Source organism: Fringilla coelebs (genome assembly GCF_963513975.1).
Source record: "Fringilla coelebs genome assembly, chromosome: Z".
Lineage (NCBI taxonomy): Eukaryota > Metazoa > Chordata > Aves > Passeriformes > Fringillidae > Fringilla > Fringilla coelebs.
This window is the reverse complement of record NC_140031.1, coordinates 64,138,215-64,282,393: the sequence shown is the minus strand read 5'-3', so window position 1 is coordinate 64,282,393 and position 144,179 is coordinate 64,138,215. Positions and strand designations below refer to the sequence as shown.

The 144,179-nt window shown below is 41.2% G+C and overlaps 1 protein-coding gene across 1 annotated transcript; it reads right to left on the bottom strand.

Moving 5' to 3' along the window:
- Nucleotides 1-39,452: 39,452 nt before the first annotated feature.
- On the bottom strand, nt 39,453-142,694 carry CPLX1 (complexin 1; the record flags this gene model as incomplete). The annotated part of the gene is made up of 3 exons (XM_084224783.1): nt 39,453-39,650; nt 76,949-77,124; nt 142,664-142,694. 3 exons carry the CDS (start codon nt 142,692-142,694, stop codon nt 39,453-39,455), a joined length of 405 nt encoding a protein of 134 aa, XP_084080909.1.
- Between the last annotated feature and the right edge of the window lie 1,485 nt (nt 142,695-144,179).

Below are 144,179 nucleotides of genomic sequence, written 5' to 3'. Positions count from 1 at the left end.
AAAACATCTTCAGAAGGATGGGGTGCTCCTCTCACGGCACAAAGCACTTACAGAGGGTAACTTACTCATGCACCACCTCCTGTTTTGCCAGGTTTTAAATGCATGCTGCAAAACTGGGCCTGCTCTAGTGTCTAGTTAAGATTCACGACTAAGCTAAAGGCATCACAGTAGTGATGAGTAATTGTGACATTAGGTGTCCACCTTATGCCCAGTAGAAATCTTACAGACTGTGTTAAAGGCAATGTTTTTATTCTTGGCACATAATCAGCATGGAAATAAGACATTGCTTGCTACAGAAGCTTGTGAGACAAGCAGAAGTTACAAAGCATAGGGTGGAAAATGTGGAAGAAGAGTATAGAGTACTTATCAGCATGATGGTAAGAAAATCTTCCGGAAGGGTCCTTCCGTGACTGTGTTTAGGTGACCATTGTGCCTCAAGGAGTTAGTGTTCCATGGTACAGCCAACCTGAGCATCCAATGCTGCACAGCCATGGGGTTCTCAGCATCTCAAGTGACATAAGGTTTACTTGCTATCTATATTTCTCCCTTGTTTCTCTCTTATTAAAACAGCTCTTTCATTAAGCCATTTTTTGTCAGGCCTTTCTTATTAAGACCAGAAAAAGACCTGCACCATCTCACTCTCTTTCACCTCACCTCTTTTTAGCTTATCTTCACACTCTCACTCATGCAGAATGGGCCAAAACCTAGGCTACAGCAGAGAAGGTTCCCTAGTTTTGACCCACTGTGCCTAAATAATTGGGTGGATTTGAAGGTGTAATAGAGATTTGTCTCTTGATAGGGGGGGTAGGAATGGAGAAAGGAGAACCTGTCAGGTGAGGGAGCTCTGAGAACATGGAGCAGGAGGCCATGCAAAGACAGATGGAAGAGCCATTGCAGAACAGCTCTCCAAAAGTTGTATTATGTAGGCTGGGGACGTGGGTGTTACTGAGACAATGTTAGATATGGAGCTCAGATGTCAGCCCAGTCTGTTCTGTACTATTCTTTTTGCTAGTCTTTGTCAGAGGGACTAGGGAGGACATCCTGGAAGTAAATCTTTTAACGTTTTTTCAAAGGCAGAAAAAGAAATAAAGCAAGATAAAGTGTTTGCAATGTGGCTTTCCTTCAGCATTATCCCTTGCTCAATTCTATTTATCTGCTGAAAGGCTTTGATTATGAAATGCCATTTCTGGCAATCCTATAAAGAGTATTAAAGAGAGAGGGAGGAAGGCAAGAAAGAGAGGATTGTTTAGTTTTCCGGAGGTGCTATTGTCAGTCATCTGTGATCTTTCAGACATACACACAAAATTGAAGAAAGACAGCAAAAAATCCTGGGGCTTTGCCTGTGGTCATGACTTTATTTTGCCACCTCACTGCTGTAAGTGCCTTGTGACCAGCCACTGTGCAAAGCAACACATCACACTGAATGGCTTTCTGCAACATTTCTCTTGACTTGCCTTCAGATCACATCCTTAAAGCAGGGATGGGAAAGGTAACACTACCATGGCTTAATGGTAATGAGGTTATGAATCAGAGACAAAAGGATGTGCCATAAGCAGTGTTACAGCAGTGGAAATCTAAGGACCCTTCACATTACCATAATGAGAAATGGGAAACATCTTCTTTCTTCTTGCTGATGGCCTTGAGGGTGATGAGAAGATCTGTGTGGGAAGGAAAGAATGGAAGCAGGGACAAGCTTCTTGCAGAACTGTTTCCTACTCATACACAGGCAGATTATGTTTTGTCAGCTGACTTTGAAAATATGTGTAAGACCACAGACTCAGCTCCTTCTCTCTGTCTGCAGAGCCCTCTGAGCATGGTTGAGATGGAGCTAGAGCTTGGAAATGTCTTACTAGATTCTGCACTCTCAAAGATCAGAGGGAAGCTCTTTCACATCCTCTTTTAGGCTGTGTACTTCCCTCACGGGGCAAAATGACCCCTGAATGAACAGTATTCAGGTGGCCTAGTGGCCTTTTCATGCATTTAGCAGCCCAAAATTCATTATGATTCTGCATTAGCTTCTCCTCTCTGCTGTTTTTCTCAGTTATCATTCCAATTCATGTCTTTACAGCAGCATGCATAAGAATGCTTTCAGTGCATTAAACCTAAGCAGCTCTAGCTTTGGCCCAGGCATCCTGCCTCTAGCTTTTGTTGATCCTCATAAAAAACTGTATAGAGCAGACTGTACAGAACTTCTGTTGCTATGGAAAATGTAAGAGGCATGTCTTTGCACAGTAGGGACCAAATAGAGCTTTTGAGAGCAAAGTAAATTTCTTTACCAATCCTCTTTGCAATCCTTAACATTATTTGCTTCATAAAAGAGGTAGGAGTGGGTTTTTTCCAATGAGTTAGGAAGGAAATTAAGTGTGCATATGAATATGCAGCAGCCTTTATAACAGTGGTCTATACAATAGGTCGTGGATGGAAAATGCTTGGTTGAAAAATAAGGTTAAAATAATGAAAAATATGGTTGCAATGTGCAATCTTATTGACTGCATTTGAATTCAAGACACATTCGTCTGGTTGCATATGAGAAACAAAAGCATCTCCCACTCTCTTAGAGCTTGCCAGCCTAGCACAGGGACATTATGGCAGAGGAAAGGAGCTGCTATATCTGGGGTTCTAGAAGTGACCACAGAGATGTTCGGTCCCTGGCGGTTCCAGGATTCTTCTGCAAGTGGGTATATCCATAAATAAGATTTCTCTGTGACTTTCCTAGGAGTCAAACAACTCAAAACTGCATGCAGAAAATGCTGGAAAAAATTATTCTTGTAGTTGGACAATAGTCTGACTACAGCAATAGTCACATAGAAGGTGTTTCTCAGCCTGAGACTCAGTTCAGTCAAGTCACTTCATGTCACAGGGCCCCAGTTTCTTTCTTGATAAACTGAATAAACATTCAGGTTCCTCTGAGAGGTACTTTCTGCTTTACCTGTATGTAGTTTATAAAATAGCTATCCCTAATTGTTCTTCCTTAAGGAATGGATTAGTAGGCTATTTCATTCATGTCAGTTTTGCTATTAAGGCAGAGGATTTATTTATTACAGGTAATCACAGGATGTCTGTTGAGAGGGAACCTCAGGAGAGCCAGGAAGAGCTCTGGGACCACTGATTTATTCTCAGAGAAGTTGCTTTTATTCTTCTCAGTCTATGAGAGGGGAGACTCTGGCTGTGTATCCATTCACCCTTTCCATTTTCAGTTTAGAAAGGGTTAGATTTCTGTCTAGATGCTGGATATGGCTTTCAAAACTTGTCAAATTAAAATTATTCTCAAATTGAAACAGGTTTTAAATGTGGTGGGATTTTTAACAGGACTTGCTTTTTTTTCCCCCCCTTAAGCATGCTGTTCTCTGTAACTACATTTTATTTTTATTATCAGCCTTGACTGTATTTTTAGCTGTCTATATATGCATGCAGGATCACGAATATCTTAAATGTCACATATAAATGGAGGAGTCATTTTCCCCATCATACTGATAGCACAGCTGGTGGCAATCATTCCAACTTTAAGCTAACTAAGGTCATCATATTTAAAATTCTACCAAGGCTGAGTTTAATAAAGAAAGACTCGTGACAACAGCCAAAGCTTTGCAGAGACTACAAATCATTGGACCTCCTGTGATTTATTTTTCTTTATTGGGATGGAGTCTTCCTGTCTATTAATTCTGATTTTTATACCAATTTCCTGTCTATGATATTTTCTCATAGCCTATCCCCAAATTTTTCAATAATCCTGATGATTCTTTGCAAAGATATCTTGCTAACCCCACTAAATTAAAGTCAAATAATCTGTGGCAGACAAGAGGAACATAGTTAGAAGTAGTTTAATAACAGTATTCAATATTCACATTCATGTGTGGTTTTTTTCCCGGTTTCATCTCTCCCGGTGAAATTCAATTTTTAATATCTCCTGAGGTGTTCTTCAGCATGATATGGCACAATATAATAGGACTTACTATATATAATTAAAATCTCACAATTCTGAACTCAAATGTCTTGCAGAAAGATTGCCCCCCATTTCTAGAGACTTATTAAATATCCCAAACAGCAAGCAGTCTGTTGGCTAGTACAAATTGTGGTGAGAGATCTATAATCCTAAGCCTGCTACTGCCTCAGACCAGTGCTCATTAGCCTGTCAGCGACTGAGCTGCCTTTGCTAGCACAAGACTCTCTCAGTTCACACGCACACACACATCTGCGGATATGACAAGTACCATCATGGTCCCTGCTCCTACCCACCATCCCTTCCCCATTCCTGCCCCTGGTTCCCTGACTCACTGCTGCTCCCGCTGCTCACTGCAGACACACAGCACTCACACACTCATCCCACAGGCACCCCACACTCACGGGTCCCCCAAATCCCAGCAGGGACTGTCCACTCACCCGACAGCCCAGCTCGGAGCTGAGTCTCCCCTGCTCATCAGCTGGTGTCAGCCTGAAGATTGCCCGTGAGCGCACACACACAGACACACCGACACACACAGACACACAGACACACAATATCTCTCTCTCTCTCTCTAGCTCTCTTTCTCTCTCCATGCACAGCAGGTTTTGGGGAAGGTACAAACACTCACCACCCCTTCCAGCAGCTGGCACCTGTGTGCGGCCTGTGCTCCAGCCCCCGCTGACAGCGCTGGGACCTGCCCTGGCACTGCTCACCCCACAAGTTTGTTTTCAGGGTACACACGGCTCCTGCCCCAGTGGCCGGGGCTTAAAGGCCCTCCTGGCTCCAGGGGCTGGCCCTGAGAGCCCGTCCCTCGCTCTGAGGCCGACAGCCCCGGGCAGAGGCCGCCCCGGCCCGGCCCGGCTCCCGCCGCCGCTCCCGCTCCTCACACGCCGCTCCCGGCACTGATCCCTGCAGCCTCGCCTGCCCGGGATGGGCCCTGAGGCGGCTGAGGGGAGGTGGTGAGAGCCGGCAGAGCGCTGGGGTGTCGGGGCAGGGCTCCCCAGACAGCCCCTGAGCGGCTGCAGCTCACAGGCAGCGGGACCCTTCGGTGCCCTTGTCTGCTCATCCCGGCTCTTCGCTGCTCCCTCTTCCCTGCACATCTCCTCCGTGGCTGGCACGGCCTCACTGACCCACTGCAACATCCTGGAGCCTCGCCTTTACATCCTTATCTGGGTTTCCCTGCAAATTCTTATAGGTCATTAGCTGGTGTCACTGACCAAGTTTGTTTCTGGTTATTGTTTTCAGCAGAGGTAATTGCCCAGATTTGAGTCTGAGTGTTTCTTTTCCTTTATTTATTGCCACAGCTGAGAAAATAAGGACTCTCACACTCTACATATCCATACAAAAGTATCTAATTTATAAGCTTTTCTATCCCTTTTCTATCCCTGTATTCTGCCCTTTTACATTCTATATGTCCCTTATATGTCTGTACAACTCTATTGATATCCTCACTTACTCCAGCTGCTTGTCTAAGAACAGCTTGGCCTGGAAGGGACTGTAAGGATTACTCAGGTCTTAGCACTTTGCTGTGACAAAGCAAGCTGCCCTAAATTCTATCCAACCTGGTTCTGGACAATTTCAGGAATGAGGCATTCTCTAGGCAACCTGTTTCAGTGCCTCATCACCCTTATGGTGCTTTGCTGGTATAAAATTCTCTGCTCCACTTCTTTCCTTTCCAGTTAGTGCAACTGAGTAGGCTTCTTTTGGGCCATTGTCTTTATTCACAGCAGTTAATCAGGACTTCTGTCCTGTGAGACAACCATTTGCTCCTTCCTATCATCCCAGTTTTGCAAAGAGCCTTGTTGGAAAATCTTCAAGGAATAAAGATTCTCACACTTCCTATATACTTTCAGTCTTGTGTAGCAGTTGTCTTCAACAGACTTGCCAAATAAATGGAAAAATTCAGGAGTAGGTATTCCAGTTTTTCATCTGGTCTGCCAGGTGTAGCCATCAGGTAGATTAGCTTGTTAATTAGTTTGCACTGCTCCCAGATTTCCGCTCTTCCCAATAATCTGGGTTTTTTTCCACAAATTAAATAATTAAACAAATCCAATCCTGTTGCAAATATTGCCTATCTGTGTTTTCATTCCAGTTCAGGATAGCATTAATTATATTTGAAAACTTGATGCTTTTTCTAGAGAATTGAAAAGTCCATTTTCTAGCCTACTCTTGTCTTGATCTCCTTTGTAGAAACTTGGTAAAGGGTTAACTGCAGTATACATAGTCACGTACTGAGGAATTAATCACATTTTATTGTATGCATTTTTATCACAGACAAAATGTCTCAGCCATCAGAAATCTCTAGAGTTTTCTGTGTAATCTCACTGAAAATATGCAACCGAAAAATATTCAGGAAAATATCAGTCAAGGAGAGGAAACGAGCTGTGTATTGTTACACCTGGCAGATTGATGGCTGAGCGAAGAATTAGGATTCTAGCTAAGCACCTTAATGAACTGAGCTGAATTAGATGAAAAATACTTAATTGTTAGGCATCATGACATTTCTAATGCAGTGAAATATTAAACACAGGAAAATAACTATCCATTCTGTATCTTTTAGTACCTGTCAGGGTAATGATCAGAAATTCATTGTAAGTAGTGGAAATGGTCTTTTCAGCAGAAGAAATTGCCAGAGGCCTTCTAGTATACATATCAATATTTCTCTTCACAAAAACCTCTGTATGAATTCAGCATACTAATAATAATACCGTAGTAGCTCTGGGGCAAAGATCACTTCTTTGTTGTGGGTGCCCCATAACTTGCATAGAATTTAGTTAATTAATGGCCACTCAATGCATAATTTTCCTTTCTGCAGCCTCAGCATCCTTCTCTTTATATGTAACTGCAATATTTATACAGTTTTTACTGGGGGACCCTCACTGGACAGTTCTGTCAGTAACAGCATTTCTAGTGTGTATGGTTGATCATTTCCAAAGGAACTCTGATGAGCTCAAAGGGCACCCCTTGCCTTTGACAACCAGATTCTCTGAAACTAGGCTGACAAGGATACCCAGATGAAATAACGAATTGACAATTACATCTGGCTCCCTACAAAGCATTTCTTTATGGTGTTTTGGGGCAATATTTGGAGGGCCTTGTGTTACCCCTCTGCCAATCCCATCTCTGCATACAGAGATGCAAGTGGAGGACCTGCCTTCTCCTGTGAGCAAAGGTAAAGACGCAGTCGTTCATTAAGCGCAGTGGCCCTGTTAACCCACAGCGTGTAATGTAGACTCAAATGGCAGGCTTTGGTTTGGGAAATTGCAAGAGCTCTGTATCCAAACACTTAGAACCAACCAAAGCCTTAGGGCAGAGCAGCTTCCAGACAATTGGGTACTAGTAGAGTCAAACTGCTTCTTTCTAACTCTTGAAGTTCGGTAAATCTTTTGTGGAAAATAGAAATTTTTGAAATTAATTTCAGCAGAGCCCTTTCTTCAGTACAAGACATCCATATTTTGAAAGACCCTTTTATCTTGTTTTGTCTTATTTAAGCATAACTACAATGTCCAGTGTAATAAAAATGTTGTCCCTTGATCTCTGCATTCTCATTTGTCTCTCTCTGTTAATCCCACTGCAGACCTTTGAGTGGATTTGGACAGCTTTTCACCAATCAAAAAATGGCTTATCCCTTTCCAAACTCTTTCTTTCTTTCTTTCTTTCTTTCTTTCTTTCTTTCTTTCTTTCTTTCTTTCTTTCTTTCTTTCTTTCTTTCTTTCTTTCTTTCTTTCTTTCTTTCTTTCTTTCTTCTTTCTTTCTTTCTTTCTTTCTTTCTTTCTTTCTTTCTTTCTTTCTTTCTTTCTTTCTTTCTTTCTTCTTTCTTTCTTTCTTCTTTCTTCTTCTTTCTCTCTTTCTTTCTCTCTTTCTTTCTCTCTCTTTCTTTCTCTCTTTCTTTCTCTCTTTCTTTCTCTCTTTCTTTCTCTCTTTCTTTCTCTCTTTCTTTCTCTCTTTCTTTCTCTCTTTCTTTCTCTCTTTCTTTCTCTCTCTTTCTTTCTCTCTCTTTCTTTCTCTCTTTCTTTCTTTTTCTTTCTTTTTCTTTTCTTTTCTTTCTTTTCTTTCTTTTCTTTCTTTTCTTTCTTTCTCTTCACAGTAGCAAGATGAAAACTGTAGAAAAAAGCAACAAAATTCCCAAAAAATGAAATGCCACTGCTTTTCAAAGTTCCAAATCAGAATCTTATTGAAATATCTGAAGGGTTTCACTGAAAAAAAACGGTTTAAATTTTTCATAGGGCTTTCAGTCCAGAAGGAGCACTGACAGATAGATGGGAATCTTTATATGGAACACCATGTGCCTGATGCTCTGCATGTCTGACATACTTCAGGTGATCGATCCCCTTTCTTGTTCTTTCTCTGTCCCTCCCATTTACATGAAGCACTGTCATTATTCCTGTGGGATTTTTTGTCCAAATCAAGTTTTGGACCTTCCAAATCCATCAGTTTTTTTGCCTCCAGTCACTGACCTGCAGAGTGCTATCACTGTGTATGTATCCTGGGACATCATTATGATTTCCAGCAGTTTGCAGGCACTAGGCCAATCCAGTCAGCTTTACAACTGATTTTATTAAAATGCATGGATACAGAGAAGTGTATTTAGATTCCCCAGGCATGCCTGCTTGAAGCCATTTGTGGTATCTCTCTGGTTTTGGTGTTTCCAGAACAGATTTTTTCTGTTTATCCAGAACATACTTTCATGTTATATTTCTGCCTTTTTAATAACACTGAGATTTCTTTTTACAGCTAATTCATTTCCTAGGCATTGCAGTTGCTCTGCCTTACATTTTAATGGATTAATGAAAACAACAGGACCTGGTATCATTGTGCCCTCTACTTGTGAGCATTTCAAGTGTCCTTAGGGGTTTCCTTTATGCAAATAACAATCTTTTTTCATTTGGCTTTTATTGCTCAATTTCTCCCTAATGAGATGAAACTTTTCTTATACAGCTTTTGGATACTTTTTAGCATTTTTGTCTCAAAGGTTATGATTCTGTGGCTGATTCAATTAAATGGAAGAAAAATCCAGAAAATCTAACAGAACAAGTGTTTTATCTCCTAAATGGGAGCACAGATCCTTGTGACTACAGCCTGTCTTGTACAGATTTCTAATGTTTCATAAGAGTTTAAATTATGTAAGCCTTTCTGTAAAGCATTATTTCTCCTATTGAAGATAGGTAAAAAGCGCCACATGTAAAAAAAAGGAATGTCTTTTACTTGCACAAAAAACACAAACAGTAAAACATTTTTATTGACTGAAAACAATAGTTAGCTTAGAAAACATAACGGTGATCCTGCCTTTATACTGAGCCTTAATGAGGCACATCTGGAGAGCTGTGTCCAGTTCTGGGCTCCTCAGTACAAGAGAGACATGGAGCCCCTCAAAGAGGGCTATGAAGATGTTTGAGGGATAGGAGCATCCCTCTGCAAAGAAAAGCTGAGGGAGCTGGGCCTGTTCAGCTGAAGATGCAACTTAGAGGGGACCCCATCAATGTCTATCAATATCCGAAGGGAGGGTGTCAGAGGAGGGAGCCAGAGGAGGGAGCCAGGCTCTTCTAAGGGATGAGCAAGAGCTGAACAAGAGGCCATAGACAGAAACTGATGCACAGAATGTTCCATTTGAACATGAAGAAAAATTTCTTTACTGTGCAGACGACCACGCACTGGCATAGGTTGCCCAGAGAGGTTCTGGAGTCTCCCTCACTAAAGATATTAAAGAAATACCTGGATGAAATCCTGTGTAATGTGCTCTAGGATGAACCTGTTTGAAACTTGAGCAGGAAGTTGGACCAAACATCCCACTGTCATCTTATCCAATCTTACCCATTCTGTGAGCCTGTGATACATTCATAAAAAATTGATTTTGACAAAAATATTTGTTGAAATTACTTGCTTTCTGTCCTTTAAATCTAAACACATTCTCTGTCCAGTCCTGATGCTTTGCCAAGTCCTAGTTACATTCTGTCTTCTATATACTGTGTTGTCTTTCTACTGACACATGCAGATTCCCAAAATATTCATTACTTATATGAAGGTGCATATCCAATGTCTACCCAATGCAGTATTCTTTTCCCCTCAGTTTTTCATATATTTGCAGTAGCCAGGAGTGAGAGAGCCATTCTTGGGCCACTGATGGAGAGCACCAAGTGTTTCCCTCTCTACATGTAGTAAAGTAGTTTTCCAGGCTGATCTGGAGTTCTCTATAGAGGGCAGAAAGTGTAGTCACATGAGATGGTGACTTCCAAGGTCTGAGAGAAGGAGCAGAGCTGCTGGGGAGACTACTGTCAGGGATTACTTCTCAAAGGAGAATACAAAACCACCAACATTGTAGCAGGCACAGGCCCTGCGGACCTGCCTTGGCGTTCAGAAACAGGATGCTGAGTCAGGATGACTGAACAAAAGGAGCCCCTCTCTCCCGCTCTCAGACCCTAGCTTATCTCTCTGTAAAGCTATAGGTCACTTTCCTTTAACCCTTACCATTGGACAATTCTCAATCCTCCCTAACCCTATATAAACCCCTGTTTCTGCCCGGCTCATCGGAGCCGCTGTCCCTGAGACCCTTCGAGACACTCCGTGGAAGAGCTACGAAGAAGACCAATAAAGACATCGTCCTGGAACCTCATACAGCGCTCTCCTCTCTTTCCCGGTCTTCCGAGTGCCTGCTGGGTGCTCCAGCCAAGCCTAGCTAGCCTAAAGAGCTGAAATCACTCATGAGCTGATAATCACTGAGCTGTATATCACTAAAGGCTAGCTAAGGCATAGGCTGGGTGCACTGCCAGATCTTGGGCTGATTAGCCCCCCTCAGAGCTGAGCTATCCGGCTTTGGTGCAGCTCCTGGGTACACCCCGTAGCCCAGTCAGCGGCATTAAAACATGATGACAACATCATGACACAGGATCTACAAATCCATCTCTGAGACGTATTTGATTTACTCCAGGCAAATGAGACAGGAATAACTTGTGGTCCCAAGCTGTTTGAAAGGTTTTCCCAAGCTGTTTTCTAATTATCTTCAGAAGGAGCTAATATTTTTTGAAGATCGTTCAGAGTTGTGAAAGATTATTAAGAAAGACATACTAGGATGTATCACAATTCCATGTCAGCTGGGAACAGAAATTAATTAGAAGAACTTGGTAGCATTATTCCAATACACATGTGTTTGAAATGGTGATTGTTGTGAATGAGACACTGAAGATCATTGACTGAAATAATTACCTCAGGTTGTGGACTTCACCTGTCCTGGGAGTTGAGCACTTTCATCTTTCATGTTGGAGGCATTTGTCACCCTCTTGTGGTGGCATTACTCCACTGTACAAAACTACCCCAAAGAAGTTGGAGCGGGAATCAACCAGTGCAATTTGCTCAGTGCAGCACCATGGACCAGGTTAAGTTTCATACTAAGTACTCATGTCAGTACCATTTTTCTCCAAGGATGGGTGAATGGTAAAGCTTCTTGCAGAAGAGGCGATATTATTGATGGCAAGTCCTAAAACTCTTTTGAAGTTCAGAGTAGGTAAAATTTGCAACTGTTTTTTTTTTCTTTCTGTGCAACAAAACATTCTATTTCAATAGCTTTATCCAAATCTATATTTCTGTTTGAGCTGTGTCTCTAAGGAAGATGCTACAATACCAATACCTACACTGTGACTTTGTGCAACATATGTCGCACAAGAACCAAACTAAGCCTAACATGCAACATGTTTTCTATAAGTCTTATGAAGACTTAGCTTGAAATCATGGAAGCAAGAAATTATGATGCTCATCATCTGAATTCCAGACATTCCTAGAGTTTTTGCCAAGTCATCAACACTCAAGTAGCATGCATAGTTATGAATAAATGGGACAAACTTTGTTTCAGACAGAAAAAAAGTTCTGCAGAACTGAGGTATTCTGTGTTAAATGAAGAGAAGGATGTAAGGGATGTGAAAATTTACAGGCTTACTCTAATAACTTCTGAGTGGGAAGGTGCCCCATTATCAGCAACTCCTACACTTTTGAAAAACTGCACTAAGATTCAGCTGCTGGGAAATTATTTGCTGCGAGCAAGTAATTTCCAATACTTGCTCACAGCATCAGAAAAGATTGGTTACATCTGGCACTTCAGTGTATCTCTAGCATTCACTGTAGCTGCATATATTCTGCATGATGTTGTTGATTAATTAGATTTCTGATAATAAAGGATAGCAGAGATGAACAAAAACTGGACTCCATATGAAGCGCAACTTGTCTTGGTACAAAAGTCCTCTTATTTGCTCTAGCAAAGCCTTCATAGTTGTTCAAAATTCTCACAGCTGGTGATGGAAATATAATATTTTTTGTTTTCCTGACTGGTGATAGGTTGGGGAAAGAATTTACAAAACAAACGATTTAAAAAAAAACACTCAAAACCCCAAACAAACAAAGACTTAACAGCCAAAAACCAGAGACTTTCTGAGTATCCAGCTATTCTTCCAGGGAAACTGTCTGTGATCATGCTCAGCTCCAGGAAAATAACAAAAAAACCAAAATTATGATGTGTTATTGAAAGGAAAACAAATCCCAGAAAGATTAATTGTCTAACAAGAATAAAAGAAGGCAATGTCCTCGACCAACAGGTTGAGTGGCTTTGAAGTGCCATTGATGTTCTTGCTTCTACAAAAACCACAATCCTCTATTGGAAGTGAAATGAAAGCAAAGCAGTAGAATTGTTTGCAAAAAAAAGAAGTCATGAAAAGCACATGTGGAAGGAAGAAGGGCTAAGCTGCTTGAACTTACTTGAAGTGTACTTGTCTTAGGCAGACACAAAATGCATATTGCTGAGCATGTGGCAAGGAAAGAGTAGTGTTTTGTAGACTTCTTTATAGTACAAGGCAAGACTTAGAGGAAGGGAGAGAAGGACGGGTGCAGAATGCAGAGGCCTTCCAAGTTTCAGAAACATATTGTGTTTATTGAAGCTTGGAAGGTAAAGACATCCTTATGCCGGCTTCAAGACTAAAATGATCAATTATATTAAAAATATGTCCAAAGAGGTAGAATCTAGAGAAGAAGAAATACTGCATTGTGCCAAGTCTGATACCTGTGGATTGCTATATGACTTCAGCTGGAGGCCAAGTGGGACTGCAATGTCTTCTAATAACTCTTAAAGTCACATTTACAGACAAGAACTAATCCGGACAATCATTCATTTTTCTCAAAATAAAGTGGTTCATTCTGGACACAGTACTGCAGATGAAATATTTTCCCCTCCCCTGGACTGTGGATTAAATATTCCTATTAATACATCCCAAAAGAGGTGCAGCAAAATCTTGCTGGTTTTTGTGAGTTAGTTTCACCTTCAAATCCCTAACATTATACTAGACACCTGGTTGCCTTTCTCATATGTGACATCTGATTTTTTTTCCCTCAAAATATATCACTTGTCTCTGTGGAATTTCATCTTGTTGACCCCAGGTCAACTGTCCGATTTGTAGAGATCATTTTGAATTCTGTTCCAGTCCTCCTGCATGCACCTTTCAGTTTGTATCATCTGCAAATACTGTAAATGCACTTACTCTTCATCTTCCTAGCGGCTCAGACCCCCATGGGACCCAAATTACAGTGAATCTTTTATTCAAATTACAGTGAATCTTCAATAATTATTCTGACAGTCTTCTAAGAGGCACAGACCATCACCCAGCCAGGTGTTGGTTCCCTAGATATCTCCCTAGAACCATAGGTTCATTCATAGGCATGCTAACAAGGAAGTAATGTGCAGGTTTACTGAAACTGTTGTGTATTACATCCACTGAGTGTACCCTTACAAGAGAGGCCAGCTGCTCCACCCTTGACAAATGCCTTCTTTCTGTCTTTGTCTTTTCCTCCATAGTGAGCTCTGTTTGGTTCCAAATTCTGTGGTTTCTGTGGCTGAAGTTAAAGTGATTACCCGAGAGCTCTCAAAGGATCAGATTTTCCTTTTACAAAAGTGGGTGTTTGTTTGCCCTGCACTTTCACAGGGCTTCACATTCCCTCCACTACTTCTCAACACCAGTAATCCTTATGATTACTTTGGCTATTTCCTTCACATTTCCCCAAACTTGGGCAGGTTTCACAGTATTTTTATGCTGTTCTTTTCCTTACTGTAGCCAGTGGGTTTTTTGGGCTATAATGTTGTCTGATGACAGTTTAGTGAAGATTAGTGAGAAAGAAAAAGTGCAATATTTGTTTGTATCACCCATTGTTTGATCTTTTCTCTCATGTAGCAACAGATCTATTCTTTGTCTTCAAATATTCTGTTGTTCTAAAGAAGAGTTTTTCATTGCTTTCTCATGTGTCTCATACATATTCCTCCCTGTTTATATCACGGTACTGTAGCTTTTGAGCCTCTAGGGTAGCATTTGTAGTAACAGCTGTGAAGACTTCCATCAGTGGAAAGGAAATTCTCCTGAAGATGAGATTACCAATAAAAATGCAGATATGATGCTATAAAAATGCAAAATGTGAGGAGCTGATGAGGCAAACATTAAGTGTGGTTGGTAAGGTCATAACAGAACTAGTAGAACAGATCTCTGAGACATAAGAACATAGCCTCACAATTTTGCATTCCCTTTGTGTTACTTTTTAACCTACTTTCCCCTTGGTAGGATGTGGGCTGATAAGATCAAGAAAGAACTGGGGAAATAAGAGAACCTAGAGAATTTGGACTGTACACTTATTTTTGCTCTTTTGGTATCATGTTTCCAGGCCATAGACTTAGCTCCAGTCAGTTCACTAGGAATAATCACATGTAGTTGCTCTCTAAAGTCAGCTGAATATCTTAAATGGCTTGGTGGCATAATCATTTTATATATCTCTCTCAATGTCATGTTTCAGGCTAATGCATATTGCAGCCTGGGGAACTTCAAGTATAAATTGTTAATCAGAGTAACTGGAAGCAGTTTAGGACTATGACATTGATGGAGAAGTAATATTTGCAGTTTTTCAGACTAAAGTAAGAAAATTAAAGACCAGTCTTGTTGTTGGCCCAATCTTAAAAAGTAAACGCCCTCAAAGTGACAGCACAGATGGCTTGCAAATCTTGTATGAGAGAATTGGCATTAATTGCAAGGCTGAGCTGGGGAACAGTTTCAGATTCCTACTGTTGATTAGGGGGTTTCTTATTGCAAGACTAGTCATTACATATCAAACTGGATATGAAATGAATTTCCACTGGCTTGGTACCTAATGGGTAGAGGTATGAGTGACAGTACCTGACCATTACAGCGCTCATTCCCTGGGTGCCATCATGTCTGCAGACACTACAGGTTGATGAAACACCAGAAGACTAATTTTTTCTTAGTGAAGGTGTCTGTCATAGCTTCTTGTGCCACGTGCTTCCCTATTTAGGAATTCTGACCTAATGGCTCCGATCAGCATATACCACAGAGATGATCAGGAATGACTGCATGTGAGAAGATTCCTTCTAGCAGGTTGGCTTCTGCTCATGTGAATGTAAATACAGAGACAATGGACTGACAGTCAGCAGGGTCACATCTGCTTGTCTAAAGAGCTGGCAAGCTGACCTTTTAATTTCTTGGGAATAAATACAGGGATTCATCCAGATGGCCTCCTTGATGATTTTCATTGCGTGGCCTATTTGGAGATATTACATGTTTTTACTTCTCTGTAGAGTTAATTATTTTTTTGTAGACAAGACAAGAGACGAGCCATAACTGACACTCAAGAAATGTCTACATGTAAGTGTAACTGGCCTACATTATGACAGAGATAATTCTCCTACAACACTACTTCAAGTGAAGCAGTATTATGTATAGGATGTCTTTTTATTGTTAATCATATACAGCATGCCTGCTTGGAAAAAATACTCTGAAGTCTGATTTAGAAGACCCTTGTCCCCATTTTCTAGCATTGTGTTGAATATGAAGCCAACTGGTACTTGTTTAATGGGATCTAGATAGTGCACACAGGAAGTTAGAGACAAGATGCAAAGCGTTTGATGCTGTCCTACACAACATCCTTGTCTCCAAAGAGAAGAGACATGGATTTGAAGGATGCAGCACTTGGTGGATAAAGAACTGGCTGGATAGCTGCACACAAAGGGTTGGGGTTAACAGCTCATTTTCTATGTGAATACCAGTGGTCAGTGGTCTTCCTCTGGGGTCAGTACTGGGGCTGACACTGTTCAGCTTCTTGCCAGTGACACGTACAGTGGGATCAAGGGTGCGCTCTGCAAGTCTGGCACCAACACCAAGCTCTGTCGAGCAGTCAGCACACTGGCAGGCAGAAATTCCATCCAGAGGGGCCTGGACAGGCTGGAGAGGTGGGGCTGTGCAAACCCCATGAAGGTCAACAAGGCAAAGTGCAAGGTCGTGTACCTGGATCAGAGCAACCTCAGACACAGCTGCAGGAGCGGGGGGATCCTGCCCCTCATCTTGGCTCTTGTGAGACCCCACCCTAAATACTGTAACCAGCTATGGTGCCCCCAGCATAAGAAGGACATGGAACTGCTGGAGCAAGTCCAGAGGAGGGCTGCAAATCTGCTAAGAGGGCTGGAGGACCTTGCCTATAAAGACAGACTGAGAAAGCTGGGTCTGTTTGTTCTGGAGAAGTCTGTGTGGAGACCTCCTGGCAACCTTGCAGTATCTGAAGGGTCCTACAGGAATGCCAGGGAGGGATTCTGCATCAGGAACTGTAGTGTAATGTCAAGGAGTAATGGGTACAAACTGCAAGAGGAGAAATTTAGGTTACATATTGAGAAGAAATTCTTTACTCTTAGAAAGGTGAGACACAGGTTGCCCAGGGAGGGTGTGGAGGTCTGTAGAACCCCATGAACTCTCTCCCTTTGGTCAGTCCCCAAGCCTCAGCCCTGGAAACATTAACTACTTACCACAGAGTTAGCCTTCCCAAAGGGAAAAAGAGTCTCCCCCACGGACTTGCTGTCGCAACTTCCTCGGGTTTCTCCCTCCCCTGTCCCTGGTTTGGTACCCCTGGTGTCCACCCCCCTTCCCTGGAGGCCACTGCCCTCTCCCCAGCCCTTGGCTCCTTCCCCTACCCCTTCCCCTTCATAAGCTGCCTGCTCCACGGGTTCCTTCTCTTTCCCTGGGTTTCCCCTCAGCTGCTGTGTTACTCTGCTGGAATAAAACCTTGCAAAAGAGCCTTTCTTGCCTCTGTCACAGAGCCAGGTGTGCTGAGTGTTGAGTGGGGGTTGGACTGCATTGCCTGAATGTTAACTCAGCCTGCCTTTCGACAGGAGAGGCTTGTTGGGGACAAGAGATAAGCAGCAACTCCCACCATTCCAACACCTGCGCTTTTAGAGGTCCCAACCCCCATCAGTGTTGAAGCCCAGGTTAGATAGGTTTGAGCAGCCTGATAGAGTGGGAGAAATCCCTGCACAAGGCAGCAGGGGTTGGGGACTGGATGATCATTAATGTCCCTTCCAACTCTTAATTTGTGAGTCTATGAATCTAACCTATTCAGCTTTGCCTCCGTTTTCTGTGCAAAGCTTCATGTCCCCTCTACTGGAATTTCTCGCCATTGGAGCAGGCAGTCTGCTCTCCTGGGGCTTCTCTTTATTTCCTTCAGCACGTCTCACTACTCATGGCTGTTGCTTCTGCTTTCACCAAGTTCCAGATTATTTGGTTTTAGTCTGGAGAGTACGATGAAAAGTTATAACCTGTAAATTCTGGCTCTTCCTGCTCAACCAGTGGGCACTTCCTTTCCTGTCTTCTGTCAGAAAAAAACCAAAAGAAACCTGAGTGTCTGGTCCTTACTTTGTATTTAGGAAGTCTTAATTTTTCTGCAGTTTTGCTGGGTGAGACTAAGGAGAGATGAAACAAGACTAAGGAAAACATTTTTTTTTTTTCATGCTTGCTGCATATAGGACTGTCCTCTTCCTCCAGCCTAGAGCCCTGAGGGCTTTGTGGTTTTCCCTTTCTTCTCCTTTCTTTTTATTCCAATTCTCCTCATTTTCTTCTTGGTCTTCTTCTCCTCTTCCATCTTCTTGGTTATTTTCAAGAATTTATGTATCCAGTCCCATTCACTCCAACTGGATGTGAATGTGTCAAGAAGGAAAAACAGTTCTTGATTACAATATCACAATAGAAGGAAAAGAGGTTATTCTGGAAATGTTCCCTTTTTTCATATTTCTTCATAACATCTGTGGAGACTAGTTTCATTCCAGGTTCCCTGAGGACAGATTTAACAAGTATACTTCAAAACAGGAAGGGAGGAAATTGAGAAGTAAATTTTGGAGTTATGGAGAATCCTGCCTCGCAGATTAGATCCACGTGGGATCTAATCTGGATCAGACTATCTTTAGCATAAAATTGGATGTGAGGTGTTCTGTTTGTTACTGTTGAACAAAAAGCCTTACTGTAAGAAAAGAATTTACAAAACAAATATTGTAAGAAAAGTGCAGTTTCCAAGGAATAAAAACCTCTTCATGCTTAATTGACGAATATCATTGTTTAGAAATGAAAAAAAAAGTCAAGGGAAAGGGTACATATAAGATTTGAAACATTATTTTTAAGCTATGAGGTTTCTTTGAAGTTTGACTTTAATATCAAAAGATTGCACAATCAAAGATAGTATTAAAGTAATTTATTTGTTTGTCCGACTCAACACATCAAAAACCCAGACACCTTTGGTCATAAAAGGTAGAAAAATTAAGGGGGAGGAAAGTAGTCCTGCAGCTCCACACTGTTTGCTTCTGCTACTGAACGTGGACCCAGTGCTCATGTATAAAGGGAGGTTTGCACTTCTCTGGCTGAGAGCATTTTACCAACACAGGCAGTCCAGCACTCCCTGGTTGGGTATGACCTTTCACAACAACCGGGTTCACACAGTTTGGGGCAGAGCACTGTGTATGATACTGGGCTGTTTATGATTAGCACATCTGGGAAGGCACATCAGAGCAACCGTGGGGTGAGCAGTGCTAGTAATGCACAGGAAGTAGAAAAGGCAGTGCTGCAGTTTCCTAAGAAAGAAGGCAAAGTGGCAGGACCCTAGGGACAGATTTGGACAGAGATGAAGGAATTCACAGGGTTAGAAAGCCGAGGAATATCTTGAAATACCAAGTTCTGAAGAGAGTAGGGTAGAGGAATCAGTATTTGCTACAGAATGTATTGACCTGTTCATGAAAACTTCATTAATTTTACAGAGGTCCATTTTTTAGCACTAATGGAATGCATTCATAAATATATAAAATTAAAATAAAGTTTCAGGATATGCTTAAGAAGATATGAAAAAGAAGGTAATTAAACTATCTCCTACTCAATGCTGTATTTTGACTAACATGTAGAAAAAAATGGCATCACAGCTTTGCAATGAAATGGGATGAAGCACAAACATTTTTGAGATGGAAGAATTTGAAAACTTTGAGGAATTCAGTTTTGCAGCAGCAGTGGTGATATTTCCGAGTGCAAATTGCTTTTGAATGAAAAACAAATTTCTATTTATGGAAAATATTTTCTGTTGATGACTTCAGAAAAATTTTTACGCCTTTGCTAGGGGAAGAAGCATGCAATCAAAAAATTCCTGACCAGGAGTGGCTAAAAACTAGTGAGATTGATTTCTTTTTCTCTTCCATATTATTAAAACAAAATGCTATCCATGTAACTGTGTCTTTTGAACACTGTGCTTCTGCTAACAGCATAAATCAGGATTTCCATGCATTTTGAAGCTACAGAACAGCGAAAATGAAGGTCAACCAGACATTGTGTTAAGTATAATGACATCAAGACTTAGAAAAGAAGACTGCTTTCCTGACTAAAAGAATTGGTTCAAGGCAGACGAGTTCACATGCCTTTTATCCAGGAACAATGCACAGTACAAGTTATATAAAGAGGTTTGGGTATATTGACTGTGTAGTTGCTATCTGATTGTGATAAAAATTGCGAACAATTGTGGCAATTAGGCCGCCATAAATCCCCCATTTGAGACTAGATGTTGGTGGAAACAGCAGGAAATAACTGATCGTGTCTGTGCAAGCAGTATCGTATTTCCTAGAAGAGGGTAAGTGAAAATGAGCGTGGAGCAGGCTAGTCAAGTGTGTCTGTCAGGTGTGCTGTGGAACACTGTACCAGATGCTGTATTGTGTACTGAAACAGATCTCTGGAAAAACTACATTTTATTTTCCTTTGTCTCATTTCTCTACTTCTCTCAAAGGGGGGAAAGCAGGTCCTGGCCTCTGTACAATTAGCAGATGTTCTGAGAGTAATTTCTATTTTGGTTTTGGTGTTAGTTCTTAGCTTTCCCTGTTAATGGAGCTGCCTAGAAGAAAAAAGACTATTTTCTTCTCAACAGTAAAGAATTAAGTATTAGTTTGTTTGGGCTTTTTTGTATAATGTCTTGATGAAATTAGCATTTTCTTTCAGTGTCAATTTCCAGAGGGGAATTTAATCTTGCTCAAATTTATGGGAAAAAGAAACTTTTGACTGACAAGTTTCCTCACTAAAGAGGACACAGCAAACCCTCAAATGGCATGAAATATTTACCAAAATAAAGCTGAAATATTTACCAAAAGAACAAGAACACTTTTGATGCTGCTACTGAAAAACTGCAACAAGCATATTCCCTTTTCATGTTCTTTCATCTTGTCCAAAAACTCAGAAAAAAATAAGAAGTATTGTGGAAGAATTCTCACTGCCTCTGATAAGATTCTTTCTACTTACTCTAAAATCCAGAAGATTCTTTCACTCTAAACTGAACATTTTTAATGACCTTAGACTATTCCAAAGACTGGGATAAATCTGCTGAAGTGAGAGGACCTTCCCTGGGGTTTACTTTATAGAACTAACCAAACTATCTATGGTGCTAAACAGTCTTTCACCTGGATTTTTGGAAGAGTATATGCCCTGGTTATTTCAGCAGAATGAATTCTGCTGAAAAAATGCCACAGGAGAGTTCAGAAAATAATCTCTGGGCACCTGCAGCTCCTCATGTTAGTTCTTTGACTTTCTCCATCTTCATATGCACCAGAAGACGTCTGAAAGGCGACCTGAAGGGGACCTGAAAGGTACTGAGATCAGTATGCCTTTGCTATAAGGTGACTTCTCTTTTCCTCATATTCAAGCTTCACTTAGGAAGGCATTCTACTGTGCTTCGTGTCTTGAGAAAAACCTCCAGCTCCTTCATTCTTGTGCTCAGAACTGCACACAGTACATGCCCTTTTACTGGAATCTGGGAGGTGGCCTGTCCAGATGCCTTGGATGTTTCAGGTTTGTAAGGTCCAATGCTATCCCATGCAGGAATCAGTGGATAATTGCCCACTGCTTCTTCTTGCATGAAAATGAGGGACAAGAATAATGTCACTCAACATGGGCTCACCAAGACCATCTTCTTCCACTATGGAACTGGAAAATGAAAACAATCTACCCAGGAATGAAGGATTTCTTTTTTTCCCCAAACCACCTCTCCTCGCCTGCAGATCTGCTTTAAGCACAATCTATGTTGGCGATAAGCATGAACTGAAGCAGTTGGAGATGTATCACAACCTTGAAGAGGGGAGCTGATGTCCCACTTGGGCTGCAGTGGCCCTGTTCAGCATAGCAGCATCCCTAAGATAGTTTATCATCCAGTGCAACCGGGATTTACAAGGATAAATATCTGACAGAGTCTTTTAGCGTGAGCTAATGTGATTAATTCATTTGGTTCCCTATACAGCTTGGCACAGGCGCTCTGAGACCAGCATCTTTGAGAACTCTTTCCTGTGAAATTCTGTGATTGTAAGTCATTAGGGAACCTAGCAGGAACAGGTGGCAGCAGCAGATTCTTCAGCTATGCTCCCAAAATGTTTGTTTGTGTTTAGTATTACTTTGATGTAGCAGGTTGGGGTTTTTTTGGTGTATTAATTTTAAGAAATTAATATACAAAGTAATCTTTAAAGTCTCCTACCTGAGCTGTTCCAGTTCAGGAGTTCAAACTAAAGAAGGTACTTGGATTTAAAGAACAAAAAACCCTTTAGATTATTGTCACAACCTTAGTGGGTGGCGAAAGACTGACGTGTACAAACCCATGGAAACAGCAGTATTGCAAACAGAAAAGGGTCAGATTTCCCCAACTGACATGAAAATGATTAAGGCCCTAAAGCCTGTAAAAGCTTAGCTTATCAGGGACTTCACTTAAGCTTTCCAGGGACCAAAGCAATTAGTATTTGCTCAAGGAAGGGATCAGCCTTCTGCTGCAGCTGTGCTTCCCTGTACTGAAAGATCAGAGCAAACCACAGTGATATTAATGTCAGCAAATGACCTCACTGCTTAGTATAGACTTAGACTTCACTGTCTCTCCTTGTAATGCTGTAAGGTTCAAAGAATTAGCTGTGTTCTGTACAAGATGAACTAAGCAATCAATTTTCCAGGAGTGCTTTTTAAGTACCAGTTTTTATGAAAGCTGGTATCTTAAAATAATTTTTTGCAATTTTATCTCCTCTGTAGGGATGAATCTGCCTGCTCTGTGCTGCTATTAAAACCGTGTACAAAACCTAAACTCTTGCATCAGGTTTTGGTTATGATGTTATTCATCCTTGTTAGTCAAAATGATACCAAATTAATGAATGTGAATAAAGAATGGCAACAGAAGGACCAGGAAGTAACTTCATCTGAAAGAAGAAGCAGGCCTAGTTAGTAGGCCTGTGCTAAACTAAGGCTAAGGAATTTTCCACAGCTGCCTGGCAGGAGGGTCCATGCTCTGTAATCCAGTTCACAGCATAATTCTGTGTGGCCTGAATACAAGATAATCTTTGGTTAGCAGCTGCGCTACAAGAACACGTACTTTGGAAATGTTGCCAGAAGGAACTGGGCAAAGCTCATCCAAATCACAAGAAATACGCTGATTTTCAGGACACATCACAAGACCCCTTCTCTTTGTCAAGATCTGCATCACATAACCACAAGTATTTTTATTTTACCATCCACATAGATAATATTCTTCCCAGAGTGCTGGCCTAGGGCTGAGTGTGTGTGTCTTTTTTTTCTCTGGTCTCTGGGGCTGCTATGAGAAGAAACCTAGGATGAGTTTACCTTCAGCTGCTGTGCAATTCAGCCAACTTTTGGTCACAACCTTCTTACAGCCTGCCTCTTTGTAGTTTTACTTCTCAAGATGCCCAGGGGTCAAAAATGTCTGTCTCTCCTGAGAAACTCCCAGTCTTACAGGAATTCAAGCCAGGAAAAGAAGCAATTCACAGACAACACAGAAATGCACTTGGTTATCATGATGGCTATCACAAAAGGAACTATTGAAAAGGACTCAAAAAGAGAAAGAATCAAGGAATTCTACAACTGAGGCTTTAATTCAGCAGAACAACAAAAGGTTCAAAGATGAATTTTCTTGTCTCCTCACTGGTCCTTTGAATACTTCCTGTCTTCAAGGAAAATGCATTCATTTTGATGGAAACTTATTATTCATTGTTTTATTTTACCTATAAAGGCCACAGACAAATGCAAATTATAAAGAAAGCACTAATGTGAAATGGCAACTTCATGTTACCATCTATAAAAAATACCTGGAGGCCGTGAAGCCCATTCTGAATAGCATTTCAAAGCTGTAATTTTCAAAGTTATCTAAGAAATTATGAATTTTTTTCTTGATTACCTAATCTGAAAAACCTGTTAAGCTTTCATTCCAAATCTCAGTGCTACCACTCATAGAAAAAGTGTTAAACAAGACAGAAATTAAGCTAAACATTACTGCAAAATGGTGAATTTTCACTCTTTCTCCACATCTGTAAGCAAAAAGTAAGGTGTCAGGGAAAGTGTGAGAGAACAAATAGTAATTTCATCTGGTCAAGGGAAGAAATCACAACAAGGAAATCCAAGGTAAAAAAGTCTTTTTCTCAAAGTGATAGCTAGACCAGTTTTTTAACATGAAGTTCATGGAAAACAAATTAACAGGAAAACAGTATACATTGGTCTCCAATTTCCACAAGAAAAGTGACTAATGACAGGGAACAGTTTTGCAGAGTTGTTGGACAATCCACTCAGTATTGACTACTGAGCTACTTAAAAAACCCATACATGATTATCTTTCACATTTTGGGTGAAAGACCTAGAAAGCAAAGAATTACGTAGGTTTTTTAAAAAAAACCATTTATCAGACAATGAAAATATCCTTCCCTTTGATGGTCTTAAGACGCTTTAAGTTACTTTTCAGCTTTAGCTTTTGCCTTACTATAGCTGAGTTGAGGGATTAACATATTTCATAAAACTATATATATTCTCTTCTGGGAGAACACTGTCCCTGCTGTGCCTTCCACAGCCTGCTTTCTCCTGGCAGGGCCGTTCAGAAGATCGATTGAAAATGAGTCATTCTAAAAATACATTGTTTTTTAAACCTTCTTGCAAATTCAAGAAGATTTAATAGTGCAAATATATCACTGTGACAAATTTAATTAAGAAAGAAAAAAAGGCAGATTAAACCAGTGTCTTTCCTAAATGATATGAAGTAACTTTCATCCAATTAAATGATGTCAGCTTCTGCTAACTATTTTCTTGAGAAGTACAATTAGAAAAAAGGCTCCTCCTAAGATAGCTGAGAACCTGTAAAAAAATGTTATCTGTGTTGAAACAATACCTTTTAAACTCCAATTTAAACTATTGTTCTTAGAGTACCTGCATCTTTGCAGGACTGCCACTGATGAAACCCATTCATTCTAGAAAATAAATGCTTAGCTGGAATTACTTTTCACATCTTAGCAGTGCAGTGATTCATTGTATCCTCAGAAAGTTGTCTCAGATAGGTGAGATTAGCTGGGGAATGATGCTGATCTGAATGACAGCCGGCCATCCTAGTTTGCTTTACAAGGACTTCCTCTTCTTCCTTCTGTTGTGGGGTGAGAGCCGAGCACAGGTCCCGTTTGAGACAGAATGAGCATTAGTCCCCACTGCTCAGCCTGGCATGAGCACAGGGCAGTGTTAAATCCCCTGCAAACCAGGACTGGAGGAGGGAGAGAACAGAAAATGAGAGGAACTGGATTCTTAGTAAGGCATCAGGCTTTATCCATGGAGAGAGAAGAAGAACCAGAAAGGGATTCAGAAAGAGCACATAGCAGACCTGAGGACAGCAGCTGTTGAAGCAGGAGTTCAGAGCCGTACAGACAAGGTAAGGGGTGTAAGACACTATCAATCCTCCACCAGTTTTGTTCTGCAGAGAGGCAGCTCTGAAAACCGATGAACAATTAATTGAATAGAAGATTAGAGCAAGCATTTAACAGCAACAGGGATTAATAGTATTCTTAAACCCTGTAAACTTGTTCACGTTTTAAATTCAGTTAATGCCCAAAAACATGGAAAACTGCTCTTCTACTAAACTCCTCCATGGAATCTGTCAACATCATAAGCCACAATTAGAAAAGCTGTAGAAGGAAATTTATCTGATTTACAGAGTTTGGATATGGTTTCAGTTTTATGTCATTTACATTACTACCATATGCATAAATTTATAAATTATATCACCCCCCACCCCAAAAATAATATTTGACACAAAAATTAAATACAAATTGATTAGTAAGAGGATAATTTCAGTAAGTACTATCTCTCTGCATCATTGCAAATGCAAGAGGTTTTCTATTTCCATTTTCTCATCCCATATTCTTTAGCTCATTAACTAAAGATTCTCTCATTGCTCTGCTGCAGTTAAGCTGCATGACTCTATTCTGGTCTTCTCATCAATTTGAAATGTCATTTCTTAACCTGCAGCACATTGAAATGCACAATAAGCATGTGGTTAAAATCCAAGTTGTGTCAGAAAAAGTTTTTACTGTCTGTAGATCTCTCTTTTTCTAAAAAGTCTTGATGGTTATTGACTATGGATCTAAATTTTATGCTTATTCTTTTGTAGAAGTCCCATATTCCAGCATGTAACATAAAGATGAGAGAACATTTTTCTATATGTGGAAGCATCCCCCTGAGCATTTTGATAGCTTTAAAAGTTTGATACCCTCATATATTTTGCATTTATAATTCATACAGATTTCAGCCTGAAACAGCCTCTTTCTGGAAGTTTCTGCAGAAGGAAAACCCCTTGGAGTCGCAGATGGTTTTTTTTCCCCTTGCAAGAGGAATCTAATAATTAATCCATGCCATAGGATATAAACACCCAGTTTCTATGGATTTCAGTTTTTCATATTTTGAAAGCAGGTTCAGCTCTGTTTTGGCAGTTTTCTTCTTCAATGTAAATAAATATCTATATCATGATTTATATTCTAGGAGTGTCTCATAGTCCCAGACACCTGAAGCCACAGTGGCACACAGCACCTGAAAAAAACATCAGTGCAAAATTTCTAGATTCGAGGTGAAAGTAAACAAAAAGAAGAGGCAGAGAAAAGCCACACAAGCCTGGCCTGGTGACCTAGCTCCCAGTCCACCTTTTTTACTCCACGCTCCAGCATTCTTCCTCTGGACCGCAATTCACCTTCACTGGAACAAGCCAGATTTTCCCCAGGGCTTGAAGTAGAGCACGGTTCATCTGTCACCCTGTACTCATTCAGTTTGGTTTTTTCTCAGCCACAGAGTATCCTAAAAGCAGGATGAGGCACCAAATACTGAATTTTTCTAGCTAGGTCTCAAAACTGAGAAAAAAGGTCAAGGGAAAATAAGCACTCGTCATGATTGTCAGTGAGAAAGGAGAATTTTGCTAGCAAGAGCTCAGTGTTTGTGACATAATTTTAGCAGGTTTTCTAGTGGGCTAGGATATTTTGTCTGGCATACGTGTGTCTGAGTGTGTTTGACTGATTGCATGTTCTATAGCAGCCTTTTCTCCCATGTGGACTTTCTGGGTAATTTGAATAGGTCAGACTCACTCATAGCCAGCTCTGACAAGTGCTTTCATCTGCAGCTTCCTATTAGCTCCACAGTGTTTATTCAGTTCTTGTCCTTAGTATGGGAGGGAGGTTTTCAAGGCTGTGTTTATTGCTGTGGGATTAGTTCCTCCACTTCTCCCATCAGTTGTAATTGTTATTTTGAAGCAATTCCTTGACAGTGACAAATCTACACTTACTTACAGGTTTTCATCCTCAAAACTGTGACTGCAATGAAATCCATACCTCACTTGTTGGTCTGTCTGCCTTTTTTTTCCCCCCCTTTGTCTTCAACAGTTCAACTTCTGTCCAACTCAAAAGTAACCAGGATTCTTTTAAAGTACTGGCAAGCTGTAATGCTAAAATTCAAAGTAATGCCTATCTTGAATGTTGGGGCCTCACTGGATTCTTTTCTGCAGTGGTTGCTACTAAAATACTAGTGCTTGGTAGTGACTACTGCATTTAGAAGATATTTTCATGTAGAGTGGACATGATTTGGTTATTGTGTTTTACCCAACAATCTCACTGTGAAAAAGCACTCCTTTTATGGCATATTTTGTATTTTGTATATGGAAGAGGTCTAAGGCAGAGTCTAAAAAAAAAATCTATTCATTTAATTTTGCCATTTTACATGCAATGTTATAAAAAAATCATCCTATGCTTTATATCCGATCTTGAATTATAGAGAAAATTGGTGAGTTGCCAAGTAAATTGATAGATGTGGTTTTGTGGAAATGGCAGAGGAAACATTGCTAACTGGGGCTTCAATTTGTCACTCTTAGCTTTAGAGCATGATTTCACAGAAGATGTGCAGGACTCCAAGGATGGTGTAAACCTTGTTATTATGAATTTCCTTGTCCTGTGTTCCATCCTATCTCATATTCTTTTGGAAGACATCTGCTACGTCACATAAGGACATTTGGTTGCTCCTTTTTCTCAATGTCTTCTTGCCAAAGAAGAGCCAAGCTGTATCTGGTGACTCACAGAGATATAATAGTGTATTATCTTCTCAAAAGCACATTTCCACAGCACACCTGACCACAAGGGGAGATTAGAAGGAGGGAGCTATGGAGGGAACCCCTACTCTGTGGAGCCAAGTCTCAGTAGTGTACCATAGCCATGCATCTTCTGCCTTAACTTTCCACAAGAGCTCATGACACAGTTGAAATATGTTCACTACCAACATGTCCCTGAAAAGCAATTTGTCTTTAGCAGTTAGACTGCAAAAGTTTGTAGTTTCCCAGTGCTGTCTGGTTCTCCCTTCCATTAATCTCAATGTTCTTTGTACCACATTCTGTCCACACCGCTGCCTTGCAGTAGTGGCCAAAACATTGCAGCTTCTATTTGGCACAAATAGGGTATGCTATGGTCACATGCACCCATGGTCCTGCAGGAATGTGTTTCTCTATAAAGTCTCATCACAGAGGGTGACAGAGTGACATAGTCATGTTGAGATGATGCCTGCTCATGTGACCTCAGTGCCACTCAGAATTGCTTTGAACCCAAACACTTGGCTTTGGATGCAGCGCATTTTTTGTTAAGACAATTCAAAGTTTTAGGTATTGGAGGGGTTTGTCAGATAAGTATCTCTGACCCCAGTGGGAAATGGCAGGAATGTGCATTGTTTGATGAATCAATTAAAATTAATTTCCCCACAGCCAAGCCATCTTTGGGCTTATTAGTATGGGTAAATTTCTTGTTAATCTGTCATTTTTCATCACATTAAAACTATCCCAAGAGCATGGGAAGCTTAGTATAGTTAATCTTCTTGAAGATGAGAGTTGTTGCTTTTTTTCCCTCCCTAGAACATGAAGGTCTTCCTTGGAGAAGCATAAATAGAGTTTCTTCACTGTCAACTGACAAAGTCTATTGGCAATAGCAAGGCAGTCTGTGAAAGATGTAAGCTTAAGTCTCCACCAATTAATGAACCAGAGCACTGTTAAATGCCAGCAGAGACCTAGGGTGGACCAGAGCCAGACATTCTCTGCCAAACAGCAACACAATGGGGAAAAGTGGATGTGCATTAGCTCCAAATACGAGCTTACAGATGTGGTTGTCGTTTTCTTATTTAAATATTCTGGGGTGATGCACTTAAAAATGTTGCAAAAACCTGTGTGAAGCTCTCACTCTCGGGAAAGAAATGGAGCAAGCCTGGCAGAAAAATATATTTCTTAAGCCTACCACTCACAATAAACAAATCCTAGGCTCCTAGGCAAAAGGAATGTCCTGGCATTTTTACCCCAAAAGCAAGGAAGATCAGTGAGAGCTCAGATGTCCTATTTTAGGGACAGGATCTGTTTCAAATTTCCCTCTTTGGCCCACTAATACCCAGAAGGTTGAGAAGGCCCCAGGTTCTCCATAAACATATTGATAACCAAATAATCAGGATGCCGTTAGGCAGAAGGAAAGAAGCATGGAAGCAGAAAGCAAAGTATGAAGATGCTGTGTGTTGTCACTGACCTTCTGTGTTCCAGCGACAGCTGGGCGACCTGCTGGCACAGTGTGCAGTTTCTGGGGTGGTCTCCCAGAACAAATGTGGACATCTTCTTGCCAAGCTGCCCTTGAAGGCCAGGCTGTACAGCCTGCTCCAATGCCAGAAACTTAATTCTCACCAGCTTCTTTTCTTCCTGGGAAAAGCTTCTAGCATGCCTGACATGGCTGGCATAGCTGACAAGGGAACAAAGAAGCTACTAATCTTGTAAGCTGGTGGTAGTGAGGGCAGAGGTCCCAGCTCCACGTCGACAGACACAGAAAGAATGAATCCTACAAACGTGGCAATGGAGATATAAATCATTTAATGCAAGGGTGGAGCTGGCCAAAAATGTTTTCACCTGGAAATGTCTCATCCTTTCTCTTTCCAGGTAAAAAGAGAGAGGTTTGGAAAGACAATTATGTGCTGTGTAGGTCTAGGATTTAGAGTAGGGCATGTGTTTCTCTGTAATCACGAGGCAGAGCAGGAAGCAGCTTTCTTTGCTAGGCAAGGAAGGCAAATGTGTTTTCTGGCAGAGATTAGTTGACATGAGAGATCAGCAGACAATGCAGCAGCTCTATGAAGCTCTTCCAATATTTCCATACCCAAGCCCTGAGCTTCTCAGGTCTATGAACCCTTTCCCCTAGCAAGTCCTTCACTGTCAGCAAGCAGGAGTACTGCCAAGAGTAAGTGCGCAGAGACTCACAAACTGCAGAAAGGAGAGGTATGTACCCTAGCCTTGTCTCTCCAGAACATTTCAAGGAGATGTTGAAATGTTCAACATTTCAGCCTTGCTCAGCAGCCTTTTCTTGTTCCATAACATGCCACATCACTATTCGTATGTGCTTGTGCCCATCCTCACACCTTTTGCTTTTATTTAGTCATAAAATCTGTGCACCCTGGAAAGAAGCAAGCCAGGAATTTACAAGCTAGGGCAGTCAGGGCTTAAGAGGTCTTTCATGGTCATCAGTGGAGAAACGAGATGTGTACTTAGCACAGTAAGCCCCTTTCTCAATGCAATGCTCTCTCTCTCTCTCACACATTTCTGCTCTCTTGACCAGACAATCATGCTCTGGCACAGGAGATCTGCTGGGCAGTTGGCTCCCGACAGGCCTGTGCCCTATCCCTAATACAGCTGGTCCCTGATATCTGAAACCTTGGATGCAGCCCAGCCTGCTTCCATGGGGAGCTGTTCTACACTGGAGACTTCCTGTCACTTGTCTGACAGTGACCACCACCAGTCACGGGACTGGGGAACATCACTCACAATGAACTTGGCTTTTGTTCTGTGCTAGGCACTCCTTTCCATCCTGACTACAGCCTCTCTTGGACCCTCACTCAGAGCTACTACTAGGAAAGAGGCAAGAAGGTGTCTTGCAAAAGTTTTGCTCTTGGTTATCTCTGATGTTATTTACTAATATGTAAAGCCTTTATTCTATGTAAAGTTTTATTCTTTATCTGCTTTGACCAAAAAAAAAAATTTAAAAAGCCAGGAATTTTGTCTTCTTGCTCTTCCTGAAGATCCTTGGCCCTGACTTGGAAGAAGAACTCATGTAGAGGTACTTGATATTCCGATTCTGCTGAGACTTACTTTGACAACCATTTAACAACCAACAATTTCTGCTGAATTCCTTAGGTGATGCAGAACTGTCTTTTCTCAGCGCTCAAAAAAGGAAATGAGAACTTAAAGAAATTTTTTGAGTGGAAAACACTTGTAATCCCTCAGATAAAAAAAAACTTCTAAGTGAAAGATGGTCATTCTCTAGTCACCTTTAAAGAGGCTTAGATCAGCTCCCCTCATGCAGAGGGGAAAAAAATCACCAACAGGTAAGATTTACCATCAATGAACATTTAATTGTAATGAACTGACTATGTCTCCCATTTGCTAAGTTTCTCTAAGGGAGCACTCCATGTGTTCTGCTGCTTAAGTATGGTGAAGAATTTAAAGCAGGTAAATACATTTCCATCTAAAAATAAATGTATTTAAATATCTGACTATCAGCTAGGTTGCTCTAAATTAATATTCTTGGTGTTATAACCTGCGGCAACGTTTAGTAAGTGATATAATTTTATTCTGTTTCATCTCTTTGTTCCCAGGAGTTTTTCTGACATGGATTCCTTCAGTGTTGTTGACATCTGTTTCAAGAGTCCTCAGAGAAGGCTGGTTATGTAAAGGACAATGTACCTTGCTGGAACAGCTCAAAGATGGTTCAGTATCATTACTCTCACTTCATCAATGGGTGAAAATTATCAGCTCTGTTACTCTAGCTTTCCCTACTCAGTCAAGTGAACTGACAATGGGCAGTTTTTTGCTTTGCATGAGGGTGGATCTCCATAACCTGCTCTTGTGCATGACTTCAGTGTTTCATGCTAAGCTATCTTTCAAAACCACAGTAAATAAGAGAACAAGTATAGTCTGCCTAGGAAATTTCCACTAAAATATTCCACTCTCATTTTTCTCCTCCAAATGTAGTGCAGAGTTCTGTTGAGTTAACAAAAAAAAAACCCCAAAAATAAAAAACAACCCCCAACTCATGAGCAATTACCATCTGCTTGCCCATTATTTTAAATGTGTTGTGGGCATTTTTTTCCCCTCTTGCTGTCAAAGCCTATTAAGCTAGTCTGGCTCATGTCCACACTAAAAAAAGCTGCAATACCACAAGGAAAGGAATGATTTTATTGTTTAGGTAAAAATATGAGATCATTAGGAGTTTCCTAACACTATACTATAACAAAATGTGAAAAATTTCCAAATGCCTTGCATCTCATTTCCATTTAGCATTAAGAAGGGCTTTCAGTCTGTACCTTGATTGTCAGTTGGTGATACATGTGTTGGAATTTCTTCAAATATTACTCTGAAAGAGATAATAATGGGTTTTGTCCCCAAGTGTTCCAGCTGAGTTTCAGTAGCAAGATATTTTTTTAAAGAATCAATCTCTATTAATCTATTTATTTCTAAGTGCATTCACCTTAAAATGTTCAGATTTAGTCCGAGATTCCCACAGCATTCTCCTGGTGAAATGGTGTTTCCATGGTGCACTGTTTACTTGGAATGCGGAAGTAGTGGGCAGAGTCACCGTTCCTGGAAGTATTCTAAAAACACCCGAATATGGCCCTCAAGGACATGGTTTAATGGTAAGCATCGTGGTGGAGCTACGTCGATGGCTGGGCTTGATGATCTTAAAAGTCTTTTCCTTCCATGATTCTATAATTTGCCACGCTCATTCTTTGCAAAAAAGAGGTTTCTTCGTGGCTGAGGGGTGAATGTCTGATGAGCGTCTGCTCAGGTCGTGATAAGATATGGAAACCTGAAAATGTGTCTCAATTTCAATAATTTAAAAGAAAGCTGCTAGATATTGGGTTTGTATATGCAGAAAATTCACAGCTTATCCAGCTATGAAACTGATAGTCCCATATCAGCCATACACCGGCTTCGGATGGATGACACGCATAAACAAATTAGAAATGATCGTACACATACTTTGGCTATTTTCAGCAAAAGTAAAGAGAAAATTGAAACAGAATATGAAGCAGGAATACCTTAATTACATTTCAGTACATGTTCTCCCATTTTGTGCAGACTGGCCTTTCTTCGGTTTGACTTTTTTGACCAGCAGCTGAAAAATTGGAAAGATATGTTCTAGTATCTGTTAGTTTAAAGATATTTTTTATTAAAAATTTAATAGAAATGAACTATACTTTCAGCCAGACAGTTGTTTGTGATGGTCTAAACCACTCATAGCCCAGCTGAAATATTCACCACGCAGGTTTTAAATAAGTCCTTTTCTAATTCAAAATATGCTCAGCTGCTGCAGCTCGAGGTTGCCAAATACAATGTTATATCTGACCCTCTCAGACAAAAATAGATTTTCTGAGAAAAGCAAATCTCAAATGAAAAAATTGTTTCCATCTCACAGCACTAGCAGAATTCAGCTTTTCAATACCAAGGGCTCAGGAAAGCATGGGTGTTTGACATCACCTGTTTCAGCCATTTGTCTTTTTCAGATATACTTTTACCACCTGCCTCAAACGGTTTGTAAAATCACAGGCGACAGGCTGTAGCAGAGTTATCTTCAACAGGGAATACCCCAGTGCAGTTACGTTCTCAATGTGAGGTTTTTGGTGGGGTTTGTGGTGGTGGTGGTAGGTTTTTTTGGTTTTTTTATTGGAAAGGGGGGGGTCAGTTGCAGAAGAAATAAAAATTTCAGTTGGGATTTTTTAACTGGGAATGTTTATGGTTGCCACAAACCACTGGGGATCCCAATATACAGAACAGCATCGTGCCAGCATTGTTCAGTAGCTTTCATTTAAATCACATTTTCAGAGAGAACTTTATGGACCCTAGATCATCCGTGGTACTTCAGGAAGAAACTGAAATTAACACATTAAAATGGACTTAATCAGGACCATGATGAGAATCTTTCCACCCAGACTTTCATTTGGGAGTTAACTATTTCCCCCAACTATGTAGTCCATGCCACCACTCCTGTCAGTGAAGAGAAGGAGCTTGCAGAAGGGCTAATCATTTTGTCCCAGGATAAATGTCTGTGAAATAAATCACTAATGCATCTTCATAACTGGAGTAATTTTTAACTCCAGAGTCCCCTCATGATGATTTCTTTTTTTGTTTTTACCCGGAGAGGATTTTACCTGATAAAATGTACTTTTTAAATGGGAAAAGGTAGATTGCACCACCCTAACCGCTGGAATTTATCTTTTTTTTTTTTTTTTTTTTTTTTAAACAAGAAAGCAGAAGCTGTTTAAAAAGAATCATTTACCTCCATTGCAAAATGAAGCCTTTCAAAATCACCTGCTTTCATTCTCCAGTATCTGGATCTTGTCCCCAACACTTGTCTGATTTGATAGCTCTGGTTCCCTTGAGCTGTCTGTTTCTTGGGGAAACCAGTGAATGGTACTTTCTTGCCCTGTTAACTTCATCAAACACAGACCTTGCCTGGAACCTGAAGTACATGGAGAGCCTGCCCCTGAACTCATAGCCTGCAGCAGCATTAGCACGTGTCAGTTTTAGCAGTGTTGGGCTCAAATTCTGAGTAGGTGTTCTGGCACATAAATAACATGGGCTGATTCTCCATGACAGTCCTATGGCTGCTTCTGTCAGTAAAACACCCCAAAAAACTGAAACATCAGACAATGGTCCTAAGGAAGGGCAGGTAAAAGGGTATTGGGTTTTCCTATGAGATATATGGTAATATCTTTTTATAATGTGGTGCAACACTCATGCTGACTACAACAGCTAATGATTTGTGTCTGAGCAAGTAAAACGAGTCTGTGTGGAACTTGCCATTCAAAGAGTTTTGTTGTATGTATCACAAATTCTGGATCCTGAGATACATTTCATGTCATTGCAAATCAGTGTTTTAGATTTTCTGTCTTAAGATCCAAACATATTCTCACTACACCATAGCTAAATGTCCGTGTTTCTTTCAAAGGAGTGTTGTTCTGCTCTTCTTAGGGAAAACTAATTCCTAGTAGCAAAACTTGTTTAAAAGTCGATAATCACCTCTACACATCAAACATCATCAGTGTTTCTGACAAATGAAACAATGAGCATATTTATTCAAATAACATCCAGTTTGCTCCTCAATTCTCTTACCATTCTATTTGTATATGAGCAACCATGCTTCGATTTCCAAATGTAGCCTGATAGGAATTTCACAGGAAAGCATTGCAAACAATTTATGAAATCACTGGGGTTTTTTATTGGCTGTGATTCCATTTTAAAAGAACATCATACCATTTACCCACATCATGCAGGAAAAAATACCAGTAAAATAACAAATTAAAATCACATTCACAATGTCTCTACTTTAAATCATCTTCAAGTACTGCATGCATCTGAAAGAAAGCTGGGGAGCATTTCTACTAGAAAATGCATGACTAAGTTAAATTTTGCTCTGTGTGTATGAAAGAGAGAAACAGGCAATTTTTTTAATGACAGTACTGAAACATTTTACTAACTCAGTGCATGAAGAAACAGTTATCTTGATAACATATATTCAGAACAAATACAGACAACTTTCAGATACAGAAGACGTTACATTTAGATCACAACAGCTAATTTCTAACAATGCTTTTTCTAGCATAAAAAGCTTGGCAAAAAGATGTATTCAGCAGCACTGGTATGGTCTTTCTTGATGAAGGAGAGAGGCTGGGAGGGTTCTAAGCCAATGTATGATACTAGAAACATAGACAGAGGAACTCCAAAGAGATTAAGCACATGATCTTATATTTTGTTTTATTCATTTTAAACACAAGAGTAGCATTGATAATTAATATTGCAGTCTGATTTCATATGGCTTTCTCTACATATAAATGTGAGTTCTCAAGGTCAATGGCAAACTAAATCATTTACCCTCCAAATGAGAAGGCCCTTTGACTTTTTTTTTTACTAACCTGTAAGGTCTTGGAGTTTTGAGGGAAAATGACTGCAGTGTCTAGCCAACAACCTTTCTGTGTAAATAAAAACTAGTTATAAAACGAAAATACCTCATTTACCTGAGATTGAACAGACCAGTGATGCAAATAAAACAATGTCATGAAAGACAAAAAGATATTCAGAATCCAAACAATGAACCATGCTTCTCTTTGGTCTCTTGTTTAAGTGCTTCATCACCTGCTTGAGTGCCAAGGGGAAAAGTGTGTGAGACAATGCTTCTGACTTCCACACATGAGTCAAAGGTGTCTGTGTCCCTTGTTACCAGTTCTGAGTGGGCAGGGAAATAGATGGGCAGAAGAGAAGGGAGAGTGCCTTGCTCTCGAGTCTGTTCAGCATGGCTTAGGCACTTCAGGACCATGGAATGACTTGAGGAGAGGTCCGCTCTCATGCAACGTGCCAAAGTTATGTGAGGCAAAACCAGGCAAAACCTATCCAAAACCTATCCAGTGGTAGATCTTCTGTCATGTTTCTTATGGCAAGAAAAGGGAAATGGGAACTAGCAGCTCACACCCAGATGAACTGTCTCCTGTCAATGGAGGAAGGGCTGGTGCAGGTGTGGCTAGTTGAGATACAGAAGTGATGAAATGGCTGAACTGGGAAGCTCCCACAATGAAAAAGACTCAGTAAACACTACTTAATGAACCACCTTCCCTTTCCATCCTGCTTTGTGAACCTGGAATGAGGCCTATATGACTCAGTATAGTGATTCTATGGCCCTCTTCAGGGGTTCAGTCCAGATGTTCAACAGCTCAGGAGCTCAGCTCACAAGGACAGTATTTTTAGTGTCCTGAGCCCAGGGATAGCACTACCTACTTTAGAAATTTTACTACAGTCTACACAAGATCCTGACAGACTGGTCATTCAATGCCACAGATGCTGAGGCACAATTATCTAAAATGGTACCAAACACCCTTCCTTTCTCTCTCTCTTCTCCCCGTCTTCTCTAATTTCCCCACCTTCCACAGATGTGTGCACAAACATGCACATCAAGCTGCCAGAGAGACTGAAAACAAACAGCACTAACATTCTGCAAGGAGAATGCTAGGCAGAAAATTCTGATCTTACATCAGGAACAGTATTTGGTTGGATGAGGAAGGGAATCAGTAATGGGGGCTAGGGAAAGGCCAGCAAGCAAGTGGTAGAGAAAAGCCAAAGTAAAGTGGAATAAGCTTATCCTCTCATTTGTTTGTTTGTTTGCAGAGTTCTCCAGCACTAGGCCAGGGAATATATGAATGAACATGTTCATTTTAGCACAGGCACAATTCTGCTGGTTTTACTTATGTATTAGAGGATGTGTGCCACAGAGATTAATCAAGGCATTTCAAAAGTATTGATGTCTGTATGTCAGTGATCTAGGTTAGGAGATCTAGTGACCAGTGAGTGGCTGAAATGAAGAGCCAGGCTCTGCCTTTTAGCTTTTGGGGATGTTGGACACTCTGTAGCAGAGCATCAAAATGAGCTGATGCCCAGTGACAGAGAGTTTCCAATTTTGTGAGAATTACTTAAACAACTTCAAATTACTAGTTGCAGAATTTGCATGGGGTGAGTAGGACACTCTTCCTAGAAAACGGTAAATTGTTCAACACTGCCATGCTGTACCCGAGCACAGATTCATAAAGCGTTCTGGGTTTACTGAAAGTCTCAGGAGGGAAGCAGTCATCTTGCTTTAAATGAAAGTTAGGCAGAAAAAAGTCCCACTGACATTATCCAAATGAGTAAAACTTGCCTTCTGGATAGCCCTTGGCAGCTTGTACTTGAACAAACAAGTCTTTTTCACAGACCCAGCCTGAAACAAGTTGCATCTTTATCTACTTGCTCTGATTTGTATAACGGTCAAAGCTCTTCAGCCTCTGCCTTGGATTCAATAGAAAGTTGTGTTTGAAATTATTTGAGAAGAAGCAAGGACTGTAACACCTGAATAAAAACTGTGTGAGGAGGGCATACTATATTTATAAAAATACTCTCTTCCTATTGCAACAGATGCTACTAGAAGGTACAGAGCTCTCATGCTCAATTCCTTAGCCATGGTAGAGATTTCTTCTGCTTACCTGGAAAGGTGATGTCTTCTAAAATATCTTATTCAGGATAATATTGAGATGTTTGCCTATACTCAGTTGCACTGAACGAGTGAAAAGAAAATCCATTGAAGTAAAATGCCTTATTTAGGTACATAATGAAGTGTCTGACATTATCCTTCTTTTTGTTGCCAGCAGAAAGAGTGTGTTTGCTTTCAAATCTCATCCACGTACTTAGGAAATTTTTGTTGCTCCCAGAGCCGGGACAAGCAATGCTAGTTCTGCCAGCCAAACCCTGATTCTCCTGACAAGATTGTGAGACTGAGATGGTAAGTCTACAGAATTGACTGGAGACCTAGCCAGATGCAAAATTTCAGGATTAGCTCTTCAGATGACAAGCCAGATACCTGATCATGAGGACCTGTGATCAAAATAGGTCTATCTTTGTATTGAATCTGTGTAGGTATTACCAAGTCAACATCTCCCACACAATTTGGATTTTCTTATGCAATTATGTGATATCTCAGTGTTTCACTGAGGAGACCTCTGTACCGGTGTCTGCAAAAGGCCACAAAGATAATGGTGAGAAAAAAACCTTCTCCCACCCTGCTAGCATCAAGGGATACCACACACTTCTGTAATATTAATTAGCTCCTGCATAGCACTAAGAAGCATCCACACTTTATGCTTTTACAGTAGGTAGAGACTGAAACCTACATTTTACAGGTGCGGAATCTCAGTGGGGCAGAAAATAAGTGACCTCCCCAAGGCAATGCAGTAATTTAGCACAATAAACATAATGGATATTCATGGATCTGCCATGACCAACATTCAGACCACCACACACTCCCACACACTGCAGGAAAGGGTGGGCAGGATACAGCCACGACAATGTGCTGGAACCCAAGTGTCTGACCTACAAGCACTGCTGGAAATGGGATGGTTGAGTATGGCAGAAAGAGGAGGACTGGTTAAACAGAGCAGCAAATACACTAGTCATTGGCTTCAGAGGGGTTGGGGAGGTCCTCTACCAGAGCACTGCACCCTCTTCTATGGTTTCAGCTCTCTGTATGGCAAGTGCCTGACCAATTTGCTCATTCAAGGTAAATGTATGGCTAATTCCCAAAGTAACATGACTCTTGCTTAGATTCTGAGGCATTTAACTTCTACAGCATCTGAGGGCAGATGACTCACTTCTTCCACAATTCTGAGTGATGTCAGCTGTGTAAATCATGCATGATTTACTTTCCAAAGGATCTTTTATTTATGTCACAGATGGAATTAAAACAGAAAAGCTCTGCTTCCATGGGAGAACTGAGATATCCCTTCCAAGAGCAGATGTGCTCAACAAAAAATGGCTAATGTGACCCAATCAACAGGAACATTATAATAATGACTAATTATTATCAATAATAAAAATAAGATAATTTTAAAAAATTAAAGAGGCCACTGTTCATACTTAGTGAACACTCCTTCTTGCATTGGATGGAAATGAGATTGTTCCTTTTCTATGCTTGATGTGCAGTGCCGTATTTAACATACATATTACTATGGCTTATAATAAAAGTTGTGTAGTCTGCAGCTTTTTAATCTTTACATCCATTCAGAGGCATCTACTGGATGTGACTATGTACAAAATTAAGGAATGGATGAGTCTTGGGGCAGAGGAAAGGGAAGGAGGCAGTTGGAAGGGAATGGGAAGCGAAGGGACTCCTAGTGAGCAGTAGAGGGCAGAGGTGGGGAGGACTGCGGGATGAATGGCAAGATTGTAAATCCCCATTGGGCAAAAGAGAAATCCTTTGCAGTACTGTTTATGCCCATCTAACAGTCTGCAGCTATTACTTCTTGAACATGTCCTGCAGGGGCCCTGGTAGGTATTTGATGACTGTGTCTAGGATGCTCTCTTCTTCTTCCTCCTCCTCATCCCCACAGCCAGGAGGGATCGCCTTCTTTGGGCGTGTCAGACTCCCTTCAGCATTAGCTTCCAGTGCAGCCTGGGCCTCTGCTTCCTTTTCTTCCTTCTTCTTTATCCCATACTGCAGGAGAGAGATAACACATTGTCTGAATCATAATATGAGAAATAACACGTCTGCTGAACAGGATGGCTGATGAAGCCAGCCATTGCATGCGGTGCCTCATATTCTGCAATAAGAACATCACATATTCTCATTTTACTCTTTTACACAGACACTAAAAACATCCATACTAACAACCCTCCACTAAGTATAGCCCAGGGGATGGATAGCCTTCACAAGACAAGAGGCTGAGATCCCTCAGAAGCAAGCACAGGGGAGAAAATGGGACTATGCAGCTACAAGTCACTAGTAAAGAGAATATAAGCTCTGGGTTAGTAAAGTGTTAGAGTGGCATTCTACAGATGTTGATCCTCCTCTTTTCTGATAACAAGTCTGATGCTTAGGTCCATCATCTACAACGATTTTGAAAGTCCATCTGCAGCATTTTATAGTTCATAGATGCGGCAAAACTTCAGGGAAAAATTAGTTACCAACAAAAGAAAGCAAACAGGTCAGGGCAGACAGGACGGCTGTGAAGACAACAGTTTTAGATATTCTCATGTGGGACATATCCTATAACATTAATTCATGTTCTCTTTTTATAAGTGGGACAGAAAGAGCTCTGTGAAAATAAATCATCATGAGAAAATCAACTGACATACTATTTGAAGAGAAACACTCTGAACTCTGTGAGTATAATGGGTACTTGAAATTTGCTACTTCCACTAAGAATTAGCAGCATGCCACTAAGACATTACATAAGTAACCAGAAGCTTATTTGATGATATTACATTCAAGAGGCTAGATTTAATACAGGACTAAGCATATACATATGCTGCTCTTTAAGTGTTTGACTGCTTCAGAGATTAAGGTGATACACAAGAAAAATAAAAACCAACTCAAACTGCCCCATGCAAATCCAGAGCAAAATGTCTACCTGCAAGCTATCCTCTGTATTATTGAATCATACAATGGGTTGGGCTGGGAGGTGAATTTCAAGGCCAACCAGTCCAAGCTGTGAGCAGGAGCATTTTCAGCTAGGTCAGGTTGTTCAGAGACCTACTCTCTTTATTCATATAATTTCAAATTTCCCAGACTGCTTCCACTTTTTCTGATGACAAATGCAGGTTAAACTTTCTTGGTACCGTGATCGTGATGCAAACGCAGGAAGTGTTCCATTTCCCAGTGCCCAGCTGTGCTCCAAAGAGGCCAGCTGTACATTTCAAGAATGCTTGCAGTCCCCAAGCTCACAGCTCCCTGTCTGGCAGCAGCATTCTTCTGCTTATCCATTTTACCTTCTGAAAAGCTAACTTAATGGCTGCTCAGCCACCAGTCACCTCACACACACCTGCTCAATTGCTTACAATCCACGTTGCATGAATACACTTGAAAAAAACATTGAAAAGAAAATTATATATGATTTCAAAAACATCAAAGAATTAAGTTGGTACCACGCACTCCGTATTTTCAAGTATCAATAAAACTTTACTGCTGAATAGACATGAGTTAGATGCTATTTTCATTATTTTTTCTTTTCATTTTTTCTACTTCTAAAATTGTAAAAATTGTTAACCAGTAAAACCAAAAGTGCACTGCTGCATTCATGACTTTCTGATTTCAGAGGGCTCCTAAATATTTCTGAGCAAAGGCATTATTTTTGATTCCTTTCTCCATTGTCATTTATATTTAAGATGACAGCTTGCAAAGTTGAAAGCAGTGGCTTCAAAACACTCTAGCTTGCTAAATCAATTCTCTCATGCCAAAATGTTCATTAAGGACATTTGTCTTATAATTTTTATACCTACTGGGTGCTGGTCACACCTGATTTCATGGGAAAGATGTTAAGACAAATGATATCTCCATTCTCATATGAAACAAATAATTTGACCAACTGGTAGTTTCAGGGCTGTACACCACAAAGGAGATTCAACACAGGACCAGCTACCACACAGATGGAATGACATGCAGTGCTAGACTGCAGTCACTGACCCATTCTCAGTCTCAGGCCACAGGTAGATGTTTCTAGGTGATTCCCAGTGTAATTTATATGCAGATTGTGCCTTACTTCACCAGCTAGAGGGGAACAGTAGTGGAGATACTGTGATAAATCATAGTAACACACAGGTACCCTGCATGCTTTCAAATCCTCCATCTCAAAACAAATACCAGCTCATGATGCATTGATGCTCTAGCTCAGGAACTTGCTGAACAAATATTCAGCTCACAGGAAGGAATGAGTGGAACAAACCCAACCAGTTATGAGGATCCAGTACTATTATCTGAATTTGGCAGTATTTTGTAATGCTTTGCATTAACAAAAATGTAAGCTGTGAAGATTCATAGGTGAATGGCATACTTTAGATTTGAAATTGTTTCAGAAGAAATAAAGTTACAGAAATTTAAGTTTAATACAAGAAAAATTTTAAAGAAGTGTCTTCACTTGGAAGAAAATTATTTCTTCCATGAAATCATTTGTGTGAAGTCAACAAATTATTTTTAAAAACAGGGCTAACAATAATCTTCCTGGTGCTCTGGTTTTCCTGAGGATTGGAAATATTTCGTAACTTCCAAAAAATTTAGGGGATGAGAATAGTTTCATTTTTATTCAGGGCTCAACCCCACAAAATTTGATATCAAATGTTGTATCATTACCTGCTTGGCCTTCAGTCACATATTCATGTCTTCTACTATGAGCAGAATGATGGACCTAACCCAGGAAGATACTGGAACATTTTTAGTAAGTGTACCCTCCTGCCACTCCTAAAGTTATTACTCTGTGGCCACATGGGGATTGTTGTCACTGGGTCATGTTAGAGAAACACTGTCAGCCTGGGGTCCTCAGTCATCAGCTGGGAAGAGTAGGGAAAAAATACCCAGGCCTTGGCTTAACCCACACTCACTGAGTGGATGTCAGGAGAAGACCAGACTAACATACAACATCAACCTCCTCCCCATCTCTTTTCTTTCTTATTCCTCCAGTTCTTCTGGAGGCAAAGTAGGTGCACGAACTGCAAACATTCTGGAAATTTGATCTAGTGACAGTAAGATTGTCAGGGAGTAGAGGGCTGTTGAGCCAACGGGATCTGCAGCCCAAAATGTGAACCTATCACAAATATGGTTACCATTTCTTAAGACAAACCAACAGTTTCTACTAAAGATGAAGGTGTTTATCTAGCAAATATCTAGGCCATGGAATGAATAAACAGTAATATCCCAGTTAAGAGACTTGCAGAAGTAATGGCACATTTTTGGGTCAGGAGTGGAACTGACTGCTGGAAGACAGTGGCAATAAACGTGCAAGGGAGTGGTTTTCTTCGGATGAGACTTGGAACTGCCTACTTAGAAACAAGTAATTTATCTGAAAAACCTAAAGAACTAAAAAAAGAAGGTTTGACTTGGAACTGCCTACTTAGAAACAAGTAATTTATCTGAAAAACCTAAAGAACTAAACAAAGAAGGTTTATGGGGGATACAAAGACTACTTGAAGATTATATGGTGGGAGAAGAGGTGTCAGGAAACAACTCTTCCCTCCAAGTGCTCTGAGAGCTTGAAACTGGGCCTCAGTCCAAATATTACTGCATGTGAAATAATGCTGTGTGAAACAATACTGTGTACCACATAACACTGAGCCATGTCTTCTGGGAAGAGGTTGGCATGTGAATTGTAGTGGTTTCATCTCTCTTCAGGGAATGGAACTTCATAGTGGTTTTGCACAGCTGCAGGTAGAGCACTGCTGAAACTATGTCTAAACAGCTGTGGCAGATACAGCCATCTTTGGAATGACTATTTTATTTACTAGCTAAGGTTTAAAAAGCTAATGAGAGATTTAAATGCTATTGTATTTACTAGCTAAGGTTTAAAAAGCTAATGAGAGATTTAAATGCTTATTCCTTATCTTGCTTCCTAAAAATGTTACAAGATATAAAAGTTAGTCTATACTAACAGCTCTACTAAGTTTCATTCGTATTCTGAACCTCAACACAAAAAAGAAAAAAAAAATAGCCAGACTTCAAAACATATGGTTAGAAAAGACACTGGAAGAGCAACATGCACGTCATTTTATCTCAAGAGTTAACTTGACCTGAACAAATGTTTTTTTTAGACTCCAACCACTGAAAACCTCTCACCTGTTCTGGAACTTAACTACCCTTTGCAATTAAAATATTTCTCCTCATGTCTAATGTGATTTGTCATGAAATGTCTTTAAAAAAATCTGGAAAATATGCAGCTACTGCAAAAAGATTTATCTTTCACTTTTCCTTTTGGACATTATTTATCACTTGTTCTTATTTTTCTCTTCTATTACCAAAGAAAACATCAGCCCAATTAATTTTTCCATCATTAATGCATGGAATTTTCTGCCAGGAATATATGATATATGTAGGACTGAAACAAATCGAGAGCAATAGGTGGAGTTCAGCACTGACCTTTAGTTCCACAACTGTGAGAGTCTAGGGTACAGAAAAAGACTCCCCTTTTATTTGATTTGTACAAACTTGGAAGTCTTTCTACGTGATTTCTTTGGTCTCTCTGTGAGTGAACAGGCTGTCAAATACAGGAGGTGAGGGTGCTGAAACCCAGAGCTCCAAGTACACTGTTCTCACCACTGTTTAAAGCACAGAGCCTACTTTGATGTAGAGCTGCCCAAAAATGTTGCCTGGCCTTTCTCTTACCTCAAATCTGCTGATTTCATTTTGAGCTAAATTTGGCTCATTTTGCTTGTTTGTTTTTGTTGGTGTACTTGTCTTCCTATCAGTTCGTTCATCCTGAGCTTGATAGTGAGGATTAGTCCCCAGAAAACTTGTGAGGGAGCCTTTTAACACATGTGAAAGGAGGACACTCTGTCTCTCAGGTAACCCATTTAAGTGCAAGGTCTGCCATGCAGTGTTAGAATTACACACACTGTTTCAGGCAACTGCTGACCCTAGATAATCTCTTTGCTTTCTGAGGAGTAATGAACAAAGAACCTCAACCTGCCACATGGGCAATCATGCCAAGGTCAAGCTGTGGCAAGGAATGAAAGGTATGAGAGAGAATGAGGGTGTCTCAGTCCCTGACATGCCAGCAAGGTGTGTGAGGGGTGTGTGTGGGGCTCTGTGTGGAATGAGGGTAGGTGTGGGCGTTTTCTTGTCCCTACATGCTGCTGCACAGCCCTGCTGACCCTGTCAGTGTGTTAGCAGAAGACAGCTGATTAATAATGGAAAAGAACAAGGCAAAGTCTGGCAACCACAGTCCTAAACTACATTGTTCAATTGTGTGTGAGCCAAACAGGAGCACAACTCAGGAGAGAGGTGGCAGAGAGAAAGAAAGGAGGACAATTAAACTTCAGGTAGGGGACACTTGGATGCAAAGCCAGAGCCTCCTCTCTCCTAGAAAAGATGTTCCAAAACCATCTCCTTGGGGGCTGTCAGAGTTTTCCAGGCAGTTTTCCAGCAGTGATTATTTGTAAACCTCACTCATGTACTTTGAATCCTTTACCTCATCCAAGGTTCCACGTCCCCTGTGGCTACACATGCCTTGCTACTCTGTGCTATCTCAGGCTTTCAGCCCTGTCAAAATCACAGCGATTTTTCTTGCATGACCTGTCTTGTTTCAGGTCTTCCAGTATGTTCCTCAGTCTTATCCCCCTGTTTCTCTCAGGGAGCTCTCACAGCAAACACAGAGGCCTGCAGGTTTTCTCTTGCAACACAAACACAAATCAGATGCAGATTTCAAAGGGATCATCTGATCTTCACTGGCTTCAGCATCTTCTTCTGGTGACAGTGGGTGAATCTAGCAGTCTTTCCTTCTTCCCCATGGCAATATTGCTGCCTGACAACCACACCCCTGGTTTCCATTCCAATTAGCTGTTGAACTGCAGAACAATCCTGTGGGAATACCCAGTGCCACAAGCATCCAAGAGTAGTGCTACCCTAAACAATAGATATGAAATTTGCTTTTCTGCTGCTCCACAACACATGGAGTGCAAGATAAAGCACTGCTCTCTGGAGGAGATCAGATCTGTACTCAACAAGCCTTTTTTGTTTACTTTGATTGAAAACAACATCATATCTGTCCTCAGTTGCTGTTTAAGTGAAAACCAGAACTGCATCAGGTTCCTGATTGCAGAAGCCATCTCTGAATTTCCTGCAAACTCAGATCAAGGAGAATTGCTTCATTGGCTTCCACAGAGACCAATCCAGACAAACCTAGTCCAAAGAAAGGATTATAGGATTACAGAATATATAATATAGAATATATAGAATATATTCTACAGGATTACAGAATAGCTTGGGCTGGAAGGGACCTTACAAATATCTGCATATCATCCCTCCTACAGGCAGAGACACTTTCCACTAGACTAGTTTACTTAGAGTCCCATCCAGCCATGGGAGAGAGGAGAGGTGCACCTCTAAGCATCTTTGTGACCCTCGTCTGGACTTGCTCCAACAGGTCCATGTCCTTCTCATGTTGAGGAACCCAGATCTGGACACAGAGCCCCAGACAGGTCTCCTGAAAGCCCAACAGAAGGATAGAATCACTTCACTAGATCTGCTGGCCAAGCTGCTCTTAATGCAAGCTGCTTTTAATGCAGTGTGATTTTCTGGACTGCACACGCATTGCCAAGCCATGTCGAAGTTCTCATCCACCCTCAAATCCTTCTCCTCAGGGCTGCTCTCAATCCAGCCACTGCCCAGTCTGTATCTGTGCTTGGGATTGCCCTGCCTCAGGTACAGGACCTTGCACTTGGCCTTTTTGTCCTTCATGGGGTTTGCACAGCCCCACCTGTCCAGCCTGTCCAGGTCCCTCTGGATGGCATCCCTTCTCTGCAGCACGTGGCTGCCCCACACAGCACGGTGTCTGTGCAAACTGCTGAGGGTGCCCTCGATCCCACTGTCTGTGTCACTGACAAAGATGCTGAACAGGGCCAGTTCCACACCGAACCCTCAGCTCTGATGTCTACTTGAGCATAGAGCCTTTAACCACATGTAGAATCCTAGAGGACAACAAGGCAAAATATATATGTCTCAAACACTGATAGCCCAACAGCCAACCACGCTGGAAATAACAGCCAAGAATTGTTGGCAGTAACATGCCATGGGAACGAACAAGACGTGGCTGGAGATGGGGGCCCTGTAGAGGTAAGTGCAGAGCTTTTCCAGGACAAAAATCCTTGTTCTGGCTTCTGTAGATAAGCCAAACACAGCACAACACAACCACACGAATGAGGTAAAGAGGTGGGCATGGACTGTAAGGGGGAAACAGGAACACCCATGATGTCTGACAACAGAGCATGTCCCTGATTTATTTATTTATTTATTTATTTATTTATTTATTTCCTTCCTTCCTTCCTTCCTTCCTTCCTTCCTTCCTTCCTTCCTTCCTTCCTTCCTTCCTTCCTTCCTTCCTTCCTTCCTTCCTTCCTTCCTTCCTTCCTTCCTTCCGCCCCTTCCGCCCCTTCCGCCCCTTCCGCCCCTTCCGCCCCTTCCTTCCTTCCGCCCCTTCCGCCCCTTCCTTCCGACCCTTCCTTCCACCCCTTCCTTCCTTCCTCCCTTCCTCCCTTCCTTACCTTCCTTTCCTTCCTCCCCTTCCTTCCTTCCCTTCCTTCTGCCTCATCCATCCATCCATCCATCCATCCATCCATCCATCCATCCATCCATCCATCCATCCATCCATCCATCCATCTCTTACTTCCTCTCTAATTAATCTCTTCCCTTCTCTCTTCCTTTTCATCTTAACCCTTTATCCATGTCCTTATATGGTACGCCAGGGACCAGCTAATACCAATTTCCATGCCGTGTGTCATTTACTAACAAAATGTTGTGAGTTTTGGTGGACCCTATGACTTCTGTTGTTACTTTTGACCACAAGGATTTTTGAATTTTGCACGCTCCCTTCCCTGCAGGGATGGGATGTTATACCACAGCTCTTTGTGTCAATCCAACCAATTCCCTAACCACCAAGTGGTCCAGTCATCAAATCTGTGTCTTTTCAGCTTAAAGGATCTGCTCCATGATCTTGCTGGGCATCTTTGTTGGGATTCATTGCTCCTGAGTTTGGATGTGAAGATCTGTGTATACTGAACAGCTTTTTTGGTGAACTCCAGTTCACTTCAAACTTTATCCCATGGTATTCTGCCAGGCAGATCTCTGAAGAGCCCAAGGTCTGCTCTCCTGACACCCAGTAACAGCAGCCATCCCCCACACCCCTGTGGGGCCATTAAGGTCCTACCCTGCAGTAATATGTGTGTCTCTAACTCCTCTTGTTTTGCCCCCATGCTGGGAGTGTTTCCATAGAGGCAGATGGGAAACACATTTTGGCTTAATCTCCTATGTGTGCTGACTCTGCCAAGGCAAACTGGCCGCTCTGCTCACTGCTCAAGTCGCAGGACTGCGCTGAGTTTTCCCAGTCACACGCCTTTTCTCCCCACTACTACACACAGGCAGCATGAACTACAATTTGTGAACAAATTTACTACCCTTTGGAAACCAAGACTCTGAGAAACAGCAGACATAGGTATCATATATACCATCAATATTTCTGAATACTCAGCAGAAAGCATGTTTTCATTTCTCTGTGTTTGTGAATATGTTTATTTTGTTCATTTTGTGTGCGCAGCATCCATATTAAACAATGCCTTTCTGCAATATGGGCAGCCTCAGTGAGAGGGAATGAGGTCTTGAAAGCTTCAGGAATGGAGATAATTAAATTACTGATGACTAGCAAAGTTCTTCCATTTTGTAATCAGAGAAGAAATCTCCAGAGTAAGCAGAGAACATCTGACTCATGAAGAAGAGCACAGGATCAGAGGCTCAAAAATACTGATTTCGGGTACCTGGAGGGTGGACTGAAATCAGTGCACTGACTCATGACCACGGGGCCCAAGATACAGTACATACTGAAATCCTAAACCTGTTGGGTCCAGTGGAAAAATTTCTCCCCCAGATCCAACTTGTAGCTTCAGTTAAGAAAATCTGGGTCAATTTTATTCTTCAAAGCAGTTAAGCAGGATAAGAAGAAAATTTACATATTCCACAGTAACAACAGAGCTTAATTGCTCATAGGTTACAGAAAAAGTTTAGATTTGCTCCCTGATCACAAGGATGGGGTCAAGCTGCAGAAGGTTCCCATGAGAACAGAGACATTTTCCAGTGATGCAGAGCAGGTGTGTTCCTAGCCAAAGCAGGTTTTGATTTTTTGTGTTTCCAAAGTCTACATTTAGTATTCCACAAGAAAATCTTCCCAGAAGCCAATGGCAGCATCCTGGAAATGGATAAATGCAATTGCTTGTTTGAGTTCAGAAGAATTTATGTTACAGCTACATATCTGATAGCATAAATAAATCTATAGGATATATCTTTCTTTATGTGAGTGCTATGTGAGATGAGAACATGGAGTACAAGCTGCTCATCCTTCTTCCTGCCTCCTGCATTTATTTCCTTTGCCAAATGAAAGCCTTTATTTTAGTACAAGGCTGGTATAATTATTTCCCCAGGATACTGAAGCAATTTAGATTAGACACAACTATTTCTTTTCTATAGCCTGTGTTTACCACATGTGACAGCTCTTTTTTGTTTTGTTTCTTGTTTGGTTTAGGTTTTCTGGGTTTGTTTTTATTTTTGCGTTACTAAACCTTATTTTGAAAGCTCTAGTCCAGTCAGTGTGCTTTAAAAAGAATCTAATACAAGTGCTCCAGAGGAAAAGGAGTGGTTCACCACAGGATGAGGAGGAATATTTTTTCTTGGAGTGCAAAGCATGATGAAGATCCAGATAACTGCCAAAAGAAATCTGGTTTGTACTGTCCCGGGCAATAGGGAATTCATTGTTAGCTCATGAGGCTTAAAAATTAATTATTATCCTGCCTTGCTAGGTTTCTTCTTGGGGAGGTTCAGCATTTCATTGCCTTATTGATCACAGGCACTTTTGCAGATTGGAGCTTGAAGCCAGCTGAAAATTTAGAGGTTGAGCCCTAAGTGGCTGATTCATTTTAAGTTCAGCTTTCAGTAAACTGTGTGAGCTCTCTGTGCCTCATGTCTGCAAATCCTTGGGAAGCCATGAAAGGAAGATTTTTTAAAAAAACAGTTTCTTACTATCAGTTTTGTTTCTAGCATATTGCTACAACATTTCTCTGTGCACACATCAGCTACAGACATAATGAAACTTTAGGTAATCCTTGGTGTTTTGTAGCACAGTAAAAATGGCTCATGAACATGTAGGATGGTGTTATCAGCAAAGAAATAGGTTATTAGACAGCTCATCACAGCAGAGCAAGAAGGAACTTAGAAAGGACTCTGGAAGTGGTACCCTTGTACCTGACTGAAAGTATGCTCCAGGTAAATTTATGGTCCCTAGTGTAGTTCAGCACTATAGCAAGGGATAGTTGCATTTAATTGCAGTCTTCTATTAGGCAATAGTTTTGAGGGAAAGTAAAAGGATAAGTTTCTATCTAAAAATATTCAACAGATTCTAAATATAGATTATTACACAAAAAAAGAAAAAAAAAATTAGAATAGAGCCAACAAACGGGCCCAGGTATAAAAGTAGCACTCATATCACTACTGGTAAGTATTCTGGGAAATAACCTGGGAGGAAAAGAGGCCCTTAGACCAACATTTAGGTATGCAGCCTCAATTTTTCTCTGCTTTCTGTGTGACCATATGGGTGACAATTTCTTTTTGGTGAACAGAGAATTTAAGTAAGATTTACCCTTCTAAAGGGGCTACACTGAGTCTGCTCTGAAACACAGTCATTGCTTACAATGATGCCACAATGAAATATAAGAAGTTGTTTCTGTGTCATTTTCATATGTTATACTGTCCTCAGTAACTTCCCTGGGTTGATAGGATGAATTTGACAGGACAATAAACTGCCTTAAACTTTTCAGGAGGAATTTTTTTTAAGTAACCTACACGAAAGTTGTAAATGCTAACTTTGTTGACGGCACAAGGTAATACAATTCAGCAATAGTAAAAGATCAGGAAATATTAGTTAGGTGATTATCTTTCGTCCTGCTTTGAGACTAGTTAATTGTTGTCATCAATTCCTTGGGGATTCTTCTGTGTGGAATAAATCCTGCCATTGCAGCTAGGATCTAATTAGCACAGCCACCCTGCCAGTACCTTTATGGAGACTGAGGCATTGTCACAAACTCTGAGCCAAGACTCAGTAAAATCAAAGGTAGTTAATCAATTAGTTTCAAACCTTTGACACACTCTTGCCTCTGAAGTACAAAGTCTATTTCTCAATCCCATTAACTGGCAACAGAAGTGAGAACTCTGACATCAAAATGCTTTAAAAATAGGAAGAAAACTTTTGACATCCAAAAGAGCAAGTAGGAAATGATGAGTGTTAATTCATATGCGCAGCTTTTCAGAAGGACATGAAAAAATGAAGGGCAAGTAATTTCTTTTTCTCTAGACCTTTCTGAACTGGCATACCAGCCTCTTCCTTACATAATTCAAGGTAGTTTTCTTGCTTCCGAAGAGACTCGAAAAGACATGTTTGTAGTGAAAGCTGGCAAGGGAAAATACCTGGTTCATCTCAACAACCAACCAAAGAGCATTAATGGTGCTATAGTGGGAGATCCACTCAGTCTGTTTGGTGTTGCTATAGTTGGGTTGGTATGACAAACCTGAAGAACTGTTTTCAACTGTAAATAGCCATGGCATAAAAAAAATCTCAGACCATTGCAACAGCAAGCAACTAGCTGGGCTGATAATTCAAAACCTACTCTGGAGATGAAGTGCATGTTTATTTCCTCTGTGTGGAATCAGCTGTTTCTCCCAGGCATACCTTTGTCCTATGGCAACAAGACAAAGGCATTTCATCTCCTACTGGCATCCATTCACTAAAGTACCAAAAGGAGCCTTTTCAAAGGCTCTTGAGCATTTTCAATAAATTTCAAAATCTCTCAAGGTCCTGGTTGAGGTCTGCAGTTTTTCTTGCCCTCTCCATATATGCAGGACCTCACAGCAATTCAGACAGAAGGGTATGGAACAGCTGAAGTGTTAATCTCTCAATGCATGGAAGCATTCATCTTCCAGACAATGAGTCAAAAAAGAGTAACAAGCCCATTTTCTTTCTCTTTCTTGATCTAATTGGGGGGGATTTTCTGCCATAGTAGTGGATGGAATGCATGCAGCTCGTTGGATTTTTGTTGTGCCCACGTCAAAAAGCAGCAGTTCAAAGAAATTACTTATGGGGTAACTGATACCCAGCCATGCTCATCTTATCCTCTGCAAACTAAGCAAAGGAAAGCTGACTTTCTATTTTACTTTCATATTGTCTGAGCACTTTGATATTATTAATGAAACTTCCAGTAGGTGGGTGTCGGGTGTGGGAAGCAGAGCAAGAGGACAGAGAGACCTTAAATCACACCTTGGAGGACCTCAAGGGACAAGGACTGTTGGAAGGGAGCACATCAATAACTGAGGTTGCACATAAACGTGACCATGCACATCACCAACGTGCTCAGCTGATCATGCTGCTCTGTATCCCAAACACTCTTTATCACCTTCCCATCATAAAATATCTGTACATGCCTTGCAACACCATGAGCCACTAGGAATCCTATTACTTCAGAAATTATATTGTTTCAGGCCATTAATGAATAATTATTCTTCAAATGCAAAAAAAAGGAGTAATTAAAAAGGTCAAGTAAGAATACACCTGACTAGCTTTTCTGGGATCATATGAGCTTTTTTGCATCAGCTGCTTGGAGTTTTTGGTCAAAGCCTCAGCCTTTTTGGTAATGGGCCTAGTTATCTAAATTGCTGCTAAAGTCTGGAATCTTTTCATGTAACAGTTTTTGTTGAAAAACTGGAGAAAAGCGCTTTCAAATCTCAGTCTTTTCTGAGAAGTCCTGTGTTAATGGAAGCATGCCTTTTACTAACAACAGAGTTCTTTAAAAATTAGTACCGTGCAAGTACATGGAGAAGTTAGCACAAACTCAGTGACAAACCTAGGATACTGATACTAAAAGAAGGAACACTGTGGCCTTGGAGATGCACGTGAAAAAAAAAGGCTCTATGTGTGCAGAACAGAGAAGCCACCAATAAGCTCAACCCACACTACAGCCTGGGCAGAACAAAGAAAAAGTAGAAATACTTCCCTGTGTCTGAGCTGTCTGGGCTGCAGGAGTGAAAAGAGGTGAAGTTTCATGCCCACTGATGGACAGGTCCTAGCATCATGACAACAGGTCAAGCAAGTGGATACCCTGCGATTACCTTTCAGATCTTGCTTAGCAGAGGCTGATGTGTCTGAGTTCAGGTACTTATTGTTCTTGACCTTATGTGCTTCATGGGTGGAAATCTGCAGGATTTTTGTCAGAGAGATTTGTAGAGTGTGGGAGGGTAGGAAGTTTGCACATTGGCAAAAAAATAGTGCGCAGATTTTTAAGTTGGGCACAAGCTTCTAATTCTGGAGTATTTTCAAGAAGAGTGGGAAACATGGTGTGCATCTCTTTGCTGATAGAAAATCTCCCTTTTATTTATATATTCATGCATTCTCGGCATCCTTACTGGTAACAGCTTGCCTGTCACTTTCTCAATGTGGCAGGTTCCTCAGCCCCAGTTCCTGCTCTTGTTTGACTTCCTTCTCACCACAGAAAGAAACTAGCCCCTCCCATTTACGTGTCAGGAGGAAAAAAGCCTAAGTCTTAGAGAGACACAGCCTCTGATTGTCTGAAAACAAGCACAACTCAATGACATAGCATGATCACAGCTGGCTCTAAATGTACCTGCTTGCTCTCTAGACTGCCCCTCAATATTCCATCTCTCACCTGCTTCCCAGTGCAGCCACTGCAAGCCTGAGGACTGTTATTATTCAGTAATGCTGTGTGAAAATATTATTTGCTTAGTTATTCAGCCTTGCATTTGGAAAATAACTTTTCTGGGGCACTAACTTCATCAGCCTTTATCAGAGCAAGTATGTGGCTCCCAGGAGAAGAAGGTGCCAGCTCATGCTGGAGGAGAGACAGAAACACTGCAGACAATGGAGAACGCAGGAAGCAGAAAGGTTATTTGCTTCAATGAATTTAATTAGGAGACATTAACAATATTTTTCCACTTTGCCCTGTGGCTCTTCCTGCTTTGATATAATCTGAAAAGTATATTTAAAACAAAAAGCAAAACTCCAGACACTAGAACAATTACCCTCTGAACCTTACCTTAGAAATGCAGGCCATTTCTACAGCAGAAGAGACCATGTCTGGGAAGCTACACAGCACTGGGTTCATGTGTCCAGGTGCTGACAGCAGGAGTCTTACAGCGGTGGCTTCTGTGACAAGAATTCAGGGAATGCCCTTTGCCAGAGACAGCCATCTCCAGCTCCAGAGAGAAACAGACTGCAAACTGGTTTAAGGCCATGACTAAGATTACCTAAGCTGCCTCTTTAGCATGATGTTCTCCCATTTTGGGCATTCCTCTACACAAGGGCTTTGCAATGAACCTGGCAATAGAAGTTGAGGGGTGAGCACTTTCCCAATAGTTTGACAGCTGCAAGTCAAGCATCTGTTCAAAGCCCTTCTAGCCAGTGGGGAGAGGCACACACTGTGGGCAGCAGTGCATTCCATTCCAAGGTGTGCATCTGGAACATCATGCTGTCACGTATGCACTTCTCCCTACCAAGTACCAAGGAAAAAATGACTGCCAGCTCAGGTGGAGACAATGAACAGCTTGATTGCAAAAGGTTGGTAAGGCAAACTCATTGGTGAACCTGGTTTTCCCTATAATGATCCCAAATATTCCCAAAGCTTTCTCCTCACCTGAATTCATCTCTCACTCTGATCTCTACAGATGCCCATTGTGAAGTCCTTCAATTTTTTAAAAAACAGATACTTAGTTACCCATTCTCATTCTGACTGATTCACTAAAACTAGAAAGAATTGAGATTATTCTTCCATTTTTTCCCTCCCTCTTTCTCTCTCTCTCCCCCCCGCCCCCCCAACGCCACCTCCTCTTACACATAATCCATTCCTTTGACAGAAACGGAAACAACCATAAAATTGGGTTCAGCTAATGAAAGCTGGTAATAGCAGTGAGATAGATTCCTGCAATTCTCGTTTCCCTACAAGACCTTTTTGTTGCATACCAGACATTTAGCTCTTTTTAAATCTGGTGCCTATCATTTTGAGCAGACCAAAGATAAGTGTCACTATCTCTGATGACTAATATGAAAGACCTTCCACAGAGTTAATGGGTTTCCAGTCAGGATGATAATATTCACTACCTGCCCAAAATTATAATTTCAGCAGGGGAATGTACAGTAGGAATAGATGAACTCTAGCAATGTCAAAGCTTGATGCCCCACCTCACTAACCCCGTTTCCCTCTGTAATCTGTGGACCTTTTTCAGTGATGTGGCTAAGCTGGATAATTCCTTCCAGGAAAAGGTGAGCCTGGATGAGCCTGGAATGTTTTTTTTCTGCACATTCTGAGCCACAGTAAGAGCCATCTTCCAGCAGCTCTTCTCTTTGGGTTCTGGCCTGCAACCACTGCTCTCCAACAATCTGAGGTCCACAAAGACTGTCTCCTTCAAAGGAGCTAGTGGGTCTTAAGCTTTGCGTGGCTGCAGGGTATTTAAATCTCATTTGCTAGTCAGGCTTCAGGAGAAAATTTTCTGTTTCTGGTGAGAATTAAGATATTGCTCCAAGAAGAGGTTTCATCAGATACCCCTTTAGGACAATCTGAAGAAATGATGCCAGTAGCTGTGTGTTGGGACAACCTGTGAAACTGAACACCATGTATGTTTCTTGCAGCAGAGGGGGATAAGACTGAAAGAGAAAGGGATCTTGGGCAGAGTGTGTGAAGGTCCACAGTTGTCAGAGTCAAGTGCAGAAAGACAGAGCATAATGCTGTATAAAAATATTATCCTCTTAGCATTTTTCTGGTATGCACTATCTAGGAGACTACAGTGACTTTGTCTTCCAGCCATTACATTAAAATTTTATAGCCTTGTTTCAGCATCCCAAGTTCTTTCCAGTCCAGGCACTCCCCTAGCAACTGTTTCCTTCACTGCAGAAGATTAAAATCATAGCAAGGTCTTCTGCTGGGCTTCAAGCAGAGCAGTTGTGCTGTGGTTTGAACAAAGGACCCCATTCAGGTTCCTTCCTTTCTACATTACAGTACTCAGATTTATTCCTTAGGTTCAGGGTGAATAAGGAGGAAATTTTAAGTAGAAAATATGGATTTGTGGTAAAGTGATTTCTGTGCCCACCAAAAGGGGAGGGGAGACACAGTCACAGGTCTTAACAGCCCAGGCTTACTTGCTTCTTTATATGCAGGAGGGATAGATCACTGTCTGGACTTAGAAGGAAAAGAAAGGACAAAAGAAACCACCACAGCTGAAAATGTCTAGCAGGAATACAGCAGCACAGGAAAATTGTAAATACAATGTTACAAAAAGAAGTTGCTGTTCTGAGGAGGGTTGCAAGAATTAGGATAATATTAAATGATTCTGCTCTGGCAGCAACTACTTTCAACCATCAGCAGTTTAGGGTCATCATGAAACCAAGCTTGTATTTGGGTTGTCATATTTATCTCTCCTCCATGAATGAATGTATTTTTTTTTTTTAAATCTTGTTATATTTCTCATTTTCAATTCTATTTAAAGACTTCAGAAACGACGCTTGAAAACTGTGTGCAAGTTGCAGTTGCTGCAACACACCTGAAACTGTGACAAGGATTTCATAAGATCTGCAAAGCCTTACATCCCTGCTCCTCTGATGAGCTGCTAGGGTGACTTGCCAAATCCCACTCTTACTGGGCATCTCTGAGAATTGGCTGAGATGGGTGCAATTCTCATACATTCTTCTGAGCTTTCATTTTGCAGCATCATCCCTCAGGTGCTCTTTAAACAACAGCTAGAGACTGAACTACTGCAATAAGATTAAATTTCAGAGAGCAGGAAACCGAGCGAGTGTTGTGGGTGGATGTGAGCACTCTTTAATATGAAGGAGTACTTGTTCACTAAAAAGGTTATTATTCAACCAAATGCAGCACAGTTAGATAGCCTGCTAAGAGGTAATTATATTTATTCAAAGATATATGCATAGGGCTAACTCTACAGCCACATGGAAATATGAGTTCTAGCAAAGACTGAGTCCTGGAGAACATGCCTTCTAAATGGTTTATCTCGCCCAAAGCTTTAGTGCTTTGGGTGAGATAAACCAGTTAGAGTTGGGACATATGCTTAGAGAAACACTGGTGCACAATCCTCCCATTCTTTTAAAGCTTTTTAAAAAATCAAATGAAACTTAAATATTTAGTGAAATCACCTCTTTCCAATTCCTCATTTGTCTTCTCTGTCTCTTTTCTAGGCAGAACTGAAGTAGTTTTTCAGCGAGTGCATGTCACAAATACTGGTAATTTACAATTGGTCAAAAAAAGCTCAGAAACACGTCACCTCTTTTCTATGTTTTGGAAGTGTATAATTAGAAAGAAAAAAAAAAGCTTTTGACATTTCACTAAATACATATCAAATAATCATAAAATCTATCCTATAGATTTACCACACTGTTATTTATAATTAAGTGTTATAGTAAGACTTTATTGAACTCACTTAATACTGTTCTGAAGACACAGACACAGGTCAGAAATTTCTTCCTAATTTTCCAGATGTACTAATTTCTAATTGCTATGCTTACTCTTTTCTGAGGTAACCCCATCCATATCCTTTACCAATTTACATTTTATAAATATTAAAGACACTGGGGCCATATTTTATTTATTACTTTGTGTCCTCTGATCTTCATACAAACTTTCATTTCTTAATATATTCCTTAATACAAGATTGCATTTTCAACTGTGGTTTCAAGCTCACTTAATGTTCAAAAAAGATCAATTAATTCCAATTAACATTAATTCAAGTCTCTCAGTGATCCCTTCTCCAAGCAGGGATCAGTCCTGGGACTCTCCTATTTCTTCTTCTCATCGCTGCTCAGCTGAATAATTTTTACAAATATTACTCTGCTAATTTCTTCAGAGCGCTTGCACAAGGCAATCTGCTTTGCCTAGTCTGCCAAAATCTAATGTACAGGAGTGCTTTGCCTTTCTCCACACCACATGGATGGTGTCTCAGCCAGACTCCATCTCTTCTTACAGTATTGGAAACCAGTGGGATTACTGTCTCGTGCTGTAAAGCCCTACAGTTAAGCAGGCATAGGTGGTTCAAGGAACAGGGAGTTTTTCCAGCTTTGCCACCAAATTGCTGCATCATCCAGATGATATCACTTAACTCATTTTGCCTCCATGGTTTTTGTCTTTTCTCAGCTATCCTGAGCTCCTTATGAGCCATTTTTTTGGCATTCCCTAACACCACAGAAGTCAATGGTACTTTTGCTTTATCTTCGGCTTTAAAAAAATCCTCAAACTTTTGCAGTTTTGAAAAACTGCAAAAATCAAACTTTCCATGTTTGATTTTTTTTTTCTTCCTCAGAGCCTGAATTGCTTTAGTAAAATCAAGACATTCCACTTACACTGATCTTTTCACTTGCTGTCAATAAGTCCTTTTTTAGAAGAGCTACTTCAGTCTTACATGAAACAAGTGTTTCCTGAGACAGGGATGCAGCATCAGGCCACAAGCATTTGGTTCTTCTCTTGCTAGATCAAACCTTTTTCAAACTGATGTATTTTCTTCAAGGGTCTTCAACATCAGTGTTTGCAGCCACATTTTCTGCTCTGGCAAGGGGTTGATGGAACTTTCACAGCTATCCACTGCATACATTCTTCCTGCTGAACAGTGATTTTCTTTAGGTCTCTAATGCTCCTTTGACCAGAGTGGAGATACACTTTCGGCAGTCAGCTCAAATTTGTCTAAAATTCATCCTGCACCTCTCTGTGCCTCTGGGACAGGCAAAGAATTTGAGCCAATGAGGCTGCAAGTACTCCTACCAGGAAAGGGGAAAAGCAACCTGAAACCCATTCATATTTCAAAAAGGTGGTTCAATTCTGGCTGAAAGCATCAATGGTTTAGGGGTAGCTATGTGAAGTCAACTCATCAGTAAGCAGAGCTGGTCTCCTATCCTAACATCATCCAAAACATAATTAAGTGTTTCATTCTTTCCTTTATTTTTCTGAGAGAATGCAAAGCAATTTCCAACTGTAGGAAAAGGTTTTATCATTCAATGCCTTTCCCCCCTTTTTCTTTCTTTTAAAAATAATACATAATTTAATGAGATTCAAGAATGGCTCTCAGTAAAGCTGCAACTTTTGAAAGAATTGGATCTGCCTTTATTTCCACCACTGAACCACAGGTTTGATTGCTGAAATTAATTCCACAGCCATTGTTATGTCACATGATGATTCAGATGAATTTTTCATGGGACATAGTAGCTCTTAATCTGTCCTACAGTAGAAAAAAACAGATTTTCTCTTCTTTCTACACACAGCTGTCTGTCTCCTTAATAAAAACATTCATTAGGTCTAGGGCCAAGGACGAATCATCCATTAGACATAAAAGCTACCTATTTGACAAAGATTCTGTTGCCAAAATCTTTATTTCTTTAGTAAGTATTTCAGGCTAACAATTTGGAAGAGATAATACACCAAGTCTAAGAATGTCCTATTATAGCGTGAACCAAACTTCTAACCTCACACAAGAATCAATTCTTCCAACCTCATATCATCAAATGCAGGCTCACTGGCTCTATGTATTTTTACTTCTGTTCCTGATGTACCTACCCAGCCAGCCTAATATCTAGTACCTACAATCTTAGTCATCCAAGTTTCCTCTTTTCACTTCAGTGCTGTTAGCTTGCATCATCTTTGGCTGTGAATGACTTTTTTGAACTTTACCTCACACACATTGATTGTGCCTTCTGCACCTGGAAAAAAAAAAAACTTCCAGCATTATTAACAGTTGTGCAAAATTTATTTAATAGTCAATTAATAATATTGGAACTATTCTTTTTGGGGACTAAGGTTTTTTTTAAATAAACATCTTATTGTCTTTAATTCTGCCAGTTCTAGAGTTCTGCTTCTGCTCTTATTCTTCCATTACAAATTTTGGTACATATTAATAATAATCTTGATGGTACTATTCTTTCACATTTTCTTCATTCCAGTGTATTTTTAATTTTTAATACTGATTTTTTTTTTCCCCTCCAAGACTGCCAGGACTTTTGTATAATGTGGGCATGCACATGAAAACATTTCTTCAACAGTTTTAAATTATTAATTATGTTCTCCTAATTAAATATTATGTTCTAGCTCTTTTAGCCCATTATTGTTTTGAACTTTCTAAAGCCACCCACCAAAATATTTAAACTTAGCCTTGCAAACATATTCAGACAATAATCTGAGGCTTAAATCTGAGACTAATACACCCTCAAGTACTGAAATGGATTCCTACTTTCTGTCAAGATGAGGCCTTTAGATAGAATTTCCTGGGACTGGCCAATTGGCTTCTGGAACAAGTGGCAGAGATCTACCACCATTTGCACACACATTGAAGTTTCTTGCATGAGTTATTGACACAAATAAAGCAAAATTCATCAGGACTTAAAGAGTTGAAGGACAGAGAAAATACTGCCAACTCTTCTTAATTAGATAGAGAACATCTCCAATCGTGTAAGAAGATATTACATATATAATATCAGGTTATGATATTTTATTATCAGCTGACATTTATTGGTTAAAAAATGTGAAATCACCTACGGACTGTGTGAAAAACAATCATGGAGCAGAAAGACTGATACCTTGTGTCAGATAACCCATAAAAAGCTATCCCATGAACACAGAAACCAACAAAACACGTTTAACTCTCCGCACAGAAAGCATTGCAAAACTTTCTCCTTCGCAGAGCATGCAGTGTACATGGCAAGACAATCCTGCCCTTTTCCCCAAAGAATACGCAGGTTCAGAGCAAAGAATCAGAACACAGGCAGTTCTTATTCAACAGACAGGAAAAAACAGCCTTCAAGTGGAAAAGACAAAACATGTTTGGATTAGCATAACAATAAAAATATTCATGTATTGATCTATAAATTTGCCGTTAAACAAGTTAAATAATGCGGGACATTTCTCTGCAGTTTCTAAATAAAATTATAAATAAAATAGTCAGTTACTTTGAATTGTAGATAACATTTTGGGCTGTTTTTCTAAGTGGAAAAATATCCATGCATTTATTACCCTGTTTAAGCTTATAATCAGCAACCTACTGTGACTCTGAATTAATTGGCATTCTTTTTTTTTTTTCCTGCTCTGGGGGTGGTGTGGAATCCAAATGTGATAAGAGTCATAGACTCAAAAGAAGCTTGTACCTGTTCTTGCAATGCTCTGTGATGGTGTCCACAGTGGGATGTCTTCTTAAATGAATGGTGTAGCACAAGAGCTAGGAAGCATGACAGATTTAAGTTCTGCTGTCATTATTAGGATAACACTCTATAGTAGAATGATTAGTAACACTTCTCTCTCATGGTATTCTTCTCTTAGCTGCGGTATCATCTTCCTAAAATGTTCTGCCTCCCAGCTCAAGGCAACCGGCTGAATAAAGGAGCCAGAGAAGGACCTGCAGCACCATAAACCAGTGGTTCAAGTAGGATGGAAGAAATCACTGATCACTGACAAAAGCCTCTCATGTAGTAGACCCCACCACACCCTGTCTCCGCATCTGCTTTTCCTGTCACTTTTCCAGCTCTCTAGGAATGCCCACAAGACAGCGGGAGCCTTGTGGGCACACACAAAGCATATGCTGCCCTTCCCCTGAAGGACCAGGGGGACCACATCAACCATCTCACAGCCTTATCTCAGACAAGAGATGGAAACAGAAGCTTCCAGACCAACAAAAAGACCTTCCTGATCAACAGTCCAACCATTTACCTAACACCACTGCGCTCACTTCTAAATCCCATCCCCAGCTGCCACATCCACACATTTGTTTAACACTTCCAGGAATCCTATTCTCCAAGCTATGCTGGAGGTGAATGTTACTTCATAAATGTTACATAAATGTTACCTCAACTTTCACCCTGTCACAGTCACATAACTTCTATTTTGGAAAGCCCGAGGCTGCTTACTGGGGTAGAATTTACTGCAATTCCCAGATTATAAAGCTGCTGTAATTCCTGAATTTTCACAAGCACTACCCATAACTACAAATTAGGTTCTTTCCTTTAAATTTCTACTTTTGTAAATCAGAAACCATCAGAAGTTTTGCCACTGTGACTAGGATCATATTGCATACAAACTGGAGGTTTTTAAAGGAGCTGAGCTGCATTAAATAGCATAATTGCTAGAAAGTGCACAGATTACACTTTTAATTAGACTTGTGATAACAGTTTTGTGTTCTGTTATCAAAACCATGACAAGACAGTCCAACATAGCTTTTTCTTAGTTCTGCACCAACTCATAAATTAGTCTGTTTCACAGGCATCATGTTGTGCAGCTTCCAGTTTGATTTTTCATTCATATTGTGATGTTGTTCACTGTGTCCTTGAGAACACTAAAGCCAGGGAGACCTGGCATCTCCTAGTGAGACCCAGGTGCTTTAATAACTTTTATTCCACTTAGACAACACTTCAAAGCTTTCAGGTTTGATTTTAATTAGAGGAGCTGGGATATTTTTAGTATCTTTTAAGCAACTTCCTTACTGCACAATCATGATGCTCTGATTACAGAAGACTCAGATAACAGGCACTGTGCAATGCTGTTGTAAGATAACTGTACCAGAAAGAACCATAGTTTTGTGCTATGGGGCTTTTACCAAACTCCTCCAAAGCTGCAGGTACCTAGAGTTAAGCTTTGAACTTGTTACTTTAGATTTCTTCGTCAGAACTGTGTACTAAGTTACATGTGCACAGCAGTGCAGAGCTTACCACATTGCTTCTGAGTCATCTCTGAGCAAATGTCGAGAAATTCTCCTAAAAACAGCAGAGCTGCATTTTCTGCTAAAACTTGCAGGGTGTATGGGGCAGGGGGCGGGGGGAACGGAATGGATTTCCTACTGTTTGGTGCTATCAGGACAGACAAAACATCTGCAGTGTTTCTCTGCATCTCAACTACCTCCATCCTCTGTGAATCAACAGCTGATTCCTCAACTCCAAATCACATCAGATTTGGGTGGAATTGAAGAATTTTTACATTTAGATTTTGAACCAAAAATTTAAATTTATTCCTGAACTACTTTCCACAACTAAACAGTCCGTAATAAGCAGTCCAGTCAGCCAAATAAGTAACTTCACTAAACTTGAGGTATACTTTTTTCTTTTCTGGACATCCTTACTAAAAGCAGATGACAAATCAAAGACAGTCTTTCACAGAGCTATTGTGATTATGCCAGTGCTCCTATTTACACTGCTCTGTACTTAAGACACTTGCCAAGATACACGTTGTAGAATTAGACAGTGAGGAGCTTCACACTATCATCTCCTACCATGACTTCAAATATTGGTTTTGTCTGCCTCAATAATTTAGGAAAAAAACACAAGGGGTGCCCAAAGCACCAGGATGGGAAAACAAATTGTCCAAGTAGTGAGACTTCTTAAAAAACATAATGTCACTGAGCTTGAAACCTTTTACTGAAGAAGGTTTATCAAAGGTATGGTTTCATAATTGTCTTAAGCAGATTTAATTTATTTTAGTGAGTTCAAACTCTGTTGTTACTGTCAATAATGTGGCACCTCTAACATACACACATTTATGTATGGATCATTAAACTGAACAAATGAGACAAAGACTTTAGACAGGTAAGTTTCCAGTTACACAGCGTGGGAGTGCAGAATCTGAGGCCAGCCTTCTGTCCCTGGTGCCCTTGTAAGTGCCCTCAGTATTCCAAAGTGCCAGGTTTGCCCTTGAGAAATAGCCATATTTTGCAGAGAGAAGCTGCCTGTTGGAAACCCAGAACCAGCCAGGAGAAGGAAAGGAACATAATCTTGTTTGCTTTGAAATCTGATTTTGCATTAGCGAGCCAAGAAGAGATCAGAAGCGGTGCTGGAAACATGAACTGACCGTTTTATTTGAACCACGCAAGTGAGCGGCTAGAAGGCAGAAGAGAAAAATCAATACAAATGTTGGTCTCTTGAGTTCTCTCATAATCTCTGATTTCTTTTGCCCTATCACTGTGATGATGGCTTCTGCCAACCAAATTCACTCACGGATTCTTGCTGGAAGATGCTGTAAAAAATATTGCGGTTCAGACCTGTGACTCCAGTCTCTGGAAGGGCCCAGAGGATACAAAATGCCTTTTACACAGGCTCCAGTGCGACATGTCAGAATGAGAGGCAGATTATGAGTAGTGTGACAGGCCTTTCTCCTTGACACTCACTAAGCCTGTCAAACAAGGTCGAGAGCTACATCTCTGAGAAAATTGAAGCTTAAACAAGGGACTGCACACACTTGTCAGGGGAAAGAGCCTTCAGAGTATTCCTGAACCAGTTAGATTCCTGTTCCTTTCCTCACAGTGTCAGATGCCCAGCAGGAACAGACATAGGCTTGCCAGCTTCTTATTCCACATTCACACACAAGCTTCAAAGGGAAAACCTGAAGCACCCCCTACCCTCCACCTCCAAATCTACACCACAAAGATGCCTTAAACCACTTGCCACACACTCAGCCTGAATGACAGAGTAGACATTCATCCAAAGGTGGATCTGTGCATTTCCATTTTTTTCTGTTTGCAGATCACCCCTCCCTAGCAAACATCTTGGAAGTGGAAAGAATACTTTCACAAAGCACTGAAATTTGCCAACAGTACATTGCTTTCCTTTGCAGCAACCTGTAAGAAAAGTAACATATATTCTTATGCTAACCCTGTATTTAAAACCATTGTTTTGGGATAGTATGATCACTTTTGAAACACCTGTAGAGAGATGTACAGTATTCCCACTGTCCAAATCCCACTTTAGCAAGAGCTTAATACAATGCCCCTTTGCAGCTCTCAGCTCAATCTGTGGTCCTCAATTCCTCCTCTGGAATCCATCTTCTTCCTTAAGGCAAGGGAGAAAGGCAAATGAAGAGCAAAGGCACACCTCAAGACTGAGAGACTCTTTCAGAACCACATACAACTTATTGCCTTTTTTATTGAAAGTCAGGATGAAAACCAACTCTCTGTAATAGGAAGGATGGATTTGAAAAGGCTAGAAGAGAGATGGCACACGGATAGGAGGAAGTGGTGATGTACTTCCTGATTTACAAAGCACCATCAAACTTGCAGGAGTTAACTAAAATGCTTTTGTTAAACAGCATCAGACTGACAGGACCCTGTCAGTGAGAATTTAGGGAACTTACTGCTCATTCATATTTCCAGAATGCTCTGTGTCATGTCCAAGGCTTTGCTGAGATGCAAGCATGACTCAAAAATATCTCTCTCTGTTCTTTATAACTTTCCATTCATCTGTCATATCGGAGCTGATCAGAAGGACAAGCTCTGCAGAGAAGAGCTGCAGTATTAGCAATGAGATATGGATAGAGACTGTCTCAGAAGATCTGGTCTTCTAAAACTTGCAGCCTTACTTCTGGATTAAAAATCAGCTAAATTTAAGCCACAAATTTGAATTCCCATCTTGAGATAAACTCCCATGTTATTGGAAAATAACTGACAGTGGACAGGGACAGAAATGTCTCCCTTGTCATTCAAACAGAGACTGTCTGCAGAAATCGGTGGTGCTGCCCTTACTTCATTGAAGACAACTTACTAAATCCTTCCCTTCTAAACAAACCTAATCATCCCTGCAAATTACAGCTTATTGATAACTGTGACTACAACCCCAGAATGTAGGAAGCAAGAATTTTATGGCCAGGTATGCAGCTATATCAAGCACACAGACATGTTGAAGCTGATTCTCTGCTTCTGTGCTACACTGCTTTTCCACTTTCGCCTTTGCAGGCCAGGTTTATAGTTTAAATTGGTACGTTCTGCCTAAAATATCTTAGTCACTCATTAAATAGAAGAAAGAAATGCTTTCAGCACCATCCACTAGTCAACATCCAGGGATTCATCAGAAAGCTCCTAATATGAGAGAACAGTTGAGGGATTTTCAAGAAAGGTACACTGGGATGCCTCTATCCCCAAAACAACTTGGCAGCAGCTGGAATAAACTTTCAATCAGGCATGCAAGTCCTGATTAAAAAGCACCTAGAAACCCCACTGTGCTTTCTGTATTATCCAAGGGGCAATTTATCAGCTGCTTTTCTCACAGCAGCCTTGGACTATTTCTATCTCTGGCTGAAGAATCCTTCCTCTAAATTACAGTCAGCCTGTTAAAGAAGACAGAATTTACATCCCTATAACTGAGCATGAAAGAAATAATCCAGCAGCTGTAAAATTAATAGTGAAATCCTACAAAACTCTATGGAGTCAATTTCAAAAGTAAGCTCAGCCATGTTATGACCCTAAATTCCTAAGGGGCTGCTGGGAGGTCTGGCTTGGGACCCACAGCATAAAATCAGTGTACATACTCCACAGTACTTGGTTTAGACTGATACTCTTGAGAAGACCATGTAAACAGTTTCAGGAAATAATGGAAGATTGAACATGATGGCTTGGAGTTGAAAGGCTGCATTCTCCCTCCCTCCATCCTAACCAAAGAAAAGAAATTCCTCCATGAATCCTTCAAATGAATACAGACTCAGGTTGTCTTTGCTTTCCAGCAGGAATAGACATAGAGAAAAGATTCAAGGGTGTACCAAAAAGCAAAGGAGAGAACCTCAGAAAACCATAGACAACAGAAATTATGAAAAAGCAAACATTTCCCAAAAAATTCCCTGCTTCCCTCCTGGCAGCAACCAGTCTGTCTTCTCCAAACTCTCACACAGTCAGAGGAATGTCACAACCTTTCTTCTGCATCAGCCTGGAGCCCCAGAGAGGGCACGTTGCACTGGAGTCTGGTAAGATTAAGTTGGCCCTATTCATGACTGCCTAAAAACCAGCCAGTGAGGGACAGAACTCTTGAGACCCTCAGGAAGACCATATGAATTGCCAATCACTATGAACAGGGCATGCAAACTGTCCTGTTCCTTCCCAGCTTAACCATAAGCAATATGAGTCCACAGGGAATGAAGACACAGAGCAGGCAAGGCTACACAACTATGACAAGGAAGGCATGGTTAAAACTTTATCACCCTGTCCCATGCATGAACTCAGACCTTGCCTTGGATTAGCCCTTCTTCTTTCAGGCATGGGCTGACTAATCCCTTCTGACAGTCTTAAATCCCAAACTGATGTAGCTGAGAGCACTGCCAGAGCAGATGCAGAACTTCATGCTGATGCCAGGACAAAGTCACATCCTGCTCTAAGGAAGCACCAGCATTTCAAAAGCTCAGCCTGGCTCTGATGACTTTCAACAAAAAAGAATGATGCATCCATTAGCTGAGCCATGAAGGTGCCAGGCTGCATTCTCAAGCAGGCATAACTCCACTGGTCTCATTAATTCCTGGTGAGTTATCTGACCATTCAGGACTCAGATAACAAACTGCCAAAAGAAGAGACATAATGTGGCTATTGCCTGATTAGAAGCACTAATGGGAGCTCTTTGGCTGCAGCAAAAATGGAACAGACCTTTTAATCTTGTTTGGTGACCTTCACAATCCTTGAATTAGCTTGTCCTATAAGAGAATCAACAAATGTACAAGCCCTTCCCCTTGCATCTGATTTGTAGGCTAGGAAAAGAAAAGTTACATGAAAAACAATGGTGCAGCTATACTAAATAGAGGCAATGGTACTGATCAAATTACTCTCCAGTAATTGTCTGCATTTTGACAATGACACAGGCAGCATGGTAGTATGATCCAGAAGGATTCCAAAGGACAGAGCTGCCTACCTTTAAAGTTAAGATGAATGAAAGATTTAAAGTGGTTGTGTTTAAAAAAACCCAGAGCTCCTCCAGCCACTTAGTCAAATTTTATACCATCCTGACTGAGGTTTTTTTCTATGAACGGAAAAATATTTTATTCCCCAAAGCAGCAGAGCAGCAAATAAGCTCTTCTGCTTTTTAATGTTTTCCCTTTTTGGGTTTTAACCAAGAAAAGATTCCATGTAGTCTTAGCTCTACTGGCTAAAGGAATTCCAAGTGGACAGGAGTGGGCATGGCAACCAATTCTAGAGACCAGCAGCGATGGGAATTTATGTCATACAGACTCTGGGATGGCCCTCATTTTTAAGTTCTTCTGCTCCCTGTGGAGGTGTCCATGTTTTCAGGAGGAGAAGAAACTGTTTACTCATGGGTTAGACTATATCCCTAGTCCTTCAACACAGAAATGTGATTTCCTACTCAACTACTGCATGACTTTGGGCAGATTGCCCAATTTCTTCATCTGTAAATCACACACACAAAAAATTAATATTAATCACATTATTAATTAAATTAATAAGTACTTTTTAATACAGTATGTATTATATTATACATTTTATAATCTATCTAATTTACATATATAGAATAGAAATAATTAAACCAACTAATAATCACTTAAAAATTAGATTTTGGAGATCTCTTGGGAAAAACCCCTTCCTCTGTGCCACGGGGTCCTACTGGCTGATGTGAGTAAGATTCAGCCACATTTACAATCACAAAAAGATGCACCAAAAAGCCAAAAACGGAGAGAAATGGTATTTCAGAGGTGAATGCAGAGTTGTACTGGCACTGGAAAAGAACTTGCAAACGACCATTTGTTGAGGTATATATTTTGTGTCTGTCCAAGTACATGAGCCAAATGCTTGGAGTTTCAAGGAGTCACACCCAGGAAGGTTTGAGACCCCATTCAGATGCCCTTCCTAGCTGAATGGCAGCACTTCTACCTGTATGTCATACATTTCGGGTCACTTTGCACCCAGTCCTGAGTGACTGAACTTCTCAGTGCCATGTCAGCAATGTGCACAGGTTCTGTCAGCCAACAAGACAGAAGTTGTTTAAGTGAGGATTTCAGCTGAATCACTGTAAAGGACACCCTAGTCAGTGAGTAACAGTAAAACAGGCTGCATTTCAAGAGACATTTCAGTAACTTCAGAAGCATCACCCAGTGGGATTTCGTTAGCAAGTATCCAAAGTGACATCTACTGGTGCAGATTTGGACTAGCGCAAAACACAGAAATCAAGTTGGAGCAAGGCAGAGCTGCACAAAGAAGCAGACTAATGAGCCCCAAATGTACTAGTGAGGCAGTCAGCACCTGGTTCTGCTGGATAATTGAAGCTCCAACTATTATGGAAGCAGATGAAAATGATGCCAATTTTCTTCCAAGCTCCAATGGTTTGCTAAAGATACCTTCCCACGACAAATTTTAGAAAATAAAATGGCCTACAGCTACGGCACAGGAAGGAATGCATGCAGGTTTTCCCATAAGGGAAGGTCTGTTAGTTTAATGCCAAGAGATAAGGCTTGGAACACACATTTTCATTCAGACCACCTATGGAATTCTGTAGATATACCTGGTTGGATTCACCAAGACCAAGACATGGTGCATATCCTGGGATTCTAAGGAAATATAAAGATGAAACTTCTCTGTTCAGGTAAGGACAGATTCTCAAAAATGTCCCTGAAGATAGCTTTGTCTAATAATGGACCTGGAGGTCCTTGGCAGGAACATCAATCCCTGTTCTGTGTTGAAAAGCGCATCTGGGAAGGCACCACTTCCCTCTCAATTTGCAAGAGAGACTGGGCATACCCAGATAACTAAAACTTGGGCATACCCAGATAACTTTATTAATTTTTTTTTTCAATTTGTGATTGCATTTCCTCTTACTGGAGTAGGCTAGTTGGTTCACCCTTTCACAAAAAACAGTCATTGCCTTACAGACACGGGGATGTTTTTTGGAGATACAAGCCTGAAAATTAAATTTTGCCTGGTATTTCCAAAGGTAGAAAGTTCTGAAGAAGTGGGTGATTTAGTAAAATTGCAAAGGCCTGCAGTTTGGAAACAAGCTTGATGGTAAAAATCTGTACTCAAGTCTATGTAAAAAACTGGTAACAGAAACTCCAGAATCTGACTCAGAGGCAACATAGGCCAGTCAGGATGTCCTTGCAGACAACTGCTTGAGAATAAAAGTTCTGGCAAAAGGGCAGAAGTCTCATCCAGGTCAAATCACTGTATCCCCTTGGAAGCCTCTGAACACCAATATGAAAATGATCTGCAGCATTATAATGCTCTTGAATCACAAAGCAAAAGCGCTTCTTTCTTCCAAATCTGCCTGGACTTCCTACAGCCTATCCTCAATAACCAGCGTATCAAATGTGGGCAGAACACCAAAGGATGTTGTCCTTGCAATGTTCTTTTTCCAGGACAGCCGGTGACTTAATGCTGCAAAGAGTGCAATTGTTATCAGTTTTCACCCTTAGTGCTGTTATGACTGCTCTCAATCATCCCACTCAGCCATTTCACTCCATGGAAGGCACAGCATAATGGCCACCTTGCAAAATATCACACCAGGAGTGTCACAGCCAAGTCTTTTGCTTCCTCATAGCCAGAGGACCTGTGACCCAGTTGCAAACACTTCTGTCTATACCACAAAGAGAATCGGCACTGAACTAAACTAAGGAGGATAATTTTTACTTTGTTTTTTATCCTGAATTATAAAAATCCACTGTAGAAGCAGAGGAGTCCAGTTAATGATACCTCTCCATCTGCACAACACTTATAGATCTCTGAAAATCTATTTTAAGGCCCCAATACTGAACAGTAAACTCACCTTCATTAGATCACAAGGGCTGGATAAAAATTTACATCACTGGTTTAACATCAATGATTTAAAAGGGAAGAGATCAGACAGAGTCTTCATGTTCATAGGAAGATTTTTATCTTTGGAATTAAAGAACGTGATTCATTGCTGAGGAAAATATTTTCTTTGAGATCTTTCATTTTTTGGCATGCAAATAACACAACTTCTACACTTTTTTCAGTTGCCAATAGTCTCCAATGACAGATATACTATTATATTTCTTGCTCTCAAGGCAAAACTGCACAATCAAAATTCATTTTCTGGCAGTGAAATTTCAATCCTTTGTCCAGGGATTTTTAAAGCCCTTGGCAATATCTGCATCTGAAATTATACAAGAATAAAACACCAAATAACGTATAAGAGTTTAGCTAACAGTAGCGAAGCTATTTTATATCAACAAAATTTTATCAAATTTAAGTTTGCACTCCTGAGCTGGGAGTTTAGTTTCAAAGCTCCAATATTGCTGAAGAACAGACCCAGTTCACATTCTGCTATTTCTCCTCCTCTAAAATGGGATTTTAGGAGCTATGCACCAGTTACGTAAGGAAATATGCTAATGAAATATTGAAATTAAATAATTATATGATGTTGCATCTTGATTATCTGACATAAAAATCTAGGACTGCAGCTATAAATCCTGATTGCCTTTTTGTCTGAGTGATTTAGTGCTAAAAGTGAGTTCAGCAATCAGATTAAAAAAAAAAAAAAAGAAAAGAGAAAAAATGTTCCTGTTCCTACATTCCTAAAAAAAAGTAAATTCCAATATCATCTACCTTGAGCCATGGAAGACCAGGAAATTACATGTGTTAAATATCCACAAGGAACTGAATAGTATTCATGGTTTTCCTGGGACCCAAAGTGCTGTGTCCAGCTCTGGGGCCTCCAACATGAGGAGGAGATGGACCTGCCGAAGAGAGTCCAGAGGAGAGTCACAAACAAGGCCTAAAGAACCTCTCCTGTGAAGATGGGCTGGCATGGCTGGGGTTTCTTCAGCCTGGAAAAAAAGAAGACTTCAGGGACACTTAGAGCATCCTTCCAGTGGAGAAAGGGGCCGACAAGAAGGCTGGAATGGGACACATACAAGGCCGTGGAATGATAGGACAAGGGGGAATGGCTTTGAATGGATAGAGAGCAGGTTTACACTACAGAATAGGTAGAAATTCTGTACTGTGAGGGTGGTGAGGCATTGGCACAGGCTGTCCAGAGAAGCTGGGGATGCCCCATCCCTGGCAGGGTTCAGTGTCAGGTTAAGACCTGGCTTTGAGCAACCTGGTCTGGTGGCAGGTGCCCCTGACCACAAGAGGGAGGGGCTGGAACTTGATGATCTTTGAGGTGCCCTCTAACTCAAACCCTACAATGATTCTTTGGACAATTCCAAATATTGCAGAGAATCTATCTGCCTAACCAATGAAAGCATCAAATGGTGTAGACAGAAATATGGGAATAATTAGTGGCACACACCCAGAGACAGAAGGGACTCAAACAGAGCAAGGACTGCACATTCTCCTGCTGTGTGATATGCTGCCTGTAGGAACAAACCTCAAACCCAGATTTTGCCATTCCTCTACTACCTGCAAAGGCACAAGCAGTTCTGAAAGTTCCTTGCTGTGCCATGGAGGCTCACTGATGGAACAAGTTGTTAATATTCTTCTGCCACCAAAGCCTAGACCACATAACGACCCTTCTGCATTCATAACTCACAAACAGAAAAATGTCACAGACATGTTTTATGAAAAATCCTTTCTTTAGGATTTTTTCTCTTGAGTAGCTGAGAAGCTTCAGAAACGAAATGTAAACAATTATTATCTGCTGCTGTATAATGCAACAGGTAGATCTGATTAGTCTCATGTGGTTGTTTCTAATTAATAGCTAATCACAGTTAGCTGGCTTGGACTCTCTGAGTCACGAGCTTTTGTTATTGTTCTATTCTATTCTTTTCTTTGCTAGCTTTCTGATGAAATCTTTTCTTCTATTCTTTTAGTATAGTTTTAAAATAATATATATCATAAAATAATGAATCGGCCTTCTGAAACATGGAGTCAAGATTCTCATCTCTTCCCCTCGTCCTGGGACCCCTGTGAACACCACCACATTTGGTGACCCCGAATGAAGAAAAATTTCACAGAAAAATCTAAAAAAACTCTGTCCTCCACCCTGATAAATATCAGAAGAAATCCTGCTTAAGATGAACGGAGCTATGTTAGTGAAAGCATAGTAATAACAGTAATAGAGAATTAAACCCTCAGATGAGGAAATTCATTACATTGCCATCAGAATTTTGATATTGCATAGTAAATGAGCTTGAGAACATAGGTTGTAAGACACATCAGAGATGAAATACTGAACACCTTTTTATTAAGAAAACAATTAACTTTGTCTTATGCAGTGGGAGAGCTGACTTCCTAGAAGCATAAACAAATGATCATGCACTGTGTCACACCTTTACACAGCATTCAACAAGGACAATTACAATTGTAGAGACAACTTTAAATCTTTCACATTAGAATTTTCCATTTGACACTTTTCCATACTTTTCATGCAGATTTCATGCTCCATTGAAAGGGCAGAAATCTTCATTAATATAATTGAACTTCAGCTTATTGGACATAAACTATGTGCTCTGTAGGACACAAATCCTTAATAATGTAAGCACAGGAGTCCTTATTAATGTGCTATAAACCATGTGCTATATAGCATATGACCAGCATGTAAGGCTGGTTAAAGACAAGCTGGGCCAGAGGCACTTCCCCCTTTCACTCAGAGAACTGAGTATATAAAAAACTACTGAAGCAGCTCATGTTCCAACTCAAGCATGCACCTAAACCTAAATTCTGCCCTGCAGTCAAGCTATTTGGACTATGCTTCCATCCCTTGTGGTTTAAACCCACTATTGTAAGGATATCTCTGAGCTTCTGCTACCTGTCAACAGGGATTCAGCAATACTGACTGCCTAAAACACCTGTGAGATTTTCAGGAAGCCAAACTGAGGACATTGTCTCACTAAGACACATAGAGGGTTAACTACTGAGTATGGAATAGGGGCCCTTCAGGACTGGGCTCTACCACAGTGGTAGAAATAATTGATTATGTAAATAACTAATTATTACACAAAGAAAGTAATTCACTTTCACTGCTGAGGTGTGCACACACACAAACAATTTGTTTATAGAAGGCAGTATTCCACCCAAGAGCGCTGGAAACAAGAAAGCTGCTGCAGCATGGGAAGCTGATAGTATGTGCTATTAGCAAGGCAAGAGGGATATTGGCTACCCACAGCCTCACCTGCCAGACAGAGGGGCACTCAGCAGTCATGCCTGTGCTGGTCAGGGGCAGCTGGGATAGGGCCAGAAGATCTGTGAGGCATTAGTGTCAAAACCAGATCAGATGAGAATGCCTGCTGCATGCACACCTCCTGAGGCAGGAGGAAGCTGGAGTATACCCCAGTTATGCTCTTTACATTCTTTCAGTCCATTTTCACTACCAGATGCGTGGCTTTGATATTGGGTAGTAGGTCAGACCAGTAGCATTGGGTAGATATCTAGTAGTAGCTTAGGTGGTCCAGTTATTTCAAAATGTCACGTTCAAATGTTATTCCTAAAAATTTGTCTCCAAATGAAAATTTTAATGGGTGGTAGTGGGGGGGGAAACCCAAACAACTCATTTCTGTGTAATTCATACTGCCTCTCCCTAAGTAATTCCTATACCCAGCTGCCATGCTGGGTTGAGGGCGTACATGCCTCAATTTACCAGACTGGATTTAAAGTTAACACAGGCTGGAATGTATCTGTGGTATTTGACATCATTCCTTTTAGGCCCTGCCATAGCCTCCCATATTTCCTGAAGGGCTAAACAAGAGAGCACATTCATAACACTTGTTGGAAAGCCAAGGCAAAAAGTCAAAAACAACAAACATGAAGAGTCCATCCTGTCAGCCTCTCCTAGAGCCATATGAGCTCACTGGTGAAGCTGTGATTCCCTGTATTGCTTCCCTAGCATCCTGCAGCTGCACTAAGGAATAATTGTGACTGTGGGTTCATAACCTATGACACACACTTTCGAACTTTCATTCTGCATAAATAATCTGTTCCTATTCAGTCACTTGAACTAATTGCTCATTTTTCACTCTCTCACATGAGAAATGAGCAAAGGTCATAATGGAGTTTTCTAACTTAAAATGTCTTCAACTTTATCTGTTAGCAACAACTTGTGCTTGTAAACCAGACAGAACATGTGTTTCGGTTTTATTCTTTTCCACATTTTTGCTTTTACTGGGGTTAGATGAAATGAAGGCAACTGCTAAATAATCAAGTAATGGAGGAAATAATCCAGCTCTTTTTTAATTCTTTCAACATTTGTTTCATATTTCTAACCACCAACCATCAATACTAGACAACAGTCTTGTGTATCATCAAATCCACCGCTTTGTCAGCGCAAGGTGAGAAGAAAAGAGGAAGAGAAAGAGGAAGAAATACAGCTTCTTTCTACAGCTTTATCCATCTTTTCTGATTCTGCAGAAAACACCTTCATCTTTCAAATGCATGCTACTTGGGATTATTCCAGGGAAAAAGAAAACCACAGGAAAACAAGCTCACAACCCAGATGTCCTGCCCCAAGCAGGACTACCTGATGCTAATTTCAAAGGTACTCCACCACACCAGTCCAGAGCCTCAACTGAGGTCAAATAATGTTCCTCCAAGCATTCCTGTTCTCCTTTTCTTCAGACCCAAGTCCTTGACAAATTTTCAAGGATTCAGTGCATTTCTAAAAGATTTTGCTACTCAGTGCCCAGCCAGCTCAGCAAAGTCCAGATAGTTGCCAGTGTCATAGGGAAATCCCCTCTGGCTGTAGCTCAGGCTGTATGCATCCTACTCATGAATGAGATCACCTTGAAATTATAACACAGGACATCTCAAACTTCTTTAATGCTTTTACAGCAGTTTTCCCAACAGCAAGAAAAAGGCAATCCCTATCTACATCTAGAACAATTCGGTGGTCCAGAAGAGACAGTCACCTGTGAAAACCAGGCATTTGCTCATTTGCCTGCAACTGAGAAATTCACTGCTCTTTGTTTGCCCCTCATGATCTCTGTCATTGCTAAAAAGCAATTCTACTGTAAATGCACATTTAACATATTATGCAGACATTGATATGCTTATATTAATATACTAGATTCTCTAGGTATATATTCATGAAATACATTACTGCTGGGGTTGCTCAGCCTGGAGAAGAGAAGGTTCCAGGGAGCTTCATTGCAAACTTCCACACCTTGAGGGGGCTCATAAAAAGGAGGGAGAAGAAGGTAGTGACAGGACAAGGGAAATGTTTTTAAACTAGAAGAGGATGGGTTTAGATTAGATATTACAAATAAATTCTTCCTTCAGATGTGGTGAAGCCCTGGAACAGGTTGCCCAGAGAAGCTGTGGCTGCCCTGTCCCTGGAAGTGTTCAAGGCCAAGTGGGATGGGGCTCTGAGAAGCCTGATCTAGTGAAAAATGTCCCTACCCATGATACAGGAGTTGGAACTAGATGATCTTTAAGGTCCTTCCAAGCCAAACCATTTGACAGTTCTATGATGCCATGATCATAAAACAATTTTTGACCAGGTAGAGGTTCTGCATTTCTGTCAACCAGCAGCCTCTTTTAAATGATCATATGGATACCTTTCTCTGGCAGTGTCAAGGGTAGACAATTCCCTCTAAGTCCTTTCTTTTCTTAGAAGCATAATCCTCAATTTCTTTATTTGCAGAACATTTTGCAGTAACTCTTTGCAAGCTGCACTGTGTCTCCAGAGAAATTTACCCTCATTCATGCTTCCATCATGAATCGTAAAAACTGGGTGAGAAGCTTGGCCCAATTCAGATATAGTTTTATTTATGTCTGTTCCAAGACATGTTCTTAGAGCACAGAGATAGGAACTGCACAAGGAAACACCTCTTATACTGAGCAAGACTTTCTTGTTTTATCTACAGGTATTTTCTTTGGCATGTGATGTAAGTCACCTGACAGGCCTTCATCATTAGAAACTCCTTGTCTAACCACTGCCCACATTTCTTTCCAAGATATCTGAACACCAAGAGATCTTCTTACAACGTAAGTTATTCTAAAGAGACAGCTTTGACCTGGCCTTGAGGGTGAGGCATCAAAACTGTCTTCTCCCTCCACACATCAATCTCTCATAGTTAATGTATAAAAACTTCCTTTCAGATGAAAGTGTGAGTGGTAGAAGCCTAAATATTAACAATAGAGTAGATTTGTCCCATATCACAGGTCAATAAAGCTTTGGAATCAATACAGAAAATAACTGCAACAGAAACTCATTCTCAGAAACTCACTGAATTATGACTTTTCTCACAAACCACAAATGCAAGCTTGGAAAACATCCTCACGGGGACAAGGAAGCCTCTAATACTTAATATAATATGAGTGCTTAATAGATGATGAGAAAAACAGATCGGTTTCTCCCCCTCACCTTCACTCTATTTCAGCTTTGCAGGGCTTTGCTCTGTGGCAGGTGTGTTCAGACAGGAACAGGGCTTGAGGAGGAGTGCACAAAATTAGAAAAGTTCTGTGTGGCAGAGGAGTTACCTGGTCCTATCCAGGTGCCTAGGGAAGGGGACTAGTCACAAATCAGCTGAGAACAGGTGTTCTTCACTGGGCATTACAAGTGGACCAGAGTGTGTTGAAAGCCAGTCACCTACCTTGTCTCGAATCCCTTGTCTCATAACTTCTCTTTCAGCCTCCATCTTGGCATATTTGGCTTTCCTCTCTTCCTCTTGTTGCCGAAGCGCTTCCTGTCGCTCTTCTTCTTTCTTAGCAGCATCTGGGTCTTTCTCCTCATCCCCACCCAGCATCTTTCCCATGTCTTTGGTAGCCCCTAGAGAAGCCAAAAGAGAAAATGAGCCCTGTAAGAATGTGGTGAGACCCCCCAGGATGACAGCTCTCTCCTTCCCCATGCTCAGGGGATCTGTCATTCCCTCTGCATCTGGAAAGGTTTCTCCTTTCACTGGGGAGGCAGCACACTCTTCCCCCAACCCCAGGCAGGAGGTGGGCAAAGCACTTAACCTGATCAGGTAAGTTACCTGGCACTGGCAGGAGAAGCACAGCAGCAAAAGGAAGAGACCAAATTTGTAGATTTGCATGATGGCAGCACAGTTTGTTTGCAGTCCTGAAAAGGACAAGCTGCCATCCACACTATGTTTTCACTTCATCAGCTCAGACAAGTGACTGAAGGTTGATTTTGAAGGGTCTTTAATGTAATAGGCAAGTAATACATCCAGAACAAAATGACACCAGGGCTGGGAAGGAATTTGAAATCTTGATTGCAGGGATGAGTAATCGCGCTCTTAATTGCTATCAGAAATTACACATACCATGACAGGTAGGACCACAAGGCATTAGCAAACAGTTGGAGTTGATGAATTCTAGGCTCCTGCCTCAGAAAGAAGCAGCATCTCTGCATGTCTCCTATCAGTTCTCGGACACCACCACCTCTAATGCTTAGCACCTATGTGAGATCATGTTTTTGTCCTGTCCCACTCCTGAATACGCACTGCTCCCAAATTTTCATTGCCTGTGTGTTCCTGAGGCAGTTTTTTGTTGTTGTGCAAAGCCCTTGCACAACCATGCAAAGGAGGTTTCCTGCACACCCTTTTACCCCCAAAGTCCTGCATAAATCCATTTATCCTGTGACATTTTTATTATCAAATAACTGTCAATAATCCAGCTAGGAAGAAAAACAGCGGCTGAGGAAAGGGGAAGAGCATGTACTGTGAAGCAGCATCATCAGGGCACTGGAGGGCAGCAGCAGGATCAAGCCTGGTTGGATGGCTGAAGAGAAGACACATACCCTTTGGAAGCAGTGTTGGACCTTGCCTGCAGCAGGAAAACACCCTGCATCTTTTACTAAAAGAGGTTCTTTCTTCCTGGAAAAACACTGTAGGTCCTTAGATGATGAGTCAGGACACCTCCATATTGGCTCGATGCTGGCTGAGATTTAACTGATTTAATCTGAGACAGCCTTATTCTGACACACAGTCACAATTACACCTATACAACAACTCTTGTTTTCCATAAAGCAAAGATTTCTGGCGTTTACAAAGGAGACACTATCAAAGACCTGCCAAGTAATTGTTGGTTTCACCAGAGGCTAAGTGAAGGAAAGAGGTTCTCACAACCCTTTATGAAAAGCCCTTATAAATTACTCTTCATGTGTCAACACTGCTGGAGGACTGTGATTGTCTTGCTTTCCATATCAGTTCTTGGGATAGTGATTGAAACCTTGATCCTTAAGGGACGAAACACCTGCAACCTGTCACAATGTTCCCTCCTGAATTGCATCAGTGATGGCACTTATCAGATCAACTATTGCTTCTAATAACCACCAAGGAATCTGGAAAGAGGTAAGCAGATCCCTTTTTTCTCCACACTTCTTTTCCAGGTTAAATGTTTTCCCAGAACCCTAAGCTGAAAGCCACCCTGAATCAAAAACAATCCTCCAATCCCCCAAAATGTGACAGAGAAATATCCCCTTTACATCTCCCACAGAGAAGCATGGGAAAACAGATAATTTTAAGCCTTACAAGATATGGTTGTAATACACAGGGTTCTTTGGGGTTTTTTTTGCTGGGGGGAAATGACACCAGTAAACAGGAATGTCTGTATTCAGCTGCCTAACCACAAACCACTTGATGCTTCCATTGCTAGGTAATCTGTGGCTTAAAACAAAAACACACCTAGGGACTCCAGACAAACCCCCAGACAATATTTATGGTCCCTGTCTACTGTTCAGCCTTCCTCTACCACCATTTTGTATCCTTCACTGCAGGATCAGAGTAATACAGAAATTCTTGCATATTGATGGAAAATTTACCCAGACCATCTGGCTACTTCTCTCCTGTAGTGCAAGGAAGGCTAACTGAAATTGCAAATAAGCTAAAACTTCACAGCAAGCAAAAATGAAATATAGCCTAGTTGTGTCACCCATCCCTACTGCAGGAATCTCTTTAAGCAGCCTTTTTGTGCAAACACCAGTGATCACAAATCTCACTAACACCTTTAACTTCTGGGTCCCCTCAAAAGATTTCTTCACTGATGATCAAACTGATTTGGGTTCAATAATCTATCAAGTTTACCCCTTTTTAGCTCCTCTCCAGACAGCATAATACTCTAGTTACTTAGGAAACAGAATTCAGCAACAGAGGTTTTTGGCTTTTTTTCCATTCTAAGCACTACTTCTAGGCTATCATTAAGCTATAATGTCAGTTCATCACATAAGAAGTGAAATTGCATAACTATATTTTATTTCTCAGGCAAGACCAAGCTTTTAAATACATAAGGCATTTTGTTCTGCAGCCATTCAGCGTAGAGGACACTTAGAAGAACAAGAGTGGATCAGGATCCTCATAGATTCTCTTAATTCACCTCTGATTTCAAAGTCACCTTTTAAGTGTCCAAAATGCTACACTGTGGTATCACTGTTAAATAACTGGAAGGAAATGTATTAGGAGAATCCAAATTTTACACTACATTTTAACTAAGGACTCTTGTGTTACTTTTAGAAAAGCTTTCTTTTCCATCTCCTTTGTTCTTCATCCTAAACTGTAGACTTTGCTTTTAACATTCCCCGGATAACAGCTTATGGTTTTAGCAGTTCAGCAGCAAAGACTCCAGAGAATTCATCTATGTACAACTGAGGTGCATCAGTTATGGAAGCAAAGCAAAAGGAAGGAGCAGTTATTCTGTCCTTAAGCCCACTTTTGAAGCCTCAAAGGAAACAGAGGACGGACACGCTTATTGAATTGTTCATAGGATAAACCTGGGGGGTCTTGTCTTTATTTTGTCTTTTGGTCTTTCACACCCCACTCATGACATATACCATGACCAAGGAGAAGTGAGAAACTGCCACGCTATTCATTAATCAGCATGGAGTTTCAATCAACATTATTTCTAACATCTTTAGACAAGGCTACAGAAAGTAAACAGAAACAGCTAAAGGTCCAGGACAACATTTGCCAACTGTCACCTTTCTGGCTACAAACAGGGCCCTGCCCTCAAAGAACAAAAAACTTCTATACAGAAAATAATCCCAGAAGTGGTGTGAAAACAAGTGGCAAGGCAGTTATTTCAAAGCAATAGTAATTCACTTAGTCCATATGGGCTAAATAGCTAAATAATCAGGTGTTAAGCCAAATACTGTGGGTGCACTCAGATATGATGTGCTGGTTTTGGCCAAGGTAGAATAATTAATTTTCTTCACAGAGAACTACTTATGGGTTGCATTTTGGATTTGTGCTGAATACAGTGATGATAGATACATTTTTGTTACTGCCAAGCAGGGCTTACACAGAGACGAGGCCTCTTCTGCTTTTTGTGCTGCCACGCTGGTGAGGAAGCTGGAGGTGAATGAAAAATTGGGAGGGAACAGGTCGCCCAAAGTGACCAAAAGGATATTCCAGAACAGTATTCCATGAACAAAAAACTGGGTGCAAGAAGGAGGGAGGAGGGAACATTGGAGTGATGTCGTTTGTCTTCCCAAGCCGCTGTGAGGCATAAGGGGACCTTGCTGTCCTGGAGATGAAAAACCCCTGCCTGCTCATGGGAACCAGTGAATTAATTCCTTGTTTTGCATTGTTTGCATGCACGGCTTTTGATTTCCCTGTTGCCTTTATCTCAAACCCACAAGTTTTCTAGCTGGTGGGGAGGTGAGTGAGCAATTACAGGGTGCTTGGTTGTCAGTCAGGTTAAAACATGACATACGCATTTGTGTGAACTTTGCTGGGTTAAATCATCATCATGCATCTGAAAAACAGTAATATTGTTGTTCAGGTACCTGTGGGAGACACTCCCCAGCGAAACAGCAGAAAAGCAAATCATCTGTGTGGAAAGCAGTCCTGCAGTGAAGCTTTGGGGTTGTGGTGGACAAGCAGCCGACCCCGAGCTCACAATGTGTCCTGGCAGCAGAGAAGGCTAAAGTCTTCTGGGCTGCATTAGGAGCGCTGCTGACAAGAGGCTGAAGGATCCTTCCCATCTACTCAGCCCTGTCATGACCAAATTTGGAGTGATGTGCCCAGTTCTGGGCTTCAAGATACAAAAGAGAGATGGAACTGCTGGAATGAGGCAGCAAAGAAGGGAGACAGCCACGAAGACATTTAGGATGCTCAAGGACCTTTGATACAAGACGAGCCCAAGAGAGCAGGGACTGCTTAGCCTGGAGAAAAGAAGGTTCAAGGGGTTCCAGCAGTATGTGTAAACACCCAATGAAACAGAATGAATATGAGGGAGACAGACAGGTACCAGTGACAGGAGAAGAGATAACGTGTACAAACTCAAGTACAGGGAATACAATTTAAATATTAGAAAAAAAAAATTATTTGCAGAAAGTCACTGTGGAGTCTCCATCTGTGGAGATATTTAAAAATTCATGAGCCAAAGCCTTGAGCAACCTGCTGCGGGTAACCCTGTCTAAGAATGAGGCTGGACTAGACAACTTCTGTAGATGAGCAACAACTTCAGTGTGTGACTCTGTGAGACCTCATAAGTAAGTGTTTTGAACTACATCTGAAAGTGATTGAAGTTAATTTTGCAAGGAAATGATGAAGAGTACATGCCCAAATATATCCTGTATCGGAAGAAACGTAAATTCTTAACTGCCAGACCTCTGTTACAGAAGCACCACCAACCATGAGCTAACCCCTTAAAGGCTGACTGACATCAATCCAGCTTCCATGAAGAAAATGTAAACTCGCAAATCAACTTGCAAGAGTGCTGTTTAATTTGTTACTTGATAAAAAAAATAAATGTCCTAAATATGGCAGTCAAGGTTGTGTGCTGGGAAAGCTACAGGATTAGGATTACTAAGGATGACTTCCAGAAAAATAGGAACATCTTAGGCCTCCTTAATTAATTAAAGAATGATGGAAATTTGCACACAGCATTGTTTCAGGTAAGATAATTTTGTGAAATCAAAAGCTTTTCCTTTGCAAAATCTCATTTCATGTTGTAGAGAAGTGGCACCCAAACCTGTCTTTCAGAATGTAGCCATGTGTGTTTGCTTAGATCAGAGAATGTTGCAAAAGTTCTCCCTCTCAAACACAGGTTTCACAGGAAACAGCAAGAGATTTACCTGAAACAGGCATGCACTGAGGGAATTTTACAGGGTGGTTTTATTTTATTTTATTTTTGGAAGTACTATTTGTGGCTGAGACGTATTTAGATTGAACAGACAGGACAACAGATTCTTCAGAGTCTCTAAATCACAGCATGTCTCTTTATCACATCATCCAAACATAAGGAGCTAATCAAAGAGTACTGTTCTGGAGCAGGAATGGGTCACTCATTTTTGCAGAATCACTTCAGAAGCAGAACTAAATACGTTTTATTGATATCAGTGAAGATCATCAAGGTGATGACGCGAAGTTTATGTCTGGAAAAAGCAACCAAAACATCTGACTTCCTCCTGCTACAGTTTCAATAAAAGTGAAACAGCCCTCAAGGAAGGTATTGTGTAACATTCAAAACTGGTACTTCCATGAACAAAAAAACCATGTTTAAATATTAATACTGAAAAGCTCTAAAGAAACCATCACAATTTATCAATTAACTAAAACTAACACACCTAACAAAATGGATTAGTGATTCCTTTTGTAAACAAAGAACCAATGCCAAGTTCAGTTGACGAGCTCATTGAGAATTCATAGTATCCTGGAGAATGCTGTTTTCTGGTCTTTTTGGTAATGTGGGGATCTCTGATAAGAACCATTACTATTTTATTAAATTAAGAGATTCTCAATGAAATTCAAAGGGCAGAGTAGATAGAGATAACTCTCTCTCCTTACTTTTCCTGATCCACTCATCACAAATCTTAACACAACAGAGATAGGAAGCATTCGTGTGCATTTGTGCTTCCTGGGGCAATCTATGAGTCAATGCTTATTTCTAGGCCAGTGAGAAGCCTACCTTCTTCAGCATTACCTTTTCTGGGATATCATGGGAAAGACACCATGAGGATTAAAAGAGGTTCATTTACCCATGTCAAGTGATGAGCCATGGATTATGCGTCCTGCGCAAGTCAGATGGTGGCAGAATGCAAACAGGTAAGAGGAAGGAGTAGAAAAGGAGCACTCAAGGCTTCAGTTCACTTTGTTTAAAAATTAACAGTACTGAAGAATAGACAGCTACTGGGGACCTTTACTTCAGCCATTCCCCTACCCCAGACTCAACTGTCTCTGGTATTTCACCTCAATCTTTCTCTCTCCCTCTGTATACAACCTAGACAAACGTATTGCAAAACAAAACTGTTTTTCTTGCAGGGAAGCAAACTGGTAAACTGAGCAAATTCTCTCTAAAGGTACATGAGATATTTAAGGATATTTGGAGGTATTTAGAACACCAACTGTTCTGAAACATCACCACTATGGTAATGTGCCATTTCCCTTGCAGACACCAAGGTAGACTTTAAATGCTGATGTTGAAAGGCCTTTTGCCAGCTTGGTACAAACCCAAATGGAGGCACTTTGAATTTTCTAGAAATTTTTTCCACATTATCTGAGGCCTATACTATTATATATAGGTTGTGTATATAGGCCTATATTATTATACATAGGTTGTAACATATGCAAGACCTATATTTCACTCTGCAGATGGGTATTAAAAACAAAAAGTGAATGAGGTAGATAGCCACTTCAACAGAAAAAGGGTTTTCTTACCTTACAAGCTGCTGAATAGTCTTCTTTGACAGATAATGGAAAGTATGTTTTTACAGCAAGTCCCTGTCAGCCTCATTAAAATAATTTTTTTAGCTAAAATCTTAGGCACCACATTTTAATCTCTGCAATCTCCATCTCTGCACAGTGACAGCTCCTCTCTAGCTACATAGGACAGTACAGTACTTGCACACAAACCAACATCAATCTCCTGGTACCTGCACATTTGTGCAACAAATGGATAAATCCCTTTCCTATTGTCTCCTTCTAGCTTAAAATTAGCAATTCATATTTGTAAGTGAGTTCTTCCCTTAGTATATTACTGATTTCTTTGCACTGGTATCATGTCCTTTTAATACAACTTTAACTAAAACAATTAAGTCCCCCACGAAATTTATGTGGAGGCATCATTTTCAGGGGACATTCATTTCACCTGACATTAGACCTCTAGTCCAATAACCTGGACCTTTGGAGCTTTCTTATTTTTCATGGAATCACAGGATCATGTAGGTTGGAAAAGACCTTTAAGATCACCAACTCCAACTTCTAACCTAACACTGTAAAGTCCACCACAGATCATGTCCCTAAGTGCCACGTCTACATGTATTTTAAATGTCTCCAGGAATGCTGACTCTACCACTTCATTGTTACAGTCTGTTCCAATGTTTGAGAACCCTTCTGCTGGGTTTTTCCACATATCCAAACTAAACCTCCACTGGAACAACTTAACGCCATTCCCTCTCAGCCTGTCCCTTGCTAACTGGGAGAAGAGACCAACACCCAGGGGGCTAAAACCTCCTTTCAGGCAGTTGTAGAGAGTGATGCAGTCAACCCTGAGTCTCCTTTTCTCCAGGCTAAACACTCCCAGCTGCTTCTCACAGGACTTGTGCTCCAGACCCTTCACCTGAGGACCTCCTCAGCTGCTTTTCATAGGACTTGTGCTCCAGACCCTTCACCACCTCCCTTGCCATTCTCTGGAATATGCTCCAGCCCCTCAATGTCATTCCAGCAGTGAGGGGCCCAGAAGTGGACACAGCACTCAAGATGTGCCCTCACCAGCACCAAGTACAGGGGGACAATCCCTGCCCTGCTCCTGTTGGCCACACTATTGCTGATACAGGCCAGGTGCCACTGGCTTTCTTGGCCACCTGGGCACACTCCTGGCTCATTTTCAGCTGCCATCAATCAGCAGCTCCAGGCCCTTCTCTGCTGGGCAGCTTTCCAGACACTGTGCCCCAGCCTGTAGCACTGCAGGGGTTGTTGTGACTGAACAGCAGGACCCAGCATTTCGCTTGTCATTTGTTACTGAGGTTTTTAACTGCCAACCACAATTTCCATTTCATGACAAATGAGAAACTACCACTGGGCTAATACATATCTGTTATTGAAAACGATCCTATAGGTGTTTTTCCAGACTGAAGCAGGTACTGTATTTTATAATCAGTTTCTGAAAGATGTCAAACACTCCCGATGGCCTGTCAGTTGTATCTGATTTGTACGCATCAGAGTTAGTGTTTTTCTTATGTTTAACTGTGCCATGCACTTTTGATTCAGTACAGTTAATATCTTTGAGGAGTAAGATATTCACTTCAGTTGTTTAATTAGCTGGTGAAACTCCTCTGCTGTAAAAAAAAAAAAAAAAAGAAAATCAAAGCAAACAAAAAAAGGCAAACAAACAAACAAAAAAACCCCACAAAAAAACCCACAAAACCAAAAAACTACACACTCCCAAGCCAAAAGATATTCTTCTAATATTCTCTGATGGATTCTTTCATTCTCCTTCTGCTCTGCGACCTTTCACGAAACCTACCAGGCAGCATGAACAATTATTTTCTGATACACGAGTGTATGCCAAATAACAATAAATATCATAAGATGACACCATTTCATGCTGATAACTACAAGATGGTGGTGCATTATGAGATGATTGACACAAACATGTGTCAGACAAAAATGTGCAGAGACAGAAGCTGCGGGAGGGTTATCAGTTACCTCTGGCTTGGGTAGGGTAAGGCTTTGCAGAAGAAAGAGACTCAGTCTCAGTTCCATTCATAAACCCATCTCACATTCTGCACGGGTTTAATTTTCATCTGACTGCATCATTCTGCAACTGAAACTATGGGGAAGCACTTCTGCCAGTGCCTTTGAAGACACACAGGCCGTTAGGATAAGCTATTGCTTCAGTCACTCATAAAAGTAATAATTGCATTGATTGGAAACAGATTGTCTGGAAATGCTGTGAGTTCACATAAGTCCTGTTGAAGATGAAAACAGACAACTGGATCAAAGAATAGAATTTTAAAGCATAATCTATATTTCAGTTTTGTTATACAAGGTTTTACCTCGGTGTGGATATGTGTTTAAGTAGCACACCCGTAACTACAAACACGTCACACAAGGAAACACCTGATGATGCACATGCAAAGGTCTGTGTTAGCAGTGTCAATGTGTCTGGGTCAGCCTCACCCCAAGAAATGCCTTCGACTGGGGGCACACCATCAGACAAATGCAGCTCATCACACTGCTCAGATCCCTCTGCAGATAGAACTTAGGCTCTCTCACACATACTTCACACAGATTTTAATAAACAGGCACTGTGATGGAGCACTCTCTCTTCCCCATTCCACACTTTTGCCTGTGTCCACTGCAGAAGAGCACTAGGTTGTGAGTCTTCCAGATCCTGCAGCTTGCAAAGAGAGGCATGGAGGACGTATCTCTGTTCCTGAGACCAACACAGACAGCAGGCAGGCTCCTGAGGCTCCTTTTACCCACCTCCCACCACTTAAATCCTGCTACAAGTCAGCAAGAGGAAAAAGCAAAAAGCTGGAAACAAAAGCAATCATCAGTCTTCAGCACCAAGCACTAAGAGAATATTCAACCACTGTGACCCCATTGGCTACAGGCAGCTTGCACAGGAAGAGAAATGAAAATGATGCAGACATAATGGGGAGTGATTCTGGGGTACCAGACTGAGCTGCCAGCTGAAGAGTAAAAATGTGACTCTGCTTTTGGAGGGATCATTACTACTCCAAGATACCTGGAGGGCCACAGTCTTCTACTGATGCTGCTGAGTGTGTGCCACCCCAGCTAAAACTCACTCTGCCTTGCTTTCAGGCACATTATATAAATACATTTCCAGATGAACTACACAAAAATAGCAATCCACGCACTGTTCTTTTGAACTACAACACAAATCTTCTCCCTAAAAGACAAGGTGATGCCTTTTATTACTTGGTAAGGGATTAAGAGACATTTTAAGATTAAGAAGATTTACAGCAATTAAGATAATGTAAGTTTCTGTTACTGCCTCTGCTCCAGTGCTGCTGCATGCACCTTTGGGAGGTTCTCCCATTTCTCCTTCTTAGGAATTTTGTTCATCTTCATTGTTTGCACTGTAAAGCCGCTGGATGCAGGCAATTTTGAGCCAGATCCACACCTGGAAGGGTGCAGTCTCTTTTTCAGGGGAACACTCCATGCAACCCCACAACTATAAAGCAGGAACAGTCCCCTGTATAACATAAATTCACTGCCTTCTGCTCCAGTTTTGATCAATAATCCCAAGCAAATGCTTGTCTGGTCCTCCTGACCGCTGGTCCCAGCTGGGATGTAGCTGTAAATAATCTCCAAACAGGTTCCCCTTCTAGTTCATGGAGGTCTGCTCCAGCTAGTCACAGATTTTGGGATGAAATTCTTCAGGCCAAGTGGAAGCACCTACCTCTGCAGGAGAATTCTCCTCTGGACTTGCTCACCTGATATCTACTGATGGAGAAATGAAGGTAGGCATCTTGTTCACAGGAGCCCACCTGCACTGCAGCATTCTGGCATTAGTCACATGCAGCTTTTTTTTCCAGCAGAGAAAAAAAAAAGACATTGAAAGCAGATCTGCTTGCCACAATAGGTATTTGCCTGTGATTTATGATTGTTTCAGTCCTGCTTTCCTGCTTCAGAGAAATTATTCACTTCAGCACAGAAAGAACAGCTGAATAAAAAAGAAAATTGCTAACTGTGTAAATCTCTGCTGCTCTAACAGATTTCCTAAATTCATCGTGGTGACAGATTCCAGACCTTCTCTGTTGCCTTGGAAAATGATGGTCTTCTCCACGGTTTCTGACTGACAAGGGTGATGAGACTATTTAGAAAGCCCAGAAACATCAGTCTGTAAGATAATCTTGCTGACTGGAATCTTCCTGTTGCTTTAAAGAAAGGCTAACAGAGATTGAAGCAACACCGTAACAGTACATTTGGTGACACATTTTGTACATATACACAGAATGTTTCTCAATTGGCAGCCAGCACAAACCTATCTGAAGACAGGTTGTGAGACCGAGGCAGACAGAAGAAGAGGACACCTCTCTCTGGTGGGAAGCAAGTCACCTGTCTCTGTTGCCATGGAGGGGCAAATGCTGCTCCTATACGGACTACCAAATTCCAGATTAGTCATATTATACCTGGGGCAGGGGTGGAGGAGGATGTGAACTAGATGACCTTTTAAAGGTTCCTTCCCACAAACTATTCTGTAATTTCTTACCAGATGCCTTAAAATAATATGTTAGCACCAAAGCCAGATGAGTTTTTAAAGTAGTACTAAGAGCAAGAAAACACTTTTTTCATTAAAAAAAAAACAACAAAAAAAACCCCACAAAATCAAACAAACAAACTAAACAATACAAAATGAACAAGAAGACCAGACATGTTAGCAAGATTTTATGGCTGCCTCAGTTGCTTCCTCAGGGACTTGGGTGGGAGATTGAAAACCGTTCCCCTGGCCCCCTGAAGATTTTCTAAGAAGGCTTGTCTCCTTGAAATACTGGCAGGAAGGAATGACACTGGGTAAGGGCAGTGAGATGAGCCATAAGCTAAACCATCACTGAAACACAACATCTTCCCACAGGAAAGTTCTAAAGAGATTCAGACAAATCTTCAAAAATCTGTATGAGCTTTTCCCATGCAGTGGAGTTCTTATGGTGAGATGTCATTGGGAATTTCTACATAGCAGCAAGAGAACTTTAAACAGCTCTAATGAGCTTAGCTGGTAAAAATACTTACATAACATGAAAGATAGGAACTCCTTAGAAATAATTACTTCACCTTTGCTTATTTTCCTAAAATACTTTAAGAAATGTGGATGCTTGGTAGCAGCAGTGTAGCAATACACTGGTGCTGTGGTGCTTCCTGGCAGCTACAGTGATTTCAGTGGGATGGTACTACACCAGAAAAAAACATTCTTTGGAATGCGCCTTTACTCAAGTCAGGAGCTTCTAAGTCCCACCTTAATGAATAGAATCAAGTTCTCTTTGAAAAAATGTTAACATAATTTCTGTCAGTGATCTGTCATGTTTCCTCAAGCCTGAGGGCCAGCAGGCAGACTGTGAGTGGAGGAGACAGGGTTTTTGTAAGAAGCTGTGGAACTTCCATAGTGAAGCAACACCAGTGATTGCAGACACATTGTGACCAGGAAGAACTCCTCAAATCTGGGTTGCTCTCAGGGATTTCTTTATACACCCACAGACAGAAACATAACATACACAACTCACACACACACACAAGCATTGTATCTGCTAGCCAGAGTAGCTCTCTCTTCTCTCTCTGCAGCTTGGGTTATTTCAGTTCTATGTGGGAGTTCCATCTAAGATACAGCACTGATGGAACAGACCGATCTATCCAGAAGAAAAATTAGAGACTAAATGTCTAAGTGTGTCTCTAGGACTTTAAGAACAAAAACTATCCAAACAGTCATTACCTACCCTTAATTTAAAAAAAAAAAAAAAATCACTTCAGTGATGTGGCTTCTCAAATCACTTGCACTGTAACAGATTTGACATCACATGACATCACTGAGGATTCTTTTTTAATACCATTTAGTGGACTATTTTTAGAAATCTGCAAAAATTAATAAAAGTACCCAAAAACAGGAGAAGAAGCACTGCTAGAATACTTCGTCCTTTGTAAGTTCAAAGCTTTCAAGAGATCTGAGATGTCAAAACTGACATGAAAAGAAAATAACTGAAGTCACTTTCAGTCTAAGATTTAGGGATTTATTTGAAACAAAGTAATAAGAAAAATCAATGGCAAGGCAGTCATTAATGTATTACATTGTTTTATATTCTAACAGACTATAGATGCAAATGCAAAGTTGAAAATACTTATTTTTATCCTCTATTTTTTTTTAATAGAGGATAAAAATAAAACAAGAGAAATAACTTATAGGAGAGATCTGCTGAGCTGTTGTTCATGCTTCAAGTATGATAATTAGGTAAGGCATATGAGGTTCTTTTCAAAGCTGCCATTCTTTAGTTATTATGTGGCGGCTGTTTCTCACCTACAAACCTGAAAATCTTTGTCCTGGCAAGATGCAGATTCAGTATGAAACCTTTGCTCTACATAAACTTCCATAAATAAGTTGCCTTCACAAGCATGTAGCTAAAGAATGTCAGAATGTAAATCCCTATATCTCTGGACAAAGGAAACACAGCTCCCATATTTGCCCTGTGGCTATTGTCTCTTTCATCCACTCCACACTCTGGTTTAGCCCTTACTGTTGATTAACACAATTCTGAACTCCACATCATTATCTTCCCCTCTATGAAGGTGACTTCACACTTTTTTCACTGCCTGCAAATGTTTTTCAAGGATCTCATTACACAGTTTGCAACTCAGGCCTTTGAACACCTCAACAGAAAAATAGCCTCATAGACCGTGAGCAGTAAATCTAATCTGACATCCAGAAAAACCATCTCTCAAAGAAAGTCCATTTCCTTAAAATACCTGGAAAGAGAAAGAAACATCTATCTCCAAACTGAGGCATGTGTCTTTCTGTTGCACATGTTCCTACCTTGCAGATGAGCATTCTCTTCCACTCCATTTGTGCTTCTGGGTCCTGAAGACCCCTGTGGGTCCCACTCTCAAAACAAAGGCTGCTCTTTTTACATGGGCAGAAACAGATTTGTGATACAGTTCCTCAGGCAGTCTTTGTTGACAAGTCTAAGGCCACTCCAGCTATCTAACATTACTGAAGCCTGTACTTCAGCTTTGTTCTTGGTGCTTCTTTCATAACCTTTCATACCTTGGTGTTTTGTTCAGTCTCCATCACAGAGGAAACTGCACAACCCATTTTGAATATGCAGATCTCAACACAAATGTTCCTAAAGGAAGTTAGGTAAATTTTCTTGAAGAATTTTATAGTCATTTGTTTCATGGGACAAAAGCCCCACAGGACTGATGAACACTCAGGGAGTAAAGGCCTCCTTTAAGTCACCTTGCAGCCTTGACTGAAGAAGATGTGCTCATTCTATTTTCAGTCTTCCATCAGTAGCTCCTTCTTTCACCCTTTTTAATATATAGGCCATGCCTGCTATTGATCCACACATTTTTCAGCACAGTATGGAGTTACCTCAGTCTATAGAATTACTCAGAAAAGCTCAAGGGATCAGGAGATAATTGAGCAAGAAAAATAATTGATGTAATTTCTGTACTTTTTACTTCAGGAGAGTCAAAAGAAAATTGAAGGGCATGAAACAGTTTTGAACCACAAGAAAATGGTTTTTGAAAACTTTTCTATGAAAGACTTTAAACTGTTGCCTAATTTGAGATTTCGCATCCTCATTTAAGGACAAAAGACGACAAAAACAAGATTTCAAGAGTTCGCAACTCTCTATTAACCCCAACTCAGAGAAATATTACATAAATGAAAAGGTAACAATACAGTGCTAAAGCAAAAAATATTTTTATGTATGCCTATCTACTGAAAAGGACAAGGAAGGAGTTGTTCTGACTGTTGCTCTGACTCCTTGAATTCATCTGGATTTACATGGAGAAAGCTTACTATGGAAGCAACACAGCGGCATTCACCCTGCATTCATTACTTGGATGAATATCGCCTTCTCCCGTGCTCCAAAGGAAATATTCCAGATGATGGTCAGGGCTGCTCAGACAGCTATAGCTCAAGCAAGCACTTCTTTTTCCTTTGGGCAATGTGGTCTATTGTTTTAAGTCTACTAAGCCTGGTTTCCAGACACACTCTATCCCTCTTCTTTCCCAAGCGCAAGGGACAGCAGGAGTGTAAAACATGATCTTCCACAAGGCTCTCTTTACAAGCCACAGCCACACCTCTTGCCTCATCTGAGCAACAGAAAAGTCAGAGTTTGAAAGAGCCTCTGAGGGGACGGCCCAAAAAGTTGATACAACACTGCAGTACAGGTGGATACAGGAAGTATCATATATAGTTCTAAATACCCAAACATCAAATCCAACACAATCAAGAGGGATTATATCCTTCTCTCTAAGCATTTTAAAGTAGGGGCAGCAGAATCCCTCAAAGCCATGAAGAAAGGACAACCATATTAATTTGGTGTATAAAATGACTGCTTCCCATACCATGATAAAAAGCAGTTTTTGTCTTGTGGCAAATCGGTATTTTATTCAGGCACATTGGTCCTCTGTATTCATAGATTCACATCTGAATTACTACCAAAGCAATTGTTTTACAAATGTGCAGTATTCAGTGGTTTGTCAAGTAGCTTAATCATGTTATGCAGGCATCACAGCAGGGTCTCTAACCTAGAGGAAAGATGACTATCAAATTATCTTTTTCTATTTTTTTCACAGTAAAAAAAAATGAAACTCCACTCTGTGGTCTATAGTGAATGTAAGTGTGACTTAATATGTCATTACTGCCAAAATGGAACCTGAAATAGTGTCATTCAGACTTAAGAATGGAATAACTGGAAGATAACATGTGACTTTGGCAATAGCTTACCTTGAACAGAAAATTCTGCAGCTCTGAATTTGTTCCTGTTTGATGTTTCTGTCACCTGTCCTCTAGATTCAGGAGTAACCCACACACGTGTGCAGTGATTGCACTGACCTCTCCTTGCTGTGATTCTGAGCTCTGCAGTATTAGCATTTGGTAGGAGGAGAGAAAACTGTCATCAAAGGTCAGGACAGCTGCAGAGCTTCTCCTGTACCTGCTGTAAATGTATGCTCACAATAGTAGCTGATGTAGATGAATTAACCCAGATGAGACATATTCAAGGCAGGTCCTCTAACACATTCCTTTCCAAGCTCTTGCTAGCAGTGCTGCTCAACCCAGGCATTCCCAGCCAGCTGGGAGCCCACTGGCTACCCCAGACTTCCAAGAGACAGCAGGGAAATACCAGAGCATTTCAACACATTTGTGATCATCTAAAGAGTCATCAGATTCAGAACCAGAGTGTTCACTGTACAATATTAGTGATGTCATTCCCTACCCCAGGCCAAGAGAAAAAAAGCCCTGGATTTTTAATACCTACTTACTGCGGCAGGATGTGGAATTACCATGTCATAAAACCCCCTCATCCTTGAAGGTTGCCCATCCATGTCCACTAACCTTGAGACCCAAGGGACCACAAGGACCAAATATAAAGCTTTCATTACCAGAGACCCCAGGCCCTTATGCTTCAACTGGAAGAAACTGGTATGAACTCCACTGTCAGCAATGCAGCAAAAACCTATGCTTCCACAGTGAAACCCAGTGATGACAAACAGAATGCATCATGTGCTACAAAGAGACTTTTTCAAGTCCACTTGCTCTGGAATCAAAGGTCACTGGAGCAAGGCTGACATGACAGCACAATCAAAATCCTTTCACAGCTATAGCTTGTTTGCTGTTTGAAACATAATCCAACATGCAGCCTGCTGTACTAGCTGACATGTAATGCTGTAGTCATACACAGACACACGCAGAGGAAAGGAGGGAAAAGCACAATTACAAGGGATATCAAAAGGACAGTTTCAGCATTGAAATATTCAATAAATGCTCTCCAGAAGGATCAGGAGGAGGGACTGTTATTTTCAATCCGTCTGTGATTACAACTGCAACTGGATTCAACCTCATTTTTGCAGACAGATGGGCTGCAATACTAAAAAGCCACCCATTTTTTCCTGTGAAAAGCCAAGAGCTTGCCATTCACTCTATGCTTGGGGGGAAAAGTGAATAAAAATATTTAAAGTTAATATATCCTCAGCTATAGGAAGTGAACATATTTTAAATAGAATCAAAAAATGCATCCTAATCAAAGATCTTGGGAAAGATCTCCTAGCGGTGGAATAAAATTTATGAATTCACCTACAGCAATAGTCAGATGAAGGAGTAACCTAAGAGAAGGCCAGTGGATTTCGTGGGGTGTGTAAGCAGATATCACCTGCCATGAACAGGTGCACATTCACGTTTCTGTTTAATTCAGACTCCTTTTGCACTATATGAAAGGTCTATGCAGCTTGTCAAGGTAAGTGAGATGCCATGAAAGCAGGTCATCAAGAATGATAGGAATGTGACAGCCTGGCTACCAGAAACTATTAATGGAACTTGCCAGTCAGGGAAACAGCTTGCTGGAGCTCCTCAGAATTGGGATGACTGGGAGAAGAAATGACTTCTCACTGTCTCTTTAAACAAAAGACCTACACAGGACCTAAGGAGAAAGCAAGTTTCAAAGAGTCTCAAACAGTCTGAAGAAAACTCTGAAGAAACAGAAGAATGTGGTCGTTCTTCAAGCAAGTAACTGCCCTGTGAAGCTCCTTGCCACAGGATGCTGCAAATCCAACACACTATCACAGCATGGAGAGGAGAACAGAGAATCTCTGGAAGAAAAAAAGAGGGCTGCTAAATATAAAGAGACTGCTTTCTAACAAAGAAGTTCCTGAACCAGTGTGGCTGGAAACTGGAAAAAATATCTTGGGAAACAGCATTCTAAGCTTCCTCTATTCTTATAGCCTTCACTATGAGTAGCCACAAGCAGCCATGCAGGATGTTGAGCCTACAATAGAACTAATGTAAAATTGAGAATTATATCCATGGGTTACTAGATTTCAGCACAGGGCTGGGAGTGGAAGAATGAATGGGAATTAAGGTGGGCGGGCGGAAGAAAGGAAGGAAGGAAGGAAGGGTTACAAATTCTATTACAATTTATGGAAGCTGAGGCACATCACATTTCCCAATGTCCTAGCAAGACATGATTTTTTTTGTTGCCATTTATTTCCCAAAGTGAAAACAGTCTGTGGGTATTTGTGTATTTTACAATCTTGCTACTTAACATGGATAATTTTTTTGGTGTTTGGAAGTTTCAGAATAGCTGTTCGATCAGAACACGCTGACACACCAGGTCTGTTCTACCAGAAAGATCCTTCAGAAAGTAAAATGCTTGCTTCCATTTCTTCCCCAAATGGTGACACATTCCTTCCAGCCACAGGAATGGACTCTTGTCAAGGGAAAGATCATGCTGACATCACTTTCACAGATGAGCTGAGTGCTGCAACAAAAGTCTCTTGCTAAAAATTGAACTAGTCCTTTCTGCCCTCAAATACACTTGCTTCTAATGGGATTATTTTGTCCTTCTTGTTCAGGAAGAAACTGTATCCAACACTAAGGATGTAAAATGCAAGGAAGATATAATGACAGCCTGACATTACATAGCTAAAATGAACCTCATCTCTTCTAAAATAACCTAAATATAACTAAAAATAACCTTCTAGCATTCTTATTCCTACCTCACATATATGAACTGCATTTGTAGATAACTAGGTAGATAAATGAGGTCTAAACCATGTAATAGTCAAGCAATTGTTACTGAAGGCAAAAAATAGAGCTAAACTGAAGAGAGTATTATCCTTTAGCATGTGGAGCATGTTACATACTGGCTTATGAGCTTAAGAAGATAAGCATACTGTTCAAGGTAATCAGCTCTTTGGTTACAGACATTCAAATTAAGCATTTGAATATTTATTTCTGCTAGTAATTTAAGTGCACAAGCAACCTAGTCGCTCAGAAAAAGTGTCTGGAAGACAGTATCCCCAAAACCAAATAGAGCTATTTCTGTCATAATTTTGTTTTGCCTTGAAAGTTAACACTTTCTCTGTCACCTGTGGAACATACTTCTACCAACCAAGGTGTTTTGAAATAACTAGATTAACAAGATACCCAAGAATATTTTGGAATTTTGAAGTACAGTGTTAAGTCTACATATTGAAATCCAAGGTTTTTGGAATTCAATATGTAGACTAACATTATACTTAAATGTAAAACTGAAGGCTACAACAGAAATAAAATGAAGTAAAGAACACCATCAGAACTTGTAGCAGGACAAGAAGATGATTCCAAGCCCACCATCAAACATTTTATTTATCCATAAAAAGATTTTATAACTGAACAGAAAAAAGATAAGTTGCTTATTTTTCATACAACTTCATTCTTTTGCAAGAACATAGATGTATGTTCTTTAATCCTGCAAAGTCCGAAGTTTGAAAAAAGTTCAATTTAGGGAAAAAAAAATCTCATTATATAAGCTTACCATTTCAATAGGCTGCATTTTACCTCATCATTACTTTTCCATCAGAAGTTGTCAAACTTCAGCTGGGAGGGTCCATCTGTGATGTACAGTGTGCTGTCTGTATGGAATACAACACACAAGAATTCTTCATCTCCCCATCTGCTCAGTGACAGAATTACAGGGCACCCCACTGGTCATGCTTTGTCAAACACTGACACGAGTACTTTCAAATTGAATTGCAAATTTTGGGGAGCTATTTATCTAATACAAACTCTCCTCAAAGAGGCATTTACTCTTAGTGGACTGTTCCCTGAAGAGGGAAGAAGGGAAATATATCTATTCAGGATTTTTCTATTCTGTACTTTATTTTGGCATTTCCTCACATTCCAGGTTCTAACTTTGCGCGTCTGTTTGATGTTTGCCTGTTGTGCTAAATGCTGCTCCGCAGGGTAGCTGAGATATATGGATGCAGAAAAACTTGCCATGGAAGAGTCTGGTGCCCAAAATCTTCTTTGCTTTTTTCTAGAAGCAGGTAAAGAGTCTCCTGCCAGGCTAGTAATTTCTGCTGTATTCATCAAATTATACACACTGGTTAATATTTTTCCTTTAGTCACAAAAACTGATGAATTCTCAATTCATTCCTCTTACTGCATTGTAAGATGTCCCTGTGCAAATCTTTCCAGGGCTCTCCTGAAGACTCCAAGGATCTACTATAGGCCACCTGATCGGGGGGAGCTACCAACAATGCCTTCTTACTTCAGATACAGGAAGCTTGCAAGCTCTCATCCTGATGGGAAATTTCAACCACCTGGACCTCTGCTGGGAAAGCAGCTCAGCTGGCTGCAAGAAACTCAGGAGACTGGAGGAGTATGTAGAGAACAACTTCTGGTGCAGGTATCAGGCAAGCCAGCCAGAGATGCGGCGCTCCTGGCACTCCTGGCACTCACCAGTGCAGAGGGGCTCACTGAAGAGGTTATAGCTGGAATAGCAGGCACAGCCTGGTCGAGTTCAGGATCTCAAGGAATATGAGGCAGCAAAGAGAAACTCCAGACCCTGAAATTTGGAAGAGTGATTTTCAAGATGTTTAAAGGGTTAGTGGATGAGATTGCCTCAGAAACTCCTTAAGGACAGAGGGGCTGATTAGAGCTGGCAATTCTTTAAAGACACTTTTCTTAGAGCATAAGAGCAATTTATTCCTGTCTTTAGGAAATTGAAGAATTTAGGAAATTTAGGAAATTACTCCTCAAACTAAGGAGTAAGATGGTGGAAGCAGATACAGATGACATTAGGAAAGTAAATGGATACTGTTTGAATGTGTAGAAATAGGCTCAGGAAAGCCAAGGCAATACTGGACCAGAATAAGTATACAGATCAGAAAAGAAAGGCCAAGGAGAGTGGACCACCACTGATATACAAGAAGAGTGAACTGGTGGCAACCGATATGGAGAAGGCTGAGGTAATCAAGGAATTCTTTCCCTCAGTCTTCAGAGGTAGTCAGTCTTCCCACTTCTCTCAAATCCCTGATCCTCTGAGTGAGTAGGTGGGGGGAGGGAAGTCCCTCCCACTGTAAGCAAAGATCTGGTTCAGGATCTCCTAACGAAGCTACATAGCCACAAGTCAATAGAACTTGATGGCATTCATGAGGGAACTGGCTAATGTTGTTGCCAAGCCATTATACCTCAAATCTGAGAAGTCACGTTGGTCAGGCTAAGTCCCTAATTACTGGAAAAAGGAATACATCTCCCATTTTTTGAAAGGAGAGACAGGAAAATTCAGGGAACTAGAGATGGGTGAGGATCACCTTTGTGCCAGGGAAGATCACAGAGCAGATCCTCCTTGTGCATATGCCAAGACAGATAAAAGACACAAAAGCCATCTGAAACAGCTGACTTACCTTTACTGTAGGCAAAGTGTGCCTGACCAACCTGGGGACCTTCTATGATGGAATGATGACAATGGTCTACAAGACAAGACCAACAAATGTCACCTACCTAGACTTTTGTAAGAACATCAGTACAGTCCCACATCCTTATCTCCACGTGGGAGAGACATGGATTTAACAGAGGGACTGTTCAGTGGATGAGGAACTGGCAGGACGGATGCCACCAGAGAGTTGTGCTCTGTGTCCAGGTGGAAGCTGGTGACAAGTGATGTCCATCAGGGCTCCCTGCTGGGACTGTGCTCTTCAGTGTCCTCATCAATGGCACAGGCAGTGGGACTGAGTGCATCCCCAGCAGGTTTGGAGATGACACAAAGCTGAGCAGTGCCCCTGACACAGCACAAGGATGGGATGCCATCCAAACAGATCCAGTCAAATTTGAGAACTGAGACTATGAACGTCACGAAATTCCACCAGTCCAAGTGCCAGGTGCCACACCTGGATCAGCAGCCTTAGACATAAATACAGATTGGGAGATTACCTCACTCACTGAGCACAGCCCTGCGGAGAAGGACTTGGGCGTTCTCATGCATGAGAAGCTGGACACGAGACAGCAGTGTAGCTCAAAAGGCCAACCGCAGCCTGGGATGCATCAAAAGTGGTGTGGCCAGCTGGTCAAGGGAGGTGATTTTCCCCCTCTACTTTGCCTGCATGAAGACCCACCTGGAACACTGAGTTCTTCAACACAAGACATGGACCTGCTGGAGTGGGTCCAGAGAAGGGTCATGAAGATGATCAGAGGGATGGAGCACATCTCCTATGAAGACAAACCAAGAAAGCTGAGGTTGTTCAGCCTGGAGAAGAGGCTGAGGTGAAGGAGACCACATTACTGCCTTTCAGAACGTTTAGGTGGCTTATAAAAACGCAGGGAGAAGGACATTTTATATGGGCAGACAACGGGCAATAAACTAAAAATTTTAAACTGTCATAGAACAGCTTCAGATTAGATGCTGGAGGAAATCTTTACTGTGAGGGTTTTGAGGCACTGGCACAGGTTACTAGTGAGAAGATGTGAATGCCCCACCTCTGGCTGTATTCCAGTTCAGGTTGAATGGGGTCCTAAACAACCTGACTTAGTGAATGATGTCCCTGCACAGGGCAGGGGGTTGGAACTAGAGGATCTTTAGGGTCCCTTCCAAACCTAAATATTCTATGATCCTATGGATGGGAACCTATGACTGAAGAAATTACTGTACTGAGGACATCAACAACAATGGAAACACATCTTGCACTATTTGCTTCACAACATGTGAGGCTGAACATAAAACCAGACCATTTCTCAAAAACCTCAAGAATCCCATAGCAATTTAGCTGTTTTCAAAAAGCAATCCTCTTTGCTGTATACAAACCACATACATATTGCTAGGATTCTTATGAAGGGACAGGCATTAATTCCTGTCCCTTCTTTTTCCTCCCAGAAATTAACTTCCTAAAGTCTTCAATTCCAACCATGTGGCTGTGATCCAGGATGTCTATGAAACCAAACTGGCCAATTGGATTGGTATGTGAGGCCTCCAGTGTCAATGAAGCACATGAATGACACTTTTCTGACCCTTCAATATATTCAGCTGTACAAGGAATCTTGTTATGAAATACACACTAATACAAAGGTGTTTCCAATCCACTGTTAATTAATTCCAGGCCAGGAAAAAACAGGTTAAAAGAGTATAAAGGATTTTGATACAAAGTCTGACTGTGTCTTTGAATGCAGTCATATAATCAGCATAATTATGTAAATATATAATTAGGTAATTATACTGGTATATTTTCATATTCATCTAGTAATTTTTCTTTGAGACCACATTGCCTAGTACAAGAGTACTTGGACTATACAAAATACAGTCACTTAATAATAGACTCTGAATTACCCAATGTATAGTCCAGGGTACAATAGTAAGAGACTCCAGCTTAGTATTAAGTGACTACTCTCAAAAGCAGTTACTGTTGCTAGTTATAACGACTTCCTGCTGGCCCAGGCACCACAAACACCACTAAGAGCCACAAAAGGATGTCAAATTATTCCATAAGACTGCTCCATAACAGAGCATCCAGTCTCAGTGTCAGTAGCACCACAGACCATTCCTGGCAGTACATCTTTTCCAGCTCCACCTAGATCATTAAGGACTATCAGGCCAAGATTTTTCACAACTAGCTTTGTTCTTATCCCTGCCAGGCTAACCAAGGAGAAAACAGGCAATATGCTCCAAAATGGAGATATGACAAACAAAACATTTAAATCTCTCCATATAATGCTAGGGTTTGTAGAGACAGTCTCTCACAGAGGGCCTTTCTTTAAGGAAACTGGGGAAACATCAGAAGAACCAAGATTCTTGTGATGGGACCATCTTTAGACGAAGCAGTGAATTTGCTAACCTATTCAGGCCAGAGTGAGTGAGTATTCCAGCTAGAGAAAGTCTGACTCATGCTGAAGCAAAAGTTGCAACAAAAACAGTGAAAAGACACTTACTGACTTCAGTACACAGTGGAACATATTACATCTGTGAGCACTAGTAAAACTACAGATTTCCTAATAACAGGAAGCCTAGTGCTTATGATGTCTTATCAGCTGAATAGGATTCTGAGAGGAAATAAAAATGGTAACTTCCGACACAATTTTTGGGTTAGAATAAAGCTGCCAATATTGAACTTTTCCTCTAATCCTTTGGAGACCTCAGTGCTTCCTGCCTTCGGAACAATTATCTCTTCACAGGTTCCCCTAACCACAAATTATTCATCAGAAGACAAGATAACCTTCAAACTAGAACATAACATAGAACTTAAATAAAGAGTTTCTTTTAATTAGTTTATAGGTTACCAGAGCATACATACCCTATACTCTTCTACCTTTTGCTTTTCAGAGAATGTAGAACACCAGGCTGAAAGTAACTTCAAATATTATATGGGTCCAAAATTTTTTTGACATAAGCACAGTCTAGACAAGATGGTCCAGAAGCCCACCCAGATGCTTATTAAAAGTCACCAATGCTGGAGTATTCACCACTGTCCTGGGGAAATTACTGCAATTGCTGATTTTTCCCATGAAGGTACCTTGTACCTTCATCTTTTCCATGTGATTCACTGGAAAGGGAGTCTTCATCTTTGTAGTCCCATTTTCAATACTGGAACATGGTGTTAAGGTCTTCCCTAAACCTCTCCTCAAGGATGAACGAACCTAGCCCTCTCAGCTCTTCCTAATGTAATGGGTTCCTCTGTCCTTTGGTCCTCTTTGTTATCCTTCTCTGGACCCTCTCCAGCCCATTCATAATTTTTTTCTCAGAATCACAGAAATCATTTAGGTTGGAAAAGATCTTTAAAAGATCATCAACTCCAACTACTAACCTCTAACACTGTGAAGTCCACCACCAATCATGTCCCTAAATGCCACATCCACATGTCTTTTAAATACCTCCAGGGATGCTGACTTTGCCATTTCACTGGTCTCATGCAATGTGTGAGAATCCTTCTGCTGGGAAAATTTTTCCACATTCACATCCAAGCTAAGCCTCAGCTTGAGGCCATTTCCTCTCACCCTATCCCTTGTCACCTGGGAGAGGAGACCAACACACGCCTGGCTAAAACCTCCTTATCTTTCCTGTAGAGAGATAAGGTCACCTCTGAGACTTCTCCAGGCTAAACTATTCCAGTTCCCACCACTCCTGATCAGACTTGTGCTCCTGACCCTTCACCAGCTCCATCACTCTTCTCTGGTTGTGCTCCAGCCCCTCAATGTCATTCCTGCAGCGAGGGGCTCAGAACTGGACACAGCACTCAAGGTGTGGCCTCGCCAGTGACACGCACAGGGGGACAATCCCAGCCCTGGACCTGCTGGCCACACTATTGCTGATACAGGCCAGGGTGCCACTGGCCTTCTTGGCCAGCTGGGCATTGATGGTTCATGTGTAGCCAGCTGCCAATCAGCAGCCCCAGCTCTTCTCAGCTGGGTCACTTTTCAGCCCCCAGCCTGCGTTGCTGCCTGGGGTTGTTGTGACCCCAGAGCGGGTTCCTCAAACAAACGGCCTCTTATTGCCAGCACTACCCAGAACTCTCTGCAGAGTCCTCCTACTCTTAAGCAGATCAGCATTATTCTTATGTTCCATCACATTTGCTGCTGGCAAAACACACAAAGCCTTGAATATCTTCTGGGCTTGACATACTGACTCTATTTGTCATTTAGTGACATATCTTGACATGTAGCTGTTCTTAACAAATTCAGGAAAAATCACAACCTTCCTTCTCACCTAAACTGTGAAATGAAGGGTATTACCCTGATTTGCCCAAGTTGGTTGTTTGGGGTTTTTTTAACTAATCATCAATTCTGAAACATTACATTTAGCTGGCAAGCTCCATCAGGCTTTCTGCTGATTTCCCTGCAATGTCAGCTTGCTTTTTCTCCCTCTGTCATTTTTCTTATCTGTAATACAAAACATAAACAAGGCCTAAGAGAGAATTGGCAAGAGTTTTATTTACAGTGTAGGTAACGTTAGATTTGTATGCAACCATCGAAGAAATCTACTCTGAATATTAATCTGATATTGCTAAAAATTTATTGCTAAAAAATAATATATTGGTACAGCAGCTTACGTATTAAGATCAAAAATCCATGCAATGAACTTGTCAACATTTCTAATTAAATTAACTACCATAATGACTCTAAGTACAATCTTGTTTCTGAGTTTCAGGCTGCATTCAAGGCATCAGTCAACAAACTGCAGTGGTGCAGCCTGACCTACCACTAGCTGGGCTGCAGCTCACCATATGTAAAGCGCAGCTTTTTTTGACAGAGCCCCTTGCTTCCATCAATATTTCTAGCCTTTCCTGAGTACTTCTTCAGGTACCTTGAAAAATGTCTGGTCTGAGTCTAATGTGGATTGTCATGTAGAACAAAGGATAAGCAAGGAAAGAAGACCTCTTCCTACACATTTGCATGGACTTTCACACATTAACGTTAGCCTAAAGCATAGAAAGCTGCTTATATTTACTGTCCTACTGGTCAAGAACACATTTTCATTCTAATGTTGCACAGAGTTGAATAAGAAGATAAAGAAAGGATGCGGAATGCTTATCTGCTGTCCTACTCTGACCACGCTGGAAGTACAGTTTCATTTTAAAGGATGCTTGCGTTTTTACAGCTTAAATTTGAATACAGCATTCAGGTGTTTCCACCAGAAAGCACAGGCAGGCCATTGAATACAGGAGTGCTACCCTTGGGAAGAATGCTAGGCCTGGTTAAGTTGTCACTATAGAGTACATAGTCAATCCTATCCCATCACTGGAAACTGATCATTTTGATACATCCCCCAAATCTCCAAGGAGCCATTGGGAGGTAGAGTCAAGGTTCCCTTCAGGGAACAGGCTGCGCAATCAGTTCAACAGCAAGATGAACATGTCAATATGGGACATGGAATCTAAACTTTCTGTCACAGACTTTGCTATGCACCTCTCCCAAATTACGTGTCTTTGCACTTGCAGCATCCTAGAAAAGCTGCAAAACCTTTCCTGACTAATTCACATATTGAAAACACTAGCTAAAAAGCATTTGGGCATCATACACGTGGAAAGAATATTGCAGATAATATGGGCAGTTTTGGCAAATCTGTGTACAAGCAGCCTTAATTATCTGAAAGCCACTAAGCCATTACTTAGCACCTTGCATCAGTGTGCCATGCAAAAAATGCAGAGTTTTTGTGCCTCTTTGCAGGATCATGAGACCAGCTGAACAAACAGCAGCATGGTGATTTGCGTCTACTTTTGTCTACTCAGCATAGGCTCCCCAGCCCTTCCCTTGCCAGTCGCCTAACAGTGCACAAAACTCAAGCCTTCTCTTTAAAATGACATTCTGAGACAGATCAAGGATTCCACTTTAGTCTTTCAGAATATGTCCTAATGTATTCAATAATATTTTATGTCCTTATATATTCAGTAATACCATGCAGTGCCTACCTCCCTGTGTTCCAGAACCTAAGGTAATTGAGTTGCAACAATGCTGCAACTCTGTCTCACATGTCATCCCTTTTCTAAATGGATTTGGTTTAGTCTGACATGATGCAATTTTAAGAAAACATAGATGGACTGGCATTGATTAAATCATACACATTGTAGTACGCACTTACCTTCCTTGTGTGATTGTCTCGGTCTTTCCAACATACAGATGAAGCTGGGTCATCCTCTTTCCCTTTCAACATTTAACTGTGGAAGTAATACCAGTTTTCTTCTACTTCCCACAGTATTCAATGTACCATGAAAACAAAATCTTACTTTTTCAGATTTCCCTGGGCAGCGATTTTGAGGTCTTGCAAAAGCTCTCCTTATCTGAGGATGGAAATATTTCACCACTTTTATGCACTGTGACTGTACCATTTGTTCTAGTAAAAGTACCTACCAAATGTATTCCTTCTTGTGTAGAATACTCAAAGCTCAGATGTCATTGAAGAAACTAGGTGTAAATATTTGCCCACTTGATAACTTTTCATGCCTCCCTTTGTGTCTGATTGAGTTTTCCTTTCTAGGCTAGCTTGTGCCATTTTGCTCATATATCCACATAATTCACGCTAATTTATTGCCAGAAAAATATTGCTTCATTGGAAGTTTTTGCTCAGTACTTAAAGCATGCACATAACATTTTTAAAAATATGGGTGGATGGTGATCAGGCAAGAAACGTGAATCTGACACTAAGAGAAATATTTTCGCTTTCCAAGAAAAACTGCTTTGAATTACTGTTTTTACAGCTCTACCAGTATGTAGATAGTTGCTTGCCTAGGCATCACTCTAAGATGCACAAATATTATCTCATTTCCATTGCTAAGAATAAATGCTTTTATTAAAAGAAAACATACACACAAAAAAGCCCCACAGCGGCAAAATCTATTACTATCACGTTTTCAGCAGCTAAGTCTGATAGCAGCCACGAACCTCCTTTAATCACTGGTAAGAATTGTGTGCTAGTATGGTCAACAGTCCTACATAATGCAACTTGCCGTGGGGCATATTGCACCCAAACCATCCTCCAAATAAAAAGAAACGGAAAGTGTCAAGTGGAAAATCTTTGAAAGGGAATTAAGGTACCCTGGACTCCAACTGATTTTGGAGCAGGCATGTCCAGACACACAAATGTTTCCAGATGAATTGTTCTTCAAAAAAGAACTTTCAACTATAGCATAAGAGAAGATGGGTTTGATTGCATTTCTTTTTATTAATTTGAAGAGTTTGCTTACAGAAAGAGTCATCTGAAAGCTAAGAAGTACTGGAAATATCAATGGAGCTGCCAAACCCAGGTGTAAATGTACAGAAGGGAAAGTGCAACACTTCTAAACTGCAGCAGACGCTGGAAGAAAAAGAACTTGTAGGTCTCCAGTCTTATGAATGTAAGCCTATGATCTCCTGGAAACACAAGGCTCTACCAAATCTGTTCTACAGAAATGCTTCATCACAAATTTTCTGATTTAATCAAAAATTAAAAGCTTGCCCACAATAGAGGAAAGATGAGGACCTTTCCAGACCCTGGTTCTATTATGAGGTCCTTGAATATAAATCTACAGAAAGGTTTTTGGCTGACCTTAGAACAGATGATAAGGGCCATTGCATTACAGTGACCAACAGAAGAACAAAATTTAACACTGGATGTAGAAGAATCACAGGGACAGGTCAAGACAGGGCCTGAGAACTGACATAAAATGTCCTGGTTTCAGCCAAATACAGAGTTAATTTTTCACAGTACCTGTGAGGGGGTGGAACTTGGAGCTGCACAGGCATGGCCAAGACATAAATGCTGTTTGTTCTTTCACCATTGGCATGTCCAGGGAAAAGGGATTCTCTCTCTTCCAAGAAGGAGATCTCTTTCTGGTCAGGAAATCAAGCGTGGTGGGCATAGGGTCTGTCCACCATTGTTTCATTGTCTTGGGTTTGGTGAGCATTCTGCAAGAAATCACCCTCTCTTTGTACGCTTTTACTATTAGTATTGTTGCTGATGTTTCTGCTCAATTTCTAGTTTCATTGCTTTTCCCAATAAATTGTCCTTATCTCCTTATCTCAGCCCATGATCTTTGCTTTTTGTGCCTCCAAGTCCCCTGGCCAGACACACGTGGGCAGAAGAGAAGGGGAGGGGAAATGAGTGAGCAGCATGTGGTTTTGGAGTCTCAGGGAGGGGAGGACTAAATCTGGGGATACCATTCCTAAACAGCTACAAATGTAAATCGAGGCAGTGCCAGACCTTGCATTTTGAATATGGCTTGGTCTATCAACCTTTATCTTCCTTCTCCTCCTCCCCTCCTTTTTCCTCCCATGTTAGACAAGAAAGTATAGGGAAGCTGGCTACTGAAACACATATGGCACTGAAGCAGGATTTTGGTGACAAGGGTTTGGAGGGAATTCTAGGACCAGCTCTCCCATGCACACCATCTGCTCATTTCTGATCTGTCCTTCAATTCTTATCCCCACAGTGCACTAGCTGAAAGAATAAGGTCTGAAGCACTTCAGCCATTAGTGCAGCATCTTTTGGCTGTGGGTACAGACCATCATGCTGAGCATTTCGGAGCTCTAGAGGAGGTTATGCTGCATGAACAGTCAGAGTCACACAGGCAACAAAGAGGTCTTAAAGAGCTCCCAAAATTGCAATTAAATTGATTTTAATTGCACTATTTCTTGTCTATGTCCCAGCTCACTTGTTTTATTTCATACATGTCAAGGACAGAGTCTGAGATTTCACACTCAGTACAGAAGACATTAGCAGAAAGTCTCATCATGTCCAGAACTTTTTAATGACACTGGGGCTTTTGAAAAGCTCAGTTAATGATTGATACCTCCAGTTTATAAGTTCAAGCATTGAGCTCTGATAGATCAAGTTTTTTCAGCTTGGTACTGATAAACCTCTGCAGTCTCTTGACTTCCCGCTGTCTTTTGAGAAATGGATGTTTCTGAAAACATAAATCCAAATCTATATTCTTTTTCTCTGCCAGCCTTACCTGCTAAGATCAGCTTTCCACCAAGGACAAAGGTACAGTTTGTACCGTGAATTGCCCTGCACCCTGTCTCTGCTTGCTGGGTTCTATATTTCTGTTCAGTGGTGATGTGAGACAAGACATCATCGGGTGCTCCCCTACTGCACTTTGGCAATTTCACAACCTCTGCAGACCCAGTAATTCATCCTTTTTTTTTTTTTTTTTTTTTTTTTTAATTGAAGAAGATATTCTTCAGGAAAGCCAAGGCCTTCCAAGTAGGCATCTAGAGCAAAATACATGGTAAAAACTCCAGAGTACCCTCCTATGACTCTAACAATGGCTAAAGCACAGAATATTTCAAGCTGGAAGGGATCTCTGGGGACCTTTAACAAAAGCCTTCCCTAAGCAAGGCTAGCTACAAAGTTAAATCAGGCTGTCTAGAACATTGCACACTCATGTTTTGGAAATCTCCATGCATAGGAATACCACAACCTCTCCCTTTAAAATTACTTTCTAAGTGAAACTGTAAGAATCATAAAAGCTTACAGAGAGTGTTTACTCGCCCAGAATAACTGGAGGGCAAAGCCTCTTCCTCACCCAGATGTTTGGTATTCTTGTATTCTTCAACATCCACACCCCTAATATCCCTGAACAAAATATAGAATCATAGCAAGATCTTCAGAAATGCCTTGAGATGTTTCTATCTGTCCACGTTCTACCATGCTCATTGGCACTTGCACATCTTTGGAAAAGCACCGTGAAGTTCTGTTTTGAAATTACAACAGACTGGGTGACTCCTTACCTTGGTTCCTTTCCAAAGGTCTTCACCCTTCTGTTGCAGGACTGTGTTGCTATTGTCATGCCCCACCCTTGTTTCCCCCCCTATAATTTAGTGACATTACCTGTTTTTATCCTAGACATCTGTCTGTCATACTCAAGAAACTGCTATCGTCCAATGCACTCCCCAGCTCTGCCTCTGTCCTTTTTTGTTTCACTTTATGCTTAGTAGATAAATTAAGGACTTCAAAGAGAAGATCTAGGAAAGAGTCTTTCTTTTCAGATTTCCCTCCTATTTCTGTCATCATGGCTTGATGGTGACATAGACATTCTGTCCTCCCTGAAACATAATAAATAGCAGCACACAATGAAGTGCATCACGTGGCTCATAGATTCAGCTAACTACTTAAATACTCAGTGCCTCCGAGGTAACACTTGTTTGGGAACTGGCAAAATGGCTCAGCCCCACAAGAGAGCTTCCCTACTGGCTTCTTTGCAGCCTTTTTCTTTCATCTTTGCATTAAATACTTCTAGTCCAATAACATAAAGCCTACCTAACTTCAATTCTATGTTTAAATATTAGCAGAATGATCAGATTTTCATCCCATTTTAAGATTTAGTGTACCCTGGAAGGATAAAGGAAAATTTATTTATTTGACTTCACTCTCTTTAAATAAAACGAAGATATCCTTAGTAAATAGCAGCATGGGTTGGCATTGTTTTCTGGGGGTTTTTTTCTGTTATAGCATAGACCTATTAGGCATGAATTCAAAAACCAAATATCATACCAGACAATGAAAAACTTGCCCTAAAACCCCCAGACAATTCTTATATATGTCTCTGTCTGAAATTTGCTGAAGGTCTAGTCCATGAAAATATATTTTGTGTCTCTGTGGTTTTCCAAAAGCTCTCATCATGTCATGGTCCACAAAAGAGTAATTCTGTGCATTACCAAAGTCTCATTCCCTGGAACTTTACTGAGTAGAAACACTACATTTTCTTCTGTTTCCAAGGAAGAATGTCTGAACAAGTTGATCCCACACTGCTTCGTAGTGATCATGAAGAGGAAAACTCTTAGAACTCCCTCCAGGTCTTCCATCATATTGATGCTATTTATTCCACTGCTTAGGTGGGAGTCTAAAAAAGGACTAAGCTTTAAAAGCTCTAAGGAGGCAGCAGCAGGCAGTTTTCCAGCCTTCCACCCCTCGTGTGTCTTCCTTCTGCTGCAAAGCTGGCCCTGCAGAGGTACTGTAGAGGTAAGCAAACCATTTCCAACACAGATACAGTCAAACCTGACAAAAGGATTTGGGCTCTGTATGAGGAGCCATCCAGAAACCTTGCAATGGATGTGGGAAGAGTTGATCAGGCCAACCACACATCCCATCCTTATGGCATTCAGTCTTCTGCAAAGGCTGCTTTGCAGCCAGCTATAACCCATGCAAAGATTCATCTCAGTCTTGCAGTACAGAAAGTCTGCTGACAAGGGATGTGGCTAAAACAACACCCTGGCTTCTTGAATTTGGTCACCAGCAATCAGGGTTCACACAGTAAAGAGAGTCCTGCCTAAGCAGAAGAGCTTTTTATCTCAAGTCAGTAATGTCCACATATTTTCCTTCTGCTAGTCTCGTTTTTCCTTTATTTTGTACCTTCCAAGCGCATGACAGAAGGCTAGGCAGACTTTGCTACATAAATAATAACAGAACAGTCTTCACCACAGGTGAATGGAGTGTGTCATGCTGCTTTTGGTGAGGAATAATGCTGAAGCCAGTGATTGCTGCATCGGTCCCAAAGTTAAACATCCTGATAGTGAGGTGAAGATGTGGCAGAGAGGGCAAAGGACCTGATAAAGGAGCAAACAAGTTCCAAACAATGACTTACCTAAAGATGCAGAGGTGACACAGCTGGCCTGGAGATGTCTGACTGACTGTCATTTCACTGAGTCCCACTTTCTAACAGCAGAGTTTTTTTAACACATCCCTTCTAGGAGCGTGTACAGAAAATTTCGCTAACTTTAATATAGTTGCTTCAATATAACTGCTTTAATATAATATTACATCAATATTGTTTCAAACATAGTGCACTATACTAGTAGTTACAGATACCTATGCAGTGTAGTAAGAAATTCTGATTAAGATCTTGTCATTTAATCGGCATCATAATAAATCACTTATATTTATATAAATATATCTGGTTTGCCATCCTTCAACATGCAAGAAGAAGTTGTATGAAGATTCAGTTATGCCAATAGAATCCTTTAGTCATAAACCATTGATTGAGTCTGGGGTTAAGAGGGGATCCAGCCACACACAGCCTCTTCCCTGAGAAGGAGTTTATAAAGCAAGGCACTCCTTTCTGCACCTCGTGACTCAGTGGGAGGGCTTCTCTAATTAACTTTGTCTGAAACTCTCCTTCTGCACAACAAGCAGGGAGAAAACACAAAGGTTAAAACAAAGGTCAGGATGTCTGAGGCCCAAGTTCCAGCATCCAGTCTTCCAGCTGGGCCTGTGTCCATGTCTCACACACTGCTACACCAAGTAAGCTGAGCAGATCACCTAAGCCTGTACAAGGCTTAAGGGGTCAGTCAGCACACAGCACAACAGCCTTGCCCATTCTTGCACCACTGAGTCTTCTAAACACCTGGAACTTACATCCTAGCTTTGAAATCCTAGATAGGTACAGGACCAGAATGGGAAAAAAGCTGGTTTTCTATCAACAGTAGATGGGAGGTTTGATCCAGAGGAAAAGAAGTTTTACAGACAATGCCTGCCTTTGGAATGTGCTGACCAAAAAGATGGTAACAGCTGAGCATTGCACTAGTTTTAGATCATAGGTGCTCCTCAGCTACCAAACAAGCAGATCCATAATGGCTCTGTCCTCACTCAGCACACCTCCTTTCAAAATCAGAAAGAAGATTCCCTGTATTTTCAAAAAGGGTAGAAAATGGTGGGAAGGTATTACTTATTTCAGCCCTCAGCACTGGCAGTGGTTATCTGGACTCTAGACTGCAGCTAGACTGGGCAAGGGGGTGAGCAGAGCAGTGCCCATGCCACTGTGAACACAAATGAATGCAGATACACTTTCACCCCCCCCTTAGAAACTGTTCAAAACAGGACAAAAGTGACCCAGGTATGACACGTACTCTCTTGGACTTCACATTCTTATGGCTCATTGCAGAAACCAAGATGTGAGCCAGTGCTGTCACTGGAAGTTGTAACCAGCACTTTCTGCAAGCTTTCCCAGCACAGAAGACTGACAGGGACCTGTGAAGTAAATTGCTGCTCTATGTATATAAAGAAAACCACACGAGTGGAAGGCAGGTAATAGTTTTGTAGAAATTCATTTGTTCATTAGTGCAGACAAGAAGAGACTCCAACCCTGTTTTAACGTGCAAGTGGCTGCTAGTCCTCTCTCAAGCTTATTATCTGGGAAACATCTGTGACACTTTTGTCTGCCTCCATGTAACAGAGGTCACACGACCCTCTCCAATGCGGCATTTCTCTTCCCCAGCACCTCCTACACTGGAGCACAACAGCATGCTCAAGTGGCTATCTTTCTAATGAGTTGTGTTGATCTTCACCAGCAAACAAGTACCTATTAGTCAGACCTTCTCTTTTCCACCAACAGACAGGTTCAGCCCAGGTCTTCAGAGGACTTGGGAGTAACACCTACCATGTAGCATGAAAAAAATTATTCTCCAGAGCTGTATTCCATGCCTCTGAAAGATACCAGCAAGAGAGTAGCACAGCATTAGGCACAATGACAAATCCAGTCCTGTCTTGGGAGGTTATTTTCCCAGTCAGTTGTCTCTTAGGTTTTGTGACAAAATAAACCAACCACAGAGAGGATGAACTCTGCAAGTGTTTTGAGTGGTAAAAATTATTCTTTACTTCCCTGATCACGCAGGCTGGGAACCTGAGTTTTGGATGTATCCTAGTTTCTCTTTTTGGAAAAAAGAAATTGTAGTCTGGCATACTCTTGAAATTTCTCTGTGGCATGAATGCTGTGATTCAGTAAACCTAATGACCAAGCTTGAAGATTTGAGCAAGATCAGTTAATTCCCTGGTTAGGCTGTGAGCCCTTGAAGTGCTTTTCTCATTATCCTCCTGCTTTGATTTCAGTCTCTCCCACTACTGAAAAACCTGACTTAATTCAAACTAGCAGATTTTCCCTTTTTCCACTTTAAATGAGAAAGAGAGCAGTAAAACTAGTAAAGAAAACTTTGCAATCTAATAATAAGATTTCTGTATATCCAGATGTTCAAAGAACACCCTTGCAGCAAGGGTCCTAGTTACCAAAATACAGCAAATTCCTGCAAAAGTAATATTTCAATCAGTTTCTTAGCACGATATTCATAAAACAGGTGGTTTATTAATCTACAGGCTTTTTTCTACATCTTTAAGTGATTACTTACTACAAAAGCATTATTTTCTAGGGGAATCCTGAGAAGTTGTCAAAACCCAGTTTATATTGAGTAAAAATATCTGGAATAGTTGGAGAATTATCCTTCTCTGAAAGACCTCTCTTGGCAGGGGTGGATAGGACATTTTTATCTCCTCAGGAAAAAAATATTATCTATATTACCTTCCACATCTTTCGGTTTGGTGTTTTGATCTGTTTGGTTAGGTTTGAATCTTCCCTGACTTTTACCTTGCTTCCTTGGAAGCTTATTAATACAACACCACCCTGTGGTATAAACCATGCCACACCATTCTTCTCTCTGCTCTCCCACTGACAGAGGGATACAAACCATTTCAGCCCTGTTTTTCAGTTATGCACAGGTAATACAGAGCTGGCCATGAGCACTAGCTTTATAACAGTATCCCAGCTACTTTTCATATCTTCGTTGTTACCACTCCTCATTTTCTTTGTTCTTTCCAATACTGCCCATCTGTATGGTCAGCACTGGTGGTTGAAGAAATGCACACTGGTTTTCTGATCAGTGCCTTTTGGGATAGTAAAGGTCATCACCTCTGTCCTTGTGGGCGCTCATTTCAGTTCATCAATCTTTCCTTACCTTCTGCTTTTTCCATAACAAGTATCATCTAAACTTACCCTGACACCACTGAGCAGTATTACTGTGACACACAGAGGCCTTGTTTTGAATAGTTTTACTTCTACCAGCAAGTACCTCCTAAGAACATCAAGGAATTATGCTAGCTGTTACCTTCCTGTCTAGGAGTAAGACAAAGTGAAATCTACCCAGCAGTGGAGCCAGGAAATGTTTTCACTCACAATCAGCTAGCCATGCACCTGGTGTTGGCTTGCTCACTGCCACAGAAACAACTGTGGTAGGAGTCAAGCTGGATCCTTGATTTCACATCATGATGACTTTCCAAACTTCATTGGTTAACCCTGGAAATTGACCTGTATAGTGGACACTCAAAAGTCTTGGGGACGCCAAATCAAACCAGAGAAAACTGAACCATTTCAGAAGAATAGCTGTTTACCAGAGAAAAAAACAAAACAACAGCTCTACTCATCCTCCAAAGCCCTAAACCACTTCTTTGACATGTTTAAAGACAGCAAAAAAATGCAATACCAAATACATTGTATGGCAGAAGTCAGGCTAGCTCTACAGAGTGAGAGAACTCCCACTCACAGGGCTCTTAATGAGATATTTGGAACTCATTCCTCATTTTAACAGTGATCTCATCATAGAATCATGCTCCTTTTTGCACCATAACCCATCTTATCAGAAAAAAAGGGGCCAGGGCGACAAAATTTAGTGTAACTTGAGCAGACCAGGTGAAAATGCATCATTCAAACTGCACAGTGAGAAAAAATAAATTTTTCTGAAGGGATACAAACAAATAACAAGAAAGAAAAGAAATTTGGCAGTTTCCAAAGAACAAGTTAATTATTACTAATGAAGTAATTAACATTTTTTAAAACCTCTGAAAAAATGAAATTGGCTATGCAAGTTCTAATTAATACTGTAATAATTTATCACAACGTCAAATGAGAAATCTTTGCTCCTCATTAAAGCAATAACTCAGAAGAATTTTATCAGGAAAAAACAACCATGGGAAATAGGGCTGGAATAATCCCAAAGAAACCAAGTACTCCGTTCTCCTACCACGACTAGAAAGCTGTTTCTGCATCATTTTATCTGACAGATTTTTTTTTAAACTGTTATTTCTTATATTATGAGGAAGAAATTCTACCCCATCCCTGAGAAGGAATACAGATTTTTCTCTACCAGTTATATGAATTCTGTCCACTTTTCCCCTCCCCCTCCCTACACTAGGATAAAACCTTGCCATCATGTGCATGAAGAACAGTCACCTCTTCCTTCAGTAGTAAATATGGAGATGTTTCAAGCCTGTCTGTGTACAGTCATGGGTAGTTTAATTTGACCCTGCTTAAGCAGGGAAGTTGAAGATCTCAAAGGGTCCCTTTCAGTTCCTGATATTCTGTGCTTCTGGGATAAAAGAATAGCAAATATCCAAACCAGCAGGCATTATCTGTCAGGTAAGGGTTTGGTCCAAGACAGACCAGCCTGCTTTTCTGGGATGGAAAGAAGCCACTTGAAGACTTCATTAGTTCACTTTCTCTGGCGGTCATGACAAATTTTGTCAGACAGATCTGTCCTTATGTATTACAGACAGCTCATTCAGCAATCCGCCTCAATACAAGATACTGTGATGGTATGGAGCAAAAACTGAGCTCTAAAATGCAACTACCATCTCCATGTCCACTTGGTGCAGCAAGGGACTCTGCTGTCACTGCTGTGACACCTCCCCGCACAAAATGAACACGGCACATGGTCCAGATGACAGCTGTGCTCACAGCTGAAAAGGCAAGAGCAACTGAAGGACAAAGATTCATAAGCTTTTTCCTGAGTGCTAAGGAAATTCTGGGCTGTTGGTTGAATCACAAATAACAGTTTGTTGTTTGCTGTTTGCCTGCAACAACAACAAAAGCTTCCAAGGCCTCCATTCTTTTCATTGTTTTCCCAGTTTCAGATGCACTTTAAGACATAGATCTGTTATCATGAGAAAGTAAAAAGCACAACAACAGCAATATTTCCTATAGTATAATATTTTTCTCTCACCACAGTGAATTATGAGCAGGCTGAGGGTCTAAATATCAAAAAGGGATTTTAATTTTCTGCACGTGCAAAATTTTCTTCAGGATGACAAAGGAAAAGCTGGAGATGAGAACAACTGGTAGACAAGGAAGCCATTAAAAGCTGGATACTTATGTTTCCTCAAATCTTTAATCCTCTTCATGATTCCACTCATTACTGCTGAACATCAAATCCAAATGGTGTTTTCTTTCCCTTGCACTCTGGTGATTGAACTGTAAACTGACTCTTTTTCTCCAATCAAGGCATCCTATCAGATGTGCTTAGCACCACATTAAGAAAAAGAAACTTACCGTTCTCTGAAACTACTCAGACAAGGGCAATAGGTAAAAGAAAGCTGCCTGTAATTTCATCTGCTAGAACTCATATGCACAGGCAAAATATTAAGGAACTTCTCTGCTTCAAAGGAATCAGCAGCCACATGTGTGTTTTTCTCCACAGAAATCAATTTTTCACCGTAGATTGTGGCCTGAAGAACAACCAGTCACTAATGGGATTTTCTTTGGAGGAGAATGCCAAATGGAAAAGCACAGCCAACACAGTTTACCAGAGACCCTCCAACAGTTTGGCAAAGACAGTTGTGGACTACAGACTATGGCTGTTTTATAGACAAAAATCATCAATGTTTACACCACAGAAACATGCCAACATCTTGAACTAAGTTATGCTGTGCAACTTCTTCATGGCAGACAAGGAAATATTCGTGTTTTCACTAGCAGGCTGACTACCATCCCGGTAAACCCATTCTAATAATATACCTTGGCTACAGGTATAGGCAAAATTGTTGCAAGGCAAAATTACTTTTGCTAGATTAAGGCAAGAGAAGCAAGCCAGTTCTACAACTTGCACAAAATACAAGGCTCCTGGGAAAAGAAAAAATAAAACAAAGAAACAAACAATCCCCCCCTGCTCAAAACAAAAACAAACACAAAAAAATGAAAAATGCAACACAGCAAGAAAAGCACTTGTGCATTATACTTGTACACACAATTTTCAATTTAATGTCAGAAGAATTTTTACTGCCATTTCAGGCAAAAAAAGAGCCAAGACTTGACATATTCCATTTATTCTGACAATTTTACAGATATCTTGTGCTAAAATTGTTATACTGAATTCAATAATAGAGGAAGTCTGAATTCCCAGCCCATGAAAGTATTTAATGGCTTAAATCATGATATAATCAACTAGAAAATCTCTTGGAAGTTCTTAGGCCTTATGGCCACCAACATGCTATTTTCACATAGTCATGTGTCTGGCTTTACCAAGTGACAGAGGGACTTATGGAAAAAATTATGCTGGAAAAGGTGGGCATTTTTTTACACCATCCCATTATGCTAAGAGCTGAGGTTCAGATATTTCTAAGCATCTACCTTTAGATTTGTTAATTTAAATTTATTTCAAACAAGTGGCTCTCACAAAACCAGTAAAGAGGAAAGGTGCAACTGCCCAGTTTCTGCTCTTCTATAAAGACTTTCTGACTTCAGCCTCAACCATTTGATTTACCAATCTGTTTTCAGCATTGGAGCATTTTTCTCCATTTTTTAATTAATGCTATTTTTTCAGATTAGCTTAAAAACCAAGTAAACACAACAATAATAATAACAATAGCAATAATACTTTGAAATTACCAAGAGGGAGCTGTCTTTTTCATCTGACGGCAAAAAAGATAGAGAAAGCTAATCTGTTTCTTTGTTGCTTTTCCTTAAGAACCTTCTTTCTAATCAAATATGTCGGGCAGTAACCTGGGTTCCTATCTAAAGCCACACTCATCAACTTGTATAAAATCAAGTCATCATACCTGAGAAAATGTGGGAAAGAACAAACAGGTGAGCCATAATCTAATTATTCCAAATACCTTGTTATTTTGCCGCAAATTTAGCTGTATCATTCCATCTTCTTTAATATCTGGGTTGCTGTTGTTCATTCTTCACATTGCCAGCAGATCATAGGCAGATGACTGGCAAGTGATGGAGCTTTCAGAACTCAGCCTGCTTTTTCTTTCTTACATCAGAAAAATAACTCTTTACTCAGGTGAGAGAGCGTTTTCTATGGTTCCTTAACTGATCTAGTGAATATTTAGAGACAGCTTTGCAGAAATAGAAAGGTTTATGATAAGTAAACAAATAAATTCAATTAATTTATGAAGGCTAAGCAAGTGTTGTATAGCAAGAAAACTGTACAGAGGCTGTGCTCTTGATTGATCAGATTCAATTACTGCTCAGGATCAGAACTAGTGCTTTCAAGAGTCCCATTTCCTACAAGTGCTTTTCAAGAGTCTTTGTGAGTCTGCTTCAACAGCACAGCACTGTACCCTATGTCTTTCACAAGTCCTCTTAGAGTACCAGGAGACAATGTGGATTTTGCCACTGAGAACGAGATTTCCCATTTTGATTATGCAACCGTCTTCAACAACAACTTCTTGAACATTTGAAATGTGCCCTGGGAATCACGCACCTCACAAGAATTCCTTTAGGTGTGGGGTCATAATCTCAACGCATTTCCCCATTCCAATTTAAGTTCCAGCAAATCAACTGAGAGATCAAGTGAAGGGATGAGGAGCAAAGCACAAAGCCCTCATGCACTAATGGATCTTCAGGCAACATGCAGCACCCTGGTGGAGCACCTGCACATAGTGCTGCAGGCATTGGAAGGTTCCAAAGGTTCAAGGATAGGCTGGGCAGGCTCACAGCAGATAATCCCAGTGAGGATCTTTATATACAGAAAACCTACCTATATTCAGAAAGCCACTGGACTAGAAGAAGAGAAGGAGAGAGATGGGAAAATATTAGGGGAAGTTATTATTTTGCCTTGTACTTCTATTTTCATAAAAAGCATTCCTTTGGCCAGGCAGGATGCTGAAATACAACCGACCATTGGCTTGATACAGTGTAGACCTGCCCTCCTATGCACCTTTCTGGAGTACTGGATCCCAGAACAGTAAAAAGGCCCTACAGTGAGCAGATGATGTGAGACTCTGGTGAAACAAACACTGTCAGCTGCCCACACCACACTTAGGATCATAAAGGTCTATGTTTCTCTGCTCAGCCTTTTCAGAACTTTAAAAAACCTACACATTAACCTCAGTGGTACAGGACGTAGGCAGAAATCTGCCTACCTCTTTGCAGAAAAGGACAGCCAAAGCTAGCATCTAAATGACAGTAGGCAACAGCTTTTTGGTAAGATTTTCTAAATATTATGTATCCTAATTACACAAATGGACAGCCAGTGAGTTGCAAATTTCCCCAGTAAGCCTGCCTAGCACAAGATCTTTTAATTCTACCTTTGAAGTGAGTGATTTACAGGAAATGAGCTAGAGATTTCAGTGCTGACTGCAATCAAGACCCTTATCTTTACAATGAGCATGATTTATCGCAATTTTATGCTAATAGCTCTCACCCGTCATTATCACAAGAGAGAATATATGTCAAAATTCTTTATTCACCCTAAATCACACATCAGCCAGGCTTCCCATTCAAAGTATCTGATTGGGACCTACAGAAGTGGAAGGCACAGCATGTTGCACACAATGACTTTCACAGCCTTTTAAGCTCTCCTCTTACTTTGGACAGCTTATAAAATGGCAGAACATTGTTTTGAATGACAAATACAGTTCAACACAAACTGCAGGTCTGGGGGTGGACATCCAGTTTCAGAAAATTGATGAATATCAAGGTTTTGTCCTTCTTCAAACATGATATCGAATTAATTTTTTACACAAACACTTGCATTCAAATAAAGAACCCTTATGACAATCGGGTATGTTCAGAGACAGCATGCAAGGATTTGAAAGCCACAGCTACTGCAGGCTGAACAGCATTCTGTGGTAGATCCCCACCACACTGACACAGTTGCTGCCTTCCCAACACATCCACTGTTGGAGGCAACACTGGGCTAGGCTGTCCTGACATTTGATCTGACAGAGTCCTGCCTTCTAAGACACCTTTGAACTGACTACAGTGAAACAGACTGCACATAGTTCTTCTGGTGTACCCACTATTCAAAAGGAAAGCTTAAACTTACAGCCTGAGGGTGTACAATAGGAATTAAATTTTGAGGGAATTTCAGGGATCATAGGTGCAAAGCAGCTCCTAGGAACTAACAGCAGCTAGGGCACGGAAACAGAATTTTCTTTATTAAGATTTGTCTGCCCAGTCCTTATTCTAACTGGATTTGAAGTGCAGAATTTCAGCCTACATGATTGGAACTGCGTTGTTTTCAAGGAGCCAGCCCAATCCCACTGCTTACTGAGCAGCACTGAGTGCCACAAGGTGGTATCTTTCTTGCTCAGCACTTTTTCACTTCCTATCAGGATCCCCTCTGTGTTCATCCTGCATCTATTTATAACAAATGCTTTCCTATAGGCCTGCTATGCCAAATACCAAAAATTGCTCCCACTCACAGCAAGGCAGAAATTCTATTCCTGTGTAATTTATTCTGTCTTTACATTTCTAGCCTAGAGTACAGTGCAGATTCCAGCCATTTGCAATCTTTCATTATTTTCAGATATGTGTATACTGCAGCACTCTTCTCCCACATAGATTAGTTAGCTGCCATCACCAATAAGTGAGCACATGTAAGGGGGACACAGAAGCTGCTGCTTTTGAGAGGTATCTGTAAAAGATGAGTTCTTACATTTTGTGAACTGGCCTGCATCTCTGTGAAGTCATATCAATGGAGAATATGCCCTGGTAATTAGAAACCTGCAATCTATTTTGGTATATGTCAGAAGAAGTGCAGGACAGGTAACCTGTATACACAGTGAAAGTCAAAATTGTAGCTCATCCTCAGAAAAAAACCTGTTTTCAGGCACGTGTCCTTGTTGCATTAAACTTGGGACTGGTTCAGGCTGTAATTATCAGTGTTTGATCAGGTATATATTCTTCCTGGGATAGCTTTCCTGATAATTTGTTATCAGTAAAAATATTGGTATCTTTTTTAATACCGTCCACTTTGTTGTTTTTAATCCTTTCCAACTAGACTGTGGATGCTGCCTGCTGACACATGTATTTTATTATTCAGTACTCCAAGTTTCCACTTGAGATTTGGGCCTTCTCACAAATTCATAGCTGGGACCTATGCCCTATGCTCACCTGCGTGCATGAACTGCTGCCCAAGACAAGTTTCTCTGTGGGAGCTTCTCTATTTGACATCTCCCTCACTGAGGATGCCTGGTTGACCCCAAACTCCAAAAAAAAAAAAAAAAAAAACACCTACAAAAAAACCCTAAACAAAATAATACCAAGCCACAACTATTAACATTTTACCACCAAATCCCCTCCCCCAACACAACCACTACACAAAATCATACAACTAAAACAAAAACCAACCCTACAACCTATACAAAATAACCCTACAACTAAAATTAAATACAAAAACCAAAAAAACCCACAAAAAACAACCATACAATCAATCCTAACACAACCCCAATTACAATTTCCAACACAAACCCCAAACAAAATATTAACTCTTTCAATACTTCGATCCTCCCTCAAATAAATAAAAGAACATATACAATGATGTGGATCACCTGTGCAGAGACGCTTTTCCATGACTGCTTAGACACACTCCTGGGAACAGATTGGTCAGTGCTGTACAGGTAAGACCTCTCACACAGTATAAACATGATGAGCAGAAAAGCAAAAGTGATCATATGTACGTACTTCCTTTCAGTACTCTTGTAATAGCAGCAGGTCACCAAGAGAAGTGGTGGGTGTTCCACCATAAGAAGCGTTCAAAGCCAGGCTGGAAGGGTCTTGAAGGAACCTGATCTAGTAGAGGGCAGAGACATTGAAAATAGACGCTCTTTGAAGTTCTCTTCAAATCCAAAACATTCTGTGATTCTGAGAACTTGATGAAGTGATGATTCAAGCCCCCTCTGACGCAAATCAGATCAAAGCTATCTTCCTCAGGACATCAAGACACAGTGAAAGAGCAAGCATCACAAAACAGGGTAGGAAAACAGATACTAGGATGAGTGTCCCCACCCCAAGGCTGCCTCAGGTACCCACCCCCAAGGTAGAACCCCTGCTCACTGAGTACGATGTATGACTGAAGTCACTCAAGCTCCACCTAAATATAAAGTAGTAGTATAAAAATTAGTTTAAAATGGAGGAAGAAATGTTGAGGGGAAGACTCCATCATAACTTCTGAGATCTGTCAATATGCTGGACCTGTCTTTTCCCCCACAGGACCACCTACTGGGTAAGAAAAATATTCTGTGCTGAATTATTATCTCAAGGGGGGGATTAGAGCTTGTTAGTGTATTGCTTTGAATCAATATTACTTTGAATATACTCTCACAGTCATATAGCACCTGTCATAATTTTATTAATAAAGAGAGTTACTCTAGTCAGGATAGCATATTCACCCACTTCACATCCCAGTGACTGGGATTTACCTTTGAGCTTTAATTCACTCTTCTGTGAAAAACAGTAAATATCTTTCCACCCTCTGGAAAATACCTTACTGTCTGGCAGTTCTAAAGAAGCAGGATCCATTTTTAATACCAAAAAAATGCATGTTCCAGTGCATGCAGGAGGGATTAGGAGGGTACCACCTCTATGGCTGACAACAGTGTAAGAAATCTCTCTGCTTTCTAAACAAATGCTTCATTTTGCTGCTACTTATCAAATAGTGCAGAAAAATAGTGGCTACTCAGCCCCAGGAGATGGATGGACAGCCATCAGACATTGTAATTACAGGGTATCATAAGCTCCCCCAAAATGCAAATGAAAATATAAGTGTCTCTGAAAGCTAATGAGCCTCTAAGCCTCAATTCCAACTAGCAGCTGTTTATGACAATTTAAAATCTGCTATGCAAAAGAACCCAGAATCACAGCTGCATCTGAAGCAATACTGGAGACAGAGAACTGATGCAAAGAAAGATGAGACATGACCTAGAAGCATGACTGGAAAAATGCGTGACTTCACACTCTTCAAATGGGCCAAACACCAAATGTTTAAAATGAAGGCTGAACAAAGTTTTCTGCTGCCAAGGATAAGTGCCAGTGGCTGCATGAAACAAGGACTAAGGACTGTCTTATAAAGAGAATTAGCAACTGATGACTGTAGCCTGGATCCTCTTGGAAGTCTCAGAATGTCATAGCTCTCACTGACGTTCTGGCCAGCTGTCAATAGCTCTGCACACATTTTCCCTTTCCTGTCATGCAGAGATCACAATCTAGGCCAAGACAACAAAGGAGAAAGTATAAAGGCTCTACAAGTTTTAGTTTCCTCACAATGTACAGAAAACAAAAGAGCCCCAACCTAGTAAAGGAGTAACACATATGCTTAATTTTAGCTCATGCTTTTTACTTTACTGACCATTATGCATAGCTTTTCAAGATTAAAGACACAAATCATTAGCTGGGATCAGAGCAATCCCATTGATCTACATCTTCTTACGCTAAACATCCCAATTTTTCAGCTGTAGACAAAGTCATATTTTAAGGGTTCATTGGATGAAGCCTTATACTACTGTTAAGGCAAGAATCAACGCAACTGTTTAAAAGCTGATGATTTTTTTCACCCCTTTTAAGTTTGTGGCAAGGTGAACAGATAGTGACTTAAAGAGAGATCGAGAGATGGGGGGAGATGGAGAATATATTTTTAAGCACTATTTTTACGCACTTTTTTTAAAACATGGTTTTTGCTTAGATACTAAAACAAAGTCCTAGTTTCAAGCATCATGAAAAAAGAGAGAAAACCAGAACAGAGAAACATTTGAATGCTCTTGAGGAAAACTTTTTTGTTGAGTGTCAGGCCTCAATTGCAAATGGGGTAATCTGATTAATCCTTAAGCCACTTCCATTGTGTTTCTTCCTTTCACAAACACCACTAAGGAATTTCTAGTTATAAAATTTAAAAAGAACAGACCAGGTTATCTCGTTTTGAGAACTCAGTACACTGTTTTCCAGTGCAAAAAGAACTCCTCCCCCCACCATGCAGGCAAGCTGCACACAAGGGGCCACTACACTGACCACAATCACTGGGAAATCATACCTCCTCTGAATAGCTGGCATGAAAAGATGAGTAAATGAAGAAGAAAACTCAAACATGGTCCTAAATTAGCATGCCTGAAGACCACCATGTGTTTTGATTTTTCTCTTTACAGAATGGATGACAGAATTAAGAAGCATTGTCCGCCTCTTCAGGCGGGAAACTTGAAGTGTTGAAATTCAGTTGAAAGTTTATGCCAGTTCTCTTGTTCAAGAGAAGTGCAACTGTCATGGATAGTCAGAAAGAAGGACAGCGGATTTTATTCACAGCAGCTTCAGGCAATTACTCAAGGGACCTACTCCCAGCCCATGCCACTGTACTGGCTTTTTTCAGCTCCTGTAAATCCTACTTCTCTTCTTGTGAACATGGCAATCTCAGCTATTTTCCCCATATCCTCACCTCTCACCTTCACTATATTGGCCCGTTTTTAAGCCAGCCTCCTGTTGATTCTGACAAGCTCATAAAAATGGTTCATGCTACTTATGTCTCCCTTTCAAACAGAATACAAAGCAATGTCCCTGAAATACATACCATCATGCAAACTGCCTCTTGCATACTGAATTAAGGGTCAGATGCTTCCTACTCCAACATGAACAGAGAACTCCTTTGAGAGGACTCCCATACTCATAGAGGGTTTCAGTTTTTTCTAAAAAAGACCAATATCCATCAAACCACAAAGCAGATTGAAGAGTACATGAAGAGAGGTAATAGCACGATGCTTATAAGCAATAACCTGTTCTTTGCACTTATAAAGAATCCAATACTTTAGAAGACATAACACCAATAACAACTTATTGGTTATTGGTTAGATTATAACACTGATCACAAAACTCACAGGTGCTCTGCCAGCATTCCTATCTAAATTCTAGAAGATTAAGGGCATGTCTCAGTGCAAGGATACCGACAGCTCTGAGGTAGGTAACAACACAAGACCTGTCAGACCCCATATTCTGTTGTCAGGATGCATCATCACACCACTCTAAACCTTCCTCAGCTCCACAGTACCTCTCCTAATTCCACTGCCCAACCAAACTTTAACAGGAACAAGCAAAGAAATAAAAAGAGTAAACCACTGCAATGAACCAATAAACTTGACTGATGTTTAGCAGATTTGAAAGCAACTACAGACCTTCGTCTTTTTGCCAACATTCCTCATCAAGGTTAATTGGGTCTGTAGTTGTGACCTGTCTACCTTCTGCCAGGAGGGTAGGACCGATCCTGGAGGACTGGAGCTCCTGATAGGAGCAATCTCAGCTAACGTGGGCATCCAGCAGGTATGGAAAAGAAATACTGCTGATGTTCTCTCCTATCACCTTATGGGAAGCCATTGCCTCTCACAGGTCCCCTAAAAAGGTCAGTAAATATTGCTTCTTTAAGAGAACCTCAAAATTTCCCTAGTACATGCAGCCATCAGTACCTTTGTAGAAGCTACCACAAAAGGCTTCTGGAAAACACTTATACTGCTTTGTCAAGTATGGAAGCTGATGCACAATTGATTTGCTGTCAGGTTGGAAGAGTGTGCTGCTGGTAGAATATTCTGCAAGGTTTATCCTTCATTTTAATTAATGGTTTGAATGACAACATGGACACTTATCCCATTGTAAAGTGCAAACAAGGTGATGTAACAAAGCAACAGATGCAAGGTTTGTTAGGAGACAGAATGCTTTGCATTACCAGAGGAAAAAAAACAGAGCAGCTTTCAACACAATTGCCTTTCCACAGTTCTGTATCTGGATGAAGGCAAGCAAAAAAGGGCTGCCACACAGAGCAAAATTAGCATTATAAGTCTTCTCAAATAATGGAATGAAACAGACAAAGTGCAAAACCAACAGTGCCTACTAAAAGGAATATTCAAGTGCAAAAGTACATGAACACTTCCTGCAAGGAGCTCACTGGCAGTTTTGCTGAAAAGATGAGGACAGATATCTAAATTACTGACACAGCTAAGGCATGGAATACATGAGATTACATTTTGCCCTGCCCCTACAATTATTACAAGATCATGATGAGAGGAAGATCAATGCAGTATGCCAGGAAATCGCTATACTGGAGTTTAAAGAGAAGAGCTACTAAATACAGCTCTTTTCCATCCTGACATAGTGTGAGTATATCAGGCAGAATATCCTCCCACTCTTCTGAACCATTGTGTTCTGCTGGAAATGTTTTAATGACCTTATAACCTTTACCCTGTTCTTCTTATTAGTGGCCAGAATATATGCCAATGCTGTACTTCGTCCTTCTCTAGCAAGGAACTACAACCTTTTAATCACTTTATTATCACCTTTTGGGTCAGAGAACGAAACATGCTTACTTACAGGAGAGGAAGAATCTGTAAATGTTCCCCAGAGATCTGCTTGGGGAAGATACATTTTTTAGATGTTAAATAATGAAACACTTGACTCTATTTAAAATGATACATGTTACTTTCTGATATCAACTCATCTATCCATCTGAGTTCTGTAATGAGCTTGGTCAAGATCTTCAGCTGGAATATTACACAGACCAGTTAATCAAACTGAAGTTGAGATAACAAATAGTTATTCATGACAAATACATCCTTTCACTAAAATAAGTCCAAATCTCTGCATCTTTTGATATTGTGTGGCTTAACTGGTATGTAGCACAGCCATTTATCTGTACTTATGCTTAACAGCATAGATCACACAGCAGTGGAATAGTTTTTTCAGACAGACCATGACAGCTAGGTCCAGCCTACGTGTGCCAAAATGCCTTGACCAAAAAGTAGCGGCAGCCCCACTGCCAGTCCAGCTGGTTTCCTCTCAGGTATTTGTTGCTATAGGCACAATCTCAGAAGAAGCCAGTGTTGGGCTCACACACACATTCTGCCCTCTGGTATAAACCACACTGAGCTTCTCACAGCCTAGAGCCTGTTGACAATACACTGGCAGCCTTGAAAAAACGTCTAACAATTGACTGCCATCCAAGACCAGAGGTCAACAACATCTCAGGAATGAGAGCTAAAGAAGTAGCTCAGCTTCTGATAGTGGGCTGAGGTGAGAGTGGACAGAGAGAAGAAAGCTTTTGGCTCACACCTTCTGTTCCTCAATATCCTTCAGAGGCACGGAATATTCTAGAAAACAGACACGACTTCCCATATCACCTGTGAAAAATTATCCTATGGGCCAGAAAATAAGAGAAAAATCTGTAGCTCATTTACCATACTGGCACATGCTTGTGACCAGAGTCAGCTGAAGTCAGCCAGGTTTCTGAGTAGCTGATTACAAGCATTTTGCTCTCTATCCTTAAGCAACAAGGCTGCAAGGTCAAGCCAGCTTCCCCAAGGAGCTGACAAACTGTGACAGTACTCTTCTCCCATCTCACTGTCCCAGGTGCACTGCTTGTTTTGTTTTTGAGGGCATGGAACCGGATTTAAATGAGAAGAAAAAATTCCCAACAAATCCCATTCTACCCAACACAACCGATTTCTTATTTTTAGAGGGCAATTACTGCCAGTTTTAATACATGTCTTAATGAAGACTGATTCATGAGCTGACTCCCTTATAAGGGCTTTGTAGTTAAAGAGACTGGGAATAGGAACCTTGTTAAAATAAAGCTCTACTGAGCATTTTGCATTTCAAGACAGTTACCTCTTATGACTTTCTCTGTTTCGTTCTCTAATTAAAAGGTTAGCAAACGTGAACAGGGAGCATTTTGCAGAACATAGGGAACCTTAGGTCTCGGCGCTTGAGCCATGAACTGAATTTAACTACTCAGAGACTGTCAGTGATATAACCACAGCACATTAACCCCTACACACATGCTCCACTGCCAGCTGCAACAGCTCCTTCAGCAGCACCATGTGAATATTAGCCCTGTAATCCAGACTGATGAGCTGTGCAAATTCATGGCTATTATTTCTCTGTCTTTGTCCCCACTGCTGGGCTCAGCAAATACCTGGCTCTAAATAGTGGCAAGCATCAGAATCTAGACACAAACTTGCAGGAAAAATGTTGTAGCAGTCCAAAAATGGGTAACGGGTTTATTGGCGGGTAAGTGGAGAGCTGAGCCCTCAAACAAGAATTACTGTTTCACTTCCCTCCTTCCATCATTGTGATGGTCCTGACAGAACACTGGTGAGAATAATCCCCAGAATTTCTATGAAGCACAGACAGAAGCCCTAGCTGTAACAAACAGCATTAGCAAAATGTCAGTAGATTCATGCTGTTACCACCCACCAGCTCCACCATTAAGGGGTGTCTGCTCCTAAGGAGTACATGAGAGAAGGATGCCCAACAGTGCCATGGAGGTAGACAAGGGTGATTTACGGCTCTGTGCAGGGCGATAACATGGACATGAATCACCCGGAGCCTTCCGAGAGAAGCTGGATTGGAGTTTGTGTGGTGAGGAAAACAGGAAAGAAAGCATTATCAGGTCTGAGGCCTGCCCATCTTTCTTGTATGGAATATGTAAAGCATTCTTGATCCTGGGCATGACTAAACAAACAAATCCCCTCTGCACCTTGTCAGGACACTGCAGCAGTCCTGAGGTAGCTGAGACAAGTGATGCCAATTAGATCCTCCTGTTAGGCACCACATTTTAGATGAGGCTAGTCTGATCCTGGTGGATACATCCCAAGAGACAATTCCTAAGCTCTCCCATTAAGTGGTTGTAGTGCTATCTTTGCACAAAAGTAAATCGAAGAGATAACATTCTGACATGAGGGCTCTTGGCATGAGGTAAAAAAAAGGAGACTGAAAGACAAGCCACGGTCCATTTCTATGCCTGTCAGCTATTGAGAGGAAAGAAAACTAAACATCAAAGTCAATATAAAAACACGGGTAAGAAGAGGCACAGAAAAGAATATGAAATCATGTGTGTGTCTCAGATACTTTCAAATTTCAATTGGTACTCAGACCATTTAAAATCAAGTGTGGCCTTCCCCATGATGTCAGACATCTTTAAGCCAAGGCCATCTAGAACTTTCAAGGTCTTCAAATTACATGAATATCTATTATATTCTATGCTATCTCTGATTAATCCTTCACAACAGACTAAGATTTCCCTACAAGGATGAACAGCACTTCTCTCTGATAAAATATTTGAAGATGGAGCAATGTGATCTTTCTCTTTTGCTCTAAGTGAGCTGTACTTGGAGCAGATCTGGCCCTTGTCATAACCAATGAACTCAGTCATCAGCCTTGTACAGTGTCTCCCAGAATATCTGCATACTGCTTCCTTACCAGCCCACTCCTTCCTGAGAGGAAAGTTCAGCACAAATGCAAAAAGGAGGATTTCCAAAGGCCCTTGTCCTTCAGCCCTTGTCCATCATCCCTGAGAAAGTTCTTATGGTCCAAGATATGAAAGGAAGATTTTGCCATAGATGGACACTTCTTTCCTGTTTTGCTGAAGCCAAATGGGAATCCAGGCAGATAAAGGCAGCATCCACCTCTCACTGCAGAGAACAAACTCTTCAGCTCTGAGATGGCTTTAAAAAACTGAGCAGTAAGAGACTGCAGCTTAAATTGGGTAATGGGATCTTCAGAAGAGGAAGGGGTTGGCTTCACCTGCCCTGCCATCAAGAAATGTATTTACAGAATCAGTTTTCCCCACTGGCAGAGACAGAAGTATCATTAGAATTCCCAGTGCTTTATTTCACCTAGTAAAGCCATCATGCTTGAATGTGCAGGTGGCAACAGTGATGCCATTACACAGCAACAAGCCATACTCAGCATCCAGCCCAAAGTCACAAGCCGAGGTCCTGGCACTTGGAGTCCCTGCATAAATGTGATGCTGGGTTCCAAGCACAATTTCATCCCTGCTGCAGATATCTCCCCAGAGATATTTGCTTAGAAATGTAATAGATTCTACACGTCTTCAGGGTTTATGGGGTCTTATTGGATCCTTTCACTCTTCAAACTTCATGGGAAGAGGAATTTTACTTTCCAGGTTGCCCTGCACTGAACAGGATTTGCTTTTGGTTTGTTCCCTGGGCCTTAAGTGAGGGGAGAGTACAGATGAGGAAATTTACACAACACTAAACCAATGTCAGTTTTCATTAACTATAGTGTTTTTAGCATGGGCCACATGCTACCTGGCTGTCATTAACTTAAAGGGTCATTTTATTACCAAAGACTGCAGTAGGGGAGCTCCTCCTATCTGGATGACTTATTTACTGTCCTAATGCCTCTAATGATTTATCAGAGAATTTGCACTGCATGAAAGTTATAAATAATGCAAAAGTGTCAATGTGTTTCATGTATTCACTTCAAACAAAATATCAACCATGCTGACCTTGCATTTACTGACTTTGGACTTCTTTTGGATTTAAAGCTTATTTCAAATCTTTCATAAACTAGACTACAATCTTTTTTTCTCTTGCCATTAAATGCCATCCTTTTCATAGGATCACTTTTGCATTCCATACCGCCAGCCAAGGCTACTGTGAAATATCTGTCACCCAAAAGCTACTAAACTAAATGTTTGTCACTTAATCCTAATCATAATTTACAGCTAACCAGTAAGGCAAAAAATAAATTACTTTATCAGCTCCACTCTTTTTACATCTGCTTTATTCCCAACTGTAACATAACCAGTTATAATTGAGTTGCAGTTTAATCAACTAAGTGGGCCACCCTGTGAGGAAAAACGGAGGGAAAAAAAAAAAAAGAAAAAGAGGAAAAAAAAAAAAGAAGAAAGAATCTAGGTCACTCTGTTCCAAAGACAGCAAAATAGATAATTGCTTCACTGCACAGCATCCATGCTGCACTTGAGGTATGTTTGAGATCTTATGTAACTAATACCATCCCTAGGTTAGCCAGACCATCCCTAATAATATGCCATAAATACCTCTTCCATGCACATGAAGGTGATGGATCTGACTTAGCCTTAGACTGTGTGAAAACAAGAAATATTCCAAGCAATGAGATTTTGAGGGGAATTTTGTGAGTTTTTAAGAGGAAGAAAACCCCTTTGATTATTTTTATTTGCATCTGCAAGAAATTAATAAAAATGCTGGTCTTCAGCTGCTGCAGATTGACAAATCTCTGTCAAGAAAGACAGCTGAAATTTCTAAATTACATTATGCTGTATCAAAGAAGTGCCTGTGAGCACTCGGGATGATGTTGTGTAAAACAGAATGCTGAGTTTCCCTGGTCACCCAGAGATCATCCCTGTTGGGCTAGATTAGTTCTACTGTCTTTTAGTTAGAAGTGATTTTTTGAGCACATAAAAATGACCCACTATAGAAGGATCTTGTACAGTACAAAGCAAAATGTACACTAAAGTGGTCCCTAAATAAAAAATAGACAAATAACTACATAAGAACCAATAATAAGACAGGATGCCTATAACAGAGCGGAAAAAATTAATGGGTATTGTTAACTCAGGGCAGCCAGTTCACAATAGTCAACTGGAGTAAAAACAGGATTGAAACTGAAACACTCAACATTTAAACCAGAGAGAGGATTCACTACGCGAAGCAAAGTCAAAACTTTGCACTTTGACTTCACTTTCCTGTGTGGAAACAGAACATTCTGGTTTGTGGTAGTGGTCGAGAGGATGCATTTTACCCACCTATCCTAAGCAACTGTTATTGCACCTGCCACCATAGCAGGAGCACATGCAACTGTTTTGCAGCAGAGGTGCTGAGTACCAGGCAGAAGGAGTACCACCTGTGAAGTTCTACCAGATTACATTCAAAACGCAAAACCAGAAATCCCAATCAAGCACCTCAGCCATGAGGCAGGTCACTGTGCCCTCAACAGGGGATCTCAGGCCAAAGGGTGACCAAAAAGGGTGTGCAGCACCTTGACATGGTGCTCAGAGAGATGTGGGATCTCTGCTTGGCACAATGTTCATTGGCAATACAATAAGATGCACAATCAGGAGAAAGGGATGGCACATTCATCCTCTTCCAGAGGACAACTCCTTGCAATGGCAGTGATCTGGTTTTCTACCACTCACCTGTGTGCCCTTGCTGAAGGTTTTGGTTGGGTAGGCTGTTGTAGTGTGTTGCAATTTCCTGTTTTAGACTTCCTAGTCCTTTCCCAGGTAGAAATCTGTTCCCCTCCCCCTTTCTCTTCCTAAGTGAGGTCCATCAAGCTTAACTTTCCAGCAAGGGCGTCGTGTGATTGGCAGAAGTTCAAAAAATGCATCTCAGCCCTCGGGTCATTGGCCTGTCTAGGTGTCATTGTCCCCTGAGACTCGCCCTCTCCCACCTGGTTGGTAGCTCACCCATCCTCTCCCTTCCCCCTCCCCTGAGCTTAAAAGGACCTGGGGACCATGCGGTCGGGATTCTACTGTAGCTGTTACCAAGATTCAGAGTTCTGGAATAAAGCTCTGGGCCAAACCCTGCTGTAGAACCCTCTCCTTTCGTCTTCAGCTAGCCTAAGGACTTTCACCCGAGGTAAAGCTGAGTTCCTACGAGCCTGGACTTGTTCTCAGTGTCTAGCTGCAACCCCTAACTAGCCAGAGGGATCTCTGTGGTGAAAAACCACAGCAGCTGCCTTTGGCCGAGCAGTGAGGGCTGGACGAGCCCAGACACGTGCTATCCGGTAATATTGGAATATTATTCCTATAGTAGGCAGTCAGAAACAGTCAGGAAGTTTGAAGGAGACTTGGTTGAAAAGTTATCAGCCATGGGGAAGGAGCCTAAGGCACCCTCTGAAATCGCTGCCTGGATAAGAGTGACTGATGGCCTAAGCCATACTGTATTGTGAACCTGAATCTAGAATATTGAGATAGCAGAGAGCAGGTGACAAACTATGGAGCATATCTGAGTCTAACAATCAGAAAAATAGTAAATATTGGTACTGAGGAAGATGGAACATCTTATTTTCAGACAACTGTTCAAAACCAGGGAGAGTTTAAGAACACCTAGTTCTTAAATTACTCTTATCTCAACTGAAGTACAAAACCAAAACATTACCAAATGCATTGAAAACAGCTGTTTCCATGTAAACTGCAGGTAGAAGTCACCATGGAGGGAATTTAAAGCTATGGTTGTAATATGAAACTCAAAATTCTTACCTGGGCAGAAACACCACAGCTGGAAATCTATCCAGTATAGCCATCTGATCTAGAAATTCATTTGTAAATCCACCAAGTCCTTTGAAAGAAAATTACTTTTAATCTGAATCCAAAAGCTGATTTCAAATCATCCATGAGCATGGACATAATATAGCTGGCAAACCTCTTCTGTTATACAAATACAAAGGGGCTAAAATGTTTTCAGAAAAGGGAAAGTTTACCCCAGCTCTGTAACTAATTCACCTACAGGAACACAATGCTGGTTCCCACTAAGCTGGGTTTGCATTCTAACACCATTAGATGTTATCACAAATTGAAAAAAAATCAAAATTTAGTGTAAAAACTAAACCACTTTTTTAGGTAAATTCCGTTATTCTGGGCAATCTTGCAAGTGAAGACTCAAAGACATGAACTCTCTATTGAGGTACTCAGGACCAATAATTATTTCCTGCCTCACTGGCCCTACCTCTCTGAGCATGTACAATTATTTCAAATGCACCCAAGACTCAGTTTCCATTTCTTCCTGCTTGCTGCAGCAGCAGGATTCCCCAGAGAGAATGCCTCTCTTCTCTCCCACAAGTCAAGCGACAATAATTACTGACTCAAGGATGCTCATGGCCAATTTATTCACATTATCCTTTTACCAATATTGTCCCTCATTTAACTACATTAAATAGTTCTTCCTTCACTGCAGTGATCACCTCTCTCATGTATTTAGAGAGAGTAGTGGTATCCCTGCTTAACCTTTTTCCTCAGCACTTTAATCTATCTCCATGTAATTATAAATTTCCTTTCATGCACCTTTTAATCTTGTCCTTTTGCAGCCTGGGCGACATGGAAGAGAAATGTCTGATATTTATAGGAAAATACAGAGGAGAAAGTTGCAATTGTCAAGAAAAATTTTTAAAGTAAACAGAATTCAAAAAAACAAGCAAACAAAAACACAAATCAAAATTTAAAAATGCTCATCTGTTTCTAATGAAATCAAGATTTTCTTCTAAATATCTTTCCAATCAGTTTCATTCCCAGCTACAACTGTGTAGAGGAGGAACTATATACATATATCGTCAAAATCTCGGAGTACTTTCTCCTTCTCTTCAATTTTTTTACTTACTTGTATTCTGTTTGGGATTTTTTTTAAAATTTAGATTTCTAAAAAATCTGAAGGAAACTACAAAGAAAAATCTAATTCACAAAGAACAAAACACTCAGACTCAAGGAAGAGTAGCATGCCTAAACTTAGTAATAACTAAGTAAATAAATGCCAGAGATTAAAAAATACATTGGTTTGGACATCATGTCTTAGTCTCAAGTAGTCTTTCATGCTTGCAAGATGTTTTCTTCACTTGATTGCTGAGAAAAAAAACTTAGATGTTTAAAAGCTTTTTATCAAAAAAAAAAAAACAAAACACAGCCTTAGTAAAACCTTTCCAAAGTCCTCTTGCAAATTAAGATTTCGATTAATACATGCATTTTCAAAGAATTCAAGAGGCAGACACACCTAGGACTGGCACTGGAACAGAGGCCAGGCAGTCCCACCCAGTTCCTGCCCCTACAGGCAGCGTGCAGAAAGTTTCACACTCTATGCAGTAACACCGTGGCAGTGAAGTAGAAACAGCAAGAAAGTTTCATTGCCAATGTCAAGTCAAGGACAAATTTTCAAGTCCATTAAGTCCAGCAGTTCAGCTCTGTCTAGCACTAAGAAGCAGAAGGAGTGATAAAAGGATGGAAGAATAGTGTACACTTCCCATGAAGGGAAGGGCAGTGCTCGGAGCTGAGCACGTGTCTAGTTGAGTCTGTTGTTTTCCTGGGATAATGGTGTCCTGTAATGCTTCCTATGCAAGGAGACTGGGAAAGACACCATTTAACACAGAGATCAAGTGACCTTCCCAAGCATACCCAGGGTTCTCCCACAGACAAGGCCAGCAATCGAGACAACCATCTCACACTCAGTTACCTTCTACAGAAGGTTCAAACATCTTTTCTGCTGGTCAGATTTGCCTGAGCTCACCAGCAAAAACAAAGAAAATGAGATAGATCCAGGGACACAGAGACATGGCAGTTCAACTATTTGTCAACGTAGGCGTTGACACACATTTCTTTCCCATCCTTTTTCCTTTAATTGTTGTCTGCCTTCCCCTTCATTGCTCTAATTCTCTCAGGAGACTGAAGTTATCAAAACAGCTCCATCATTCCCCACTTGGATTTTTTTCTTTGTTCATTTCTTCCCCTGTTTTCCACAGAAGGTAATTCACAGCCATTTGAATCCCAAATTTATGTTGATGTTGTTTTATGTTTGACATTCCTTCAAGGTCAGTATCACTGCAAATAAGCCACAAGACTCAAATCATGATGCAAAAATGTAAGTAGCTACTAAGCAGATTCATTCTTGTAGGTAATGACAAATTCAAATTGCAAAAAGATGCACAAAGTCAGCAGATTAAATTTGTTGTTTGTATTAATGCACTTCTGCAGTGACAGCATCCACCCAACTCAAAACCAGCTCATTTGAAAATACAGGAGAAAGGGGAGCAAAAAAATAATCCTCAAATTGCACAGGGCGGTTGTCAATTTGTCCAGGGCAGAGAGACACAATTTGTTTGAAGTATTTTGTTTCTAACATGCACTGTGATTTGTACCAGTGATAGATCACTAGTACCTTTGCCATGTCTGTCATTGCAGCTGTTACCCTTTAGCAAACCACATGAGCATCTGTTCAGCTATCGGATGAAATTTTCAGCCTTCTCAGCAATGTTCTACATCCTGACACACGTACTCCAGACCCAAAAACTAACCTGAAAAAAACATAACTGACTATGCCAAGCTCTCACAATCAGACCGTAGGCGAGAAAGTATGATGGCAACCAACAAAGTGCTCAAAGCAGTAAGTTAGCAATTGTTTAAGGTGCTGTGCTGCCTTGATCAAGCACTTGATTTCAGTACATGGAATGAATATACAAAGGCAGTGCAGAGGTGCAGCCTCACCTCAAAGAAGAGCACCCAAAGCTGAGGCAGAGTACTTTCTGCCCCACCACTGAAAGAGGAAAAAGACAGAGAACTTGGAAGAGCTTTCAGCATACCGCTGAGGGTCTTAACAGTTGTTGGAAGCTGGCATATAAACTCTGCAGCTTTGAGGGGCTAACATACCACTTAGCACTTCATGAACCATATCCTCTCTCTAATGGCCTGAAAAACTATGAGTTCTCACCATAGGTAACACTAGAGCCTGTATCTGTGTCTGAGTCTCAGCACCAGTGTCTATTCCCTCTCTCGTCTGAACACTATCACATAAAGTTCAGAGAAGGGACCTTGGCCATGAAGCAGAAGAACATGCCTTTTGCATGTAGCCCTCTGACATGAGATAAGCCAATGGCAAAACACTAGAGATGTGTCCATTTCTTTCTGCCAGCCTTCTCTGCCTATTGCCATTCCTCTTCCAGACTTCCTCAACAATTTGGCAGATTTCAAACACTGCTGGAGGACTTCCCATCTCCATTCAACTGCCACATGAAATTTCCTGTGATGCCATCTTGTTACCAGGGTGGATTTTTGTTCTTTTGCCTTTGCCGGGGTGCCCCAGGATGAAAGACACATTCCCATTTCTGTAAGGGCAGGATGTCTGTCTTCCCTTAGTGGAGAGTGTTTGCAGAGGTTCACTCAGAGCTTTTGGAGCCCTGTACTTACTGCAGTGCTGACAAATACAGACCATAAAGTCTTGACTTCACTCAGCAAGACTTCTAAAGCCAGGTAGCCTTCCAAAATTTGATTTTGCAGGTTATGAATTCAAACCTTACCCTTCTAGTCAGAGAAGAAATCCCTCCCATGTACATCAGCCTTCACAGACATCAGTCTTCTCTAATGTCTGTGCTTTTGCCAGCACAGTGAGTAGGTCTCCACAGCTAACAGCTGAACTACATTCTGAACTTCCCTCTCCTTAAGAACCAACACAAATGCAAGCCAGTAGCTTATATTTAGAGAATATTATTTCACCAGGAAGATCTCAATAATTGTAATACATCATCCATTAGGCTACTGCTCAGCTCCAAATCTGCTGCTGCAGATAGCATCTCCTATGCAACACAGGCTAAAATTTCAGCACTGACAAATCCTATTTGCACCAAAACCATGCAGCTGGCAAGAAACCACCACTTTGCTTCTATTATTAAAGGTAAAAAAAAAAAAAGAAATGTCAGAAAGATGCAGGTGTACAGCAACAGATATTAAAATCAAAAGCATGCAGAACTTCCTTCAAAGTGGACAGAAAAACCAAGGAGAAGAATCCTTTTTTCTGCCATGAATCAATCCTAAACAGACTACTTAACATATGTGAAATTTTGGTATTTCTCCCTCTCTGGGAGAGAAAGCTTTCTGGTTATCCATGTCACTCCACTCCAAGCAGGCTTTTGACAAGTGGAGGGCCTGCAGCACAAATCTTAGTTAAGCTCTTTGTGGCCTACCTCTACAGTCAGCTGAAGGTTGCACATTTCCTCTAAGGATACTTCAATAAGCACGCTGCTCACAGTGCCTGCTTCCAAGTAGGACAAACATAAGTCAGATCCCAGCAGACACAAGGGAAGGCTTTGTGTGATTCAAACAGCAACAGGCCAAACAGAGGCAAGCAAATATAAAAGGAAGCTTTCTCCAGAAAGGAACAGCAAAAATGAACCTGGTCAGTTTTTCATCTCCTGGTTTGGATCATGGACGCAATAAATCCGCTGACCATCACTGTAGCTGTTTCTCTGGTATCATCTCAACAGCAACCATTTGCTTCCTTGTAAGACATCTTGCAACCTAATCAAATTCCTCAAAGAAAATCTCTTTGCCAGTAGTTTACATTAGGGGAAAAAAACATTTTTAATACCATTCCTTGTGAAAAATGTATGCAACAGATATGCCATCTACCCCAGGTTCCTGCCTCCTGTCACGGGATCCCAGGTGCTACTCCCAGGTGCTGATCCTACTTCCCTCTCCACTTCCTCTCTTCAAAAAACTGTAGAGAGCAATGAAGTGACCCCCCTGCCTCCTTTTCTCTGAAACAGAAAAACCAGGTTCTTAGCCACTCCTCAGAAGACATTCATTCCAGCCCTTTCACCAGCCTTTTTGCCCTCCTCTGGATGTATTTAATGCCCTTAAAAATATTTTTAATTTGTGGGGCCCAGAATTACACACAACACAGGTGGAAGTTATCTGAGAATGAAAGTGAGTGGCCTCCCAACACCTATCACATGCTGCAGTGGTCTTGAGATCGCATGTCTCTGGCCAGATTCTCCAGTCTTTGTGATGCGGATGCACCTGACTGCAAAATGAAAGACCTCATGTGTTAAATGTTTCAAGGATTACAGACAAAAGAGACCCCAGATGTCAATACCAGCACTATTTGTTAGCATTAGGACTTGCAGTTTTGCATTAGAGTTTCTGTGCAGCTCCAGAACTTCACACACTAACATAAGCAGTGGAGCGCAGCCTAGCTGGTGCATGAGGTCCCAGTGCAGCACAGAGGCTCAGCAGAGAACTGGAAATGTGAGAAACAAGAGAGTGAGTTGGAGAAGGAGAACACAGAAATGCCTGTATTTATTTCCCAATGTGTTCCACCCTGAACAGATCTGTATTGCCTGTGCACTCGATCTTGCTAACTTCTGCAGGAAAAATTAAGGACTTAATCCTCACTTCACAAGCTACTAAAGTCAGGCAAATGCAACAGTAGAATATACAGAAGGTCAATGCTAAGATGTTAAACACTAGTGTGATTTTCATTCAGGCTTATCTGGCATTCACACACCCCCACATCTTCCCTAATGCAAGCTTAGTACAGGAGCCGCTCTTTCAGAGCTTAAGTCACACAGTGACTTAAATCCCATTATCTTCACGAGGGCTTGGATGTCTCCGTCTGTCTTCAGGAACAAGGGGACTCCCTCTGGACTGTGTTTTGTGATATACCCAGCTGAAACTAAGTTCTGGTGAGGGACGTGGAGTAGGCAGTGCCCCCCTGCTGGCATGTTACAGATGGCAATCTGGTTGCATTTGTCTTGTGCCTAGAGTATTTTAAGAGTCCTTCGGAACCAAATCAAGTATCCACTGATTCTTGACAGAAGAAGCAGATGTGAAGCAGAAGTCCCTACCTTAAACTGCTGCCAATAAATCAGCAAATCATGCCTGTATTATCTATCATAGTGAATATCTATCCAGAAACTCAGATGTACCCTCCCTCCTAGTACAGTTGCACAGCACTATGAATTCAAGGGGTGCTGGAAGCATGAAGAAGAAATTTAGACAGTACTATTCATATGCACAGTTACATGTTAAAGGATTTGCATAGTTTATCCACAGGCTGACATTAAAAAAATGCAATATTTAAGGCAGACATTCCAGCCTTTTACCATCCAGTTGTTGCCATTTCTCCCATTTGTGGCAATAAAAGTAGCACATTAAAAGGGCTCTGTGCAGCATCATATTTAGAGCTACTTTGTGTTCTGTGTACCACAATTTCACAATATTCTGGTCTGCAGAATGTTGTTTCCTGCAGTACGAAATCTCTCTCTCTTCAAACACAACACGATCCAACATTCCAGTAAATTCTCCTCACTTTCCATAGGTTTCCTCTTTTCTTTTTCATAAGAAAATACCTCAGACCTTGGCCCTCAAATCACCCAGTAACAGAACTACACCCAGAAGAGCTTCATGAAGTTCATTGTCTTCTATTTCAAACCAGTTTCCCTACTTGTTCAAGCCAGCAGTGACAGAGGAAGTGATACAGCGTAGTACAACGTGGGAATCAGGTGTTCGTGCACAATTTGCTTCCACACAGACTTAGCAAGAAATAAGCAATACACAGTGAAAAGTGTGTATTGCAGCTAAACTCCTTCAGGACCCATTTCAGATCCTCCAGTTCCTGCTCTTTCCTGGGAAATCATACACATTGGTCATGATAACATTAGCCCAGCTCTGACCTGGCTTGGCAAAGAGCACTTCAAATGTAAAATATAGTCATTAAATGATTCTGATTGTCTTCATTTAAAGAACTGTCACAGGAACAGCAAAGTGACAAATCACCCTGGTTACACACCTCTGTTGATGTCTGTGATGTAGCAGGGTCAGAGGTACAAAATATTCCCTTGCTGTTACTTATGTGGGAGAAGAAGAAGCAATTTTAAGCCTTTAACCTCTTGCTACTTTCTTCTTGTTTTACCCAGCTAATAAGGATCATTACTTCTCCATGGCTTCTGTCACTGTCAGACAATAAATAGTGTGATTTCCATATAGGGTGTTGAAAGGTCTGAGAAGCACAAAAAAAAAGAAAAAAGCTACAGAAGGAAATCAGCCAAATAACCTACTATTTTGTACTGTTTTTCCTGGACCACAGTCCCCACTGCTAATGAAAGGGTCAAGGATTTTGCCATGAAGAGGCCATAGATTTAAAAAGACACTTTTCAAGCTGGTCAACCTTCAGGCAGAAACTCTGCTGCCAACACAGCAGCAAAATCCCAGTGCTGGCACAGCAGAGGATGACCTTCCACTGCACAGAAACAGCAGACTCCTGCACACCCTCTTAACAACAAGCCAGGGAAAGGACACATTCTACCTCAGCAATACAAAAACCTGTCAAACTGATTTCACAAAACCTAAATATCCTCATCAAACTTTCAAACAAAGCAAACTTGTCACCACATAACTGCCTTTCCTTGGCTGCTAACTTGCTAACTTAGCTCATCTACCTTTCAAAACAACTTGTTATCTTCTTCCCCTATGGGCAAAACTCCAAGGAAAAGCAAATCTCATCATTCTATGCCATTAGACACAAGACTAATATCTTCAAAGTTTGCTTCAAAGGCAATGGCAAAACTCCCACAGAAGCATTCTGCTGAGGTTAGTGCTACTGCTAATTAGCAGAGTAAGACCTAGTCTTCCTCAACAACGTGAGTGAGAAGGTAGGAGAATGATGTTTTTCTATCAGTACTTTGTTTGACTACTCCCTATGACAAAGCCTGGTTCCAAACTCCTCCAATGCTTCAGAGACGTGCATAATCCTGTACAGCAGGGAAAGGTCAAAAGCAACCACCTGCAAATAGTTTTCACATCCAGGCTCTTGGCTATCAAAGGCTCTGGCCTAAGCTTCATTTTAGGGCTGTATGCTGGGAAGAAAAAATGACTTATGAAAATTACATAACCATTATGCTCTCTCAAGGACATCCAACTGGCACTCAGCCTTTGTGAGTTTTCACCATCTGAGATAGCTGAAGGGTTAAGCTACCTTAGCTGTAGGTGTTCAGCAAGCAGAATCTATAGCAGGTTTGATTCTGTGTAAATTAGAGGGGACCTAATGACAAAATTGCAGTATTTTTTCCTTTCTTCCAGGAATGCTGTAAGAGATTATGAGAATGGTATAAGAACTTTTGCACCCTTCAAAAATTCCTATCAAACAGAAGAATGAATTCAGAGGTGTTCTGGGAAAAGCCATATTAAACTAAAATCAAAGAGCCATGAAATCCACCCAAAGACCTCCCAGAAAGTGGGGATAATAAAAATGGTCCCTAGCAGATCAGACCACATACTCTACCCAAAGCAAGCCTATCGACTAGAGGTTTGGTGCTCTGCTCAGTTTGATCATCCCTGCGGACACAATTCACAGATTATTCTGAGTTGGAAGGGACCCAGAAGGATCATTGAGTCCAACTCTTAAGTACATCTCCCTTTGGATATCAGAACTGGCAGACAGAAAGGGTTCTGGCCCCAAAACTAAGGAAGCAAACTATAACCTTTAGCCCTTGGCTTGCTGTGCCAGTCTGGCCAGCTTGGATGATTTGCATCAGCTTGGGCTTTAACTCCAGGGAGAAACCAGTGTCCAAAACCACCTTTATTTTCTGTATTATATTTGCACTGGGAGATCTTGTTGAAACTATTTGTAATTTAGAAATAGGATTCTGCTTAATGAATTAGCATTTCCTGGATTTTACCACTCTTCAGAGACTTGTCCTTTATTGAGTAAGTGGGTAAGTTCCAGACACATTATGTCATCTGGCAGAAGAGATGGTGCCCTGGACAGCATCTTGACAGACATCAGGAGCTCAGGCTTCACAAAAAGATGCATTTTGAATTTACCTTCTCAGAAAGTCCTATTATCATACAAATCCTGACCTTGGCATGCAACATCTTGTTAGAATGAAGGTCTGCCAAGGGTGAATGCTGTTAAGCACAGGCAGACACTGCTTCCAACTCATGTTAAGTCACCAAGCTGCAGAAAAAAGCCGCCATCGTAGATGTTATTCCTTTGCTGCAGCCCTCCTGCCCCCACCTTTAACTGCAGTCTGTAAGCAGTTATTTCCCTTTACTGGATTCATGGATCTCCAGCTGTAGTGGCCGTATATACAGTTTGCAGGTACATTAGTTCAATTCTGTGCTAACAACCTTGCACTACAGCAAACAGTGCAAAGCCTGCACATCTTAACGCTAGTTCTCCTTCAAAACAGGCACTGAAGAGTGAAATGAAACACAGTACTGCTACCACACAAACCACTACCTTCTCACATAGATGTCTTCTTACCTCGCTACTTTGTGCAAACAAATCAGTCCCTTTCTTCTCCAGTTTAAAATATCCCAACTAAAACTTTGGTTGCTTCCTCTGTTCTTAACTGCGAAAATTTTGCTCCTGGGGTTAAAAATACCCACCACTTTCAGAGATGAAAATATTATTTCCATGCCGTGGGACAGAGTCCTGCAGTAAATGTTGAAGTTGTATATGACATCAATATCACCACACATTAAACATTTACACAGCCCTGTGATTCTACAGTTTCTTCAAAGAAAAAAAAAATGGAAAATACACACATGAGATGGAATACAAGAGAGAATGATCAACTTCCTCTGAGGCCAATATTTCAGTTCCCAACAGCTTCCAGCATCACCTCAGTGATGCTTAGACCAGTGCTTAGATCAAATGTCTAGGTCAAGCAGCCTAGAAAGTAACTGTGGCAGAATAAAGGAACCTCATTCCCAAATATTTGTTCAGGGTTTTCAATTTCTCCTACACACATCCCTAATTTTTCTATTCACACCATTAGGTTAAAACAGTTCCTCACACACATAAGCTAATATACAGAAACCCATAGAAGATTGGCTTCAAATCCAGGTGAAGTGTGCAGGAATACTTTATTATCATTTCCATCCTTATTGTGATAGTGTTCTTACTAAAAATAACTCTCAAAATATCAGAGACAGAAATTTCTGCACCGGGCATTTTTTGTTCAGGATTTGGCCAGTCTTTGGGGCAAAGATGAAAGAAGGCTTACGCACATAGACAAAAAGTCACTCTTTGGGCTTACTCTGCCTAAACCAGTCTTTGTCATTTATAATACCTGCCTCAGTGACATGGCATGAAACAAATCAAGACTTGCACACTGCACAGCAGGATATTCATCCAGGTGGTAGGGTGCCAATTAGGCATGACCCAGGGCCAGCACACCCTTTGTGGGAGATCTCTCCTCTGACATAGGGCTTTGGTCTCTGCTTGTTGCTGCCCTCTCCTGCTCAGACTCTCCAAACACTCCACTCCGGGATCATGAATCAGTGACAGGCATACTCTTCCAAGTCCTCAATAAGCTATTCCAGGTGCAGACCCTACCACAGTAGACCATCCCCTCTCTTTCTGGGTGCAAAGGGGAGGGGCAGATGGCCCCTTGTTTGCCAATCACACTTACCTCCTAGAGCTTGTTTCATAACAAAATCCATGATTTGTTGTTTGGGGTCCTGCCCACCTTCACACCTCACATGCACAGAGACTGGGAATCCTTGGAAGGCAGCCTGCAAAGAGGCACAATCAAAACAGGAATAGTGTCTCTAGGAGAAGAAAAAGCAAATGCCTGGTCTTCCTCAGCTCTCTCCCCACAGCCTTCCTCCCTTTGTCTGAGTGCGGACAAGTTTCCAGCCCTCCATCCTTTCAGACCCTGCTTTGCACCCGAGGAGCAGAGCTGCATGCTGGCGAGCGCTCAGCGGGTGGGAGGAGTCAGGGGTACCCGGCGGCTCCCCCAGACTGGGCAAGTGCCCGGGAGCAAGTGCGGAGGAGCAATGCGGTCCCCTTTCATAGCTTGTTTCCTGCAGACGGGCAGGAAGGAGTTAAACCTTTCAACTTTCTCGTTTCCCCGCCTGCTTCTCGCCCTCTCCGTTTTCTGAGGGTTTGCTCCAAGGTGGCAGGTCCGCCCGGGACCGCCAAGGGGGCATTTGAAGGTGAAGCGCCCTGCAAGTGCCCGGGAGAACAAGCGGGGAATGCTGGGCGATCAAGATGCGGATGCAGTCCGGGTGGCGGGATGGAAAGTCCCCCACCGGAACCCCTCGGAAAGCCCCCAGAGCAATGCCAGGGAGGGCTGCACCTCCTCAGGGTGAGCCGGGACGGCTCAAGGTTGAGACTGGCCGGCCCCAGGTGCAGCACAGCTCCGGCTGCTGCATCCCACCCCCCGCCCGACTTCGGCACCGGGTCACAGGCGTGCCAGCGCCTGGAGGGACAAGAGCTGTCCCCGTCTCTGTGCGCCCGCACCCCGCCTCTCCTCTCTGCCCTTCCCGGCTCGGCACGGCCCGCCCGCCCCGGCGCCGATACCTCGCTCGGCGACAGGCGCTGTGCTGAGACGGGCCGGGCCGGGGCAGGTGGCTGCGGCAGGTGCCGGCTGCTGCGGCTCCTCTCGTCTCCCACGGGCTCCGGCCGGCGCCCGTGTGCCCGAGGGTTGCAGGGGAAGTTGCGGGCGCGGAGTGGGGGAGAAGGAATGAGTCCACAGCTTCTCCCTACTTTTCCCCCGCGCCCCTCTTTTTATCACAGCATTTCCGGACCATCCCACCGACACGGTCCCTCCTTCCTCCTCCCCTCGTTGCGGGAGCTGGACTCTCTCCCTCCCCCTGCCTCCGGCTCCCCCGCCCCTTCCCTGCGCCGCCCTCGCCCCTCGGTGCTCGGCGCCGAGCAGGCCGGCCGCGCTCCCCAAGCCCCGCGGAGGGGTGCGTGTGTCTGCATGCGTGTCCCCCACCCCATCCCCGGCTGTCTCCAGCAACCAGGTGTCCTTGGGCTTTGCCGTGGGGGGAAGGAGGGGTGGCTGTCAGCCCGCTGTTACATTTTGCAATTGGTTCCTTGCCTCTCCTCGGGAGTCAGTGTGTGTGCCAGGGGAAATCTCTGCAACCACGGCTTCCTGCAAAAGGGGGAGGGTGTGGGAGAGCGTTCTGCATCCTCTGTTC